Below are 144,179 nucleotides of genomic sequence, written 5' to 3' on the forward strand. Positions count from 1 at the left end.
TACTTTACAAATAAATATAGCTGAGCCAAGAAATTCATTTGCTAGGGAATGGTTTTTTAATAGTCAAAACACAAAAAAAGAATTATTAAAATGAAAAAAAGAGCAAGTTTCAAGTGATTACATTTCAGCATGTGTTCTCTATACCTCCAGGTTGGATAAGGAACTGAAGCAAAAACTATTACAAGAAGAGGCAGTTTTGGCCAGGCGCGGTGGCTCGCACCTGTAATCCCAGTACTTTGGGAGGCCGAGGCAGGCGGATCACTTGAGGTCAGGAGTCCAAGACCATCCTGGCCAACATGGTGAAACTCTGTCTCTACTAAGAATACAGAAGTTAACCAGGCATGGTGGCACACGCTGTAATCCCAGCTACTCGGGAGGCTGGGGTGGGAGAATTGCTTGAAGCAGGGAGGCAGAGATTGCAGTGAGCGGAGATCACGCCATTGTACTCCAGCTGGGGCGACAGAGCAAGACTCCGTCTCAAAAAAAAAAAAAAAAAAAAGAAGAGGCAGTCTTATAGACAACACTTTGAAGGAATTCTGCATTTTCAGAATGGGCCTTAAACAAAAAATAATCAGTTCAAGGCAGTGTCTGAAACTGTCATCTGTTTCCTCATATGCTGTTGCCTGGTTTCTAGTCTCAGATAACGCAGATAGGAATGAAGTGGGAGGGAGTAGGGGGAGGAGGATCTACAAATTCAATGATCGGATTGAAATTTTAAACAAAATTTGCTGATTCTGAGTTCAGGGCTCTATCAACTATACCGTGCAAACCTGAAAACTGTAAATACCAACATACCTTGTGAATATCCAGATTTTTAAAATACCTTTCCTATTACCTGGCATGGAATTATGTATGTATTTGGATGGTCTTCTTGTGTTACGCCATTTTTTGAAAAGACAGAATATAGACATGTAAAATATAATTTTCAGATGCTTGTGCTTAAACATCCACATAACATTTTAGTGAATTTCTAATAAGGAAATAATCATCTCAGCTTTAGGCAAAATGCTAACTTAGATAAAATGAGTCTTAGGTAGTCAGAAATTAATGATAAGGAAACAACGTCAGGGGAAGTTAGGTAACTTGCCTAAGGTTACAGAGATTGTAGAAAAATAAGAATTAAAATGCTCCTCCTAACCCCAACCAAGTTCGCACGCCTTCCATTTTAGAATAAGGTTTATGTGTTAAGCCCTTCTACGAAAAAAAATTGCATTTTAACATGGATCAGTGTCATAAGCTAATTAAGGAAAGACTAATAATGTAATTTCAGGCATTAGTCATCTTAGTGATTCAAATCCCGTTCCCTACTTCAAACTACACACAAGGCATATAGATGGAATGGCATCTCATTCATATGTGTGTGTGTATGTCTTACATTAAAATCATTCATATTAAATGAGTAATCTTCTAAGGAATTAGTATTCCACTAAAATAAAGAATCTAAGATGTTAGATACTAAGGATCTTTTAAAGATGATAATTCATACTAAACTTCACATTTCATTTCTCCCTATTATGTATACGCCTGAAATTGGAAAGCTTTCTTCTTTTTTCTAGTAAGTACAATTTGATGTTTTAGCAATTGTCTTAGGAGAAGGTGTTTCTCCTTCTTTATCATAAAGGAACCATATAAATGAGAAATAATGTTACAATTTTAATATGTTCTTCTCAGTTGTACTGCAATTCATTTTTAAAACTAAGTACATTTTTATCAATTTACAGAGTTCCCATGTTTTGAAATACAAATAATCACCTAGATTCTCTCAGCTGAGTAAGTTACTTTTAGAATGTAAACTGTTTCTGGAAATACACTTGTAGAACATTTACCTGTTGCAACACTGAATTAGACGATGCCAGCTTTTTTTATATTTGTATTGAATAAAAATGCATGTGCCTTACATAGAGCCATATCAGTGCTTTTTGTTAAATATAATAAAATTTCCAATTGATGACCCAACAATTACTTGCATATTTTGAAATGCATTTGTTTTCTCTAAACAAATAAGATTGCGCTTTGACTCTAAAGATGCAGAATGAATGATTAATGCTTTGATGAACGACAGTGTTACATCTAATTTTGTGTTAATCTGGATGAGGAGACTGAAATTGACTTAGCTTTAGCTGATCAATTCTCACTTCTACTTCTCCACCCCAAAAAGAATTTAAAAAACATTATCACTGGTAAAAGTATCAGTCAATCAAACAAACTAATTGCCTTTTTCTAATTGGAGGCTATTGCTTATTCATGTTTTTCTGAATATAGTTGATCAGAGTGTTACTAACATTTCATATCCTGAAGAACAGAAGAAAGAGGGAAATCTACTTCCCTCATCAAGATTAATCTTTATTTTAAGTATAAACCAAGCATGCTGATACTATGTATTAATACTTTTGCAAGAGCATTAATTATTTAAGTGAAGAATAATTTTTGTAATGACCCCTACTGAGTGTAGAAGATCTTGTATACTATTCAGTGTAGAGGATTCAGTGTACGTGCATCGCTGTTCATCAGCTACTTTCCAAATGGCAACCATGATAGTAAGCAAGTGGTTGCCATGATTTTGCCAGTTTATGATTTTATAATATAAAATTTATATCCTCAGATAATTTTAAACTTGTATTTGTAAGTTTTTATGACCGCAGAAATATCCTCACAGAGGACTTGAATATGGACTCTAAGATTTCTTCACACTGGTCAGGTGTGGTGGCTCACACCTGTAATCCCAGCACTTTGAGAGGCCGAGGCGGGCAGATCACCTGAGATGAGGAGTTCCAGGCCAGCTTGGCCAACATGGTGAAACCCCGTCTCTACTAAAAATACAAAAATTAGCCTGACACAGTGGCGCACCTATCGTTCCAGCTACTCGGGAGGCTGACGCAGGAGAATTGCTTCAACCTGGGAGGCAGAGGTTGCAGAGAGCTGAGATTGTGCCATTGCATTCCAGCCTGGGCAACAGAGCAAGACTCTGTCTCAAAAAAAACAAAAAACAAAAAACAAACAAACAAAAAAAAAATATATATATATATAAAAAAAACAAAAAAAAAAAAAACAAAAAAAAAAAAAAAACAAAAAGGATTTCTTCACACTATTGGTTTTGATGAGTCACTTAAGCTAGTGTCAACCTTTCCCAACTTTTGTTGGATGAAATGCACACCCCCTCCTCCTCAGCAAACACGACTATGTCCAGATCTGAACTCTCAGTCTCACTTCACTGCAAACTGTAACCTAGCTATTTCTTTGAATGAGTTGAATCGCTAAAGTTCTGTGCAAAAAAATCCTCTGACAACTAAGCCTAGTTTTTCCCTTGAATGGCTATAATCTAATGGTATATGGAAGTTTTTTGTTTTTTTTTTTGAGATGGAGTTTCGCTCCTGTTGCCCAGGATGAAGTGCAATGGTACAATCTTAGCTCACCGCAACCTCCGCCTCCCAGGTTCAAGCAATTCTCCTGCCTCAGCATCCCGAGTACCTGGGATTATTACAGGCGTGCATGCACCAGCATGCCCAGCTAATTTTTTTTGTATTTTTAGTAGAGACGGGGTTTTTCCATGTTGGTCAGGCTGGTCTCGAACTCTCAACCTCAGGTGATTCACCCACCTCGGCCTCCCAAAGTGCTGGGATTACAGGCGTGAGCCACTGCACCGGCCGGATGTGGAAATGTTTATTAGAAATATATATTGCTGCTGCTGTCTTTCACACTGTGGGATGTGGAAGCATCACACAATGGTGATGTGTAATTGTGTACAGTTCAATTTGATTTTCTGAAACTGGGAAGCACAGATTCTCTCTGGAACAATTTCTTTGACGGGTTCATTGTAGAAAGGAAACTTGTCACCATGCCAAAGACAAAACTGCTGCTGGGTTTAGTTTTGAATTTTATAAAGTGAACAAGTAAAAAATATATACACATTCATTTCAACTCAAGTTATGAATAATTAACTGGATATATAATTGTATCCAGTTTTTACCCTCAAGCTTAACCAGCAAAGACATCTCCAGTCCATGTAAAAAGGTTACCTCATTTTCTTTTTGAAAATTATGAGCAAGCTGCCAAACATCACTGAATTTATATGCTCGTGAGAACAACCTGTCTATAAAATCCTACAGTGGAAAGTGAAGCAGCATGTGAGTTTTGTGCAATGTATCTTATACCTTCTAAAATTTGAACTTACACAAGCATTTCCTAAGCATCGTCTTAAATATCTTCCTCATCCTGTCTCATCTTCTAGTCCAAGGTTGGCTTGGGTGCTGGGAAGCAGTTCTAGTGAACATCATTAAGTAGCATATGTGAATGTATCTAGAAACAGAATCTTCATGTAGAAATCCAGTCCTCCAAATATGCTTTATTGACAGAACAATAAAGGAGTCTTCTTTTCTTTCTGAGACAGGGTCTTGCTCTGTCATCCACGCTGGAGTGCAGTGGCGGGATCTCGGCTCACTGCAACCTCCGCCTCCTGGATTCAAGCGATTCTCCTGCCTTACCCTCACGAGTAGCTGAGATTATAGGCGTGAGTCACCACACAGAGCTAATTTTTTGTGTGTATTTTTAGCGGAGATGGGGTTTCGCCATCTGGAACAGATTCGTCTCGGACTCCTAACCTCAAGTGATCTGCTGGCCTTGGCCTCCCAAAGTGCTGGGATTACAGACATGAGTCCCCGGCCTAAGAAAGTCTTATTATAGGGAAAATAACTACATGTGATTCCAAGACCTTGGTGGGGAACCAGGGCCAGTCTGTCCAGGTGAGCAGGTTGTGCCCTGCACACAACACTCAGCTGACAGAGCACTCCATTTATCAAGCCACAGGCTCTGGAGCAAGGCTCTACCTGCCCAGGAGGGAGGGTAAGCTTTTGAAAATTTGCACAAAAACGTCTATTGAGCATTATCAGCTCAAGACTCCAAGGAGCTTTATGAGCTCCTTGGGGCAAGGTAGGTGAGCTGACCAGAAGGGCTCAGCCCATTCTGAAGGCCTCTCCTATAGCCAGAAGAGATTCCTCGACTAATTTGCAGAAAAGTGTCACATGGGATGGCAGCAGCTGTGTGAGGAATTTTCCCGTGCTAATAGATACCTTCATTTTGCCATCTGTAAGGTAGGAATTATGAGAAACATTCAGAGGAAGACTGTGTAAGGAGATGCTTTTAATTATTTACAAAAATTATTTGAAGGAGTACAACGTGCCCTGTTAGTACGGAGTAATAGCATACCCCAAATTCCCCGTCTGTTGGGAGATGCTATGAGGCTGGTTTGATGAAAGGAGGAAGGACTAGCAATGGGAATAGCAAAGCACAAAGAAGCAGAAAAAAAGCTACCCAAGAATCTGTATGCTGAATAGGACTTAGCACGAGACGCTCACACTTCATGTCAGAGTGGGCCAGATGGAGTAGGGAAACAGGATACAACATGTATCCCAACACAGAATAATTACAAACAAAAAACGGAAATCTGGGGAGTCGGGGACTGGAGGAGTAATTAGTAATTCCCAGGCTACAGATGATCCTTCCCTGTGGAAACCATGTGCCAATAGAGAGAGCTTTCCAGAGAAAAGCCACTCCACCACTCACCCTGAACACTGTTATCTTTTTTTTTTTTTTAAGATGGAGTCTTGCTCTGTCACCCAGGCTGGAGTGCAGTGGCACAATCTCAGCTCACTGCAAGCTCCGCCTCCCGGGTTCACGCCATTCTCCTGCCTCAGCCTCCCAAGTAGCTGGGACCACAGGCACCCACCACCATGCCCAGCTGATTTTGTTGCTGTATTTTTAGTAGAGACCGGGTTTCACCTTGTTAGCCAGGATGGTCTCGATCTCTTGACCTCATGATCCGCCCACCTCGGCCTCCCAAAGTGCTGGGATTACAGGCTTGAGCCACCGCGCCCGGCCTGTTATCATTCTTTCAAAAAGTTGTCAGAGGGCCTGTTCTCATCAGAGTCTGATACATCACCCCCCGTTAGCATAGGTCAGATGGTGCCTTCTGCCTCCCTCTCTAGCCCTCATGTCCATGCCTGTGACCTTTCTTCACTCCCCACCACTCTTGGCACAGACTCAGCACCTCTTCAAGTCTACGTTGTCTGAGCACTTTTATTTTGATGTATGAAGTGTGACAAAGTATCATAAATATTTTTAACACATACTGAAGCATATATTCAAATGAGTGCTGCCTTTCTCAAAGTTCATTGTCTTAGGAGGATTTATCCTAACACTGCTGCCACTGTGCAGGATACCTTTCAATCTCTTCTTTTGGAATGCAATTATAAATTAATAGGTGATTGCTTTTCCACATTGCTCATTATATTGGCTGCAAATAAATCCTTACTATTAAAAAATCCCTTTTTAATCTGGCCTTTGACTATTTCCTTTTTGTTAAGGACTGTTCACAGCCACCCCTTCTCCCATTGCTTGTGCTCTGGTCAATGCTGAACATTGTCGTTCCTAGAAGTCTCTGTGAATTTGCATATGCCAATTCCCTGTTCCAGAAAGATCATTCTCTTGTTACTAAGCTCAAGATCTCTTCATTCAGAAAACCTCTACTGCCTTTATCTCCCACTCTTTAATCTGTTTAGCTCCCTTCAATTTAGCTGCACCTGAAAAGTGCCAAGGTCACCTCAATCCACCAAATTGTTTATTGTCTTCATTGCTCCTCTCCCTAACCAGTTGATAAGCTCTTTGAAGGCGATACTATGTCTTTTTTACCTGCATCCTCAGGGCCCAACAGCATTGATTTACAATATTGTTCAATAAAGATTTATTGGCCAGGTGTGGTGGCTCCCACCTGTGATTCCAGCATTTTGATGAGGCTGAAGCAGGCAGATCACTCAAAGTCAGGAGTTGGAGACCAGCCTGGCCAACATGGCGAAACCCTGTCTCTACTAAAAAATGAAAATAAAAAAATTAGCCAGATGTGGAGGCACACGCCTATAGTCCTGCTACTGTGATGGCTGAGGCACAAACCCGGAAGGCGGAGGTTGCAGTGAGCCAAGATCGCGCCACTGCACTCCAGCCCAGACGGCAGAGTGAAAGCCTGTCTCAACACACACACACACACACACACACATATATATATCAAGCAGGCATGGCAAAGCATTTTGAGAGGCTGAGGCAGGAAGATTGCTTGAGGCCAGGAATTGGAGACCAGCCTAGGTAAAATAGCAGGACCCCATTTCTAAATAAGTATTTAATAAGTAAATAAAGATGTATCAAATGAATGGATACTTGAAAGAAGTGGGTAACCTAAAATGACAACTTTGAAAGTAAACATTCATTTGACTGAGTCCTAGGTGAGTTCAAGAATTACTGGATTATTCAATAAATGCTTTTAGGCAAACTGTTCAGTCAGTTTAGTAAAGTGAGACTCCCTAGTTATGTCACAAGCACAAACACAAAATTCCAGTTGAATTTAACATTCATTTGTCAAAAAAAAAAAAAAAGAAAGAAAGAAAAGAAAAAGAAACTATAAGATCATCAGAAGAAAACAACAGTCATGGGCCAGGCGTGATGGCTCATGCCTGTAATCCCAGTACTTTGGGAGGGTGAAGCAGGTGGATTATGAGATCAGGAGTTCAAGACGAGCCTGGCCAAAATGGTGAAACCCTGTCTCTACTGAAAATACAAAAATTAGCTTGAACCTGGGAGGTGGAGGTTGCAGTGAGCTGAGATCACACCACCGCATTCCACCCTGGGCGACAGAATGAGATTCTGTCTTAAAAAAGAAAAAAAAAAGAAAGAAAGAAAAAGAAAACAACAATGACTGTATAATTTTTGTGTGAGGAATGCCTATTTAAACATAACACCAAAGGCACAAACTACACAAGAAAAGGTTGATCATGGCTCTGAGCTAATGTATCACTTTGCAAGTGTTACCTGCTATGTAGGGCGTAAGGGCTGGAAGCCACGCTTTTTCTTCCACTGAATTTTTCCCCAATTTTTAAGAGCTTAAATATCTGCCTATTCAAGGAAACAATAAGTAATTGTAAAAATATCCTAAATCTTGTCCAAAAAGTCTGGAAACACAGGGAATACAGTGGGGGGGGGGGGGGTTGTTTATTTGTTTTTTGAGACAGAGTCTTGCTCTGTCATCCAGGCTGGAGCTCAGTTGCACTGTCTCGGGTCACTGAAACCTCCGCCTCCCAGGTTCAAGCAATTCCCCTGCCTCAGCCTCCCAAGTAGCTGGGATTACAGATATGTGCCATGACACCCAACTTTTCATATTTTTAGTAGAGGTGGGGTTTCACCATGTTGGCCAGGCTGGTCTCCAACTCCTGACCTCAGGTGATCCGCCCACCTCAGCCTCCCAAAGTGCTGGGATTACAGGCGTGAGCCACACCTAGCCTACAGTGTATTTTTAACATCATATTTTAGATTAACAATTAGATTTATTGCTTCAGAGACAGTTACCTAAGACAGTATGTGGAAGTCAAAGGAAAAATATATTGAGCAATATTATTTCAAAATATTACTAATAAATTGCTTGAAAATAAATTAGTCCTATGTTTCTGACTTTTTGAACACTCTATGAAGTGTTGCCCAGCACCATGGGAGGCCGAGGCAGGAGGATTGCCTGAGGTCAGGAGTTCGAGACCAGCCTGACAAACATGGTGATTATAGGCATGGTGGTGCATGCCTATAATCCCAGCTACTCGGGACGCTGAGGCAGGAGAATCACTTCAACCTGGGAGGCAGAGATTGCAGTGAGCCGAGATCACACCACTGTACTCCAGCCAGGGCGACAGAGCGAGACTCCGTCTCAAAAAAAAAAAAAATGGAACGAGGCCGGGCGTGGTGGCTCACACCTGTATTCCCAGCATTTGGGGAGGCCAAGGTGGGCATGAGTTCACTTGAGGCCAGGAGTTCAAGACAACCCCAGGCAACATGGCAAAAACCTGTCTCTCCAAAAGTACACAACTTAGCAGACATGGTGGCGCATGCCTATAATCCCAGCTACTCAGGAGGCTGAGGCACAAGAATCACTTAAATCAAAAGGTGGAGGCTGCAGTAAGCTGAGACCATGCCACTGCACTCCAGCCTGGGCAACAGAGTGAGACCCTGTCTCAAAAAAAAAAAAAGGAACAACCTAAAAGGTCAATAAAGGATTGTTTAATAAATAAATTATCCATAATGAAAATAATAGCATTGGAATGTATTTATTGACTTGAAAAAGAGTTCATAATATATTTTATTTGTTTTTATAATATAGATTCCCATATCTTTCCATAGACTATAGAGGGTGAAGCCTCAGAATCTGCATTTTTATTTATTTATTTTTGAGACACAGTCTCACTCTGTTGCCCAGGCTAGAGTGCAGTAGTGTGATTTCGGCTCATTGCAACCTCCGCCTCCTGAGTTCACATGATTCTCCTGCCTCAGCACCCCCAAGCAGCTGGGATTACAGGTGCCCACCACCACACCTAGCTAATATTTGTATTTTTAGTAGAGACGTGGTTTCTCCATGTTGGCCAGGCTGGTCCCGAACTCCTGACCTTAGGTGATCCACCCACCTCAGCCTCCCAAAGTGCTGGGATTACAGGTGTGAACCACTGCATCCAGCTCATAATATATTTTAAATGAAAATAAGAAAATGGAGATTATAAACCATTAAGTATATTTTCTGATTTTTATAAAGACGTATATGTGCAATTTATACATAATATATGTATGTGTATACATATAATCTGAAAGGCTATACAGAAATATGTTAATAATAGTTATCTTTTTGGCTTACCTGTAGTTTGTTATGTTTCAACAATAAGTATGGATAATTAACGAGATAGGGATAAAAAGATAAATAATAGGATGGCTTACTCAAAACCAAAGCAAACACTGATCAACCTTATTAAATGATAAAGTTATTAAAATGAAGAAGGAACTAAAGATCTAAATCACGTAACTGTGTATGATTTCCAATGATTTTCTGCCACCCTGTGGGGAATTCTGCACATTGCAGAACTGAAGAAGCAAAATATGAAACTATAAAAAATTCTGTAACTCAAGATGAAATTTCTTGGCCCAATAAGTTGTTTAGTTAAAGCTCTGTTGATCAGTTTTGTTTTCTCTACCAGCTGTTTAGTGAACTTGCTAGAATAGGATAAAATAATACCTAATACTTAAATGTGATTACAATATGACAACCATGGTCCTAATACATACATATGACTTCATCTCACAAAAACCCTATAAGGTAGGTACTGTTTTCTTCCCATTTTATCAAAGAGACGGAGTCTAATCTACCAATGGTGGGCAAATGTTGCCAAAGCAATGTGACATCCAGGCAGAGTGCTGCATTTTTAGTCAATGATTTAAATTTTTGAGCTTTTCTGTTTCCTTCAGGCCTGATCGTTCCCTAATGGAATCACCCAAAAACTTGACTGCTGAGGCTCTCTATGGATTTATCAGATGAAACTTTGGAAAGGGATTTTTTTTTTTTTTTTTTTAAGAGATGGGGTCTTGCCATGTTGCCCTGAGGTCTAGCCATCTACCCGACTCGGCTTTTCAAAGTGCTGGTATTACAGGGATGCCCAGCTGAGAGAGACTATGATGTTCTCCAAACAAATCTCATTTGGTTGAAACTGTACAGCTGAATATAGTCTAATTTGAGTAGTTTACCTTGATTACTCTAACCATGGTCTACAGACCTGGGCTCTTTTGAGAACTGTTTGTAAATGGTCTGCAGACAGACAGTAGAGAACTCTATCGCAATTTTGCAGGTAATTTTATGGCTGTTAACTCTAACAATAAAAAGTTTTGACTTGGACTTTGTATGCCTTTTCATTTTTCTGTTATATCAACTTGTGGTCAACAACTAATCAAAAATTTTTTAAAAATAGACGGACCGTTCCCCCAGTGAAGAGAAGCACTGCTATAAAGCTGTTCACACGCAAATATTACCAAACTCCAAGGTCGCTTTTGAGGCCTAGCTCCCCAAAATGAGGCCTTGGATATTTTTCCTCCCTTTATTTCTTTTCTCTTTTCATTTTTTCCCCCTTTTTCCCTTTTTTGAGACGGAGTTTTTGCTCTGTTGCCCAAGCTGGAGTGCAATGGCACGATCTCGACTCACTGCAAACTCCGCCTCCGTCTCTTGAGTAGTTGGGATTACAGACGCGCGCCACCACGCCCAGCTAATTTTTGTACGTTTAGTAGAGACGAGGGTTCGCCAAGTCGGCCAGGCTGGTCTCGAACTCTTGACCTCCGGTAATCCACCCGCCTCGCCCTCCCAAACTGCTGGGACATCTGCCGCCTGCAGGCATAAGCCACCGTGCCCTGCCTCCTCCCCTTATTTCATCCACTTTATAATTCACATTATTATTGATCGTTGATAATTGCACCTATCGTAATGATACTGATAATTGCACCTGTTGTAATAATATTGATATTGATAATTGCACGTATTGCATTACAATATTATTATTGATATCCATAATTTCACCTACTGTAATGATCAATAAAGACAGGAAGAAAGAAAACAAAAATAACTGAGACTACCGGCCAGTCTCCCTGCGGACAGCAATGAGTGAAGAAACGCCTTGAGGCGCAGTAACGCCACCAATAAAGAGTCGCCGCAACGGTTCCGCCCAGAGGCAAGCAAGGCCCACCCCTCGCGGGCAGGCGCGAGCTCTAGCTCGTGAAGTCTGAGCGGGTGGGGATAAGCCGTGTGGGTTTCAAGAAGACGCCACGCCTCCACCGCCACCACGCCTCCGGCTGCCGCGCCCGGAGGAGGCCGGGATGTTATCACTTCCGCCGGGGCCTCTCACTGCGTCCGGGTCAGCTGCTGCCGCCGCCGCCGTGCCGCTGTGGCCGGGGGATTGGGCTGGGGTCTCCACCGCCGAGCGAGGGGAGCGAGCTCCGCTCGGCGCTGCTTTTTGCGACCTGGCCGTCAGCCCCACGTCGCCGGCCTGGAGGGGCGAAGAGGACGAGGGGGCCAAGGCTTCCTCCGGGGTGAGTGCGGCCTGGGAGGACTTGGCACGGTGGCTCCGTAGCTGGACTGGGAACCGGCCTAGGGGCGTAAGTCGGTCGGGCGCGTGCCCACGACATCCGCGGAGAGGAAACCCAGAGAGTTATCCTTGGTAGGGGGGAGCCATAGAACCTGCTCGGAAGGCGCTTCCTGGATCTCCGCCCAGTTTAGGTCCCCGCCCTTGGCTCGAGTCCAGTTTGTATTTGGCAGTTTGGCCCCCCCACCCCACCCCTTTTCCGTTTCTGGTAGTTGTGCTCGGGATGGAACCTTGCCCCTTCTCCACTCCTTTTTTACCCTGGTGTGGGTGAAGTGGCGGGGCTACGATGCTTCAGTATTTATGACCAGCGTCCGTCCTGGTGCAGAACAAAGAAAGTTGGACCTCTGGTATGCCTCGTAACCTCGGGGAATAGACACGGAAGCAGCCTAAGTAATCAGGGCTTTAATAGATCTTCCCGAGTACGCTCAACCAAATATAGAGTGTACGTCAAAAGCCGAGTCCCCGCTTGAATCTAGACACTACCTTTTCTGTTTAAATACCTGGCAAAATGATTTGGATTTCTGAATGCATCTCATGTCTCTGGAGTTACTTGTTTGTGTGTCCTGTGAGCTCCTTGAGGGCACAGCTTTTGCGGTGTTGGTCAAGATAGTCACAGTGCCTCCTATTTATTTAGTTGAATAAACTATGTGATTGCATTTTAGTGTTGCTTTTTTCATTCTCACCTTCTCTTGATTAGGATCTCTATTTCACCTAATACCTGATTTCTTATTTTCAATTAAATGTAGTTTTTCTAACATTTTATAGGAATCTCTGCCATTGTAGAAACAAATTCTGTGATTTGTAAATCGCTGTTTCCTCAAAATTACAACTGATATTACCCAGTTAAGTTACCCCTGCAGACTAGTTTCTTGATCATTTTGCACATATTCTTAGTTCTTGTTGTTTTATATTTTCTCTAAACTCTATTCCTAGTCTTCGTAATCTCTAGTGCAGCCCAACACTATCGGGCTTAGACAGGAAGTGTGACAGATCCACTTCTGCAAACGGAACTTGAACTAGATTATCGTTAAGTCAGTGCTATTATGGCCTTCAGGCACTACAAGACCTTCGAAGCTACGTGCAACCAAATCAGGCATGACAGGCTTATTCTATATAAAGTTGCCAGTGCACTGCTGACGGTGTGCTATATTAGAAACAGTTCTGGACTAGAGATGGAGACCAGGATGTAGTGTCATTGCCTCATATATAAGATACAATGATGATAACACAAGTGTCATGCATCCCAAAGTTGCTGGTTGGAATATGAGATGATGGATGTGAAAGTGGTTAGTAAATGTGAAAAGCATTCTGGAAAAGTTCTGTTCATTCTGTCTGGGGTAATGCTGGTAGAAGGAGCAATGGGGAGAAAGACGTCAGAGAAAGTATATGTAACCAGATCTAGTAAGTTACCAGGCTGATAGTAGATGAAAGATGTCTTGTTACTTTGGGTGGCCAAGGTGGGCGGATCACCTGAGGTCAAGAGCAAAAAATGATAAAGCAATGAGATGAGACAAGCCTGGCCAGTGTGATGAAACGCCATCTCTACTAAAAATACAAAAATTAGCCAGGTATGGTCGCGAGTGCCTGCAATCCCAGCTGCTCGGGAGACAGAGGTACAAGAATCGCTTGAACCCAGGAGACGGAGGCTGCAGTGAGCCGAGATTGCAGCACTGCACTCCAGCCTGGGCAACAGAGTGCGACTCCGTCTCAAAAAAAAAAAAAAAAAAAAAAGATGTCGTGTTATGTTTACATCTTATAAAGCAGAATACTAGTATAATGTGACAGTAATATTCCACAATTATAGTTTTTTATTGCAACTGATATTTGTAACTACAACAAACTGAGACATCAGTTAGTAGACTTTATCTTTTTAAAGGTCACAGTGTTTTCAGTATGTTCTGCATAGTAATAATAAATGTAACTTTTGTAGGTGGCACAATCATCTTTTGCTATATTTTCACAATTTTGAGAGAAGTCAGCACCATTCTAGTTTTTCCTCTAAATTTTGTGTTAACGTTTATTTTATTTTATTTAATTTTTTTGAGATGCGCTCTTGCTGTGTCGCCCAGGCTGGAATGCAATGGCACGATCTCGGCTCACTGCAACCTCTGCCTCCCAGGTTCAAGCGATTCTCCTGCCTCAGCCTCCCTGATCACTGGGATTACAGGCCAGCGCCACCACTCCCGGCTAATTTTTGTATTTTTAGTAGACATGGGGTTTCACCATGTTGGCCAGGCTGGTCTTGAACACCTGACATCAGGTGATCCGTCCGCCTCAGCCTCCCAAAGTGTTGGGATTACAGGTGTGGGCCACCACGCCCGGCTTGTGTTAACATTTCTGATAGAGCATCTCATTTCATTGTTTAAAAAGTATATACACTCAAGGGAGCAATGAGAAGCACACATCTAGGATTTTTTCAAGGATGTTTGGTGATCTAAACGTACAGGCTGTTCATTAAAAAGTGAACATAAGTGTTTAGGATGAAACCTTTTATTTTAAATGGGGAAGTGAAAGGCTTGCCTGGGCATTTCCATATGCCTACTGTAATTGATTTCGACATAAATGGTTGTTACTGGCACCTATTGCAGCAGCAGTGTTAAAGTACGTATAGTAAAATCACCATGTATAATTGTGTTATAATTAAACAGTTCTAATGTGATCTTAAAAAAAAAATTGTAGAGGCAGATCTCACTATGTGGCCCAGCTAGGCTTGAACTTCTGGGCTTAAACCATCTTCCCACCTTGTCCTCCCAAGGTGTTAGGATTACAGGATTGAGTCCCTGAGCCTGGCCTAAATGTGATCTTAACATTTAATTTTTGCTTGTGTTGCTAAACTGCCTGGGAAAAGCTTCTTCATCTTGGTTGGATTTATCAGTACTCGTCCCCCTTGAAGCGATGTCAGAAGGAATCAATTGTCTCTTTGATTTTTAACCTAAGATAAACAAGTGCTTTGAATTTAGCTTTATGACTACAACAGGTAAGTGGCATAAGTAAGGATGTACCACCACTACCAAGAGTCAGTCTACTGAGAAATCAAGTTATTCCTGTGCCAACAGGTTATTTTAACAAATATCATCTTAAAGTGTTATTTCCCATTCTAATTTACTAAAAAAATTTGAACAAGAAATGGGAAGCAACACAGTTAACTTGTGAGTCAGCAGTATCCTGATTTGCCTCAAAGTGGTTGTGGTTATATTAACTGCTTTCTTGTTGGTTTCCTGTTCTTAACAGCTGCTTGATGATAAAGTGCTTCCAAGGAACAGTAGTCCCTCAATTGTTTAAATTGTTTTAATCTACCCAGTGTACTTTTCCCCTAAAATTCATGATGAAATGGTAGAGTAAATATCTATATCTCTCTCCTCATGTTCTGTTTAGATAATTGATTATCCTCAAACTAAATATCCATGTCTATCTGCTGAGGTATTAACACATGATTCAATATGATACTAAGGTAAAAATGGAATAAATTGGCTGAGATAGCTGAAAGACTTGGGCTGTCTTTCAAGGAGCTATTTGATTTTTGTTGTTGTTTGTTTGATTTTTTGAGACAAGAGTCTCCCTTTGTCGCCCAGACTGGAGTGCAGTGGTGCAATCTCAGCTCACTGCAACCTCCGCCTCCAGGGTTTAAGTGATTCTCCTGCCTCAGACTCCCTGGTAGCTAGGATTACAGTCATGCACCACCATGCCTGGCTGAATTTTTGTATTTTTACTTTCTACTTTTTCAAGCAAATAAGTTGGTGTGGAAAAGTCAGCATCTACCAATTTTTTTCTGTGCTAACAAGTATATCATCAAACATTGAAACCTTTTGGGGATGTTTAAAACCTTCTCTTAAGTAAAAATTCAAACTGGGCAGAGAGGCTTCCAGTCTTGGCAGAGATACAAATCTAGTTTACCTTGTGAAATCTAACACTTCAGGGCATTTCCATTGTAATTTTGTTGTTAAAGAACATAAGGCTTTTTTCTATATATCTTTTTGCATCTTTTGAATGTTGACGTAGCAGACAAGACAGGTATAGAACATGACTGCATTTTTCTTTTAGAAGACTGGTTGATGTGAATGACTGGCTTAATTGATTTTATTTAATAAATATCTTTTAAAGTCATAGTATAGTTTTAAAAATCAAATGGTGTAGAAGGACTTACTATGAAAAGTATTAGTCATTTTCTCCATTTCACCCTCTTTCGTCTTCTGCTGGTTTTGCTCTGTCACCCAGGCTGGAGTTGCAATGGTGTGACCTCAGCTCGCTGCAACCTCCACCTCCCAGGTTCAAGCTATTCTCCTGCCTCAGCCTCCCAAGTAGCTGGGATTACAGGCACCTGCCACCACACCCGGCTAATGTTTTTGTATTTTTAGTAGAGATGGGGTTTCACCATGTTGGCCAGGCTGGTTTTGAACTCCTGACCTCAAGTGATGCGCCCACCTTGGCCTCCCACAGTGCTAGGATTACAGGCATGAGCCACTGCTCCCAGCCTGGTGTCAACCACGTTTAACTTTATTTTTAGTACTGTTAGTGATGCTCTGTATCTCTTAAATATGTTAATGCAAAAAAAAAAAAAAAAGAAAGAAAAGATGTTACTGCTATTTATTAAATAACTTTAGACATCTATTGACTTGAATGTAAATGAACTAAATACTCATGTAATACCTCTTTCCTTCTATCATTTTCACTGTTTTGTTGCATTGTTAATCAGTTGATCTTTCCCTTACCTAAACTTCTGTTTCTTACTCCAGCACCAGAGGGAGCATCTCTGGATTCTCACTTTTAAAATGAGGATATGGGCACTCACATGATTCCTTGGAAAAACTAAGACTAAAGTTCATGGCGTATGTTAAAATATGTAGTTGCATAAAGAGACATTCACCAAGTTCATTGTTTGAAAACATATGCCAAGCTATATGAGAAGCACATAGTATAGATAAGAAACAAAAGATAGCATAGTTCGTTTACAGGACAAGTTACTGAATAGACTTCTTTAAGTGGCTCAGGAATTGTGGCATCAAATTGTTGAGAAGAAAATGTAAAAGCACACCAGTTGACCCTGCTGAATCATGAGTTTAAATATTATTTATATACTATTGTTTAGAATCAACCTCTATCCAAGGGACAGAAAATTTAATTATGAATCTATAATAAAGAACATTTTTATTTCTTACCCCACTTCAAATTTTTAATATAATCCATAGTATGAAATATATTTTAAATCATAACCTGAGATACTATACATGCAACTGAAAACAAGTATTTTCACTGAACAATATCCTTACTATAAGCAGTACTTAACTTTACCAGAATATATGTGGTCTGAATATTCTCTTTTCTTAAAAAAAAAATGCAACCCTGTAAATCAATTTCATGACCAGACCACTGTACTGAACCTCAAGTATGAACTAATATGTAAGATTATTGCGCCTTTTCGGTGGATAAAAAGTAAAGTAGAAATTAAGTTAAACACTTTTCTCTCTTCATAGGACATTGGCTCTCTGGATTATCAAGAGTTTGTAGTTGACATTGAATCCAGGCTGAGGATGGAAGGTGTGGAACTTAAAGAAGAATGGCAAGATGAAGATTTTCCGATGTGAGCAATGCTTTTAAATGAAAACAATTTTAGAGTAAAACTTCAGAAGTTGTTTATCGAGATGTTATTTTTTTATTTTTACTTTTTGAGAAGGAGTCTTGCTCTGTCACCCAGGCTGGAGTGCAGTGGCACAATGTCAGCTCAGTGCAACCTCCACCTCCTGGATTCAAGCAATTTCTTCTGCCTCACCCTCCCGAGTAGCTGGGACTATAGGTGTGCGCCACCACACCCGGCTAATTTTTGTATTTTTAGTAGAGACGGGGTTTCACCATATTGGCCAGGCTGGTCTCATACCTCTGACCTCGTGATCTGCCTGCCTTCGCCTCCCAAAGTGCTGGGATTAGAGGTGTGAGCCACCGCACCCGGATGAGATGTCACTTTTTAAATGGAATATTCGGCTTCTTAAAGAAACTCAGTAATACAAGGTGATCATTTGATACTAGGAAGTAAAAGTTTCTTTTCAACAGTTAGATTGACTCTCTTGTATCTTCCTTTCCATCCAAATATATATATAAACTTGTGTAATCTTTCATTTTTGTTTAGGTCGTTTAAGTTTCCAAATTTTTGCTTTTATAATAAAGTGTTTTAATGTTTGTGTTTTTTTTTTTTTTCCTTTAAGCAAGGTCTGAGGGATTGCTCAGAGAAGGAGGTCTTTAGTTGTCTTTTAAAATTTTATTTAATTTTGTGGCCAGGTGCGGTGGCTCACACATGTAACCCCAGCACTCTGGGAGGCCGAGGTGGGCAGATCACTTGAGGCCAGGAGTTTGAGACCAACGTGGCCAACATGGTGAAACCCCGTCTCTACTAAAAATGCAAAAAATTAGCCAGGCTTGGTGGCGCGTGCCTGTAGTCCCAGCTGCTTAGGAGGCAGAGACATAAGAATTGCCTGAACCCAGGAGGCAGAGGTTGCAGTGAGCCGAGGTCACACCACTGCACTCCACCTTGGGTAGCAGAGCAAGGCTCTGTCTCAAAAAAAAAATAATAATAATTTTGTGGATCCCCCTGCCCCCCGCAAAAAAAAAAAAAAAACCTTACTAAGTAAATTATTAAGGATTTTCTAGCTCATCTGGCCAGCCACTTTCACATGTTTGCATTTGTATTTACAATTATATTGGTACCAGGTAGGCTGATGAAAAAGAGAGCAAAGGCAGACCTTATGTTTAAATAGCGCTTCCATCCCATAGTGAGCAGAAGACATCCTAGTGCATAATCAGGTGCCTTAGTGGTTGGATAGCTTAGCAGTTGGACAGCTGATAGGAGACTTGAGTCACTGTTGCATATGGTGGTGATAGTACATATAAGAATGCTGATCTCAGAAGAATTGAACTATCATCACTGTAGTCTTATTGTGAGTAAAAATTGAGCTTCATACATTGCATCATACATCACATTGTATTTGTGCATTTCAGTCATATTTATTTAAAATTGTTACATGGTTTTGTTTGTTTGTTTGTTTTGTTTTGTTGTGTTTTTTTTGAGATGGAGTCTTGCTCTGTCGCCCGGGCTGAAGTGCAGTGGCCGGATCTCAGCTCACTGCAAGCTCCGCCTCCCGGGTTTATGCCATTCTCCTGCCTCAACCTCCCGAGTAGCTGGGACTACAGGCGCCCGCCACCTCGCCCAGCTAGATTTTTGTATTTTTTTAGTAGAGACGGGGTTTCACCGTGTTAGCCAGGATGGTCTCGATCTCCTGATCTCGTGATCCACCCGTCTCGGCCTCCCAAAGTGCTGGGACTACAGGCTTGAGCCACCGCGCCCGGCCAATTGTTAAATGTTTTATAATAGGTGTGCATAGGGAATTTATATCTACTTTTATGTGTTACTTATATGTAATAAGTGTATAAGTCAGCTCTGATAGTCAGAATTTTTACTTTGAAAGTGTAGCCAGGCATAGCAGCTAACTCCTATAATACTAGTGTTTTGGGAGGCCAAGGCAGAAGAATTACTTGAGATCATCCTGGGCAATATAGCAATATCTTGTCTCTACAAAAAAGCTTTAAAAATTAGCTGGGCATGTTGATGTGCCACTGTAGTCCTAGCTAGTCAGAAGGCCGAGACTTTATCTTACACACTGCTAGGCTGGGCACAGTGGCTCATGCCTATAATCCCAACACTTAGGGAGGTCAAGGCAGGAGAATCGTTTGAGCCCAAAAGTTCGAATCCAGCCTGGGCAACATAGCAAGACCCTGTCTCTACTAAAAATTAGCCAAGCGTGGTGACACGCACCTGTAGTCGCAGATACTCGGGAGGATCTCTTGAGCCCAGGAGTTAAGGCTGCAGTGAGCCATGATTGTGCCATTGTACTCCAGCCTAGGTGACAGAGCAAGACACTGTCTCAAAAACGACAACACTGCTTTATTCCATTTTCCAAATACTTATTTCTATAAGCTGTATGTTTAATAGATTGAACTTCAAAAAAAGTTCTTTCGTAATTTCTTGGTTAAAAAGTATACCTGTGTCTTCTAGACCTTTACCAGAAGATGATAGTATTGAAGCAGATATACTAGCTATAACTGGACCAGAGGACCAGCCTGGTAAGAGCTTGACACTTATTTTCAATTAAATTATGGACTTTGTGTTATTTTTTTAAAACACATTTTTTTGTCCAAAAAAACAAAAAACTTGAGTTTTTATTCCATCATAGAAGTCAAAGTATAAGTTGAACATTGAGGAAAGCATTTTTAGAATGCTTTAAAAAATTCCAAAAATATATGCTTGGTTTTGGGAAAGTTTTACAGTAAAGGGGTGGAGGAGATCATTTTTAGTGGTAAGAGGTATCTATAAGGTCTGCGTCTATTTAAAAGACATTGATGCTTTATTGATCTCTTGCCAACGATGGAGAAACAACAATGATCAGAATAAAAATTTTGTGAATAGGTGCTTTGAAGTTATGTTTAATTAATATTATTTTTCCCAAGAATGAAGTAGTTAAATTTTTTCTTATTCAGCTTTAGCATCTAAGCATTCCTTATTACATATCTTTTTCTTTATTTTCCAATTCCAGGCTCACTAGAAGTTAATGGAAATAAAGTGAGAAAGAAACTAATGGCTCCAGACATTAGCCTGACACTGGATCCTAGTGATGGCTCTGTATTGTCAGATGATTTGGATGAAAGTGGAGAGATTGATTTAGATGGCTTAGACACACCATCAGAGAATAGTAATGAATTTGAGTGGGAAGGTAAATGTTTCACTCTTTTTAATCTGATCTTTATTAATGTATTAAGGGATTTTGTTTGAAATATGTCATTCTAAAGTTCATATATTTGTTACTAAGATACAAAATTCTGCTAACACTTGAATATTCTCAAGGACTTCAAAACTCTGTATATGGTAGATTACACCAGTGGCTTTTTTCACTTCTTATTTGCCCAGCACTGTCATGTTTTATCATAGTTGTTTCAAAAATATTTCTTGATAATTATGGCATGCTCTCTTTCAGTCAATCAAGTAGGAAACTTTTGAAGAGACATATAGTTAACAGTTTGTGGGAAGGGAGTTCTGAAAGGAGGCGTTTGCCTTTGACTTTTTAAGTAGACTTGCCTGACATTACTCTACTTTGTGAAATGACCAACTTAAATTAATGTATACTTTAGCCCCCAAACCTAGTATTCCTTGTTATTTGTGATTCAAAGGAATTGTACTGTTTTACTTTGCATGCTTTCTTTAATTAGAAAATTGTCTACAGTATTTTATATATAGTTGTTATAATTTTTATATGTTTTTTCAACTTGAAAATGATTTTTTTTTCAAAGTAGTGTTTAGCATTCAGTATTTTACTGTAATAAAGTGTGATGTGCTATATTTTTGGTTTCTTTTTTCTTTCTTGTTTTACTGGTTCAATGAACAGTCCAGTAATAAGCAATACTTTATAAAGATACTGAAATAGTTTTGTGCCTATGTGTTTTGTCTCTTCTTTCTTTAATGCTGCTGTAGTCATTTCCTGGAAGGATATTTTCCGTTAACAGCTTTGTCTTGGAAACAACTAACATACAGTAGGTTTCCCCCTCCCCCCATCTTTTGGTAAGGACTATAATACTGAAATTTTGAAAATTATTACTACATTAAAAATCAGCTAAACTGCAATCTCAAAACATAAATTACACTTAATCATTGGTGCTTATGCTCTGGCTAATGCTAATTTAAATGGACTTCTGCATGTATACTTCAAAATATTATAAATACATTTCTGCTTTATAAAACTGATCAAATGAGAAGTGATCACTGAGTAGTTAACCACTTCCTATCTAGTATTACAGTTAATTTATGTGCTCAACAACAACAAAATTGGCTCCCAGATAGCTACTTGAAGTAACCTATAGTCGTAACTGCCAGGGAGAATATTGTAACAAGTTGAATCTGGAAAGGCATTGTAAGGCCCGTGTACTAAGATTTTGATGACTCTATGAATTATATTTTCTGAACTTGTGGCTATACATTGCACTATGATTAGGTGGTTTTTGCTAAATTGGGCAATAAAAAAAGTTAACCACGATTTCCAAAGACATAAAATGGCCTCATGTTAAGAATAAGCCTTTTCCTCCATTATGGAAGAGATATTTAAAATTGCACAGATGGTATAATGAAAATTCTCTGTAAAATCTAGATAGTAAAGTGGTTAACGTATAATTTGATTTTTGTTGTACAAAATTTGTGATTCAAAAACTTTTTATTTTGACAGATGATCTTCCAAAACCCAAGACTACTGAAGTAATTAGGAAAGGCTCAATTACTGAATACACAGCAGCAGAGGAAAAAGAAGATGGACGACGCTGGCGTATGTTCAGGATTGGAGAACAGGACCACAGGGTTGATATGAAGGCAATTGAACCGTATAAAAAAGTTATCAGCCATGGGGGTAAGAGTTACTGAGCATTTTTCAGATTGTTTAATGTGGTATCAGAATTCTAAATACTTTTAGAAACTCTGCCTAGAGATATTATGTAATTTTGAAAGAATAATAAGCATTTATCATATCATTTTAGAAACATGACAGGTTTGAAGTAAAAGAAGAAAAGTACTATTTTTTTTTCTTTTTGCTTTTGAGATGGAGTGTCACTCTGTGGCCCAGGCTGGAGTTCAATGGCGTGATCTTGGCTCACTGCAAGCTCCACCTCCTGGGTTCACACCATTCTCCTGCCTCAGCCTCCCGCGTAGCTGGGACTACAGGTGCCCACCACCAAGCCCAGCTAAATTTTTTTGTATTTTTAGTAGAGGCGAGTTTTCACTGTGTTAGCCAGGCTGGTCTCGATCTCCTGACTTTGTGATCCACCCGCCTCAGCCTCCCAAAGTGCTGGGATTACAGGCGTGAGCCACCACGCCCGGCCAAAAGTACCATTTAAAAATGATTATATACCTCAGTAAGTTGAAAAAGTATAAAAGAATTTGTAGTGAAAACTGTCAGGTTGGGCATGGTGGCTCAGGTCTGTAATCCCAGCAATTTGGGAGGCTGAGGCAGGAGGATTACTTGAGCCCAGGGGTTCAAGTCCAGTCTGGGCAACATAGACCTCGTCTCCACCCAAAAAAAAAAAAAAAAAATGCCAGGAATGGTGGTGTACACCTGTAGTCTCAGCTACTTAGGAGGCTGGGGTGGCAGGAAAGAGAGCTTGAGCTTGGGAAGTTGAGGCTTCAGTGAGCTGTGATCATGCCACTGCACTCCAGTTTTTTGTTTTGTTTTGTTTTGTTTTTTGACCCTGTCTCAAAATTTTTAAAAAAAATTTTTTTTTTAGCTGTCTCTAGGCTACCCAAAACTGGGACTGTACTTTCTCCCTAATTTATAAACAGTGAAATGCCCTGATCTTAAGTGTACAATTCAATGACTTTTGACAAATACCCATATAACCATATATACCCATATATATAACCCACACCCCTAAACATATACATTTTCATTGTCCCAGAATAATTCTTTAATACCCCTGCCCAATGAATACTCACCTTGGTAGCCACTGTCATATCTACCCCCTGATTAGTTTTACCTGTTCTAGAATTTCATACATAGTAACTAAAATCATCCTATGCACTCTTTTGTTTACTTTTCAGCATGAAGTTTTTGAGATTCATCCATGTTGTTGCACGTATCCACAGTACATTCCTTCTTATTGGGGAGTAGTTTACCATTGCATGGATAAACCATAATTTGCTTATCCATTTTTTTTTTTTTGATGTGCGTGTGAGTTGTTTCCAGCTTGGGCTATTACAAACAAAACTGCTTTGAGCATTCTTTTAGATGTCATTTATGGATATAAGTAAAACTTGGACTTTTTTTTTTTTTTTTTTTTTTTGAGACAGACTCTTGCTTTATCACCCAGGCTGGAGTGCAGTGGCGTGATCTTAGCTCACTGCAACTTCTGCCTCCCTGGTTGAAGGGATTCTCCTGCTTCAGCCTCCCGAGTAGCTGGGATTACAGGCGTATGCCACCACGCAAGCTAATTTTTTATATTTTTAGTAGAGAAAGTGTTTCATCGTGTTAGCCAGTATGGTCTCGATCACCTGACCTCATGATTTGCCCACCTCAGCCTCCCAAAGTGCTGGGATTACAGGCGTGAGCCCCTGTGCCCAGCCCTAAAGCTTGGACTTTTTAACCTTAACTCTTAATGTGCCTTAAAATCCTGAACAAATTTTTTTTTCCCTTTTTTTTTTTTTTTTGTTTTGTTTTGTTTTTTGAGACAGAGTCTCGCTGTCACCCAGGCTGGAGTGCAGTGGCACAATCTTGGCTCACTGCAACCTCTGCCTCCTAGGCTCAAGCGATAACGCCAGCCTCAGCCTCCCAAGTAGGTGGGACTACAGGCACGCACCACCATGCCCGGCTAATTTTTGTATTTTTAGTAGAGACGGGGTTTCACCATATTGGCCAGGCCAGTCTTGAACTCCTGACCTTGTGATCCACCCGCCTCAGCCTCCCAAAGTGCCTGGATTACAGGCATGAGCCACAGCGCCCAGCCCAAATTATTTTTTAATAGAGAACTCATTCACTCCGCATTTTTATAGAGTACCCACTTTCCATACTTATGGGATATACAAAAATACAAGGCTTAAGTCCCTTCCCTTAAGAAACAAGAAAAGCTATAAAAGTTTAAGTTATAAATCCTTTGAATCTAACGGTACCATATATAGAAGTTTACCTAGGCACACTGTAAATAGTGCTAGAATGTTAGTGGTAAGTCAGAGCACAACTCACTGTAGAGCATGTTATACTACCTTAAATCCTCCTAACACAGGACGGAGCGGCACATGGGTCAAGCAGATTGATTTTTTTTCAGAGTCATTTCCACTTAATTTACCACTTACTTTAATGCCAGATGCATTCCCCTGCTTATTTCTACAGTCTTCATTCATCTGAAAGCAAATCACATGAATATTTGTAGTTGCATTCTTCTACCTAATTTAATCATACTCAGATGAAGAAAACGACATAATCTGGATCAGGAAGTCCACAGACATATATTATTCAGCTAGTTCACTGGAATGAAATTATAAGACCTGATTTATGACTTCAATCTCTTCTTTCAGAAATAGCACTTTTTTATAGGGGAAAATAAGACCACCTTATTTTATTGCATTGTCACACTTAATATATTTTGTGACTGAGTGATTAAGAAAGGTAGTGAAGATTCTGATGTTCTTGAAATGTTCAAATCTTTTCACATGCGAATTTGTGAACAATAGAAATGAAGGTTAAAGCAGAAGTATTTGCTACTAAATATGGGCTTAATATCTAAAGAGCACAGTTGAAACATACATATTTTAGTGCTGTTTTCCATTACTGAAAATTATGTCAGAGATGTAATTTAGTTTTTGTTTTTTTTGAGACCCAAGTCTTGCTTTGTTGCCCGGGCTAGAATGCAGTGGCACAGTCTTGGCTCACTGCAGCCTCCGCCTCCCAGGTTCGAGTGATTATCCTGCCTCAGCCTCCTGAGTAACTGGGACTGCAGGTGCACACCACACCCAGCTAATTTTTTATATTTTTAGTAGAGACGGGGTTTCACCATGTTGGCCAGGCTGGTCTCAAAACTTCTGGCCTCAAGGGATCTGCCCACCTCGGCCTCCAAAAGTGCTGGGTTTACAGGCATGAGCTGCCACGCCCGACCTAATTTAGTTTTAATGTCCTAAATTCTACAAAATGCTAGCATTTTGAAATATAAAACTTACCTTTTAAAAATCACTCACTTATGGCTCTGGTGATGTGGCTCATGCCCACGCTTTGGGAGGCCAAAGGAGGAGGATGGCTTAAGGCCAAGAGTTCACGACCAGTTTGAGCAACACAGTGAAACCCTGTCTCTACAAAAAAATTTTTAAAAAGTTAACCAAGCGTGTTTGTGTGCGCTGTATCCCCAGCTCCTCTGGTGGCCGTGAGGTGGGAAGATCCCTTGAGCCCAGAAGTTCAAGGTTGCGTGAGCTGTGATTGTGCCACTGCACTCCATCCTGGGCAACAGAGCAAGATGCTATCTCTAAAAAAAAAAAATTTTAAATTAAAAAGCACCCACTTTGCCGGGCACAGTGGCTCACGCCTATAATCCCAGCACTTTGGGAGGCTGAGGCGGGCAAATCACGAGATCAGGAGTTCGAGACCAGTCTGGCCAATGTAGTGAAACACTGTCTATACTAAAAATACACAAAAAATTAGCCGGGCAGAGGGGCATGCGCCTGTAATCCCAGCTACTTGGGAGGCTGAGGCAGGAGAATCGCGTGAACCCGGGAGGCAGAGGTTGCAGTGAGCCGAGATCGCACCACTGCACTCCAGCCTGGGCAACAGAACGAGACTCCATCTAAAAAAAAAAAAAAAAAAAGGACCCACTTTAACCATAAGCATAATGTAAATAAATAAAAATACATTGCAGATGCTGTATTGTGTCTATATTGTATTGGGTTATATCACTATATTTGTCTACTTGATAACATAGGGCTGGCTTTTTAAATATGCTAATTCAAGTGGTCTTGGGTTTTTTTGTGACCACCGACCTTTTTAAATTTTGCTGTTCTCTTTTTGAGAAGAAGAAATTAAAATTCTATATAAGACCATATAAGATTTACAAAACATACATTTCATACAGAAGTTTGTGAAAAACTCTTATTTATAATTTACCAATCATACAGATGTCTTCTAAAAATGCATAAGAGTAAAATCATGCGGTGATACTGTCTTTGGTTTCTTTTTTAGGATATTATGGGGATGGATTAAATGCCATTGTTGTGTTTGCTGTCTGTTTCATGCCTGAAAGTAGTCAACCTAACTATAGATACCTGATGGACAATCTCTTTAAGTAAGTATATATTTAACAAAAACATTTGGACAGAATTTTGAGCTAATTAGATCTATACCTTAAGAAACTTAACCTTTGTAAAAATTATAAATATCCCAGTTCTTTGGGAGACTGAGGTGGGCAGATCACTTGAGTCCAGGAGTTGGAGACCAGCCTAGGCAACATGACAAAGCCCTTTGTCTACACAATCAGAAAATTAGTCAGGCATGGTAGTATGGGCCTGTAGCCCCACCTACTCAGGAGGCTGAGGTGGGAGTATCACCTGAGCCCATGAGGTCAAAGCTGCAGTGAACTGTGATTTTGCCACTGCACTCTAGCCTGAGTGACAGAGTAAGACCCTGTCTCAGAAAAATAAATATCCCGGATCTTTTCAAGTGCAAGTTTGTGAACAACAGAATGAAGGTTAAAGTAAAAGTATTTGATACTAGATACAGGACTAGATGAGTCCTTATTCTTTGATATGATGAAATAATAGTTTTCCAATTCAAGAGAAAAATTGTCATTTTAAAACGGGGAAATATATCTCAGATTATTTGTTCCAACTTTGTTTTGTTTTGTTTTGAGATGGAGTTTCACTCTGTCACCCAGGCTGGAGTGCAGTGGTACAACTACAGCTCCCTGCAGCCTTGGCCTCACGGGCTCAAGCCATCCTCCTACCTCAGTCTCCCTAGTGGCTAGGGACTACAGGCACATGTCACCACATCCTGCTGACTTTAATTTTTGGTAGAGACAGGGTCTCACTGTGTTGCCAGGGTTGCTCTCAAACTCCTGGGCTCAAGTAAGCCACCTTGCCTTACCTGTCCCAACTGTTTTATTTTACATTTGCAGGCACTGTAAGTGTAAAGAAGTGATTTTTCTCTCAAAATCATGTGGCTAAATTACATTTACCCCTAGAAGGCCAATATAACTGAGCCGAATCAGTTCTATTTCCACAAGGTCATTCTATTTCTCAGGTTAGTGGCGTTTTTAAAAACCGTATTGTGGAAAGTTTCAAACATACACAGGGATAAAGAGAAGTATATCAGATCTTCATGTATCAGTCACTTCAACAGTTACCTATTTATACTTTGTTCCCACTTCTAACCCCCAGTATATAATTTTAAAGCAAATCCCAGAAGCAAATCATCTAGAAACATTTCAGTATATATCTCTAAAAAATAACTTTTAAAAATAATCATAATACAAGCTAATGCAGTTTGAGCATTTTCATTGTAGGAGAGAGGAGGGAATTGTATAATTGTATAATTTAGAGAACCTAGTTCAGTTATGCACAGTGATTTTTAAGGCTTAAACTTAATTTGTTTTTTACAGATATGTTATTGGCACTTTGGAGCTATTAGTAGCAGAAAACTATATGATAGTTTATTTAAATGGTGCAACAACTCGAAGAAAAATGCCCAGTCTGGGATGGCTCAGGAAATGTTATCAGCAAATTGATAGAAGGTAATACACATACAAGTTGAAAGCTAGTCTGATAAATTTTTATAATGGCTTTAGTAGATCAAACTTTGTTTTCTGTTGCTTTTTTTTTTTTTTTTTTGGGGGGGACGGAGTTTCGCTCTTGTTGCCCAGGCTAGAGGGCAATGGCACGATCTTGGTTCACTGCAACCTCTGCCTGCCAGGTTCAAGCGATTGTCCTGCCTCAGCCTCCCAAGTAGCTGGGATTACAGGCATGCACCACCACGCCCAGCTAATTTTGTATTTTTAGTAGAGATGGGGTTTCTCCATGTTGGTCAGTCTGGTCTCGAACTCCTGACTTCAGGTGATCCTCCTGCCTTGGCCTCCCAAAGTGCTGGGATTACAGGCATGAGACACAGTGCTCAGTCTTTATGTTTCTTAATGATGCTTGTTTAGTTGTAATCTTTCTTTGGAACAAGTTTTTGAAGCGTATTGTCTTGGAAATTAGTCATTAGTACTTAATGGAAGGAATGTGATCTTCCAATTGGTTTGATCTTGCCATGGCTAATTTAAATCAAGTCTAAATTTGACATTGGCTAGCTCTTGTGATTATATATGTATCTCACTTTATGTGTGAAATATGCATAATACAATAAGTTTTTATTTAGTCATTTAAAAAGAAGAGGTCTAGGATAATACCTTTAATATTTAATCAAAACTTTAAATTCCTTGAGAATAGGAGTTAGATCTGATTTGTTTTTGTTCCTGTGGTCTTCTCCACTCACATTTCTCTGCCTCCACAGTGCTTTTCGTGATTTTGAAGAACTTAGCACCAATTTCTCCCTAGTCTTGGAAAATGAGAATAGTTTACTTTTACATTCAGTATGGCCTCTTTCCCTGGTTGACAAGAGTCCTGAAGACAAGTGAATGTGTATGCTAGGAGACGTTTAATAACAGGCTATACTATGGACATAAATTTGGCCAAATAAAGTTCATTTCATAGCAGTAGGAGGGACCATCAGAATTCAAGAGTCCTTTTTCCTGTCTACAGGGGTATCATACCTAAATGAGAACTCTTGGGTGAGATTTTTCAACTATTATTTTGTATAAAGTTGCACATATTTATTGATGTCTTGACTTTTAGCATTAGAATTTATAGAGATTTTTAATTTTCTTTGTGTATCTGTTTTTTTTTTTTTTTTTTTTATTAACTCCAGGTTACGGAAAAATCTAAAATCCCTAATCATTGTACATCCTTCTTGGTTTATCAGAACACTTCTGGCTGTTACAAGACCATTTATTAGGTAATTTTTGAGAGCCATTGACTTTAATTTTATTTTTACTTTTTTTCATTTATTTTTAGTTAACACATAACTAGACATATTTATGGGATATAGAGCTATATTTTGATATGTGTATACATTGTATAATGATCAAACCAGGGTGATTAGCACATACATCACCTCAGACATTTATCATCTTTTTGTGTTTTGAACATTCAAAATGACATGACTTTTTTTTTTAAAATTCTTACATTTGTATATAAGAAATTTTTGTATCTTGTAAACATTGTATCCATTGTATTTGTCAGAAATATGGAGGTAATTATGTTTATTTTCTTCCGTAGCTCAAAATTCAGCCAAAAAATTAGATACGTCTTTAATTTGGCAGAACTAGCAGAGCTTGTCCCCATGGAATATGTTGGCATACCAGAATGCATAAAACAGTATGTTTTGTTTTATTTCCTTAATTGTATTGGGTCTTAATATTTTGATGTGCAACGGATAATACTTTTCAAAACTCATTCTTTATGTATTTTATAACTCTGTGTGTGTGTGTGTGTGTGTGTGTGTGTGTGTGTAACAAAGAAAAAGAGAAAGAAGCCATTTTCCCACACCATCCCCATAAGTTAGCATTTTCTTCAGGCTGTCAGTTGAAGAACTAGGATAAATTATTTCTGGTTGTGATTCATGTTACACTTTTTAGACTGGTTATAATCTAAGAGATGATTTTTCTAATTGATGAGTACTAAAGAACATTCTCCAAACTTGAACATGGTGCTCAACAAATTTGAGTAAACTCATCATGAATATTATTATTGAATAATTATATATTGCTAAATAAATAAAAATATTTAAATCATCATAACCTTAATGTTTTCCAGTGACTGAAATTTTGTTCTGATTATCAGATTCACATTCTTCCCTGTAACTTCTTGGACTTGATAGAAGGCTGTTAACATAAATACCTGAGTATTACAATGCATGTGGAAAAGTTTCTTTGTTCTGCTCACATGAGGTTTTACTCTATTTAATGTGTGAAAGTCAGATTTATTAAGTCAGTTTTTACTTTCTACATCATGTATTAAATATTTTTCATTTTGCTGGAAAATTTAAATGGGTTTAAGTACCTTTTTTCAAGTTTTTATTCATTTTCATAACATGTATATTTACTGAAATAACTCTTCCCTACAAAGGTATGAAGAAGAAAAGTTTAAAAAGAAACAAAAAAGGTATATGCACACCTTGACTGGGTTGCATCTAGACTAGTCCATTTGCATTGCAGACTAACTCTTCCTTATTGGTTGGTTAGCTTGTAGACAAAGATAACAGCATTTGTAAATATAAACGTACTCAACTTCCAAATACAGGGTGAACCCAGAGTTCCTAAGGCTGAATATGACTTGGATTCACCCTGTTTTATTGCCATATGTGATGCCAATTAAGACTTAAAGACCACGGACCCTTCTCTCTCCTTCTTTCTAAGTAGTAATGGTGAAACCACAGAAATTACTAAAAATGGTATTTGGAACACCAACTAAAGACTTTAGTTGTTTCACCATTTTCTTTAAATCGCTAACTTGTGCTTTTGAAATATTTTTGCAGACTTTTTCAAAGCTATCCATTTATTTCCCTGGGGTTGATTATTATATTTGCAATGCATATATTCTTTGGCTAACCAACATTGATTTCCTTTTACGCTTAAATTAAATGGCTTGCTAACCAGTCAAATTCTACATGTGATAAAATACCTAAAATCTCAGTGTCCCATTTAACAGTTAAACACTCTGCTTTCTATTTTAAATTTAATTTTGAACACTTCTGCTTTGAGCATAACAAACTATTATCTATTGATACCTTGACATAGATGGTGAAAGAAGGCAAGGGTATAAAATACTTAAAATTTTATATAATAATTTAGAAAAATGTAGAATTTGGATCTAGTTTGTTAGATCTTTAAAATATTGGCAGTTAAATTAGCAAAACATAGTTTAATGCAATCTTAAGAGTTATGGTGAGAGATTTATATGTAATTATCTTGACCATTCTAAGGAGCCAACTGTAACTAACTGGAACATTCTTAACTATGAACACATTTTGTTTCTGTTGATGAGTGAGAATTCAGTAGGCTTTGTGATAGAATCAGTTTTACACTTCTATATGACACTTCACAGTTTAACCAACACTTTAACATAAATGTAGACAGTGATTTTAGATCATGCTGATTTCTCATTCCTTTCTAGGCATTACTGTGCATCTGACAGACACGTGACTGAAATTAAAAATATGATCTGTAATTGTAGAATATTTTGAAGCCAGCCGCTTCATAGATTTCACAGTGAATTCCTTTGTTGATAAAATGTGCTGTATTAAGCCTTTTTTTAAAAAAGTTTTTAATGCTGTAAAGTAATTTAGACATCAGAAAAAAATATGGAATTTGTACTTTATTTAAATGTATTGTTTGAAACCGGTCACTATTTTATCTTGAGTTTTTTTTACTTGTGTTTAACCATAAATATAATTATTACATGTATCTTTCAAAAACTTTGTGGTTTCTGTAGTTTTTTTAGTCTTAATAATAAATTTTTGTCAATCTGAAAAGGATAAAATTTAATTTTTAAATTAAATTCAGATAGGCATGTTTTGTTTTGAGACGGAGTTTTGCTCTTGTCACCCAGGTGGGAGTGCAGTGGCCCAATCTCAGCTAACTACAATCTCTGCCTCCTGGGTTCAAGCGATTCTCCTGCCTCAGCCTCCCACCACCATACCTGACTAATTTTTGCATTTTTAGTAGAGACCAGGTTTCACCATGTTGGCCAGGATGGTCTCGAACTCCTGATCTCAGGTAATCTGCCCGCCTTGGCCTCCCAAAGTGCTGGGATTACAGGCGTCAGCCACCACACCCAGCCTAAACCAAACTTCACAGAGGCTAGGTACAAGGGAGCTTATTTAAGGTGACAACTCCATGATATGATAAGTACTGGTGCTAAGGAAAATACAAAACTATGAGTCCCTATGGCAGGTTTTTGGGGAGCAGGGGAAGAAGGGGTAAAACCATTTTCTTGAAGGGCTTGTGGGGAAGAGGGTTGAAGAAATGTTAACAACAGTGAGATCCAATGTCCCCAGTGATAGAAGGAGGATAGCAGTTTTAAATGTTTCTTTCAAACAACTGGATGCAAGTGTGGCCATGCAGATACAGATTGTTAAAATGTTTCAGGGGAGTTTAAAAATAATTATGAAATTAGTTGGTAAGGAAATTTCACATGTTAAGAGGATTTGATATATTTTGCATGCCTTATCAGAAATATGTACATTCCAAATTTTTTATAACAATATTTAAAATATTTTAAAATGTTACTTTGGCTTTACCACAGACCGGGGCTTTTAGGTCTGTTTTACTAATATTCAGGTGGACATAGTAATGGGTGATAAGAATAAAAACATATGAAACATGTTTTTCTATATCTAATACCAGATTGTTTTAAAGGTCCCTGCATCAGTTATTCAGACCACTACAAATGTAATAGTAATAGACTGTTTGTTATCTTTGAAAGGTTGTCTGTAATTATTAAGTGGTAATTATGTAATCCTTCTAATCCCCACATGCCTAAATTTTGATATGACTGATGTCCAACCCACCACTAAATAAGTTTTTTGATGGGTTTTTGTTTTGTTTTGTTTTTTGAGACAAGGTCTTCTCTGTCACCCAGGCTGGAGTGCAGTGGTGCAGTCTTGGCTCACTGCTGCCTCCGTCTCCAGGGCTCAAGCAGTCCTTCCACCTTAGCCTTCCGAGTAGCTGGGACTACAGGTGCATACTACCACACCTGGCTAATTTTTATTTTTTGTAGAGACAGAGTTGTGCCATGTTGCCCAGGCTGGTCTCGAACTCCTGGTCAAGCAGTCCGCCCGCCTCGGCCTTCCAAAGTGCTGGGATTACAGGTGTGAGCCACTGTGCCCAGCCAATAATTAATTTATATTTAGATATTTTTGAATGTTAAATTCTTTTTTTTTTTTTTTTTTTTTTTTTGAGACGGAGTCTTGCTCTGTAGCCTGGGCTGGATTGCTGTGGCCGGATCTCAGCTCACTGCAAGCTCCGCCTCCCGGGTTTACGCCATTCTCCTGCCTCAGCCTCCCGAGTAGCTGGGACTACAGGCGCCCGCCACCTCGCCCGGCTAGTTTTTTTGTATTTTTTTAGTAGAGATGGGGTTTCACTGTGTTAGCCAGGATGGTCTCGATCTCCTGACCTCGTGATCCGCCCATCTCGGCCTCCCAAAGTGCTGGGATTACAGGCTTGAGCCACCGCGCCCGGCCGAATGTTAAATTCTTAAGGCTTCATACTGTCAAAACAAATTTAAGGCATTCACAGACTGGACTGTGTACCAATAAGTTTTGGAGAATAATTATGGGTTCTATAAGGATGCATTTTTTTATCACTGGGTTTTAAAATATTGATTGATCAATTGGTGGCATTTGTGGCACTTTCATATTTTAGTTAACAGAATCATTTTTGAGGGAGTTGTTTTTCCTGCCAGTTTCTTACCACCTGGATCCTCACCACAGCCAAGTTACCGGTCAAGATTTTAATATGCCACGTAACTTGAACTTCTAAGAAAGTTTATATGCATTTGTATGTAAAGTATTTTATAATCTTTAAAGAAACAGCAGTCACATTTCTTGCCAGAGTCCCCCTGCCTTTAAAAATTCTCTTTTCTGATTGGGGAAATGATGTCTGGTAACTGTTTTTACTATGTCTGCTTCTTTGCAAAGCTTCGTCTTTAACAGAGTAATATTCTATGCTAAAATAGTCATTATTTTTAGAAAGAAAATTGTTCAGATGCTGGTTTCTCATTATATATATTCTTCATTAAACAGAGTTGATCAAGAGCTTAATGGAAAACAAGATGAACCGAAAAGTGAACAGTAAGTTTGGCACCTAGTCCAAACAAGACTGAAGAATGTGCTGATGGAGCAGTGCTGTTTTTGCATTCATAATGCATTTATTGGCCCATATTTTTATGTAACCTGTTACAAAACCAACTTGACTTTTTCATAATGGACTTTTGTATTATACAAGGGACTGTTCACTGCTGTATTGGTTTGCAAATCTCTTGAATTTAGCTCTTTAATAGCTAACTGTATTATTATTTTATATTTTGTATTGCTAAATAGCAGAGAACTACACTATATAAAGCAGTTTTTGCATTTGTTTATTGAATGATGCATCTTCCGTGAAATATTTATATGCATAAATGGCAAGGGAAAGAAGTAATATATATTTTTATGTTATTGAGCAATATTTTTTAATGTGTACCTATCTTATGGAAGAAATATGCAGATAAATAAGACCATGATTTTGTAAAGTGCATATTAGAATTTTTGTTTTTGTAAATGGTTAAATACATTTCCTGGGTAACTTAGAAAATTAAGTTTCTCATAAGGCAACAGACGGTTAAACTGATTCTCATGAATACCCAAAGATGATGTATATAATCGAAGTGTATTAGTACCATCCCAAGATTTTTTTCTTATTTAACATATATTGTTTCATAATTCAGCAAGTACAAATGCAAGCAAGCGCATTGCACACTGTTTCCTTTTTAAACTTAAAGACAAGTCAAAAAGCCATTTTTAGAACTAAAGGATTTAAGAGGCTAGGAATTGGGGTTTGTGTATATGTATATATGGGACATTTTATCTTCTGGCCCCAAGTCAGAACTTTATAAAAATCTTGAGTTTGTTCACTAATGTGAAATAAGCTATGTGTCCAGGGTATTGCTCCCTGAGTGTGTGTGAGTGCTGAGTAGCATTGCAGAGAATGTGATGAGTTATTCACTGTCACAACTTTTTCTATAGAAAACAGGGGCTGCCTTTTAAACTGCTCTCACTGTGGGCACTTTACCAAAATACTTCCATGTCAATTATTTGAACTCAGTAGTTGTTTGACCTAGTTAGCTCTGATGTTTATTCAAGTTTCTATGAAATCGTTTTTGACAATACTGTAAATTAGGTTAATTTTGTAAGTCTGAGAGAGCATCATCATATTGTGCTGTTTTAGGTAACACATTTGTTACAAGCATTTAAACTGTTTCATTGGGTAAGTACCTTTATATTGAAATAAATTGTGTTTGTGCCTCCAAACAAAGTTTAATTACCAACAAAATTATTTCAAAAACAACAGATTGATCTAATACTGTGTCATTTACTTGAAAGACTCATATACAGCTGATAAGCATAATACCTTCCAAATTTGAAGGTCATGGCTACTCTTCAACCCTTCCTGTAAGGTATTTTGCAAAACAGTGGCCTAGGGTAGCAAAATTGAAGTGGATGTGAGCTAACCTTGTAGGATTTATTCTATCCTAGATTGAACACACATGTGGCTGTTACCATTGTCATGTACTTATAAACCTTCTGTTACAAAAGGGAACTTTCCTATACTTTTTGTCCTCAGTCCTAAACTTGGCATGCTAACTTAAAACCAGTTCTAAGAGAGAGATGCTGGAGGATTCCCAGGATGAAACATTCCTCAGCAGCCTCCTGACTTAACCCGGATCCAGCAGCTCTTGGCAGATCCTGAACTAATGTCATTACAGTGAATTGAGCCAAAACCATTATTGCTTGCTCACATCTTAGGAACACTTTTTGTTGAAGAAGCAAACTAACAGTAACAAGTTAGGCATTCCTTCTGAATTTACCATGTGAGGATTATGTATAAACAATTGTATTGAATTTGTCATTAGATTCTATATTGGTAGACGATTTAACGTAGTCTTTCATCTATACATCTTTACCTTGCTCAAAATGGGCTGAGGTTTTTAATAGGTGGTTTTCTACCACATTAAGTACTTGGTTCTTCAGTTTAAAAAATACGAAGAATAACTTCAACTCTTTTTTGCGTTGTTTTGATTTTTGATTTTGCAGTCATTGTTCCTAGTGGTAGATACGTGTTGCAAAAGTGATGTTTTTCTGAATTTTTTTTTTAAAAGTAGAAGAAGACTGTTCTGTTAACCATTAAAATTCAGAGACAACAGTGACAACACCTGGGATATAATGAAAATGAGGTGCTGTGAATCAGTGAACTAAAGGGATACCTGCTTTAACCTACACCTGAATGGAATGTGGTATAGAGATGTACCCACAATAAATGTTTTATAAGATTTAAGATCATAACTAGTAGGTTAGAGGAAGAGCACTTAATAAGTCTGTTGTTTCTAATCTATAGCTATGCAACATTTTCCCATATTACTCCATTTTAATTTCCCATTACTGACTGAGGTGAAAGGATATGTGATTGTACTTTGTATCTTTCTGTTGGGATAGTGGATCTAATTTAACTGGCTTATTTTGATGCTTCTGTCACTAGGCTCTAAGTGCCCCTTTTTTAGTCAGAAGTTTTTCATGTGAAATAATTTGATTCTGTGTTCTGCTTGATCATACTCTTAGGCAAGCACCAAGGGAAGATGTTCTATTCACCCCACAATTTAAGCTTAACAGTCTAACTCAGAGGGAGATATGAAGAAATATGATTCTAAGTAGGGTCTAGCAGAGTCATTGGAAAGTGATAAAACTAGGAAGTAAGAGAAAGCAAACCTTTATAAAGGGATAAAGACATAGCTGTCACCTAATATGCCACTGTATGTGTGTCCTCCTCTTTTTTTTTTGGAGACACAGTCTCACTCCATCACCCAATCTGGAGTGCAGTGGCACGATCTTGGCTCACTGCAACCTCTGCCTCCTGGGTTCAAGCATTTCTCTTGCCTCAGCCTCCTGAGTAGCTGGGATTACAGGCACACGCCACCATGCCTAGCTCATTTTTGTATTTTTAGTAGAGACAGGGTTTCACCATGCTAGGCTGGTCTCGAACTCCTGACCTTGCCATCTGCCTGCCTCAGCCTCCCAAATGCTGGGATTACAGGCGTGAGCCACCGCGCCTGGCCACGTGTGTCCTTTTCATATCTCACTCTTGCTGAACATTGATTTACTCTTCCAAAATGGACTTCACTAGTAAGTGCACTGAATACTGAAATATGCTGATTGGCAAGCATATATCTGTAGCTAGAATTTTTTCAACCATAATTCCAGCATTTAAAAAGGTAAGAGATCTGCTTATTGATAGAAACCTTTTAAAAAGACTGTATAACTTTTCTATTTGGCCGTTTATGTGAATGCTCAGGGAATTTGGAAATGTGTTTTATACAGAAGTGGCTTTTTATATTTCTTCAAGTGATAAATTAGCATTAGGACATATCAGATAGAACAGGCCAGTTTCCTGATGAGGTTGGTACAGATGTGACAGTAGGTTCATCCTTCCTTTTCCCATGTTATATGCAGAGAAGTGTTAAACTTGCTCAAGCGAACGGGAGTAGGAGATAAGCTGAAAATAGAGATTGCTACACCATTCTATTTTGTTTTCATGCCTGTTTTTTTCTCTAATCCTATATGGACATTTGAGAAATGGACCACAAATCTGAGCGGGATACAGTAAAAGGTATTAATGTATGTACTTACAAGTTAGGCCTATTTTGCTGTTAAAGAGTCTGTCTTGTCATAGGTCATAGGAAGTGTGTAGTTTGAGTTGCTGGGAGAAAGAGTCAAGAACTTAGACTTGAATGGGAAGGCCAACTGGTGATGGAAGTGGGGTATTATTATCTACTCAATGTTCTAAGCTAATACAAAAGCATTACCTGGCAAGCATCCCCCTCTGCCCTTCTTGAGATTCTGAATGAATTTAGAATCAATGTTCTAAGCTAATACAAAAGCATTACCTGGCAAGCATCCCCCTCTGCCCTTCTTGAGATTCTGAATGAATTTAGAATCAGATCAGTGGTGAGACCCAGTTATGTCACTTTCCTTTGAAGTTCTAAATGATAATTGAAATTAAAGTAGTATGGCATGTTTAACAACAGTAAGGAGTGTCAATAAAATTTAAATATAACAGTTTGTTGCAACAATTTATAGTAGACCTACTTATATTTTGAGAACTAAGTAAAATGCTTTGAAAAGTTCACATAAAGCACTTAAGCACCAAATGAAAATGATTTTGTGCTTTCAAATTAATGATATTAGGCTTGTAGGATGTCTTAGAATAAAACATGATTCTAAGACATCCTACAAGAAGTTAAAACATTTGCATTTTGAAATTTGTATGCAGTTTGGCTAAGGGGGAACTTGGAAATTTTTATGCAGTTTGGCGAAGGAGGAACTTGGAAAATAACATGCATCAGCTTCTACACAGCACTTTTTGTATGTGGACTTTGTAAAGTTTAATGTCCCTTTAACAGTTGCTTGTTTGTTTGTGTAAACCTAGCTAGTAAATATTGATAGTGTTCAGGGCCACTGACTTGCACAGCCCTTGGAGCACTATTCGCACAGAACACAATTCAGAGTTTGTTAAGACCTTAACGCACTTTGATATCTATTTCCAAAATACTTTTGTTACCACAAGTTCATTACTGTCATTTAGACAAAATTAATGTACTGTGATGTTTTCCTACTCTTAGGATGATGTTGCCCGGCCTAGTACTGTCATTTTACATTGTGAGAAATTCAGTTCTGATGTCTGTGTGTGCAAGATATTAATGTGGTCCCTGTAAGAAATACTAGAGTTGGTCATGATTTTCTAAGGAGATGTAATATTTTCTTTGACCTGTTAGGAATATAACTTGTGTCTTGATTTGTTGCACATCATATTTTTTGCAACATTAATGAATTTAAATAAATTAATTGGAACGTTCGTCTTTGTCTTTTTATCACATTTTTCTTTCATTATGCTACTAAATTTTTGCTTTGAATTATCCTATAAACCCCTTAAATAGCTTCAGACCTCTACACTTGGTTCCCTTTCTGTAGTCTGAGTGCTTCTATTCTTTGGGGATTAGAGAGTTCAGCCTGCTTTATTTATTTATTTATTCATTTATTTATTTGAGACGGAGTCTCTCTCTGTCACCCAGGCTGGAGTGCAGTGGCGCCATCTCGGCTCACTGCAAGCTCCGCCTCCCAAGTTCACCCCATTCTCCTGCCTCAGCCTCCTGCGTAGCTGGGACTACAGGCGCCCGCCACCACGCCCGGCTAACTTTTTCTATTTTTTTTTTAGTAGAGACGGGTTTCACCGTGTTAGCCAGGATGGGCTCCATCTCCTGACCTCGTGATCTGTCCGCCTCGGCCTCCCAAAAGTGCAGGGATTACAGACGTGAGCCACCGCGCCTGGCCCAGCCTGCTTTATTTTAACATAAAAACAATAATGAAACTTTGTGTTTCATAGTTGAGAATTTTTTTTAATTAATGGGGAAGCCAAGGATGAAACCATGAGTGGCTTAAAATGAAAACATAGCTTAAATAAGAACTTGTTTAGTTCATAGACCTGCTCAGGTTCCAGCTGATACCACTTGGTAAATGTTTTGTGGGTTTTTTGTGGGTTTTTTTTTTTTCCCACGCACTCTTTAATCACTATTCAGCGATTTTTGTAGGATAAACTGCTCTACACATTACTGCTGCATTTAAGCCAGTTAGTGTACCATGCACCCTGACACCTAAAATAGTTTGATTTTGCAAACTCGAAATTCATATTGAAGTATTTCTCTTGCATATTAGATGCAAATTTTAAATATAACTTCTCTCAAATTAAAAGTTATTTATGAACCAGTCACAGACTAAAAGCTTTGCCTGCCTAAATGGATTGCAGCCCTGTTTCGAGGGATAAAGAAGATGCCCTGCTTTATATATATATATTTTTTTTGAGACGGAGTTTCGCTCTTGTTTCCCAGGCTGGAGTGCAGTGGAGCGATCTCAGCTGATTGCAACCTCCACTTCCCAGGTACGAGCGATTCTACTGCCTCAGCCTCCCAAGTAGCTCGGATTACAGGCACGCGCCACCACGCCCGGATAGTTCTTTTGTATTTAGTAGACGGGGGGGCGTTTCACCTTGTTAGGCTGGTTGCGAACTCTCCTGACCTCCGGTAATCCACCCGCCTCAGCCTCCCAAAGTGCTGGGGATTATAGGCGTGCGCCACCGCGCCCGGCCCCTACTATAATCTTTTCAGAATTCGTCTGCGAGGTCTTCAACAGTGTTACTCTGAACACACTTCCGGCATGAAATATGAATGCCCTACATTTCTTGTGCATCTAACAGTGGAGAAGATTAGTCTCTAAAAATTATAAGTCCCTTAGGAACGATTTAGTAAACCTGGTGAATTACTCGAGCAGTGCCCACCGCCTGTCCACCACTTTAAGGCTTGTGGCTCCAGCCCAACGCCCCTCCTTCCATCTCCACGCCCTTCCCTGACAAGGCTTGAGTGGCGGGCGAGAGCAGGGCTGGGCGGGGCTCCCGGCCCCCTGGCGGGTGTCACTTCCGGGTTCCGCTAGCACTTCCGGGTCGGCCGCCCAATTCTGCGGTTTCTGCGGCGGCTGGAGAGGTGGTCGGGGAAGTAGGAACCTCCTGCCAGGCTCGTGGCGGCTTCTTTCCGCTCCGCGGCGGGAAGCGCCTTCCCCACAGGTAGTGGGTTAGGGAGGGCAGGGTTAGGGAGGGAAGCAGAGCCGCTCTCCCTGCCGCCTCTTCGGAGTCTGGGTGCGTTGGTCGGGTAGTCTCTGAGGGCCCGTCGCTCCTGGGATCGGCCCGTTACCGACCGTTGCCCGGCAAGGCCCCGCGGCCGGCACCGGAGAAGGGCGGCGAGGCGGCGGGGAAGGTCTCGTCCCGCGCGGGAGGCTCGTCGTCCACGGGGCGCCCACAGAACCCACCTAGGAGAGGTCCTCAGCCCACCACCGTGTTTTCAGCCAGGTGAATGTCTTAAAGCATCCAATAGCGCCCTGTGAGTTTTGCCGAATTTCGGAGAGCTTTTTTTAAATGTCTCCTTCCTGTGCTTTATAGCTTGTTGTTTGAAGTCTGCCTTCCAGCTTTCTTCGTGCGAACTCCGACAAAAGGAACGAATTTTAAACTGGGTGGTTTAATCAAAAAATGCTAGGACGAGTTACTTCCCAGTTTGGAAACTTATAATTTTCTGAACTGCAAAACAAGGGAACAATAAATTTCTGTGGCTGATACCACGTCTAAAAGATTAGAACACAAGGAATTTTTAAAGAATGTAAGAACATTGAAATCAGTCATTTTAACAAATGTTTAAATAACACATAACTGTTTTCTAGATAAACTCTTAAATTTGTCCAATGGGACACGATGCACGATTCTGTATTCCTACTTTGTAAAGTTTTTATCTCCCTGTTGGGATTTCTTGCCCTTTTTAACCCCCTCTCCCCTCCCACATACACGTTATACTTACTGCTATCTGCCTTTGTTTATTGAACAGATTTTTTTTTTTTTTTGCTCCCATTGTGTGCCAGGTACTGTTCTAGACGCCTAGTTTACTTAAATGAACAAAATAAAAAGCTTTGCTCTCATGGAGCTTACATTCTATTAGTGGATGCAGAAAATAAATGTAAAATAAATATATAATGGTGTTAGAAGGTGATGGTGCTATCAAAAAAAAAAAAGAAAGATAAAGGAGTACGGGAAAGTTCCAGAGTGGAGGTGGGAACTGGTATTTTAAAGATGATGGTGGTTAGTTTAAGCCTCATTTAGTAGGTGTTACTTGAGCAAAGACTTGAAGGAATTAAGAAAATTAGCTAAGTAAATACCAGGAAGAGCGTTCAGGCAGATAGGAAAACCAATACAAAGGCTTTTAAGCCTGTCATGTTTGAGGAATAGCAAGGAGAGGGATGAGCAAGAGTTTTGGGGGTGGAGGGACAAGAAGATAAAGTCAGAGATCATGGGTAGCCGGATCATTGTAAAGGCTGATAGAAGCCATGGGAGATTTTGAATAGAGGAGAGGTGTGTTCTAACTGAAGTTTTAGAAGATCACCTGGTGGCTGTGAGTTGTGATTAGAGTGTAGGGGTGAGTGTAGAAGCAGGGAAATCATTTAGGAGATTTTTGCAGTAATCCAGATGACGACAAGAGTGGCCCAGGCCAGGGTGATAACCGTAGAGATGGTGACAAATGGTTGGATTCTGAATTTATTTTGAAGGTAGGCCGTACAGGATTTGCTAGGAATTAGATATGGTGAGTGAGATAGAGGAAGTGGAGGATGACTTCAAAGGTTTGCCCAAGCTTGTAAAAGCATGGAGTTATTTAAGCCACGATGCAAAAGGTGACAAGTAGAGATGTTGAGTAGGCAGCTAGATCCAGGAGTAAGAAGTTCTATGCTGTATGAATTTAGGGATGATCAATTGTGGCATTTAAACCATGAGAATAAATGTTACCAGTAAGGAATGGGTGTAGACAGCAGCAGAGGACCAAGGACTGTGTCCTGTGATATTTAGAGTTTAGGGAAAATAGGATCAACCAGCAAACAATATTAAGAAGGATGAACTTGTAGGTTGGGACAATCCAAAAAGGCCAGTGTCCCATAAAACAAGCTAAGATCCTTTACGAAAGAGGAGGGAGTAATCAGGTGTGTCCAATATTCTGATGGAGGCTAGAGAATTAGCTTTAGCAGTGCCATTGATGACCTTCCCCAGCCTGTTTCCTTAGAGTGCTAGAGGCAAAAATGAGCTTAAGAGAAGATGGGAAAAAAGGAATTGGGAGACAGTAATACAGACAAGGGATTTTGCTGCGAAGGGGAACTGAGAAATAGGGTGTAGCCAGCAGGGGATGTGGATTCAGGGCTTTTTGTTTTGTTTTACTTTTTAAGGTGGGAGAAGTAGCCACCTATTTGTTTGCTAATGAAAATGATCCACAGAGAGGGAGAATTTGATGGTGAGGGAGAGAAGTAACAACTGAATTGTCAGAACAATATTCTTGAGTGAACTAGAAGACAATCCCTAATACAAAGGTAGAAGGATTGGATTTAGATAAATATAGGTATAAAGTTCAACTATAGTGACAGGGAGGCAGAGTATATGGGTACAGGTTGGGCTTCCCAAATCCAGAATGCTCCAAAATCCAAAATTTTGAGCACCGACATGACACTGAAAGGAAATGCTCTTTGGAACATTTCAGAGCTTGAATTTGGAGTACTCAACCCATAAGTATATACGATGCAGATATTCTAAAATCCAAAACACTTCAGGTCTCCAGCATTTCAGATAAGGAATGCTTAGCCTGTATAGCTATTGGTAGGTAGCTGGATGTGGCTGTGAGTCTGGAAGTTATTGCTTCAGTTTCCTCAGTAAAGTGGAATTCTTTGTGTCGTACTGAGATATTTCTAATATATTAGCACTCTGACATACTACCAAATAATTCACTCAACAAATAATGCATACTACATATGTTCTAGTTGGTAAATAAGTAACTGAACAAAAGTCCCTGTCTTCACTGGGTCATCTATTTTAGTAGATGGAGACAGAATAAGCGTATATATGTCAGCTTCAGTTATGGGTATGAATGAAAAGAAAGCAGTGTGAGGAAGAAGGGAGGTAATTATTTCTTATAGGTTGATTATAGAAGGCCTTTCTGATGAGGTAGTGTTTGACCCAGAGATCTGAATCAAATGAGGGAGTGAACTATGCAGGTATCTGGGAAGAATACTGTCGGCAAAAAGAACCACCACCACAGAGGCCTTCGAGCAGGATCATGCTTCCCATGTCAAAGAACAGCAGGGGACCATTATGACCACAGCAGAGTGGGAGGGTGAGTGGGTGAAGATAGGGAAGTAGGTACTGGGGGCCCCAAATCACATAGGCCTTCCAAACCAGGGACTCTGATTTTCAGTGAGATGGGATGTTGCCATTGGTGGTTTTGAATAGACCAGTGATGTGATTTGCCTTATGTTTTGAAGTCTTAGTGTGGCTGCTATGAGGGTGAGGTTGGAATAGGCAAGAGTGGAAATAAGGAGACCATGAGTTATCACATTAACTTTGGTGACAGATGATGGTGACTTAGGGTAATAGCATTGAAGATGGCAGAAGCTGTCAGATTCTGGCTATAGTTAGAAGGAAGAGCTGAAAGGTTGGCTGATGGATGCCAAGTAAGAAAGAAGTTACTCTTGACTCTAAGGTTTTTGAGCTGTTACAGGAAGAGTAGATTTACTGTTTATTGAGGTAAGATTGAGGACAGAGCATATTTGCAAGAGTAGCATCAGGAACATGGTTTTTGACAAATTGAATTTGAGCTACCTACTTGATACTTCTATCCAATGTCAAGCAGACAGTTTTATATATGGGTACAAAGGGAGAATTGAGGGCTAGAGATACAAATTTGGGAGTCATCACCAGATAGTAGATGGTATTTAAAGCCATAAGTCTGGATGAGGTAACTAAGGGAGTAAAGTATGTGGAGGATAAAGGACCCAAGAAAACTTAGGGCAGTTCAACAGTTAGAAGTCAGGGAGCTGAGGAGGAACCAGCAAAAGAAAATAAGAAATACAGTGGTATCCAGTGACATGAGAGAACTGAGAGTAGTGTCTCAAAGCCAAAGATATGTCTCAAGAAGGCAGAAATGATCTCTTGTATCCAATGCTAGCAAGGTATGAAATGTAAGGACTGATGGCTACCCGTTATTTTTGCTGAGTTTTACCTGATGATTGCTCCTCAAATGTATTTTCCCCCATCCATCTCCAGACTGAAAATGCCATGAGGTCAAGATCTTACACCTGACGTGTAGTGGAAGCTCAGTAAATGTTTATTTCCTCTGTACTGCTGCCACTCTTTTCGAGCCCCCATCCCTCATCTGTTTCTAAATCTCGCACTCAAGCCCAGCTGTCTGACCTTTCCTGACTAAAATGCTTCAGTGGCTCCCCACTGTTTGCTCCTGTCCTGCCAAACAATTCGATCTATGCTGTCTCTTTCAGCTTCATCTCCTGCCACTCCCTGTTCATACTTATGCCCTGATAATGTAGAACAGTTTATGTTTTTCCCTACAAACATTTCATCCTTCCATGGCTTTACTTATTCTATTCTGTCAGCCTCTGGAATGACTTCCCTCCTCTGCTTGGCTAAAGTCTAGCTTAAAGAACCTGGAAGCTTTTCTGAGCCAGCTCAGTCTACAGGCAGCCTCCATGGTATGCTTTGTATCTTTATCACAGTTCTTATACTGAATTTAATCTTTTTGTATGTATGTTATATTCTTTAGAGTATAAATTTTTAGGATTTGGGAGCATGTCTTTAATCATCATCTTCTCCCTGGAACCCGTCACAGTGCCATCCTCTTGGTAGGCACTCTGTGAATACTGAATTTAGAGAGAACAGGAAAATAAAGGGGCAGACATGCATATATGAGCTGAAGAATTTACCAGTGACTTGACAGCAGGTAGAAAGGACAGTACATGGAAAATTCTAGACTAAGTCAGAAGGCAGATATTTGAAGGAAATGGAAAAGACATTTTAATAAATATAACATCTATACTGCATAAAGGAATATGAATGCCTATGTCAAAATCACAGGGAAAAAAACTGGAAAATCATTTGTAGCTATTCCTTGTAATTCTAAATGATTATATAGTAATTTGCAACCATTAAGCGTTCTCCTAGTTCTATATGAGAATATTTGAGGTAGACAATATTATATACATAATTTATGATGTTACAGTATGATCTTTTTTAACGATTTTATATTAAATTTTTAGGACATCAATGCAAGCTTGAATAAGAAAAGCAAATTCTTCCTCCTAAGCCATGGCATATCAGTTATACAGAAATACCACTTTGGGAAACAGTCTTCAGGAGAGCCTAGATGAGCTCATACAGGTGGGAGACTGAATTAAAAGTCAAACATTTTTATCTAGATGAGTTTACAGTAATTCTTGTCATATCACTTAAGCAAAGAGATATGAGGTAAAATATCTTGGACTCTTTGACCCAGCAAGTCAGTAACACTGATCAAATAACCTTAAATTCTTGTTTATTACACTGTCCTGACAACAGGACACAAAATATGATTGAATGATATCATTAAATATAGCTAAGTCTGGGTATGTGCAGTGTTTCACACCTCTAATCCCAGCACTGTAGGAGGACAAGGTGGAAGGATCGCTTGAGGCCAGAAGTTTGAGACCAGCTTAGGCAACATAGCCACCACCCATCTCCACAAAAAATAAAAAAATTAGTTTGGTGTGGTTGCGCATGTCTATAGTCCCAGTTACTCAGGGGGCTGAGTAAACTCTTGAACCCAAGAGTTTGAGGCTTAAGTGTGCTAGGATGGTACCACTGCACTCCAGCCTTGGTGATAGAGCAAGACCCTGCCTCTAAATAAATAAAGTTAAATCTTCAAAAATTTTTGTTCAACATAAAAATTGAGATTGTTGGTTTTCCCCTTCTCAAATTTAGGGAAGAAAGTCATAATTCTTTTTAGCTTTAAGGTAATTTTGTCCAATTTAATAAAGTCTTCTGAGATTTACAAGTCTGAATTTATATTTCAATTTTGAGAGAATTAACCCTTCTATATAATTCTCCCAAATAAAAACATATTAAGTATTTCCGACCGGGCACAGTGGCTCACGCCTGTAATCCCAGCACTTTGGGAGCCCAAGTCAGGTGGATTACCTGAGGTCAAGAGTTAGAGACCAGACTGACCGATGTGGAGAAACCCTGTCTCTACTAAAAATACAAAATTAGCCGGGTGTGGTGGCGCACACCTGTAATCTCAGCTACTTGGGAGCCTGAGGCAGGAGAATCGCTCGAACCCAGGAGGCAGAGGTTGTGGTGAGCCAAGATCACACCACTGCATTCTAGCCTGGGCATCAAGGGCAAAACTCCGTCTCACAAAAAAGGAAAAAAAAAAAAAAAAGACAAAGTTTTCTTCTGGCTTTGTAACATCACTGCATGTTTTCAAGATTGTTTGTGTCAAGATAGTACAAAAGATATCTTCAAGCTTTGCTACTTCATCAGTTATGGCAAAGGAGATAAAGGAATTCTAGTTTAGAGGCTTTGGTTAACCTCAGTTAAATTTTAGATGATAATTTGTATATTTTTATTTACTTTGTCTTTAATGTTCTTGCCTAAGGGGATTTATGACCTTTACCTTTTCTCAGTCTCAACAGATCACCCCCCAACTTGCCCTTCAAGTTCTACTTCAGTTTGATAAGGCTATAAATTCAGCATTGGCTCAGAGGGTCAGGAACAGAGTCAATTTCAGGGTAAGGATATTTTCCTGAATCTAGAAGCCTATACCAATGGTTGTTAAAACAGTGTTTTTTTTTTAGGACCCCTACATATTTGTTAATTATAGGAAGAGGTGGCTTTTATCAGTTTTTGGAATTTGTTTTATAATAACTAAATTATACTTTTCAATCAACTATATATTATACTAAGTTGGTCCACTTAATGTGAGATACAGAGATGTTTTTAGGTTTTTATTTCATTGTTTCATAAATCAGCCTTTGTATGTTTGGCTACCTTCCCTGAAGAGTTACTGAGATTCCAAACACCTGAAATATTATCTGCAGGATTAAAGGTAAGTGGCAGAGTAATCCCCAAGGTTGTGTTACGGTTTTCAAACTCTGGCCTTTCCCCGTTCAAGGGAAGTAGAGTTATTTCTAGAAACTTCATGTTGCCTCCCTCCTACTCTTAGGTAACTTGGCTGATAAAAAACCTGGCCTCTAGTGATAGATAACAGACTATTCTGGTAGCTTGGTCTCACTTGAGTCACTTATACTTTGAATAGTAGTAATCCAAAGCTGGATAAAATTAGCTCTCTCAATTTCCTGATAACTTCAGATTAAGGGCCCATTGAAAGAGTCATGGTGCAACAGAAATAATTTTACCACATTATGGTATTGATGGACTCATATAGTATATGATGATGTTTGGTTATTATTTAACTATGCTTATATTGTATTATAAGGCATAACCTATATAAATATGGTCAAAAGAAGGTTAAAATATGGTTAACAACCAAAATTTGATCATTAATTAACATCTGCCTACTTTATTTGGTACTTAAACATTCAATAAACAGTTTGAGTGTCTATTAACATACTAGGTATGCTCTAGATACACAGAGATGAAAAGAAAATATACCAGGCATGTTCTAGATACTCAGAGATGAACAAGATAGACAAAACCCCATTTGACTTAAATAAATCTCATATATCAGTTTCATGTGCCAAAAAATTATCTGGAGTAAAATATGCCTTCAAGACGATATAATTTGACTGGTGGATCCATGAATTTTTAACAGTAATTATTCTGCCAAAATTAGTTTGTGTTTTTTAAATATACCCATATGCAGAAGTCTGCCCAGATGATCCATGTTAATACATAAATTTTGCTCTAGTAAGAAAAGAAAGGTGGTGGACTACTTATCAGAGGCAGTGTAGTTCACAACGCCTAACTAGTCATCTTCTAGGTGCATTATTGTAGGTTTCTAGTTTGGATTTCTTTAGGTAGAGTTAAAGTAATTTGACGTTTACATTTATCTTGCACAGTGTTTTGTAAATTTTGTCTATTTTCCAAAAGCTATATATATAATTGCTCTCAGCCTTGATCAGGACTTTTCCATTCTTTCGTTTTATTTTCCTGCTGCTGCTATTCTAGCTCAGGCTTTTATCACCCTACTCCTGGGTTATAGCCAACTTGATCAATTTTAAGTCCAGAATGTTTGCAAATGACATTCTGTTTAGCTTAGGGTAGCATATGGCCGAGACAAAAGAGATAATAGTTAGAAATATCTAATTTTCAGAGCCATTTTGCTAGATCAAATTTAAGTATATATTTTTTGTTTATAATTTGCTGACCTAGCAGTGAGAAGCATCCTTTACAAGAATAGAATAGTTCTATATAGCATGTTAAATTGTTTTTTGTTTTAAATCCTTTTATGGGTTCCATATAAGTGAAATTATTTAGTAGAGTATTATAGGAGAAAATCCTCTTAAGTATGAGAGCTAAGGTTTTAATCGTTTATATGTTTTAATTTATTAGTAAAAAAATCTAAATATATGTACCATGGAGCTTGAACTGAATTAATTTTTAGGGAGAAAATTCAGATTGAAGTAGTGTGTATAACTAGGCTTTTATTTTGTTTTCTTTTTTTTTTGAGACGAAGTCTTGTTCTGTTACCCAGGCTGGAATGCAGTGGCGCAATCTCGGCTCACTGCAACCTCTGCCTCCTGGGTTCAAGCGATTCTTCTGCCTCAGCCACCTGAATAGCTGGGATTACAGGCGCATGCCACAACGCCCAGCTAGTTTTTGTATTTTTAGTAGAGATGGGGTTTCACCATGTTGGCCAGGCTGGTCTCGAACTCCTGACCTGATGATCCGCCTGCCTTGGCCTCTCAAAGTGCTGGAATTACAGGTGTGAGCCACCCCACACAGCCATAACTAGGGTTTTAAGGAGCCATTGTATGTTTTTGGGAGAACATATTCCCATAGATAAAAGTAATGGTTACTTAAACTTTATAGTGTTGACTTCAAACAGTAATTAAACAAGCATTAAAAGATTGAATGCCATACCCCCAAAAAATAAGATTTAGTGATCAAGAAAAATAGCCCTTCTAACAAAACTGAAGGTTTCCTTTTCACTGTGTTTTGATGTTTCTGTAACAAACATTTATTATATAACTTTCAAGATGTTCTTTAAGGCTGGGCACGGTGGCTCATGCCCCGTAACCCCAGCACTTTGGGAGGCTGAGGCGAGCAGATCAATTGAGGTCAGGAATTTGAGACCAGCCTGGCCAACACAGTGAAGCCTCGTCTCTACTAAAATGAGCTGGACGTGGTGCACACGTGTAGTCCCAGCTACTTGGAAGGCTGTGGCAGGAGAATTGCTTGAATCCAGGAGGCGGAGGTTGCAGTGAGCCAATTATCACGCCACTGCACTCTAGCCTGGGCGACAGAATGAGACTGCATCTCAAAAAAAAAAAAAAAAACCGAAAACATGTTGCCCAATTGTGGATACATGTAAAACCAAAAATGTATTTATTAAAAGTGCATTGAAGATACAATTTGGCCAAATGATTAAGTGTTAAAAGTAATATTTGACCAAAGCCAAATATCTTCTTATAGAAGGAACTTTTTGAATTTAAAGAATTCAGAATTTCACTTTGAAAATTATAATTATCAGGCAGCTCAAGCCTGTAATCCCAGCGGGTTGGGAGGCCAAGGCGGGAGGATCACTTGAGGGCAGTTCAAGACCAGTCCTGCGAAATACAGTGAAACCCTGTCCCTACGAACAAACAAATAAATAAATAACGTAGCCGGGTGTGATGGTGTGCCCATAGTCGCAGCTACTCGGGAGGCTGAAGTGATAGGGTGACTTGAGCCCAGGAGGTTGTGGCTCCAGTGAGCCATGATCATGCCGTTTCCTTTCAGCCTGGGTGACACAGCTAGACCCTGCCTCAAAAAAAAAAACTATATGTATGTATATATGTATAAACACATATAAATTATATTTATAATTATATATACACAGAAACTGAAAGACATGTATATATTATATAATGTTTGTAATTATAGAGTATATGTGTATATATACTGTATACATATATATAAACGTAGTTTTTATACTAGAGATACTAAATGGATTCTGACTTTCAAATGAAGAGAGTAAAAAAGCAAGATATTTAAATAACTAAAAATTGTATACAGAAAAGCTTATTTCATGTTAGAGATTCTAGTTCAAATTATTCTAAAAAGATTTAAAGCTTATTTCATGTTAGAGATTCTAGTTCAAATTATTCTAAAAAGATCAATCTCTTACATTTAACTTTAAAAACATTTGTTGTCTCAAAAGTTACCTAGCTAATGTGCTCTTTGATATTGTCAACTTAATTTTCATCTACAATTGGAAGGCATTTAATAACTTTTATCTAATATCTTTCAGTCAAGATTTATAGCATTTTATTTTTGCAGTAAAATAAATGAAGTATATAAATTTATACTGCAACTAATGGAATTTCAGCATATGATATGGAAGATTTTTCACTCCAGTCTACATCTAAAATGCTTTATTTATATTTATAAGTGAATACTCACATACTGGCTCATAAATCCCAATAACTTGCTTTAAATTATTTACATAACATTATTCAATGAAAGTAATTTACTGCAAGCTAAGCTCTGAGGACACAAAGGCATAAGAATTATATGACTTTGCGAACGAACTTTGGGGAAAGGGTAGGAGGGTGGCGAGGGATAAAAGACTACACATTTTTAAAAAGAGAAAGTAAGGCAAGGCAGAGTGGTTCATGCCTGTAATCCCAGCACTTGGGGAGGCCAAGGCAGGCAGACCACCTGAGGTCAGGAGTTCAAGACCAGCCTGACCAACATGGTGAAACCCCGTGTGTACTAAAAATACAAAAATTAGCTGGGTGTGGTCGTGGCGCATGCCTGTAGTCCCAGCTATTCAGAGGCCAAGGCAGGAGAATCACTTGAACCCAGGCAGTGGAGGTTGCAGTAAGCCGAGATCGCACCACTGCACTCCAGCCTGGGCAACACAGCAAGACTCGGTCTCAAAAAAAGAAAGTAATATACACACCTCTTTTTTTTTTTTTTTAAGACGGAGTCTTACTCTGTCATTCAAGCTGGAGTGCAATGGCGTGATCTCACCTCACTGTGACCCCCGCCTCCCAGGTTCAAGCGATTCTCCAACCTCAACCTCCCAAGTAGCTGGGATTACAGGCACCCACCATCATGCCTGCCTTATTTTTATATTTATGTAGGGGTTTCACCATGTTGGCCAGGCTGGTCTTGAACTCCTCGCCTCAGTGACTCTCCTACCTCAGCCTCCCAAAGTGCTGGGATTACAGGTGTGAGCCACCACACCTGGCCAGTAATATTGTACACACTCTTAAGATCATGGATTACACATACATTCAGGATGCTGGAAATGAACATTGCGTTTGGCATCTAGCTGTTTAGCTTTCCAGAGGCTCAGACTAGCAAATGAGCAGATCTAATTTTCAAATATATTTTATAGGTTTATAATTTTGTGTCTTTTTCCCTTAATCCTGGATGATTTTCCATGTATTTATCACTCCACTGAAATTGCTGTTCCCAAGTTATTTTTGCTAAATCTAATGCATCATTTGTAGTGCTATTGATTATTCTTTTTTTAAAACCCCTATTTCCTTTGAAACCATACTGTGTGAGCTTTTCTCCTATTCCCTGGCCTGTTACTCTCAGACTCTTTTGTAGTTCTGTCTCTGCTTATCATTTAATTGTTGGTATTTCTTAGGGTTATAGAGTGCCCCCACTATCCTTGGTCTCATCCAACCCTCTGGCTTTGGTTAAAGTAAATATTGTGTTCTCATGCTTTCTGCTATACTCCAACTACTTATTGGACATCATGACTTAGATATACCTGAAATTCAACAAGTTCCAAATTTAACTTTACTCCCAAACCAGGTTTTTCTGTGAATGCATTGACATTCAAGCCAGAAGCTTGGGAGTTACCATGGATTTCACTGTTCCCCAACCCCACCATATTTATAGTTGCCCATTCCTAGCGGTCCTACCTTTTAAAGTCTCTCCATTTCTATTGATCCCTTTATTATTACTGTAGTAAAGCCACTTTCACCTCTCTGATTCATGCAGCTAACAGACATCAGCTTCATAGCTGGTCTTACTTCCTTTAGTCATACTCCTGTCTAATCTATTCTTTATGTCATTACCAAAACTGCAAATGTGATCAGACTCTTCTGCTTAAAATCTTTCACTGACCTCCCATTACCATTAGGATGGGGCAAAGGTTTTCCAAGGTTCTCATTTATCTTAGGACCTCCTGACGCGTTCTGTTTTCTGGAATTGACCACCCCATTCCAAGTGTTTGTCTTTCTTTCCATTATCCCTCCTCTCCGTTGACTCTTATTCTTTAGTACTCAACTTAAACTTCACTTTTTGAGAGAAGCTGTCTGCCTTGTGTCCTCCATACCCTTGAGTACCTTTGCTCTACTCACAGTACCCACTAACTTACTCTTTCATAGCACTGTTATACTACATATTTACTTGTTTTAATGATCTCCCTGCTAAACTCAGCTCACCAGTGGCAGGGACCTGTGCTTACCATTGTATCCGCAGAGGCCAGCATAGTCTAGCACACAGTAATTATTCGTTTATTACATTCATTCATTCATAGCCATCAGTTTCCTTAATCATTCTCACTTGATAGACTATTTAGATTGAATCCAATTTTTGCTATTACAATAATATTGCAGGGAGCATTTGTGTGCTTGGTGGTTTGTTTCTGAGTTGAAGATTTCAGGCATTTTAAGTGTTGCATACTAAATTTCCTGTGTGACTATATGTGCGCATGTGTTTATCTCAGGTTTTAATTGTATTCTGCTAGTGTCCATGCACGACTTTCATCACATTCTTTTTAAAAATTTCCAGCCGGGCGTGGTGGCTCACACATTTAATCCCAGCACTTTGGGAGACCGAGGTGGGCAGATCACCTGAGATCAGAAGTTTAAGACCAGCCTGGCCAACATGGCAAAACCCCGTCTCTGCTAAAAATACAAAAATTAGTCTGACGTGGTGGCAGATGCCTGTAATCCCAGCTACTTGGGAGGCTGAGGCAGGAGAATCGCTTGAACCTGGGAGACAGAGGTTGCAGTGAACCAGAATCACGCCACTGCACTCCAACCTGGGCAACAGAGTGAGACTCCATCCCAAAAAATAAAAATAGGCTGGGCATTGTGGCTCACGCCTGTAATTCCAACACTTTGGGAGGCCAAGGTGGGCAGATCACCTGAGGTCAAGAGTTTGAGACCAGCCTGGACAACATGGTGAAACCCCATCTCTACTAAAAATACAAGAAGTAGCCAGGCGTGGTGGCCTACGCCTGTAGTCCCAGCTACTCTGGAGGCTGAGACAGGAGAATCACTTGAACCCAGGAAGCAGAGGTTGCAGTGAGCTGAGATTGCACCCCTGCACTCCAGCCTGGGCCACAGAATGAGACTCCATCTCCAAAAATAAAATAAAATAATTTCCTTTTGATGCTCAAGTATATATTCCTACTTTAAAAAAACAAAACAAAGAAAACATAAAACATAATTAGAAGAATGTGTCCTGGGCATGGTGGCTCACACCTGTCATCCCAGCACTTTGGGAGGCCAAGGTGGGAGGATTGCTTGAGGGCAGAAGTTTGATTAGCCCGGCCAACATAGCAAGATCCTGTCTCTATTTTTAAAAAAATATTAAAATAGGCTGTTGCAGTGACTCACGCCTGTAATCTCAGCACTTTGGGAGGCCAAGGCGGGCAGGTCATCTGAGAGATCAGGAGTTTGAGACCAGCCTGGCCAGCGTGGTGAAACCCTGTCTCTACTAAAAATACAAAAGTTAGCTAGGCGTGGTGGCTTACACCTACAATCTCAGCTACTCAGGAGGCTGAGGCAGGAGAATAGCTTGAACTCGGGAGGTGGAGGTTGCAGTGATCCAAGATCGCACCACTGCACTGCAACCTGGGCAACAGAGTAAGACTCGGTCTCAAAAAAAGAAAAAAAATTACATAGGCCAGATGTGGTGGCTCACGCCTGTAATCCCAGCACTTTGGGAGGCTGAGGTAGGTGGATCACCTGAGATCAGAGTTTGAGACCATCCTGGCCAAACATGGTGAAACCCCGTCTCTACTAAAAATACAAAAATTAGCTGGGTGTGGTTTTGGGCTACTGTAGTGCCAGCTACTCAGGAGGCTGAGGCAGGTGAATCTCTTGAACCCGGGCGGCGGAGGTCGCAGTAAGCCAAGATTGCACCACTGCACTACAGCGAGGCAACAGAGCGAGATTCCGTCTCAAAAAAATTTTTTTTTAATACGTATGAATAAATTATAAGTTTCTCAGGACAATGAATGTTGTAGACATAGTGACTAATACAGTAATGCATCTGAGGCAAGTCACAGGATTAAAATTTAGTGTTTCTAGGAAGTCCCTGCTTTTGTACATTTGGAGAATTAACATACATAATATGTAATTTTTAACAAATATTTACATAATAATTTGAATGACCTTTCATAATTTAGCCACATGAGGGCAGTAGAAATACAAACACAAGTTTTTGTTTTTTCTTTATATTTCAGGTAAGTAATTTGGAATGGAGACTGAAAATACAGAGTGCCAACTAAAGTATTTTTGAACTCTTCCCTTAGCAAATTTGTCTGGCTTTTGTTTGTTTTAAGTAGCTGGGATTAAAGTTAAGGAAAATCTTAAGCATTAAACTTATTAACAATTATGTTCTTGGTAGCCAAGATCTGTTAAATTGCTTTGGAGAAAAATGTGAGGGGAAAAAACATTTCATGGTATTTCTAAATGTTTTGTTTTAAAGGGCTCTCTAAATACGTACAGATTCTGCGACAATGTGTGGACTTTTGTATTGAATGATGTTGAATTCAGAGAGGTGACAGAACTTATTAAAGTGGATAAAGTGAAAATTGTAGCCTGTGATGGTAAAAGTAAGTGCCTGCCTTATTTCTGTGAAAGCAAAGCTCCTTGAAACCTTGTTTTTATGAGCCTTTAGCAGATTTGCATCCATATGAAAAGCCTAAGGGGGAAAATGGCCCAGTGATCAACTCTCAGATACAGTCCAGGCTTCTATCTCAACTAAATTCTGAATTATGTATCTCAAACAGTGCTCTTACTGACTTTAGGTGGATACATTTCAAATGATGTAGACTACTTACCAAGATTGGATTTGTGTGGGGAAAAAAAAATAAGCAAATAAGCATTTCTTCTCTATTTTCCATTACAAATTTTAAGTGTTTATCAGGCTTTTCAGACACCTTTAAGAATTTTGACAATCATGTGGTTTCTATGTTGCTGGATACCCGTATATTTAAAGAGTTATATTTTAAACAGGATTTTAATTAACCATAAGAACTTTGGAGTAATGATGGTAAATATTCATCTAATCTGTTAAATATGACACGTGCAAGTGAACTTCTCACACCAGACCTAGGAACTTCTTCAGGTCCTTAAATGTTTCAAAAGCTATACACCTCTAATTTCTGTTTCATGATTAGTTATTTCCTTTTTGCTAATTATATTTTAAATATACTTTATAATCTGAACCATTTGTATTAAGAGCACCTAGTCTAGAAAGTGAATAGAAAAGACTGCTGCTCTTTAAGAGGGAGTTTTGAAAAGCAAGAGAAAGAAATGTAGAAAGTAATACTCTCCATTTCCCTGTTTGAGTTGGATTTGTTTTATATATTTTGCACTTCCAAAGAAATGGCTAATCAATCACTGAAGAAATGTAGAGAATACAAAAAAGCACATAGAAGAAAGACATTCTCTACAACACTACCTGATGATGGTGTTATAACTATCCTGTTGATTATATAGCCTATTTTTTTTTTGCAAAAATGTGTGTATATGTAGACATTTGTAAATACATTTTTCACTGAGTTTACTACCCTTAAGCCATTTTTTCTTTTTTCTTTTTTTTTTTTAAAGACAGAGTCTTGCTGTATTGCCCAGGCTGGTCTCAAACTCCTGGGCTCAGGCGACCTTCCCACCTCAGCCTCCCAAAGTGCTGGGATTACACACCTGAGCCCCTGCACTTAAGCCTGATTTTTAGTGGCTATATAAAAATTACACCTTCAGCCCTTTTTAAAGAAATAGTCTCTTCCAGATATCAGAAAGTCTCTGAACCTAGCAATGTTACTGTTGGTGACTTGTTATATATAGTTCAGAAGGTTACCTAGGAATAATCATTCTAAGAACTTTGGGCATAGTTAACTTTTTATTATAGTCATCAGATACATCTTTGTCATTACAGCAAGGAACAGTGTTATATTTGGGTCTTTTTAAAACTCCTTTAAATCCATTAGCCAGTGGTTACTGTATTGGACAGAACAGATGTTGATTATAAGTAGTGTCAGCTTCAGTCATTTGAACCATACCGAGAACCAGAAAGTCAGTAAATAAAGCCTCTGAACAAAATACTGATATATAATATCAAAAGAATCCATGTAAAGGTATCTATTTTACTGATAGGCACTCCCGTGTGGTAGTCCTTAGTGTGTGTTGCTCTTTACTGTACAAGATTGTTTTCCAAACTTCAGCAGATGAGGAGTAGCAGATCGGCCTTGTTTATTACAGTAGTTTTTGAGGATTTTCTCCTGCTTCACAGTGTAGTAATTGATCTTCACTCAGGGAAAGCTTAAATTGTATTCCATTTACTTTATAGCTGCAGAAAAGAATCCAGTGTTAGAGGTTTGGAACAGTAGGCCAGGCGCAGTGGCTCACGCCTGTAATCCCAGCACTTTGGGAGGCCAAGTCGGGCAGATCACTTGAGGCCAGGAGTTCGAGACCAGCCTGGCCAACATGGTGAAACTCCATCTCTACTAAAAATACAAAAATTAACCAGGCATGATGGCGCCCGCCTATAATCCCAGCTGCTCGGGAGGCTGAGGCAGGACAATTGCTTGAACCTGAGAGGTGGAGAGCGCAGTGAGCTGAGATCACACCACTGCACTCCAGCCTGGGCAACACAGTGTGACTCTGTCTTAAAAAAAGTTTGGGACAGTAAAAGACCTGGAGGAAAAAAAAGTGTTATATAACAATTACGTGAACCAAATGTAGTTCAACTTGGTTTTACTCCAGTATGAATGAGGAGCTAAGCATCTTTGTATCTCTGCTTAAACCTTCTATTCTTCCTCACCCCTCAAGCCACCACCACTATTAGTTCTGCGTTCTCATTTCTGATAGTCTTAAAATAGTTAATTTTAAAATTAAATTGCTCCTTGAATTTACTTTCTCTTTTGTTTCCTAGATACTGGCTCCAATACTACAGAATGAATAGAAAAAATATGGCTTTTTTATGCCATCTTCTGTTATTCATTGCTTTTGGAGAGAAGCATAGAAGAGACTTTTTATTTATTCTAGAATTGCAGAAATGACCACACTGTGCTATACCAGAGACTTCCAGTAGAAAGAAACTTATAACTCTGTAGCCTCTTACATCACCTTTATTATACAGCATGAAAAAAAAGACTTTTTTTTAATGACAAAAGTTGTTGCCTTCCTAAGAACCTTCTTTAATAAACTCATTTTAAAACTCTGAGTAGTAACTGGTGAAACTATTAAGGTAGCAATATGAAGATAATGCGTTTCTTCATTTCCTTTGCAAGGAACATGATGCTCTTTCAGAAATTAATTTCAATAAAGTCATGTTAGTTTTGTCAGTTGCAACTTTACCTGATGAAAGCATCAGCAGGGGCAAAACCAAATTCTGGGCCAGGCATGGTGGCTCACGCCTGTAATCCCAGCACTTAGGGTGGCCAAGGTGGGTGGATCACCTGAGGTCAGGCGTTCGAGACAAGCCTGGCTAACACGGTGAAACCCCATCTCTACCGAAAACACAAAAAATTAGCCGGGCGACGTGGCAGGCGTCTGTAGTCCCAGCTATTCGGGAGGCTGAGGCAGGAGAATGGTGTAAACCCGGGAGGCGGAGCTTGCAGTGAGCCGAGATCGCACCACTGCACTCCAGCCTGGGCAACGGAGCGAGACTCTGTCTCAAAAAAAAAAAAAAAAAAGAAAAATTCTGGATGGAATTTTATTAAGAAAATCCCTTGCTTTTTAAAATACAAAACCAAAGTTAGACAATCATAGCAAAAACAAAACCAAAAACCTTTCGTTCTTAGACCAGGTAACATGAGGAAGGGGGGGGAAAAAACCACAAAATAGTCCCACCATATGACAGGTAAATTATTTCAATTCACCATATTGATCCAAATTTCATATTTTATCATGTACATGATACATTAGACTTTATGTCACTGGATTGTGCTTGCAGAAATACAGATGTAGCATATTTGACCCTAGGTGAGGAGTTTCTTACATGGTTAACTGAATTGACCCAATTGGAGTAAAAGATTTTTGCTGTTACCTGGATGCTCCTGCAGTTGTTACGTCAGCATGCCACTGCAGTCCTTGACTCTCATAACTTTTTGGCTAGCTACTGGTGGCTCACACCTGTAAGTAAATAATCCCAGTACTTTGGGTGGCCAAGGCTGGAGGATGAGACCAGCCTGATCAACATAGACTGTCCTTACAACGAAAATAAAATTGTTTCATCCTCCAACTCATTCTATGCATGTATTTCCATGTTCCCTTCCTGACCTCCACTACTACCCATTACATAGTCTGCTCCAGTTAAGCTTGAGAAAGAAACCAGAGACCTATGATTTTTTAATGTTTGGTTCTGCTGTTCCCTCCAATTTTCATGCCTTTCCTGTCAGCATCAAAATCCTACCCATCCTCCAAAACTTAAACCCAGTTATATCTTGAGTGTAATCCATATTTTTTCCTTTCTGACCTCTTATAAATAAGTGGTTTAAATACATGAAAAGGCTGGGCACGATGGCTCACGCCTGTAATCCCAGCACATTGGGGGGCCGAGGCAGGTGGATTGCTTGAGCTCAGCAGTTCAAGACCAGCCTGACCAATATGATGAGATCCCTCTCTACTAAGAATTACAAGAGAAAAAAAAAAAAAAAAGCCAGGCGTGATGGTGCATGCCTGTGGTTCCAGCTACTTGGGAGGCTGAGGTGGGAGCATCAACATTTGAGCCAGGGAGACGAATGTTGCAGTGAGCCAAGATCATGCTATTGCCCTCCAGCCTGGGTGACAGTGAGACTCTGTCTCAAAAATTCATGAAAAAACAATAAAGGACAGAATATAAACCTTTTTGAGAACAGAGACAGTAATACATGTTTCTCCCAGAGGAGGGCAGGATAATCATTCAGATATGTTTATTTTGTATTACAGCTAACCTTTGAATAGTATTCTCACAAATGCTTACCAAATCCAAATATGCCAGGCACACAGACTAGAAAACCGCTATTGCAGTAGAATATGGAGTTCAATCCAGACTCTTTTTTTTTTTTTTTTTTTGAGATAGAGTCTCATTCTGTCACCTGGGCTGGAGTGCAGTGGCACGATGTTGGCTCACTGCAACCTCTTCTAGGTTCAAGAGATTCTCCTGTCTCAGCCTCCCGAGTAGCTGGGATTACAGGCACATGCCGCCATGCCTGACTTATTTATTTTAGTAGAGACGGGGTTTCACCGTGTTGCCCAGGCTGGTCTAGAACTGAGCTCAGGTAATCCACCTGCCTCGGCCTCCCAAAGTGCTGGGATTACAGGCATAAGCCACCATGCCCAGCCCAGACTTTAAACATAGCTCTGTACTATGAAGTGCTCTGTATCTAGAGCTTTGCTCAGCATTATTTAGTGGGACACCATCTCTGTGATGGGACAGGTATTGGTTTCAGGCTGACCGAAGGTGAGTCAGTTATAATGTTACAGTACTCATTTAGGTAACCAGTATGGAATACACCTGGATTTCTACATTTCATCCATTGAAACCAGTTTTCATATTTAGCGTAGCCATCATACATAAATACACTTTTGCCTGGGCAGAGGAGCAGAAGTCAAAGCCTGGCATTTCCTCCTGTCATTTCTAATTTTCGCGTACACATCACATGACTGACACTTGCACTGTGGTGTGTCTTCCAATCTTACCATAGTGTTACTCAAACCACTGGAATTAAAAGGGTCACAGCAAGTGCATGTATCAGTTTGTGCCCTCCCAGCTGGCCACAGGTTTCAGTGATAGAACCTTAGTTGCCTGTTGATTCCTCAAAGATCTAGAACCAGAAATACCATTTGACCCAGCAATCCCATTACTGGGTATATACCCAAAGGAATATAAATCATTTTATTACACATACATGCATGTATGTTCATCATTGCAGCACTATTCACAATAGCAAAGACATGGAATCAACCCAAATGCCCATCAATGGTAGACTGGATCAAGAAAATGTGGTATATACACACCATGGAATACCATGCAACTATAAAAAGGAACAACATTATGTCCTTTGAAGGGACACGGATGGACCTGGAAGCCATCATCCTCAGCAAACTAACGCACAGAAAACCAAACACCACATGTTCTCACTTATAAGCGGGAGCCGAACAATGAATACAGGGAGGGGAATAACACACTGGGGCATGTCAGGGGGTGGCATAGCAGGAGGGAGCATATTAGGAAAAATAGCTAATGCATGCTGGGCTGAATTCCTAGATGATGGGTTGATAGGTACGGCAAACCACCATGGCATACGTTTACCTACATAACAAACCTGTACATCCTGCACATGTACCGCAAAACTTAAAAAAAGAATCTTAGTTGTCTATTAATGCGGAAGAGGAACAAATCCATTAATTCACCTATTTCAAGATTACGAGTGAAAAGAAAGCTGAGCTTTTTGTGATAGTGTAGAGTCAGTCCTCTAGGTTCACAGCTATTTGCTATTTTAACACCCAAAGAGTGAACAAAAAATAGCCTCTTCCTTGGGCTTAATGCCAGACTGATGACTGATTGGCTTATTATGGTTTACATTCAGCCACATGGGGAGAAAGAAAATGTTTCTTCTCAGTAGATGATCAGTCACTCGCAACACACTGATTTGTTGCCTTCAGGTTTGACTGGGTCACGAATTTATACTAATTGTAAAATTCTGAACATTTTTAAGGTACATGTATTTAAAATGATATATCTGGATCAACTGGGGAAGCAATTTGTAACATTAGTTATGAAATTTGGATTCAAGTGGAAAATACAGTTGATTTTTTAGTATGAGAGCAGATTACAGGAGGCCTTGAAAGCTGGGCAGGGAAATTATCAAAAGGCCTTTAGAGGTCTTTGAGGATGGGAGATACATGAAACAAAGCTGAAATATGCAGGAAAGATAGGAGTATCCAGGCAGAAGTTAAAAATCAGACTGGTTTAGGGATGTAATTACGGGAATGAGAAAGCCCAGATCAGGGAAGTTCAAATTCCAGTGAAAACTGGAGCCTGGAGTTCAGGTTAACATACATAATGAACATTTGTCAGAATTTACTGGCCAAGATGCTAACCCATGGTCACAGATCAGAACCTTTCAAAGCTGAATGGAACGTCAAAGATGATCCAGTGACTTCAACCTCCTTTTTCAGCGCACAAGAAAATTAAGACCCAGACACGGATTCACCTTTCCAGGACCAAAAATCCAATCAGGAGGAAAACTGAGTATAAAACCCCCCAAATTATAAAACTAGACTATATGAAAATAAAAGCTGTCATTTATAGCATTGTTATTTAAGCACCTTTAAATAAGTCCCTGCTAGCCGAGCACAGTGGCTCACTCCTGTAATACCAGCACTTTGGGAGGCTGAGGCTGGTGGATCCCGAGGTCAGGAGTTCGAGACCAGCCTGACGAACATGGTGAAACCCCATCTCTACTAAAAATACAAAAATTAACTGGGCATGGTGGCATGCACCTGTAATCCCAGCTACTCAGGAGGCTGAGGCAAGACAATGGCTTGAACCCAAAAGGCCGAGGTTGCAGGGAACTGAGATAGCGCCACTGTACTCCAGCCTGGGTGACAGAGCAAGACTCCGTCTCAAAAAGTAATAAAATAAATAAGTCCCTGCTACTACTCACCTACAGGCACACTATATGCAGTTAAATGAGAACACAAAAGATTAAAAATCAATGCTTACTACTAAAATTTTTAATGAAATGGCATTTAGCACTTCAAAAATAATTGGGCAGGAAGATGGATTTCAGTAATACAAAATGGACCATGCATTGATAGTTGTTGAAGCTCAGTTAATAGGTAAATGAAATTCATTATACCCATCTTGTTATTTGAATATATGTTTAAAATGTTCAGCCAGGCACAGGGGCTCATGTCTGTAATCTCAGCACTTTGGGAGGCCAAGGGTGGGTGGATCACTTGAGGTCAGGAGTTCAAGACCAGCCTGGCCAACATGGTGAAACCCTGTCTCTACTAAAAGTATGAAAATTGGCTGGGTGGGCACCCGTAATCCCAGCTACTCAGGAGGCTGAGGCACAAAAATCGCTTGAACCCAAGAGTCAGAGGTTCCAGTGAGCCAAGATGGCACCACTGCACTTCAGCCTGGGTGACAGAGCAAGATTCCCATCTCAAAAAAAAATTCAAAGTTTTGTTTTTTTTTTTTTTTTTTGAGACAGGAGTTTCACTCTGTCGCCCAGGCTGGAGTGCAATGGTACAATCTCAGCTCACTGCAACCTCTGCCTTCAGGGTTCAAGCAATTCTCCTGCCTCAGCCTCCCAATTAGCTGGGATTACAGGCAAGCGCCACCACACCCGGCTAATTTTGTTATTTTTAGCAGAGACGGGGTTTCACCATGTTGGTCAGGCTGGTCTTGAACTCCTGACCTCAGATAATCCGCCTGCCTCGGCCCCCCAAAGTGCTGGGATTATAGGCATGAGCCGCCATGCCCAGTCAATTCTGAGATTTTTTTTAAATCAATTCCTGCAATGTGCAGCACTTAGCCTAACATACTATATTTGAGGCTTGTTTCCTTTGTCCATGTTGTCTTAACTATCATGGCATGTAGGTCCTGTACATGCCATCATAGTAGGACAACATGGATAGTAAAGTCTCATAATAGTTTTAGCTGCTCTGGATGATTACTTGCCATCTCCTTACAGAGCCTCCAGAATTAATTTGTAGCTTTTGTTTTGTCAATCTATCCTAAAATATTCTCTAATTTGATGACTATTCATCCATCTATTTTTTGCATGCTGCAGTAAGAATGGGATCTTAGGCCCGGCGCGGTGGCTCAAGCCTGTAATCCCAGCACTTTGGGAGGCCGAGACGGGCGGATCACGAGGTCAGGAGATCGAGACCATCCTGGCTAACATGGTGAAACCCCGTCTCTACTAAAAAATACAAAAAACTAGCCGGGCGCGGTGGCGGGCGCCTGTAGTCCCAGCTACTTGGGAGGCTGAGGCAGGAGAATGGCGTGAACCCAGGAGGCGGAGCTTGCAGTGAGCTGAGATCTGGCCACAGCACTCCAGCCTGGGCAGCAGAGCGAGACTCCGTCTCAAAAAAAAAAAAAAAAAAAAAAGAATGGGATCTTATTTTTCTAGTACATAAGGAGGCAGAACCTGCAAGAGGTTTAGGGCAAAGCATTTCACCTAATAAGAGGTACAGGAAATTGGCAACACGCAGCAAAGTATTTAGTGGGAATTAGCTCAAAAGAGCATTGTGTAGAAATATGGTCAACAGAATTTTCTCTTGAATATCCCAACTCATATTATCTAATTCTGTGAACTTCCTGAAATTCTGTTCCAAGAGAAATAGGCTTCAAAACTGGTTCTTTTGCCTGGAGGCAGCGATGTGAAGGTGTTCTTTCTACTTCTGGAGACACATGGGCAGCACTGATTCCTTGGCCAAGTTAAGGGATGGACACAGAAGCTTTGTGCATTTCTCTTTCCTGCTTCTACTCCCTTCTAGTCCCTGATATGAATACTCTATCTGCAGACTTCCACATCTAGTCATGCCAGAGTAAGAAAGATGAGACTTAACTTCTATAAACAACTAGAAAAGTAGATTAAGTATATGAAACAAATGTTTTCCATATATTGGACCACAGGCAGCTGTGACAGGACTGTCATCCCTGAGGAAGGAAAAAAATAGGATGAACCCTGTAATCATCCCAGCTCTCTTCATGGAGGCAATATCCACGCTGCAGGCACAGGGAAAGGAAACCAAAACAGAAGCTGACAGCCTCGCAGAGTTGAGGGAAGGTGAGATAGTTGAAGCTGCAAGCAGATTTCTAGAAAGGAGACCACTGTGGAGGGAAAAAAAAACCTCCAGGAATCTATACCTTGGTCTCCTCAAGTCCTTACTGAGTGCCTGGCTGCATAGAAGCAGTGACACTCCACTAGGCCAAGCTAAGAGTGGGGAGTTGGTAACAGCAATTCCCGAAGCTCACACTGGGGCATGACAGAGGGAAGAGTCCTCTGTAATCTCCCAAGACATTAGAGACCCCAGAGGGGTCATGCCTTGGTAGCAGGCATCAATATCCCTTGAATGAAGGCTGCTTGACTTAAATTCCCCCTAGCAAAGCTGAAAACAGACTCAAGGGGATCACACTGTTCCACAAATAGTTGCCAAAATGAAGCCCAACACAAGTAAACAAAGTCCAGATCCTCAATAACTTAAGAGTTGCAATGTCCTGCATCTAACAAAAAAATTACTAGACATGCTAAGCAGCAGGAAAATGTGACCATAAGGAGGACAAAAAATAGTGAACAGGAACAAACACAGAAATGACAGGGGTGATAGAGCTAGCAGACAAGGATGTTAAAACAGATGTTTTTGTATTAATACAAGTACTTAATGAGAAAAATGAAAGATTTTTTTAAAAAGCAGAACTTCTAGAGATGAAAGATACAATATATGAAAAGAAAATTTAACTGAATAGCAGACTAGATACTAAACAAGATCAGTGAAACTGAAGAAAAACAAATTTTATCTAAAATACAGCACAAAGAGAATATAACTACAGAAAAAAAGGAACCAAACCTCAGAGATTTTTGGAATAATATCAAGTGGCTCTATATGGAAGGGAGAGCAGAAAAATGAAATTGAGGAGACCGTGGCCACGTTTTTCCAAATTTGATAAAAACTATAAACCAACAACAAGTAAGCTTAACTCCAAGCAGGATAACCATAGTACATCAAAATCTAATTGCTGAAAAACAGTGATAAAGAGAAAATTTAGGCCGGGCGCGGTGGCTCAACCTTGTAATCCCAGCACTTTGGGAGGCCGAGACGGGCGGATCACGAGGTCAGGAGATCAAGACCATCCTGGCGAACACAGTGAAACCCCGTCTCTATTAAAAAATACAAAAAACTAGCCGGGCGAGGTGGTGGGCGCCTGTAGTCCCAGTTACTTAGGAGGCTGAGGCAGGAGAATGGTGTAAACCCGGGAGGCGGAGCTTGCAGTGAGCTGAGATCGCACCACTGCACTCCAGCCTGGGCGACAGAGCAAGACTCTGTCTCAAAAAAAAAAAAAAAGAGAGAAAAAATTTAAAAGCAGTCAGAGGTAAGAGACACTTCATGCCCACAAAAACAAAGATAGTGATTTCCAAAGACTACTTGTTAACAGCTATGCAGCTAGAAGACAATGAAATAAAATCTTAAAAATACTGAGGGTCACCTCACACCCACGAGGATGGCTACTAGCAGGGGAAAAAAAAACAAGTGTTGATAAGAATATAGACATATTGCAATTCTTGTACAGTATTGGTGAGATAACTCGCACAACTAAGGAAAACAGTATGATGGTTCCTCAAAAAATGAAAAATAGAATTACCAGCCAGGCATGTCAGGTCACACTTGTAATTCCAGCACTTTGGGAGGCTGAGGCGGGAGGATTGCTTGAGGCCACTCGTTAGAGACTAGCCTGGGCAACATAGAGACTCCTGTCTGCACCAAAAAAATTAGCCAGGTGTGGTGGCATGCACCTGTAGTCCCAGCTACTTGGGTGGCCAAGGCAGGAGGATTGCTTGAGCCCAGGAGTTCGAGGCTATAGTGAGCTATACCTGTGCCACTGCACTCCAGCCTGGGCAATGGGGCAAGACTCCATCTTAAAAAATAAAAATAAAAAGTAAAAAAATATAAAAAATATATATGTATGTATGTATGTATGTATGTATATTTACCAAATAATCCAGCAATTCCACTTTTGGGTACATACGTAAAAGAACTGAAAGCATTGGCCAGGTGCAATGGCTCATGCCTGTAATTCCAACACTTTGGAAGGCCGAGACAGGAGGATCCCTTGAGCCCAAGAGTTCAAAAGCAGCCTGGGCAACATGACAAAACCCTATCTCTATTAAAAAATAATAATCACATAAAAAATTAGCTGGGCATGGTGGCAGGCACCTGTAGTCCTAGCTACTCAGGAAGCTGAGGTGAGAAGATCATCCCAGCTCTGGAGGTCAAGGCTGCAGAAAGCCATGATGGCGACAGTGCACTCCAGCCTGGATGACAAAGTAAAAATACTGTCTTTCAAAACAAACAACAACAACAACAAAATAGAAATGATCAAGCTTAGAGAGGAAGGCATCTCAAAAGCTCTTCTGTCAAAGTCAGCAAAGTCATAAACACAATGGAAAAATTCTTTAAGAAAAGTAAAAGTGCCACTTCTTACTCCATTTGCAGACTCCCCCCCACCCCCCACAAAAAAATGTACTACTTCAGTGAACGTATGAGTAAGAAAGTGAAATACCTTTTTTGCCGATACGGAGAAAGTTTGAAGGCTCTGGACAGATCAAACCAGCCACAACATTCCCTTAAACCAAAGCGTAATCCAACTAGCCACAACATTCCCTTAAATCAAAGCCTAATCCAGGTAAGGTTCTAACGTTCTTCAATTCTATGAAGGCTGAGAGAGGTGACGAAGCTGCAGAAGAAAAGTTCGGAGCTAGGAGAGATTGATTTGTGAGATTTAAGGAAAGATGCCATCTTCAGAACATAAAAATGCAAGATGGAGCAGTAAGTGCTGAGGTAGAAGCTCCAACGAGTTGTCAAGAAGATCTAGCTAAGATCATTGGTGGAGATGGCTATACTCAACAACAGATTTTCCTTGTAGACCAAACATCCTTCCAGTGGAAGATGCCTTCTAGGACTTCTGTAACTACAGAGGACAAGTCCATGCCTGGCTTCAAAGCACAGGCTGACTAGGGGCTAATGCACCTAGTGACTTTAAATTGAAGCCAGTGTTCATTTACCACACTGAAAATCTTAGGACCCTTAAGAATGAAGCCTGGATGACAGCACATCTGCTCACAGAATGGATAACTAAATATTTTAAGCTCGCTGTTGAGAATTACTGCTCAGGAAAAAAAAAAGATTTTAAAAAATATTACTGCTTGTTGATAATATACCTAGTCACTCGAGCTCCGATAGAAATGTTCAAGGAGATTCATGTTGTTTTCATGGCTGCTAAGACAATATCCATTCTGCAGCCCACGTGTCAAGGAGTAATTTGTATTTTCAAGTCTTATTATTTTAAGAAAAACATTCCGTAAGGCTATAACTGTCATAGTGATTCCTCTGATTAATCTGAGCAAAGTCCACTGAAAAATCGTCTGGGTCAGGCACAGTGGCTCACGCATGTAATCTCAGCACTTTGGGAGGCCAAGGCAGGTGGATCACCTGAGCTAAAGAGTTCAAGACCAGCCTGACAAACAGGGTAAAATACATCTCTACTAAAAGTACAAAAATTAGTTGGGCATGGTGACACACGCCTGTAATCCCAGCTACTCAAGAAGCTGAGGCAGGAGAATCGCTTGAACCCAGGAGGCAGGGGTTGCAGTGAGCCGAGATCACGCCATTACACTCCAGCCTGGGTGACAGAGCAAGACTCTGTATCCAAAAAAAAAAAGGAAAAAGTAAAACCTTCTGGAGTCTGGTCGCAGTGGCTCATGCCTGTAATCCCAGCACTTTGGGAGACCGAGACAGGTGGATCACCTGAGGTCTGGAGTTCCAGACCAGCCTGGCCAATATGGTGAAACCTCATCTCTACTGAAAACACAAAAATGAGCCAGGCATAGTGGTGTGTGTCTGTAGTCCCAGCTACTCGGGAGGCTGAAACAGGAGAATTGCTTGAGCCCGGGAGGCTGAGGTTACAGTGACCCGAGATCGTACCACTGCCCTCCAGCCTGGGTGACAGAGAATCCGTCTCAAAAAAAATTTAAAAAAAGAAAAAAAAAAAGAAAGAAAAACCTTCTGGAAAGGATTCACTATTTTAAATGCCTTTCAGAACATTTGTGATACATGGTGCGGAGGCCAAAATATCAACATTAACAGGAGTTTGGAGGAAGTTGATTCCAACTCTCATAGATGACTTTTTGGGGTTCAAGACTTCAGTGGAGGCCAGGCGCATGACTCACACCTGTAATCCCAGCACTTTCGGAGGCTGAGGCAGGTGGATCGCCTGAGGTCAGGACCAGCCTGACCAATATGGTGAAACCCCATCTCTACTGAAAATACAAAAATTAGCAGGGCATGGTGGCGTGCACCTGTAGTACCAGCTACTCGGGAGGCTGAGACAGAATTGCTTGAACCCGGGAGGTGGAGGTTACAGTGGGCCAAGATCACACCACTACACTCCAGCCTGGGTGACAGAATGAGACTCCGTCTCAAAAAAAAAAAAAAAAAAAAAAACTTCAGTGGAAGAAGTAACTGCAGATGTGGTAGAAATAGCAAGAGAAGTAGAATTTTATCTCATGATAAATTGGAACAAATGAGGAGTTGCTTCTTACAGATGAACAATGAAAGTGGTTTCCTGGCCAGGCATGGTGGCTCACGCCTGTAATCCCAGCACTTTGGGAGGCCAAGGCAGGTGGATCACTTGAGTTTAGGAGTTCGAGACCAGACTGGCCAACATGACGAAACCCCATCACTACTAAAAATACAAAAATTAGCCAGGCGTGGTGGCGTGCACCTGTAATTCCAGCTACTCACAAGCCTGAGGTGGAAGAATCACTTGAACGCAGGAGGCCGAGGTTACAGTGAGCCAAGATCATGCCACTGCCCTCCAGCTTGGGCAACAGATCAAGACTTTGCCTCAAAAAAGAGAGAAAGAAAGAGTTTCTTGAGATGAAATCCACTCATGGCAAAGATGCTATGAACATTGTTGAAATGACAACAAAGGATTTAGAATATTTCATAAACTTAGTTGATAAAGTAGCACTAGGGTATGATAGAATTGACTCTAATTTTGGAACTTCTCCTGTGAGTAAAATGTTATCAAACAGCATGGCATGCTACAGAGAAATCTTTCATGAAAGGATCAATCAATGTGGCAAACTTCATTGCTGTCTTATTTTTTTAATTGCCACAGCGATCTACCTTCAGAAACCACCAACCACCCTTGACCAGTCAGCAGCCATCAACATTGAGACAAGATCTACATCAGCAAAAAGATTATGACTCACTGAAGGCTCAGATTATTAAGACTTTTTTTAGCAATAAAGTATTTTTTTTGTACTGGTTGCCCACTAGTGTTTTTAAAATAATGTATATATATTGTGTTTTTAGACATAATGCCATCGCACAGATACAGTGTAAACATAACTTTGATGTACACTGGGAAATCCAAAAATTTGTCTGACTTGCTGTGTTGCAAAATTTGCTTTACTCAGTGGCCTGGAATCAAATTCACAATAACTCTGAGATATGCCTGTATACATATGTTTACTACAAAACATGTTCAAGAAGGTCCATAGAAGCACAACTTATAATGGACAAAAGTTGGAAACAACCCAAATATCCATCAATAGAATGGATCAACTATGGTATATTCACACAATGGAATATTACATAACAGTGAGAATCACTGAACTGCTACAAACAACGTAGATGAATCTTGTCAACATACTGAGTTTCCCCAATCACTGAACTGCTATATACAACATAGATGAATCTTGTAAATATAATATAGAGTTTAAGGAGCCATAAACAAAACAGAACATAGTACTTACATAAAATTCAAAACCAGGCAAAATAATCTGGGATGTTACAAGTGAGAACAATGATTATTTTTGGAAAGGAATATAAGAGATACTCTAGGTTGCTGGCAATGTTCTCTTTCTTGACCGGGGTTCTAGTTACACAGCTGTGCTCACTTTGTAAAAATTCTTGAGTTAGATATTTGGAATTCTTGTATTTTTGCACATGGATATTATGCCTCAGATGTTAGCTGAAAAAAAAGGCTGGATACGGTGGTTCACACCTGTAATCCCAGCACTTTGGGAGGCTGAGGCAGGAGGATTGCTTGAGGCCAGGACTTCAAGACTAGCCTGGGCAACATGGCAAAACCCCATCTCCACAAACAATTTATAAAATTAGCAAGGCATCATAGTGCATGTCTGTAGTCCCAGCTACTTGACAGGCCGATGTGGGAGGACTGCTTGAGCCCAGATGATTGAGGCTGCAGTGAGCCTTGATTGTGCCACTGTACTCCAGTCTAGGCGACACATGAGAGAATCCCACAAATCCCACAACATCCACCCATCTACTACAGCTGAGTCCATCCACGCTGCCTTCACTCCTGTTACTGTGGGTGAACTGTTCACACTTCCATCAAAGATAAGCCTTTTTTCTTGTGCCCTTAAATAATCATCCCTCTTTTCTTTCCAAAGATGTCATTCTGGCAAGCCTCCCAACTCATTCTTACATCTTTTCCTCTTAACTGGATCTTTCCCATCAATATACAAATGGGTTATCACTTCATACATTTTCAAGACAACCTTCTCTTAACCAGTTACTGTACTTTTTCCCTGCTTCTCTTGGCTTAAAGTAAAACCCCTCAAAAGATTTATCTATACTTGCTGAATCCACTTTTGTTCTAACATTCTCCCTGAACCACCTCCAACCAAGTGCTCACCTCCACACTCCACAAAAACTGATCTTATCAAGGTCACCTCCACGCTGTTAAATCCAATAGTGACTTCTTCATCCTCATCATATGCGAGTCTCAGCAGCTTTTGGTGCAATCATCAGCTCTCTCTTTCCTGAAACACGTTTTCCTGATGACTTCCAGAACCTCACACTCACCCCATTTTCCTTCTGCCACACTAGTTGCTTCTTTCCTACTCTCTTTTGCTGGTTTCTCCTTGTCTCCCTGCCCTCTGCATTTTGGAACCTGGAACTCATTTGGTAGCCTCTCTATTCCATTTTCTCTCTTTTAAGGCTCTTATACATTTCATGACTTTACACACTCTATAAGCTGTTAAACACCAGGTAAGCATCCCCGATTCAGATCTCTCTCCCGAATTCAGACTTCTGTATACATTCATCTCTTCAACATCTCTACTTGGATATCTAATAGCCATCTGCAGTTGTATATGTTCACAAAGTCCTGAAAAGTAAAGTTCTGAAGAAAGGCCAGGCATGGTGACTCACACCTGTAATCCCTGAAAAACCAGTCTTTCACAGGCTTCCCATCTTAGTTAGTGGCAACACCATCCTTCTAACAAGATAAAACCCTTGGAGTTATGTACTCCTTTATTTCTCTCAAACTCAATCTGTCAGCAACTCCTCACACTGAACCTTCAAAATACTTTCAGGCTGGATGTGATGGCTCACGTCTGTAATCCCAGCACTTTAGGAGGCTGAGATGCGGGGATCACTGGAGTCCAGGAGTTCAAGGCAACATGGGCAACATGGTGAAACCCCACCTTTACAAAACATACCAAAGTTAGCCGGGCATGGTGGTACACACCTGTAGTCCCAGCCACTGGGGGAGCTGAGGCAGGAAGATCACTTGAGCCCAGGAGGTCGAGGCTATGGTGAGCTGAGATCATGCCACTGCACTCCAGCCTGCATTAAAAAAAAAAAAAAAAAAAAAAAAAAATTCCAGAATCTGGCCACTTTCACCACTACTACTACTACTGCTTTGGTCCAAGCCACTATTGCATAGTGCCTGGATTATTGCTATAGTTTCCTAACTGGCCTCCCTGCTCTACCCTCGCCCCCAAGCCGGTCTGTTCTCAATGCAGCAGGCTAGAGTCGTCCCATTAAAATGTGAGATCTCTGCTCAGAACCCCCCACAATGGCCCATTTCAAAGGAGAAAAACTCCATACAACAGCTTACAAAAGCCTCTACTGGCCTCTTCTGTATGCCCCTCTTAACTCCTGTTCTTCTCCTCCTTTAATCCACTTACAACAGCTTCCTTGCTGTTCCTGAAACATGGCAGGTGGGTTCCTGCTTCAGGGCCTTGCAAGTGTTTCCTCTTGGCTTAGAATGTGCTCTTCCCCCTTAATCCTCGTGGATCATTCCTTCATCTCCTCAGATGTTTTTATTTTTCCTTGAGATGGGGTCTTGCTATGTCACCTAGGCTGTAGTGAGGGATATAATCATTGCTCACTGCATCCTCGACTCCTGGGCCCAAGTAATCCTCCTGCCTCAGTCTACCAAGTAGCTGGAACTACAGGTGTGCACCCACACCAGGCTAATATTTCTATGTTTTGTAGAGACAGGGTTTTGCCATGTTGCCTAGGCTGGTCTCGAACACCTGGGCTCAAGTAATCCTTCCTCCCTGGCTTCCCAAAGTGCTGGGATTACAGGCGTGAGCCACCATGCCTGACCTTCCTTCAGATCTTTACTTGAACATCACCTTTTCATTATATATCTATATTATATATACCATGTATTTATATATTGTAATATATCATATATACATTATATAATGTATAATATATACTATATACTATATATACACTATATATTACATATATATACACACACCCATTTCCTGTCCACCCGTGTGTGTGTGTGTGTGTGTGTGTGTGTGTGTGTGTGTGTGTATGTGTTGTTTTTGTCTGAGACAAGGTCTCACCCTGTCGCTCAAGCTGGAATACAGTGGCGCAATGATCACAGTTCACTACAGCCTCTAACTCCTCAGCTCAAGCTTTCCTCCTGCCTCAGCCTTCCAAAGTGCTGGGATTACAGACGTGAGCCTCCACACCCAGCCCAGACCACCCTATTTAAAATTTTAAGTATCTTCCCTTTCTACTCCATCCTCCCAAGTTCTCCATCACTTCCTTTGACCTCTATCATTTGCTTCCTTATAATAATTTACAGTCTGTTTCCCACTAGTATGCACACAAATGTTGGAATTTTTGTCTGTTTTTTGACTGATGTATCCCCAGTGCCAAGAATAATTCCTGGTAAACAGTAAGAGCTCAATAGTTCTGGAATGAAGAAGTTATCTCATTGGTTGCCAGTACATTCAAGCTTCGTAAAGGCAGGAACCATATCTTATTCATCTTTGTAATAAAAGACTAAATGGGCCCGGTGCAGTGGCTCATACCTGTAATCCCAGCACTTTGGGAAGCCAAGGTAGGCGGATCACCTGAGGTCAGGAGTTCGAGACCAGCCTGGCCAACATGGTGAAACCCTGTCTCTACTAAAAATACAAAAATTAGCCAGGCATGGTGGTGGGCACCTGTAATCCCAGCTACTTGGGAGGCTGAGACAGGAGAATTACTTGAACCCCAGAGTTGGAGGCTGCAGTGAGCCAAGACCATGCCATTGTACTCCAGCCTGGGCAAGAAGAGCAAAACTCCATCTCAAAAAAAAAAAAAAAAACTAAATGAAAGCAGTAAGATCAGATTCCTGGGGAGAGGTGCAGTGACACCTGCCGGTAATCCCAGCTACTCAGGAGGCTGAGGAAAGAGGATTGCTTGAGCCCGGGAGTTCGAAACCAGGCTAGGCAACATAGTGAGATCTCATCTTTAAAAAGTAAGAAGAATTAAAAAAAGAAAAAAAGAAAAAAGAAAAAACAGATCTTTGGGTCAAGTAAGGTGCTTAAAGCAGACTAGCAGGCAAGGCATTTAATTATTCTTTTTTTTTTTTTTAACTCCTCTTAGTATCATTCCCAATAGTCCTTTTTTTTTTTTTTTTTTAACAGTCAGAATCTTGCTGTCATGCCCAGTTTGGAGTGCAGTAGCACGATCATGGCTCACTGCATCCTCAAACTTCTGCGCTCAAGTAACTCTCCCACCTCAGCGTCCTAAAGTGCTGGGATTACAGGTGTGTGAACCACCACACACCTAGCCCCAATGCTCTTTCTAGTTTTAATTAAAGTATTCTACCTCCTCAACTGAATTATGTCACACGTTCCCAAACAAGGTTATCAACGGCCTTCTCGTTCTTTCTTGAGAAATTTTCAAGCTGGGCATGGTGGCATATGCCTGTAGTCCCAGCTACTCAGCAGGCTGAGGTGGGAGGACTGCGTGAAGCCAGGTCAACCTCCTGGGCTCAAGCGATCCTCCCGCCTCAGCCTCCCAAAGTGCTGGGATCACAGGTGTGAGACACTGTGCCTGGTCTTCTTTCAGACCTTTACCTGAACATCACCATTTTGTTGAGGGATTCCCTGTCAACCCTTTTGTGGGTTGTTTTTGTGTTTTAAGACAGGGTCTCACTCTGTCACTCAAACTGGAATGCAGTGACACAATCATCATAGTTCACTGCAGCCTCAGACTCCCTGAACACGCCTGTAGTCCCAGCTACTCAGGTGGCTGAGGTGGAAGGATCGCTTGAGCCCAGGAGGTCGAGGCTGTGGTGAGCCATGACTGCAGCACTGCACTCCAGCCCGGGCAACAGAGTGAGACCCCCATTTCCCACCCCACCAAAAAATACACTTTTTTTTCACTCAACCAAGAGGAGGACAAAAATTACAATGAGCAGAACGTACAACAAAAACGCAGTTATTAAAACAATGTTCACCAATTAGCCCACAAATAAAAAATAAGGAGGAAATCCAAACCTTGAGAGATAATACAAACAAGGTTGTCCAATTAATTGATGAGATTTTTACCTACCAGAGAAAAGTTAAAGAAACAGATATGACTCAGAGGGAAGAGAAAAATCAACAGATGTGTTGGTGTATGATTTCTATAATACACTAAACAAATGAAGGCAAAATTCAACTCCTCTGATATGAAGACCTTGTGTTATTAAATAAACAGTACTTCATATGCACCTGAATATATTTCTCGAGAAAATTTCAATGGTTGAAAAATTTCAGTAACGTATTCCCCGAAAAATGACAAGTTCACAGTTTAATTTTTATATTTATATAAAAAATTGTAACTTATTTCACATGAAAGCTTTTAGAGTAAGTTAACTATGCGAACAAAGTTCTTTTCTCAGTGAATTCGCACCCAGGGAGGCTTTTCTGCCTACTTCCCATGGTGGCCCATCTCCTTCAGAGGAGGGCCAAGGACCATCACATCAGCCAGCGGTGGGAGGCCATGATCGATCACCACTGCTGGAAACAGACCTCTCAGGGCACATCCACCATGTATATAACTAGTCATCAGTTATCTCTGTGGTGGGGCTGGGAGCAAAGCACATAGGACTCTATTACAATGCAGGCAAGTTGGTAGTGACAATGCCCATTACCTAAGAAGTACAACCTAACCAAAAAAAAGTAACTTTTTTTTTGAGACTCAGTCTCGCTATATTGCCCAGGCTGGAGTACAGTAGTACGATCTCAGCTCACTGCAACCTCTGCCTCCCAGGTTCAAGCAATTCTCCTGCCTCAGCCTCCCAAGCAGCTGGGATTACAGGCACCCGCCACCATGCCTGCCTAATTTTTGTATTTTTAATAGAGATGGGGTTTCACCACGTTGGCCAGACCGATCTTGAACTCCTGACCTCAAGTGATCTGCCTACCTTGGCCTCCCAAAGCGCTGGGATTATAGGCGTGAGCCACCACACCTGGCCAAAAGTAACTAACCTATAAATTAAAAACTCACTGTGTGAGACACAGTGATAACTCTCAGAGTTACAGGGTTTGCACAGAGAAAGTTGATCATGAGAGAAAACTTGATGAATTGAATGACAACAATCAGAAAGGGCTGGGCGCAGTGGCTCACGCCTGGGATCCCAGCACTTTGGGAGGCCGAGGTGGATGGGTGGATCACTTGAGGTCAGGAGTTCAAGACCAGCCTGACCAACATGGTGAAACCCTGTTTCTACTAAAAAATATTAAAAAATTAGCCGGGCATGATGACACACGCCTGTAATCCCAGCTACTCAGAAGGCTGAGACAGGAGAATTGCTTGGACCTGGGAGGCAGAGGTTGCAATGAGCCAAAATCGCGCCATTAGTTGCATTCCAGCCTGGGTGACAGAGTGAGACTCTGTCTCAAAGAAAAAAAAAAAAAAATTCAGAAAGAAACATATTAATGACATCATGACATATTAATGGGAACATCCTTGAGATTACACAAATTAACGTGCATATAAATCACTTTTCCAGGGTATATTGTTTGCAGGAGATGAGCTGTACTATATTCGAAGGGCACTGCCCATGTTTTTATAGTATCCCTTGCCCATCACAGAAGAGTATCACTTAACCAACAATTATCTCTGGAGCTTCATAAAGAAAACTGTTGGCCGGGCGCGGTGGCTCAAGCCTGTAATCCCAGCACTTTGGGAGGCCGAGACGGGCGGATCACGAGGTCAGGAGATCGAGACCATCCTGGCTAACACGGTGAAACCCCGTCTCTACTAAAAAAATACAAAAAATTAGCCGGGCGAGATGGCGGGCGCCTGTAGTCCCAGCTACTCGGGAGGCTGAGGCGAGAGAATGGCGTAAACCCGGGAGGCGGAGCTTGCAGTGAGCTGAGATCAGGCCACTGCACTCCAGCCTGGGCGACAGAGCGAGACTCCGTCTCAAAAAAAAAAAAAAAAAAAAAAAAGAAAACTGTTTCAGTAGGTAACACTTGGGAGGTAGCGTGCTATATGTGTGTATACATATACACACATATACATATGTATACATAGTTACACATACACACACTTATGTATACATATTTACACATACACACATATACTTATGTATACATATTTACACATACCTTATTGTCTCCCCACAAGGAAATGTATAATCTGCAGAATCACAAATAGTGATCCTCCCATTCACATTCTGAAATAAGAGTTTTGATTCAAGAGGGGGCCAGGCGTGGTGGCTCACACCTGTAATCCCAGCACTTCGGGAGGCTGGGGCAGGTGGATCACTTGAGGCCAGGAATTCAAGACCAATCTGGCCAACATGGCGAAACCCCATCTTTACTAAAAATATACAAAAATTAGCTGGGTATGGTGGCTCACATCTGTAATCCCATTCACTTGCAAGGCTAGGGTGGGAGAATCACTTGAACCCAGGAGGTGGAGGCTTCTGTGAGCCAAGATCATGCCACTGCACTCCAGCCTGGGCAACAGAGTGAGAATCTGTCTCAAAAAAAAAAAAAAAAAAAAAACCAGTTTTGACTCAAGAGGCCTAAACATGGAACAACAAGACATCCTGGCTTAGCCAAATAGTCCTAGTTTATTTTTATTTCTCAATATAATTATTAATAGTGCAGACTGTCCCCCTACAAAAACATGTTCCACTTTGAATAATAAATTACACATTACCTTACCTGAATGGCTATTGTCTCCTTTATGGAACATTAGTTAAGCTTTGGCTGTGAAGCGGACAAAATTAGAATTAGTGCTGCAATTTTCCTATAAGAATACAGGTGGTCAAACTGGTTAAATCACCCTGCCTTTTCCTTTACAGAAAAGTCACGAACACGGCAATATAAACAAAATAAGGATGGCTCTCAACAATGAAAGAACCAGCCCTGTTCCCCTGTCTTCATTAGAATTTGCTATTCATAGGCCAGGCACGGTAGCTCCCACCTGTAATCCCAGCACTTTGGGAGGCCGAGGTGGGCGAATCACAGGGTCAGGAGTTCGAGACCAGCCTGGCCAATATGGTGAAACCTGGTCTCTACTAAAAATACAAAAATTAGCCGGGCATGGTGCTGCATGCCTATAGTCCCAGCTACTCAGGAGACTGAGGTGGGAGAATTGCTTGTACCCGGGAGGCAGAGGTTGCAGTGAGTTGAGATTGTGCCACTGCACTCCAGCCTGGGTGACAGAGCAAGACTCTGTCTCAAAAAAAAAAAATTGCTACTCATGCAGCTTGTCAGGACCATTTCAGAATAATGAGAACTCTCTTGCCAGCCCCCAGGGATTTTAAATGTCACCAATAGTTATGAGAAAAAGTCTCCCACACTTTATCTGCTTACATTTATATTATTTCTGACATACTAGGCAAAAAGTAGGCAAAAATATATATATTAGGCAAAAAAATACTTTGAATCAGGAACTATTTATTTTTAAGTTACCAGTACAGAAGGGAAGGCTCTCTTTCCATCAAAGTTCTCCTCCAAACCTAGAATTATTAGGAACAGCAGCTCCACAGAATGGAAAAGCTACCAGCAGGCATTCAACAGAAATCAAGTCCTCTACCACACATCCCTCCTTCACTCTCACAATCACAGCAGTTCTCATTCTCACTCGGTGAGAAAGTCCATGAAGGAACTACTAGTGTTAGGGGTGACAGAAAAAGCAGCATTCACCCATTCAGCAATTTAAGGGAACAGATCTCCTTACCCACACTGTAACAGCAGACCCCTTATCCTGAGGGATGCCATGAATTGCAAAGCCCTAGTCTCCCACCCGCACTGTCCCAGCAAGTTTTGAGCATGTTTGTATATGCTCTTGCCCCCCAGGTAGCAATGCTCCCGTAGTGTGTCTCAAAGTTCAGTCCCATAGATGGCCTTATAACGTAGGTACTCTTCTAAGCACTGAAGAGCATTATCATCTACCTTTGGGTCAAACTTGTTGGCCAACAGGTGATGGTTTTGAAGCATCCAGTGCAAGTCCCCAGCCCCATAAACACAGATAGCCCGCTGGTGGATTCCAGAGCAAGGGCCATAAGGAGCACCCTTATCGATGTCTCCCTCATGGTCCTGCCACTTGACCAGCCTGGCAATAGAAGTCATGTCTGAGATGTCGTACTTGGGGTGGCTGGGAACAGAGCCAGGCATCCACCGTGCACGCTGAAGGGTGGCCCAGAGGTGTTCATCAGGGCTATAGGTGTCTTTTACCCATTCAATCAGTTGTTGGGATTTAGGGTTCTTCAAAACATGTTGGACAAAATCTCGGGAAGCCACAATATATGCATTCCCTGTAAACATAGTTAAATTCTCAGGGGGAGGATCCTTCTTCTTGTTGGTTAGGTGTAATGTGTCTCCCACTACCTCAAAGTGATATTCCCAGCGGGTTTGTTTGTGCTTAGGAGGTACCTCTGTCTCCATGCTATTCCTCCCATTCAACATCTTGAGAGCCTGGACCATCTCGGCATTGCTCTTTAGAGGAAAGTCCGTCCCGCATGTATTCAGGAAGTATTTCCATGGCACTGAGCTCTGGAGCAAGTCTTCCATGCAGTTGAGGTCAGCTTGCACCCTGGACCAGGAGGCATAAATCACCCGAACCAGCTTACTGGCTATGAAGACATTTGGGAAGCATGAAATAATTGCTTTGACTGCCTCTTTGAAAGTTTCTGGGGACTTCTCATCCACGTGGATACAGTATATGTTCTGAGGGGCATACACAGCTCGCAGTAGCCTTTCAAAGTTTTCAATCTTCTCATGAATCACCATAGAGTACGCAATAGGGAACTCCACCTCTTCTTTGCTCAGTGGGAACTGTATGAACTTCCTTTCCGCCTTGAAGCGTTCACAGTCTCTGGTGAGGGAGAGATAGTGGGTGTCTGTAAAAGGCTCCCGCTTCTTCTTGACCTCCAGGTTATTCACAATAGCGTGAAACACGGCTTCTGGGTCCCCTCGGGTGACCCCTGAACAGTTGATAGACCTCTTTGCTGGCAGTTTCAGGGAATTATACAAGATATTCCTACAGTACTGGCTTTGAAATTCCCTGGACTCCAGACCCAAGTGGTCAGAGCCACACTTCAACCTTAAAGAAAGTTTCAGAGCCACGGTGACCAGCAGTATATAGCAGCCCAGGGCCCACAAGTAATGCTGCTGGCAGAGTCTCTTCCATTGAACCATTGTCACGGAAGGGTAGACAGGTGGAGATTGAGCACAGGGAAGGAAGAGGAGGACACGATCCTTCGACAGAACAAAATGCCTCCAGTTACAAACTAATCATTCCCAGAAACATCAAGTTCAATTCCAAACTGATGATCACAATGGTAGGCAGGATTCTGCGTGTGGTTATTTCCCACCAGTCATGGTCCTTTTCGGCTCCAGGGGCTCCTGTCTAGGACAGAACACTGAAAGCTCATCCAAGATCAACTGCAGAGAAAGAGGAGGGAAATTTTAAATGGGAACAATTATCTGAAAAATACAATTCCAAATTGATGGCAAAAAACAGTTCTTACCTGGACAAGTATCCTTAGTAAAGATCTGCCTAGAAACCCCTTACATCTGGTTCGTAACCTGACCCTACAAACTAGCCGACCACACTAAGGTCTGGATCTGGCTCCACCTCCACCCCAGGAGAAAAGAAAGAACTGAGCCCCTGCTGCCATGGAGTGTCATCAGTAAGAGCAAGTCCCCACTCACCCTTCATTCCTCATTCTTCTTCTCATGCCTTACCACCCTAGAATGTAGCTCTTCTCTGGGGTCTGGAATTTCTGATAGATATGGAGAGAAAAATTCTTAAAATTCAGACTCTTGGCATCGGTTCTAGAAACCTAAAGGTCCTTTTAAAACATTTCTTGCTTCTATTTTGGCAATTTATACAGCCTTAGAAGGCTTTTCACCATATATACTGGTCAGATGTGACATCTAGCCACACTTTTTCAAGAATGTTCTTAAAGAAATAAAAATAACTGGATATTATCCAAAAAATGCATTGAAATCATTCAGAGTATCCATCCAAATTTAAAATATAATTGCACACAAGCTGTGTATATGCAATATTTAATGAGTACCTTTAGTGGGTGAGAAATATTTTTCTTGAGAAATATTTATTTACATTGTCCCATTTAATAACCTTCACAACCAATCTGAAATGTATTATTAAGCCTCTTTTAGAGATAGGAAAACAGAAGCTAAATAACTTGCCACATACACACAAGTTTTAAGAAGCAAATCCGGGACTCCTCTCCACTCTCTCTTCTCCCCCAGTGTTTCTGTCTACAAGCCTAATGCTTGTTCCAGCAAACTACACCTACCTTTGAAATACAATACAGGAAGTATTACAGCTCTTTCATATTTTGTTTGGCCTCCCAAACAATTTCACTGTCCGATGAAGACCAGGAAGCCCCTTTAAAAAAAGAAAGAAAGAAAAGAAAAAACATTGTACAATGAAATCCTAAGATGAATATGGGAAAAAAAGAAAAAAGAAATACAACAAAGGGTACTGAATACCAGTAAAGAAAACCAGATATTACAGAAAATAATCCCTAAAAGGAGAGGAATAAAATGTGCCACATCCTTCAAGTGATGATTATTTTCCATTGTTGTAGCTCTTTCTAAACACAAGATTGTATTCTCTTTAGTAATAGCTTTTATGGGATTCTAAGAGGAAGGAAAATGAAAAATGAAGAAAAATCTCACCTTAATAGCTTCTCTCCTGCTTAGGGATCATCTCTCCACAAGGTGTGATTCTGTTTCCAAGTGAAGACTGGCCGTTTTCCATGGCAGCAAATGTGAACAACCATGTCTCCTGATCTTCTAACCCTCCAAAAGGTATTTTCTGATATTCATAAGATGTCCAAGGAACTGTTTCAGGCTCCTCTTTAATATCTACAAAGTAGAGAGCAGCAGGTGGCTCCATCACTCACCTTTTTACTTCCTGCTCTCAGGTAAGACAGCAAGCTCAGATAAATCATGCAGAAACATTCTCAAGCCCAAGTCATTCAGGGAGGTGAGTGAGGCAGCAAAGAATGCTGGCAATATCCAGAAGGCAAGCGGTCTTTCAGCCAGACCAGCCCAGTTTGTACCTGTATCATGAACTATTCATAAAAGCCTGTCAGTGCTCACGCAAGAACTTGAAAGCCTTTTTCCCTCAACAAGGAACCATAGAAACACAGAGATAGGCCCCTGCCTTCTTTTGTTTGGGAGTACAAATGTCACTCATGTTCCCTCAACATTACAGGAGGTGGGAATAAAAATACTCTTCAAGGATTTTTCTTTTGTTATTTTACTTTTCTTAAAAAAAAGAAAATCAATGAAAACCACAGTTCATTCTTCAAATGCAACTGCTCCCTCCTAGCCCCCCAACAGAAAACATCCATTTGCCTGTCTTTGGACGACTATTAATAATCTGTAGGTTGTAGAAATACCCACAGGGTTCCAGTTTGTAGAGCTTGCTCACTAACGTCTGTGAGTCTAGAGCTGTTGGCAGTCTAAGGAATGGATTACACTATGGGCTGTCGGACTTCAGTGAGAGCCCCATGGGATGGTTTTGGCCATGTTATACACTACAAAGTGCCTTCTTCAAAGCTGCTGACATTGCTAGCCTCTCCCTCACCCAGTCCCCAACTGCTCCTCCTAAAAAGCAACATTCCTAGCCAAATATCTGAACAGAACAAGTTTTTTGTTGTTTTTACAAAGTGTCTGACTCTGTCGCCCAGGATGGAGTGCAGTGGCGCGATCTCGGCTCAACGCAGCCTTGACCTCCTGGGCTCAAGCCATCCCCCTGCCCCAGCATCCCGAGTAGCTGGGACCACAGCACACACCACCACACAGAGATAATTTTTTAAAAATTATTTTTAGTAGAGATGAGGTCTTGCTACATTGCCCAGGCTGGTCTCAAATTCCTGGGCTCAAGCGATCCTCGCACCTCGGCCTCCCAAAGTGCTGGGATTACAGGAGGGAGCCACCACGCCCAGCCTGAAATACAGCAAATCTAATATAAAGAACTTAACTAGGTATAAAGTTAAAGTATAAAGTGTTGGGGAAGGCAGGCTCTATTAAGGTACTAGCAATTGTTGGAGGTAGCTACCACTCCTAGATTGAGGAAATTAAGGGAGGAATTGGAAATTATTAAATTGAAATTTTGGGTGGAGGGACACCAAAGAAGCTGAAACTCATAGCTCTGAAGAGTGGGGACCACTCAACTAATGTTGAGGTCTGTGAGCTCAGAGGAGGGCCCTCTGGGCTGAGATCCAGACCTCTCAGGAGGCAAATGATATCTCTGCTGATAGCTACTGTAAACTGAATGTAGTGCAGCTACACAAAGGAACAGCCACTGAGAGGTAAATAGGCGTTGACATGATGACGCTCACAGAAGCAGGAAGCAGACAGAAAGCAAACAGGAAGTCCCTCCTTTAGCCAGCTGTCTCCCTCCAGTGCCCTTTATCGGCGGAGTTTAAGCAGAAACGTGGTTTGCAAGAGGCATGAATAATCTCCAGCGTTACAAAGTAGAGTTGAGAAAGGTGGGTTTCTTCTGAAGATAATGAGGCAATAATGGAGACGAGTGAGAGTTGCCTTCTTGGTGCATGAATTGTTTACACACATTCACCTCCAAGACTTTCAGCGCAGAGAATTTAGGTATTTTCTTTTTTGGTCCTCTCTCCACTGGCCTCTGACTGTAGATGAAGCCACAGCAAAGACAAGAAAGTCATGTAGGGTTGCCAGAGGTGCTTGAACCAGAGCATCTCCATCTTGAACAAGGGCTGGGTAAAATGAGGCTGAGACCTACTGGGCTGCATTCCCAGATGGTTAAGGCATTCTAAGTCACAGGATGAGGTAGAGGAGATCGGCCCAAGATACAAGTCATAACGATCTTGCTGATAAAACAGATTGCAGTAAAGAAGCTGGCTAAAACCCACCAAAACCAAGATGGTGACAAGAGTGACCTCCTGTCCTCACTGCTACAGTCCCACCAGTGCCATGACAGTTTACAAATCCCATGGCAACAACAGGAAGTTACCCTATATGGTCTAAAAGGGGGAAGCATGAAAAACCCACCTCTTGTTTAATGTATCATCAAGAAATAACCATTAAAATGGGCAACCAGGGCTGGGCGCGGTGGCTCAAGCCTGTAATCCCAGCACTTTGGGAGGCCAAGATGGGCGGATCACGAGGTCAGGAGATTGAGACCATCCTGGCTAATACGGTGAAACCCCGTCTCTACTAAAAAATACAAAAAGCTAGCCGGGCGAGATGGCGGGCGCCTGTAGTCCCAGCTACTCGGGCGGCTGAGGCAGGAGAATGGCGTGAACCCGGGAGGCGGAGCTTGCAGTGAGCTGAGATCAGGCCACTGCACTCCAGCCTGGGCGACAGCGCGAGACTCTGTCTCAAAAAAATAAAATAATAAAATAACATAAAATAAAATAAATAAAATTAAATGAATTAAATTAAATAAATAAAATAAAATAAGCAACCAGTAGCCCCCTCAGGGATGCTATGTCTATGGAGTAGGTATTCTCTTATTCCTTTACTTTCAGAATAAACTTGCTTTCACTTTATGGACTCACCCTGAATTCTTTCCTGTGCAAGACCCAAGAACTCTCTCTTGGGGTCTGGATCGGGACCCCTTTCTTGTAACAGTCATCTGCACCCCTACTTGGGCCCTGCTCCACAGGCTGTTTTCTGCAGTACTGGGATTCTCAGTGACTTTCCATTGTTGAGTGTAAAATCTCTGGGACAAGAATGATTATGGGATAAGCACTTGCTTCAGTATTCAAATCTAGAAAACCCCTCCACTTTCTTCATATCTTACTTTTCTTTGGTGACCCCCTCAAGTCTCACCTTTCCTATAAAAACTGCATTATAGAGTCTCTCAGTAAGAGAAAACACTTTAAATACTTGAGGGCTTTTGTTTGTGTATGTGTTTTTGTTTTTAGAGAGAGGGTCTCGCTGTCACCCAGGCTGGAGTGCAGTGGCAGATCATAGCTCACTGCAGTCTGAAACTCCGGGTTCAAGCCGTCCTCCCACCTTAGCCTCCCAAGTAGCTGGGACTACAGGCACACACCATCATACCCGGCTAATTTTTATTTATTTTTTGTAGAGACAGGGTTTCACTGTGTTGCACAGGCTAGTCTCAAGCTCCTGGGCTTCCAAAGCGCTGGGATTACAAGTGTGAGCCACTGCGCTGGACCTAAATATTTTTGTCATTTGAGACAAGGTCTGGCTGTACAGCCCAGCCTAGAGTACAGTAAGCTCTGCCTCCTGGGCTCAAGCAATCTTCCTTCCTCAGCCTCCTGAGTAGCTGTGTTTTGCTTGCTTGTTTGTTTATTGATCGATTGATTTTAGGGATGGGATTCACTGTTCCCTTGGCTGGTCTCGAACTCAGGAGCTCAGGCAATCTCCCCGCCTCAGCCTCCCAAAACGCTAGGATTACAGGCATGAGCCACCGGGCCCAGTCAAATATTTTATTTTTAAGGTAACCAAAATAAGTTGCTTATGTGTTAAATATTTGTTAATATCACATTAACAAATCATGGCTCTATTTTGTTGAGATGATCTACATTACAGTAACATCCGGTACCTAGTAGTAAAACCCAGTATGGGACTCAGCCTGAAAAAGCTAGGTCTGAATCCTGGCTCTGCCGTATTCAACCTGAATGATCTGCAGCAAATTCATTCATCAATCTGTATTTTAGTGACTTCCTTTGCATAATAGAGGCTAATACTAATACTTGTTTTGTAGGACTATTGAGAAGATTAAAGAAGATACATAAGAAGGACCAGGCACATGTAGCCTGGTACTTGGCAGCCCCTCAGTGAAGGTTATCATTAAACAGATCCAGTGCTAGCCCACAAAGACCTATTTTACTGACAAAATAACTCAAGGTGGTTACAAGTAGCATTCCTGAGCTCTGGACCAAGCAGAAGTGTTAATGCTTATGATGTACTGAGGAAAAGGACTAAGAATTGCCCTCCATCTCTGTGCTCTATGGAGAGACCCTATTGTAAGTTGTCACCATCAGCACCTCAGGGAGAACAAGACCAGGGATGAGCTGCAGCTGACCTCAGGGAGGTACAGGAGAGGGGACAGAATGGCTGCAGAAGGGTACAGGAAGATCGGGGGTGAGGCAACCTGCAGAGATCAGGCAAGCATTCAGAAAGATGGCCAGCAGCTTCCACACCTTAATTCCATGCTAGCCCTGAAGAACATACAGGACACTTGGCAAGAGGGAGGAAGGGCGCAGTCCCAAACTGCCTGGGATCCCAGGCACATTTCAAGGCAAAAACTTAAACCTGGTGTATGTTGCTTTTCAAAGGGTTCCTTTTATCCCTGCTAAGGACAAAAAGTACAGCCAGAAGATGCTGAAAGCAAATTTATCCAAGAGCCCAGGAGTCATGAAGCTATTTAGACATCCCAAGAACTGAAAGGATGACCTTCACCTCCCTCAGTAACCAAAATATAAAAGCAACATAGTATAAGTAAGTCCAACCCAGTCCTGAGTTTTCCCACAATGACTAGTACTATGATGCTGTCTTTGAAATAGCACACTCTTCCCACTCAGCCTCCTCAATCTTTTTCTCCTAACCATGAGTTCAGGCTTCCTGTGGGCCAATAGCTTTAACTTCATCCCTTGAGCTTTGAATGATAAATCCTTGTATGTCTGTGGGAAGGTCTAAGAGTTCCAGTCACGGGAAACAGAGAAATTAAGCTAGGGTCATCAAGGTGGTGCTGACAGAAGCCAGTGGGATTTGATGTTGACCTTGATGGAGGGTCAAGGAACCCTACAGTCCCAACACCAGCATCAGAGAAGGGCCCAAGAGGTAGGATTCATCTTAAGCTGAATTTACAAATTAGCTCATGCACGCTTTTACTTATTTTGTGATGGTGGCATTTACCTTTGCCAGGCATCAGCTTGGTCTTCTCATTGACAAGAAGCTCCTTGAGGTCATGTTCTTTATCTGTTTCCATTCAGCACCTACACTGATAGGTATTAGCAGAATCCCAGGGCTTCCCAGAACAAAAACTGTTGAGTATAGGGCAGGTCACAAGTACAAGAGCAGTTCCAGTGACTTACAGAGAAGAGGCTCTGACTCAGAGAAGCAATGAGAGAGGATAAACAGGAAAACCCAGTTAATGTGTCACTGATTAGGCTGGAGCTAGGGTTTGAAAAAGACTGAAGGCACTGAAGAAGATGGGGAGAAGAGAGGTAGGGTGTTTTGAGCTCCAACATTAAATTAATGTTCCAGGCAGTGAGCTCTTAACGAAGATGAAGTTATGACCTCTAGTCACAGACAAATGGTTAAAAGACCCAGTGTGATCAAACTGGTTTCTAATCAGGGTTGTAAAGTGAAGCTCAGACGGGATGCAATTTGCTGAAAGACAGAGACAGCCTGTAGGTTTCTCCTTAGAGCTCTACCTCCTCTCTGCACCCAAAGCTCACACTTGCTCTAGACAGCCCTCCTGGATGCACTTCACATGGCCTGCAGTGGAAAAGAAAAGAGATTAAAGAAGAAAAGAAAGAGAAAGAGAGAGAGAGAGGAAGGAAAGGAGGAAGGAAAGAGGGAAGGAGAAGGGGAGGGGAAAGGGGGAGGGGGAGGGGAAAGGGGGAGGGGAAGGAGGAAGAGGGAGAAGGGAAGGATGGGGGGGGAAGGGGAGGGAGGGGGAGGGGGAAGGGGAGGGAGGGGGAGGGGGAGGGGGAAGGGAAGGGAGAGGGAGGGAGGGAGGGGGAGGGGAAGGAGGAAGAGGGAGAAGGGAAGGATGGGGGGGGAAGGGGAGGGAGATGGGAGGGGATGGGGAGGGAGAAGGGGAGGGAGATGGGGAGGGAGAAGGGGAGGGAGATGGGGAGGGGATGGGGAGGGGAAGAGGAGGGATGGGGAGGGGGAGGGGTAGAGAGAAGAGGAGGATGGGGGAGGGGATGGGGAGGGAGAAGAGGAGGGATGGGGAGGGGATGGGGTAGGGAGAAGAGGAGGGATGGGGAGGGGATGGGGAGGGGGAGGGGTAGAGAGAAGAGGAGGGATGGGGAGGGGATGGGGAGGGGGAGGGGGTAGGGAGAAGCGGGGGAGGGGGGAGGGGAAGGGTGAGAAAAAAGACAGGAAGAAAACAAAAAGGAGGGAAGGAAGGAAGAAGGGAAGGAGGGAGCAAAGGAGGAGGGAGCGAGGGAAGGAGGGAGCGAGGGAAGGAAGGAGCGAGGGAAGGAAGGAGCGAGGGAAGGAAGGAGCGAGGGAAGGAGGGAGAGAGAGAAGGACGGAGAGAGAGAAGGAGGGAGAGAGGGAAGGAGGGAGAGAGGGGAGAGAGGGAAGGAGGGAAGGAGGGAGAGAGGGAGGGAGGGAGGGAGGGAGGGAGGGAGGGAAAGAAGAGGGAAGAAAGCTACCTCACTGTCCTTGGGAAGGTTGTCTAAGTCAGAAGTTCCCCTTATCCACAGGGGATACATTGCAAGATGCCCAGTTGGATACCTAAAAGAGCAGATAGTACCAAACCCTATGTATACTGTTTTTTTCCTATACATACTGACATAGTTTGAACACGTTTCTGCCAAATTCTTGTTGAATTGCAATCCCCCACATTGGAGTTGGGATCTGGTGGGAGATGTTTGGATCGGGGAGGGGTGAATCCGTGATGGCTTGGCACTATCCTCTCAATAGTGAGTGAGTTCTCATTGGATCTGGTTGTTAAAAAGTGCATGGCACCTACCCCACCTCTCTACCTCTCTCTCGCTCGTTCCTGCTTTTGCCACGTGATACGCAAGCTCCCATTCTTGCCATGTTAGAAGCCTTCTCCCCCTTTGCCTTCTGCCATAAGTAAAATCTCCCTAAGACTTCCTCAGAAGCTGAGCAGATGCCGACTCCACACTTGCACAACCTGCAGAACCACGAGCCGATTAAACCTCTTTTCTTTATAAATTACCCAGTCTCTGGTATTTCTTTATAGCAATGCAAGAACAGCCTGACACATACACACCTGTCACAAAGTTTTATAAATGATGCACAGCAAGAGATTAACAGTAACTGATAAAACAATTATAACAGTATATTGTAGTAAAAGTTATGTGTGTGTAGTCTCTCCTCTCAAAACACAAATATTTTTGGATCATTGTTGACTGCAGATAACTGAAACCATGGTAAGCGAAATAGAATAAGGGGGGACTACTGTGCTGAAATCGTGGAAATATGGCTTGTTGGTAGTGTTGGGGGTCAGAAGCTGATGTTCCAAAAATGACACCTTGACCTACTTAAAGAGCCTCAAGTTCTAACCCTCCCACCGTCTCTGAAGCTGAATTTCTATTATCTGCCAAAAATCCAGGCCCACCAAGAACAACTGTTTTTTCTTCCCCTCCCTGAAGACCAAGGGTGTAACCACACCTGGACAGACATGTTCACACGGTAACGCTCAAGTTAATCTCTGTTCCCTGATCCATTCATTCTCTCTAGCAAACCCCTAAACAGAATTCTTTTTCTTCTCTCCCCTCCGATAACCTATGTTGCCAGGGTGGCATATAATCTTCACAATCTCCTTGCAGGGCGCTAACCACGCTGTGATTCTCCCCAGGTGTGAGTTAATACCATTTGCATGCCCCAATGAACCTGCTTTTTGTGAGCTGTGAGATGATTTTGCAGTGACCCTTCAAAGGACAGGGAGCTTTCCCTTGGCCTTCACAGTAGCTACTACAATTAATGGATAGAAGTTCCCTAAAGTAAACTAGACGCAAAAATGCGATGCTACAGAGCTGAAGCTAATAGAAACCCAAACAACCTTTTTTTTTTTTCTTTTGGAAACAGAGGTTTTGCTCTTGTTGCCAAGGCTGGAATGCAATGGCGTGATCTCGGCTCACGGCAATGTCTGCCTCCCAGGTTCAAGCAATTCTCCAGCCTCAGCCTCCCCAATAGCTGGCATTACAGGCATGTGCCACCACGTCCGGCTAATTTTGTATTTTTAGTAGAGAACAGTTTTCTGCATGTGGGTCAGGCTGCCTTCGAACTCCCGACCTCAGGTGATCCACCCGCCTCAGCCTCCCAAAGTGCTGGGATTACAGGCATGAACCACCGCGCCCCGCCCCCAAACAACATTTTTAAAGGGATTAATTTTGTTTAGGAATCATTCTCAGTTTGAGATGGGATTTGGAGACATGCTAATGAAATTAAGATGCCTCATGATGACTAGGTGTGGTGGCTCGCCCCTGTAATCCCAGCAGTTTGGGAGGCTGAGGTGGGAGGATTACTTGAGGCCAGGAGTTTGAGACCAGCCTGGGCAACATACCAAGACCCCTATCTTTTAAAATAAAACAAATTTTGTTTAAAAAGATGCCTCCTATTGTGTCATTAGGAATCAACTTCTAAACGGAACCAATAACAAATGGTAGGTAAGATGGGGCCATGTTTTATTAATTTATAAATTCCATTTAACAACTGTTTATTAGCCAGGTGCAGTGGCTTGCGCCTGTAATCCCAGCACTTTGGGAGGCCGAGGCTGGTGGATCACCTGAGGTCAGGAGTTTGAGACCAGTCTGGCCAACATGGTGAAACCCCATCTCTACTAAAAATATAAAAATTAGCTGGCCATGGTGGTGGGAGCCTGTAGTCCCAGCTACTTGAACCTGGAAGGCAGATGTTGCAGTGAGCTGAAATTACACCACTGCACACCAGCCTGGGCAACAGAGTAACACTCCATCTCAAAAACAAACAAACAAAAAAAACACACGACTGTTTATTGAGGAAACTACTAAATAGTAAGTACCAGAGATACAAAGTTAATAAAGGCAGTTCCTACTCTCAAGCAGCTGACAGCCTTGTATGGGAAAAGATATTTGCAAAAACATCATTATGATGCCACCTATATTTATTTATTTTTATTTTTTGAGACAGAGTCTCGCACTCTGTCACCGAGGCTGGAGTGCAATGGCATGATCTCAGCTCACTGCAACTTCTGCCTCCCACGTTCAAGCAATTCTCCTGCCTCAGCCTCCCCACTAGCTAGGATTATAGGCACCCCCTACCATGCCCAACTAGTTTTTAAATTTTTAGTAGAGACAGAGTTTTGCCATATCGCCCAGGCTGGTCTAGAACTTCTGACCTCAAGTGATCCACCCACCTCAGCCTCCCAAAGTGCTGGGATTATAGGTGTGAGCCACCGCGCCCAGCTGCCACCTGTGTTTATGATCCCACTTACAAGTGCAAAGAGAGATACATTGAATATACTGGAAGCCCGGAGGGAATCATTAAAAAATAGTGCAAACGAATGTAGGTCTTTGTGAAGCCTAGAAAGAGTAAGAATGTGTCTTGGTGCCTCCTGCATTTTCTAGGGAAAAGTTATGGCTAGTAGCTACAAGAGGTTAAAGAAAATACCTGCTTGGGGCAGCCATTTGGAAAAAGAAGGTTGTATCCTTACCCCACACTATAAACATAAATAAGTTTCAGATTTAAATCTAAAAAGACAGTTCTAAAATTTCTAGAAAATGTATGGAATAGGCCAGGCATGGTGGCTCACACCTGTAATCCCAGCACTTTGGGACGCCAATTCGGGTGGATCACCTGAGGTAAGGAGTTCAAGACCAGCCTGGTCAACATGGTGAAACCCTATCTCTACTAAAAATACAAAAATTAGTCGGGTGTGGAGACGCATGCCTGTAATCCCAGCTACTTGGGAGGTTGAGGCAGGAGAATCACTTGAACCTGGGAGGTGGAGCTTGCAGTGAGTTGAAATCGTGCCACTGCACTCCAGCCTAGGCAACAAGAGTGAAACTCCGTCTCCAAAAAAAAAAAAAAAAGAAAATGTAAAATGTATAGAATAGTTTTATGATACCCAAGTTGGGAAGGTCCTTTTAGTATTATACCAAGATCAGAAAGTTATAAACAAAAGAGAAGGCCAGGCATGGTGGCCTATGCCTGTAATACCAGCACTTTGGGAGGCGAAGGTGGGAAGATTGCTTGAGCCCAGGAGTTTGCAATCAGCCTGGGCAAGATAGTGAGACCTTGTCTCTACTAAAAATTTAAAAATTAGCCACAGGTGGTAGTATGTGCCTGTGGTCCCAGCTACTCAGGAAGCTGAGGCAGGAGGATTATTAGAGCCCAGGAGGTCGAGGCTGCAGTGAGCCATGTTCTTGCCACTACACTCCAGCCTGGGCAACCAACCAAGACCTTGTTTAAAAAAAAAAAAAAAGAGAGAGAGAGAGAGACATTTAACTGTATAGAAATCATGAAACAAAATATAGTTGAAAGTAAAAGTATACAGTGGAACTTCTGGGACAGCTCCTTAAAAGGGAGAGGCTAAGTTCTTTTTCCCTCCTTCTTTCATTACCATGAATGCAGATGTTGTGGTTGAACTCCAGCAGCTATCTAGGACCATGAGGCAATATTAAGAATAGAAGCCATGGCCGGGCACAGTGGCTCATGCCTGTAATCCCAGCACTTTGGGAGGCCAAGGTGGATGGATCACCTGAGGTCAAGAGTTCGAGACCAGCCTGGCCAACATGGTGAAACTATGTCTACTAGAAATACAAAAAAAAAAATTAGCCAGGCAGGGTGACAGGTGCCTGTAATCCCAGCTACTCAGGAGGCTGAGGCAGGAGAATTGCTTGAACCTGGAAGGCAGAGGTTGCAGTGAGCCAAGATTGCACCATTGCACTCTAGCCTGGGCAACAGAGTAAGACTCCACCTCAAAAAAAAAAAAAAAAAGAAGCCATGAGCTAAAAGATAGTAACGCCATAGAACCACTTCACCAGTTCTGAACTGCCTCCTCCTGGGCTTTATTTGGGTAAGAGAGAAACAATTCTTACTGTTAAAATAAAAACCTTAGACAAATTTAAGAGTTAACTGAGCAAAGAACAATTCATGAATCAGGCAGCTTCCTGAACCAGAGCAGGCTCTGAGAGACGCCAGCCCTGTTGTATCATTGATGACTTACAGACAGTGAAAACAAAATGCCTTACAGAAAACGGAAGTGAGCTACAGAAAGAGTCAGATTGGTTACAGCTTGGCATTTGCCTTATTTGAATACGGTTCGAACAGTTGGCCAAAACTCAGTGACTGGTACAACAGTAGGTTATAGTCTGTTTACACATTCAGTTAGGTTACAGTTCACTATGTAGAGAGAAACCTTTAGGGTAAACTTAACCATGTAAGAAGGCAGTTTTAGGCTAAACTTAATACGCCCTGATGGAACCATTACATCTTCAGGTCTCTGACACGAGCAGTCATTCATAACTGCCTAAATCATAGAGATGCCATGTCCTAATGCAGGGACATTTAGAATCACAAGTATGAAAAAAAAAAAAAGCACATGTTTCTGAAACTGCTTTTGCAAAGAAGTAAAATATGACTGACTCCATCTTGCACCTAGCCTCACAAGCTGTCTTTGCTCATTCCTGGGTGTAGCCCAAGCTAATCATGGGAGTAATTTGCTTTATAGTTTAACCTTAAAGTAAGGATAACAGCTCTTACAAAAACTAAACCACCTTTGTAAAACTAACGAAAGCCCACTAGGTTAGAATTATGAAAGGGGCCTGAATTCTGCTAAAAAGTAGATGTACTTAACAAGCCATTGTTTGGAGGTCACAAGATCTGTAACTTCTCCAATTATGCCTCTAGATAACATGACTATCATAGAAACCATGATTGGCCTTTTGAAATGTCTTTTTAGACTTTTGCATTTCTGATGACTGGCTGACTCTCCACCTGGACCCACAACTCATGACTCAGCGCATGAGGACCATTTTCCACACCCTATGATGGCATCCTCAACCAGTCAACATTCCCCATTCCCTAGCCCCCTGCCTACCAAGCTATCCTTGAAAAACCCTAACCTCCAAGCCTTCAGGGAGGTTGATTTGAGTAATAACTGTGTCTCCTACATGGCATGGCCAGCCTTGGGTCAATTAAATGCTTCCCTTACAACAATGCCATGGTCTCAGTGAATTGGTCTTGTCTGTACAGTAGTCAGGAAGAAGCAATTGGGTGATTACATTTCCCAGGAGTAAAGAGTACCTAGAGTGAGGCCTATGGAGTACAGAACATGGACTCTAGTTCTCATTCTCTCTACCACTACTTCCTCCACTCTACACCACTATTACAGCCCAATGGGTTGCTTTTGCCTACTACTCTGAAAAAGTCCACACACCAAAAACAGCAAGTATTGAGATAGAGAAAGAGTTTAACAATTGCAGGGCAGCCACATGAGACGGACAGGAGATATTTCTCAAATCCATCTCCCCAAAAATTCAGAGGTAGGTTGTATTAGTCTGTTTTCACGCTGCTGACCAGGCAATTTATAAAACAAAGAGGTTTACTGGACTTACAGTTCCATGTGGCCGGGGAGGCCTTGCAATCATGGCAGAAGATGAAGGGCACGTCTCACATGGTGGCAGACAAGAGAAGAGAGCTTGTGCAGGGAAACTCCCCTTTTTAACCCATCAGATCTTGTGAGACTTATTCGGTATCATGAGAACAGTGCAGGAAAAACCCATCCTCATAATTAAATCTTCTCCCACCGGGTCCCTCCAAAACACATGAGAATTCAAGATGAGATTTGGGTGGGCACAAAGCCAAACCCTATCATAGGGTTTTTGAAGGTATTATGGTGGGTAGGGGGATGGGGAACTGAAACACTTGATTGGTTAAGGATGAAATTATAGGGGTATCAAAGCTACAGCTGAGTCAATTCCCAGCTGTAGGTCACAGAACCAGTTGAGTTAATTTATTGGTCACAGGTCCAGGTGATATCTCTTGGTCTGCCAAAATACTAAATCTGAAAAATATCTCAAAGACCAGCCCTTTAGGTCTCAAAATAGTGATGTTATCTATAGGAGCAGTTTGGGAAGTCACAATCTTGTGACCTCTGGTTTATGACTCTGGGACAGTAGGCAGCTATAGAAAAGAAAGCTAAGCAACAATTAATGGGCATTATTTAACCATGCCTATTTTTTAGCAAAGTTCAGGCCCTACCATTGTCAGAGGCATGTGAACCAGAGCAACTCCATCTTGAATAGGAGCTGAGTAAAATGAGTCTGAAACCTGCTGGGCTATATTCCCAGACAGTTAAGGCATTCTAAGTCACAAGATGATAGGAGGTCAGCACAAGATATAGGTCATCAAGACCTTGCTAATAAAACAGGTTGCAGTAAAGAAGGCAGCCAAAACCCACCAAAACCAAGATGGCCATGAGTGTGACCTCTGGTCGGTCATCCTCACTGCTACAATCCCACCAGAGCTGACAGTGTACAAATGCCATGGCAACATCAGCAAGTTACCCTATATGGTCTAAAAAGGGGAGGCATGAATAATCCACCCCTTGTTTAGCATATCATCACAAAATGACCATCAAAATGGGGAACTAGCAGCCCTTGGGGTTGCTCTGTGGAGTATCCATTCTTTCATTCCTTTATTTTCTTAATAAATTTGCTTTTGCTCTGCACTGTGGACTCAGCCTGAATTCTTTCTTCCATGACATCCAAGAATACTCTCTTGGGGTCTGGATTGGGACCCCTTTCCTATAACACCATAATTCTAATCTTGTGGCCTTTTATTAGTCTTTACTAATACGGTTTCAATCTTTCAACCAGGAGGGGATAAGTTTAAGGAAAGGACTATTACGGCTCCACAAAAATGAGCAAAAGCAATTTAGCCTGGTAGAAGCAAGATGGAGTAAATTATGTTTGCTTTCCCTTACTACTTATAATTTTTGCAAAAGCATACAACCATCTTTTGTTTCTTATTTTTAAGAACACATTTCAGGAAAAAGTCCAGAAAGTAATGCGTCAAAACATTAATCACTGACTTCTCTGATTACTGCCTGTTTCATCAGTTTTGCAGCTTAACTAGAAGGCACATGCTTTTTGTTCTCTAGCCCTACATCATCATTTAGCATTATGTTTAAGTTATTTTAAAATCATTTTAGAAAATACAAAATAGTATTCTCTTTGGTTACAGGAGTCAACTTTTTTTCTTAAATCTCTTCACAGGCCTATGCAAACACATCTAGTCTTTATTAAAGAAAGAATTGTATGTGAGTGGATGTGTGTGTGTGTTGGAGCTCAGAAACCACTACCCCCAAAATATTTTTGAAACCACCTTTGCAAAAATTATAACAATGAGAAAATGATGACACTGAAATAGCTCTGATCTAACCAACCCCCAGCATACCTTTACTCTCCAAACGGCCCTTGGTCATTCCTAGGCTTGGGCCAAGCTAACTTTCAGAGAAATTTGGATTCTAACAGCCCTTTCCCAAAACTAAACCAACTTTGTAAAACTAATGAAAGATAGCAGGATGAGAGGAGACTGGATTCTGCTAAGATGTAGGCATAAATGATTACCAGCCATTCATTATTCAAAAGGTCACAAGATTTGCCACTGCCCCAATTACTCCTGCAGATAACATCAGTATTATAAAACCAAAGATTGTCTTTTGGTTTTACAAAAGCCAATGAGATGGCTTTTGTAAGATAATGTCCTTTGAGGCTTTTGCATTTCTGATAACCCAAGACCCAGAATCTTGATTTAACTGCTCCTCTAGCCAATACCCAGCAGTGGACTCAGCCACAAGGGCCATTCTCCACACCCCTATGATTGCATCCTCAATCTATCAGCAGCACCCATTCCCCTAACCTCCCTGCCCTGCAAACCATCCTTGAAAAACCTTAGCCTCTGCATTTTCAGGGAGGCTGATTTGAGTAATAAAACACCAATCTCCTGTTTAACTGGCTTTATGTGCATCACATGCTTTACTCTTTCTCTATTGCAATTCCCCTGTCTTGATAAATTGGTTGTATCTGGGCAGCAGGTAAAAATAAATCCACTGGACAATTTATCCAGAATGTACATATATTTTTTTCTCTAGATGTGATCACAAATGAGCATACCCTTTTAAAAGTATCCAAGGATCATTTAAATTCCAAAGAAAACTATATATATATTTTTTTCAGACAGAGTTTTGCTCTTGTCACCCAGGCTGGAGTACAATGGTGCAATCTTAGCTCACCACAATCTCCGTCTCCTGGGTTCAAGAAATTCTCCTGCCTCAGACTCCCAAGTAGCTGGGATTACAGGTGCCTGTTACCATGCCCAGCTAATTTTTTGTATTTTTAGTAGATACGGGGTTTCACTATGTTGGCCAGGCTGGTCTTGAACTCCTGACCTCAGGTGGCCCACCTGCCTCGGCATCCCAAAGTGCTGGGATTACAGGTATGAGCCACTGCACCCAGCCTCCAAGGAAAACTGCAAGTTAATCTCCATTCCAGATCCATTCATTCTTGACCCTCCCTAGAATTCCTCTTCTCCCCTGTCCCATAATCCTTTTTACCAGGATTCAAGCCCCTCTTCTTTCTGTAACCTCAAGATGGTATATAAGCTTCTGTGGTTTATTAAAAGGTTGGATCTTCAGTCTGAAGGTTCCCATGTATACATGTTAAGTAAATGTGTATGCCTTTTTCTCCTTCTAATCAATCTGCCTCATCAGTAATTTTTCAGTGAACCTTTAGGGGACCAAGAGCCTATGTCCCCCACAGTGTGTATGAGTGTATTTATATGTAACTGGATACTAGTGAAACCGCTGTTGCAAAATTGTAACTCAGAAAATTATTACAGTGAAAGAGATCTGCCCTAACTGACTCTATCTTGCTTCTAATCTCCAAGCTGTCCTTGTTTGTTCCTGGGTGGAGGCCAACCTAACTGCGGGAGGAACTTATAGTTTCACTTTGAAACAAAGATAATAACAGCCCTTTCCCAAAACAAACCCCCTTCCTGCCTGAGGACTAGATTGCCTTTGTAGACCTACCAAACTAGTCACAAGATTAGGAACTATAGTTTAGGAGTCATGCAGCTGGGAGGCTATAAGATTCTGACTCTTCTCAAATTTCTCCTGGGAATACTGTCACTACTGTAAAACCTAAGATAATTACTTGAGTTATTTTGTAGCCTCTGCCCTTGATAGATCACCGGCACCACCCAGATTGATAAACTGGTTCATCTGGTCTCCTGGTGTGCCCCCTGCTCCCCCTCCCCCACACTCAGAAACTGACTCAACACAAAATGACAGCTTCAACTGCCTATGATTTCATCTCCAACCCAACCAATCAGCACTCCTGACTCACTGGCCCCTACCCACCAAATTATCCTTAAAAACCCAGATCACCGAGTTTTCAGGGAGACTGACTTTGAACTGAAGTCTCCTGTATAGCTGGCTCTACGTGAATTATTCTTTCTCTTTTGCAATTTCCCTGTCTTGATAAATCAACTCTTTCTAGGCAAGAAGAACCCATTGGGCAGTTACTCTAGTAGTTGCAAAGGTGATTTTTATGAATGTAAAAAATCGAGTGTTTTCATAATGATAGCAACTTAATTCAAATATTTGCATTACCTAGCACCCACAAATTGCCGCTCCATTCACTCATCTTAACAAAAGGATACTGAGCCAAGTGCAGCGGCTCGCACCTGTAATCCCAGCACCTTTGGGAGGCCAAGGTGAGTGGATCACTTCAGGTCAGGAGTTTGAGACTAGCCTGACCAACATGGCGAAAGCCTGTCTCTACTAAAAACAAAAAAATTAGCTGGGTGTGCTGGTGCACACCTGTAATTCCAGCTACTCCACAGCCTGAGGCAGGATTACTTGAACCCAGGAGGCAGAGGTTGCAGTGAGCCAAGATGGTGCCACTGCACCTCCAGCTTGAGTGACAGAGTGAGACTCCATCTCAAAAAAAAGGATATTATCTTTTTTTAAGGGAAAATGATCACCAGGCCAACCATTATATAAAAATATCAAAATGTATTGAATGAAATAACATGTGACTCCATTTTAATTTTATTTTATTGATATTAAAACAAGTAACAGATACTGGCTCTTAATGCTATCCGTTTTGGTAGCGTTGGGGCACAGAAAATGATTCCCCAAACTATTGCCCTTTGACATACTGAGTGCTTTGAAAATTGATATATAAGTCTCCGAACAAAGGTCTCTCTCTGACTTTCCCTGCCTCCCTGTCTTGCTGATTCTCTTTCCTGAAGCACTGATTTCCTTATCTAAAATCATCTTTCCGGCCAGGCGCGGTGGCTCACGGCTGTAATCCCAGCGCTTTGGGAGGCCGAGGCGGGCAGATCACGAGGTCAGGAGATCCAGACCATCCTGGCTAACACGGTGAAACCACATCTCCACTAAAAATACAAAAAATTAGCCGGGCGTGGAGGCGGGCACCCGTAGTCCCAGCTACTCGGGAGGCTGAGGCAGGAGAATGGCGTGAACCGGGGAGGCGGAGCTTGCAGTGAGCCAAGATCAGGCCACTGCACTCCAGCCTGGGCGAAAGAGCGAGACTCTGTCTCAAAAAAAAAAAAAAAAATCTTTCCAGGCTGGCTGTGGTAGCTCAAACCTGTAATCCAAGTACTTTGAGAGATCTAGACAGGAGGATCGCTTGAAGCCAGGAGTTCAAGACCAGCCTGAGCAACAAAGCAAGACCTTATCTCAACTAAAAATTTTTAAAATTAGCTGAGCACTCAGTGGTGCACACCTATAATCCCAGCTACTCTGGAGGCTGAGGAGGGAGGATCTCTTGAGAGCTCAGGAATTGGAAGCTGCAGTGAGCTATGATCATGCCACCATACTCTAGTCTGGTGACAGGCGGAGACTCTATCTTTAAAAAAGAAAAGAAAAGGAAAGAAAAGAAAAATGTTCTGCCCAAAAGAAATCCAATTGTCTTAAGATCCCCAACCCAGGAATCTCATCAAATAACCAAGAAAAAAAAAAAATCAGAGGAGAAGACACTGGGAGTTGTTGCCACACCCACATAGACTTTTCATCTAATTAAACAAAAAAAGCTTCTGCACAGCAAAAGAAATAATCAGCAGAGTTAACAGACAACCCACAGAGTGGGAGAAAATCTTTGCAATCTGTACATCCAACTAAGGACTAATATCCAGAATACACAAGGAACTCAAATAAATCAGCAAGAAAAAAGCATCCATCAGAAAGTGGGCTAAGAGCATGACTAGACAATTCCAAAAGAAGATATACAAATGGCCGACAAATATATGAAAAAAATGCTCAATATTACTAATTATCAGGGAAATGCAAATCAAAACCACAATGTGATACTCCTGCAAGAATGGCCATAATTTAAAAAAATAATAAAACAGATGTTGACATGGATGTGGTGAAAAGGGAACACTTTTACCTTGGTTGGTGGGAATGTAAATTATTACAACCACTATGGAAAACAGTATGGAGATTCCTTAAAGAACTGAAAGTAGACCTACCATTTGATCCCGCAATCCCACTCCTGGGTATCTACCCAGAGGGAAAAGTCATTATATGCAAAAGATGCACATGCATGTTTATAGCAGCACAGTTCACAATTGCAAAAACATGGAACCACTCAAATGCCAATCAATCAATAAGTGAATAAAGAAAATGTGTCTGTGTGTATATATGTATGTGTATGTATATATGTGTATATATGTATGTATATATAGATATGTATGTATATATATGTATATGTATATACATAGTGTATGTATGTGTGTATATGTATGTATATATGTATATATAGATATGTATATGTGTGTGTGTGTGTGTGTGTGTGTGTATATATTACTCAGCCATTAAAAAGGAATGAAATGGGCTGGGTGCAGCGACTCTTGCCTGTAATTCCAGCACTTTGGGAGGCCACGACAGGTGGGTCACCCAAGGTCAGGAGTTTGAGACCAGCCTCACCAGTATGGTGAAACCCCATGTCTACTAAAAATGCAAAAATTAGCCAGGTGTGGTGGCGTGTGCCTGTAGTTCAAGCTACTGGGGAGACTGAACAGGAAAACTGCTTGAAGCCAGGAGGCAGGGGTTGCAGTGAGCTGAGATTGTGCCACTGCACTCCAGCATGGGTGACAGAGGGAGACTATCACAAAAAAAAAAAAAAAGAAAAGAAAAAGAAAATGAAATAACAGCATTTGCAGCAACCTGGATGTACTTGGGGACCATTATTCTAAGTGAAGTAACTCAAAAATGGAAAACAAAACATCGTATGCTCTCACTTTTAAGTAGGAGCTAAGCTATGAGGACACAAAGGCAGAAGAATGATACGATGGACTTCGGGCACTCGGAAAAGGGTAGAAGGTGGTTGAGAGACAAAAGACAACACATTGGGTACAGTGTACACTGCCCAGATCACGGGTGCACTGAAATATCAGAAATCACCACTAAAGAAGTCATTCATGTAACCAAACACCATCTGTTCCCCAAAAACCTACTGAAATTTAAATATATGATACAATAAAATAGAATAAAATAAAAGTCCTCCAGTGGAAGACTTCTCTTCTCTACCTGTCAGGGAGGCACAGGTTAAGACTGCACAGGTGGGAGGTCGAACAGGCTGATTTGGTTCTCAGTACCTTCCAGCTGTCAACTGGGGGACTTCATCTGCATAGTAAGACAACCTTTGTTCCTGTGCAGTTCCACCCCTCACCTTCCCCTAACTTGTCTCATTCAGCTCCCAAAGAGAATCATTCATAAAATATCTCCTCTTGTGTCCATACGTCTTTCCCCTACAAACACACTACTTAAGCCTCAACTATCTGGCCCCTTTTTGAGTCTCATACATTGTATATGGCTTCTACGACCATATACACATTAAATGTTTTGTGTGCCTTTTTCTCCTATTAATCTACCTTTTGTCAGGTCATTGTCCACAAACCTTTAGTGGGTGGAAGGAAACCTTTCCCAAGGCCCCTACAGTATCAAACAAGAAAAGTACTTCTGTGCTCCCCAACCTGTAATGTCGTATCAACTGCACACTCTGGATCCCTGGAAAGGTGCATATGTGTAGTTGTGGTCATTGCCATCCTTCAGGCATGGATCGAGACCCTGTGCTGGGCATGGGCAGACAGTCTACCTTTCTAGGTGGGGAACAGAGGAGAAGAAGGCGAGGAGGAAGAGGACAGACCTGTAGGAGCCAGTCGTGGGCCTCTTCTCTTCTCTCCCTGCCAGGGAGGCACAGGGTAAGACTGCACAGGTGGAAGGTCGAACAGACTGATTTAGTTCTCAGTACTTTCCAGCCGTGAAATAATATAGTTTCAGCTCATCAGAGATTACCTTTGTCTTTGAGTAGTGTTTCCTGCCATGGCCCTGCCCAGGGGACTCTAGAACAGCAGCTGGAGTCTAGCCTGGTTGTGGACTAGAGCCCATGTTAGAATGGTTATGGAAAATCCTGTCCCTGGGAAACTTCTAGATTCTCCCTCTGCCTCTGTTATCTCACTTATGACTTGAGAATACTAATGGGTATGTGTTAGTAAACAAGTGCTATGAAATACACTTGTGTAGGCATTCGTAGAGGGGAAGAGCAACAATCAAGCAATAAACAGTAAAGTGCAAAAAGCACCAAAAGTTCCAATGATTCCTGCAGCAAAAAGACTTAAAGCCCTGTGGGAAGGTTCGATTCCTGGAAGACATCCTGGAGGAAGTGGCATTTAGGCTAATACCTGATGGGTGAGCAGAGATCACCCAGACAAATAGCAGGAGAAGCAGGAACCACAGAACTGAAGGTCGAACACAGTGGCCTCAGCCTCGAGTCACAATGCCTGGCCTTGTCTCAATGTAGGCTCAGGGATTTATCTCGCCTTCCTTTCAGCTTCTGAAAATAACCAGGCTCTTCATCACCCCTGGACTTTGATTCAGGCTGTTCCCTCTGCCTCTTCAGCTTGCCTGCAACTTCTTCTGGGCAGCCTCCCATGACCCTCTCCTGGGTTGGAGGTTGGAGGCATCTCTTCCTTTTTTTTTTTGAGACAGGGTCGCACTGTCACTCAGCTGGAGCGCAATGAAACGGCATGATCTCAGCTCACAGTGACCTCCACCTCCTGGGCTCAAGCATCCTCCTACCTCAGCCCCTCAAGTAGCTGGGAGTACAGGCGTGTGCCACCATGCCCAGATAATTTTTTTATTTGTAGAGATGGGCTTTCACAATGTTGCCCAGGCTGGTCTCAAACTCCTGAGCTCAAGCGATCCACCCACCTCAGCCTCCCAAAGTGCTAGGATTGCAGACCTGAGCCACCACGCCCGACCCCTCTTCCTAGCTCTCCTAACATCCTGAAATGCTTCCTCATCATCATATTTCCCACACTCCATTCTTGGCTATGTTGTCAGTTCCTCCAGTACAAGGATTATGCTTCCTTTTTCACTTTTTAATCCCTAGTATCTTACAAGTAACACAACAACTAAGATATGCTGAGGCTGAGTATGTGCCAAATACTGTTCCAAGCACCTAACATTTAGTTCTCATAACAAATCCTATAAGGCACAGAGACACTGAGTAACTTATACAAGGTTATAACAACTGGTAGGTGGCAGGGCCAGAATTTATACCCTGGCAGAGAAGCGCTAGGCCTACCCATTTCTCCATTCCACTCCAGCTGCCCACACTACAAGTAAAATAATTCCTAGTCAGGCTGGCCAACTCCTAGTACAATTCTACATCAGGCTCTGGCTGGGGAACTCCCTTGGATATAATCTTGCTTCTTCCCTAGGCCTGTTTCTTCAACCATAAAAATAGATAAACTGGATCTTGTCTAAGGGACAAAGCAACTTGCCCAAAGTAACAGTGATGAATTCATGCTCAGGAAATCCGGCTTCAAAGTCAGTTTGCTTAGCCTCACACTCATTGCCTGGGGAACATGTAACTGTTTGTGAAATGTGTGAGAAGTGGTTGGATGGATGAGCCTGCCCAGCTTCTGAAGGAGGAAGGATCACGGAATTCTAAGACACATTTCATTCAGTATCCTAGTGACTCATGCTCTCCTTGTGAAGGCACTTACAGAAAAAAGCATGTCAACAGCAGTCAACATATTATTATTTTACAAAAACTCTATTTTACCTTTTTTGAAACTTTTTCTCTTTACAATATACTGAAGGTCATACCATGGTAGTACACTGAAAGCTACATTTTTCTTTTTTCATTTTTTCATCACGTTGGACAACACACTAAAACTACCTTGTTTTTGATGGCCACAGATCATCCGTTTGGTTATGCTTGAGTTACAGTATATTTAAATAATCCTGTTTTTAACAAAAAGTAGTTATTTACAATGCACTTCTAATTACAAAAATAGTTGTATTAAAATATACACATATATTGAAAGCTGTGTCAACATTTAAATTTTATAAAATACATGTGTGTATATATTTGTGCAGCTTTTATAGAATTATTACAAGTATAATTTCTGGGTCACAGCTTTAAAAATGTTTGATACTTCTCAAGAGGTTTTATCCACTTAATACAAAAGTATCTGTTGGTCGGGCATGGTGGCTCACACCTGTAATCCTGGCACTGTGAGAGGCAGAGGTAGGCGTGGTGGTATGCAACTGTAATCCCAGCTACTTGGGAGAGCTGAGGTGGGAAGATCACTTGAGCCCAGGAGGTCAAGGCTGCAGTGAGCTGAGATTGTATCACTGCACTCCAGCCTGGGTGACAGAATGAGACCCTCTCTCTCAAAAAAAAAAAAAAAGATTATGTTTAAGAAATAAAAATAAACTACTTGTTTACCCCTTGTCATCCTCTGGTATCATCTTGTACTTCTGTCTTTCCACAATCAATAAATTAAAAAATGATATCTCATTATAGTTTTAATCTATGTTTCTTTGATTAGTAGTAAGCTTATTTTTTCATAATTTGGGGGACAATTTGCATTTCTTATTTTTTTCTTTTCAGAGACAGGGTCTCGCTGTGTCGCTCAGGCTGGAGTGCAGTGGCAAGATCACAGCTCACTGCAGCCTCGACCTCCTGGGCGCAAGCCATCCTTCCACCTCAGCCTCCTGAGTACCTGGGACTACAGGTGGATGCCACCACACCAAGCTACTAAAAAACAAACAAACAAACAAACAAAAAAATTGTGTAAAGGCGAGGTCTTGCTATGTTGCCCAGGATGATCTAAGAACTCTTGGCTTCAAGCAATCCTCCCACCTTGGCCTCTTAAATTTCTTTACTATTGACTTTTTACTACATATTTTTCTATTGGATTGTTAGCTGTTTTTTACTAATTTGTGAGAGTTCTTTCCGTTTCATGGCTATTCCTTCTTGTTCTGGTTTTATAGACATTGTATCCTAGTGTACTGTTCAACTTTGACTATGTTTTATGGGATTCTTTCCTAGGGGCAACAATTAATATAGAGAAGATTGTACTGATTTTATGTAGTCAAATTTATCCACACTTTCCTTTTGGCTTCTGAGCTTCAAAATATAATGCTTAGAAAACCCATTTCCATTCCAGAGGCATACACATATTCACTCACATTTTCTTTTAACAATTTTTATGATTTTTAATACTTAAATTTTGGATCCACCCAAAACATATTTTGATGTATGAAATGAAGTAGGAAAGGCAATGATTATGCTAGAACAAAACAGCTATGCTTTGAAATAAAGCTTTGGGGCAGGGTGCAGTGGCTCATGCTAGTAATCTCAGCACTTTGGGAGGCTGAGGTGGGTGAACTCTTTGAGGCCAGGAGTTTGAGACCAGCCTGGGCAACATGGTAAAAAGCTGTCTCTACAAAAAAAAAAAAAAAACTAAAAAATTAGCCAGGTGGGGTGGCATATGCCTATAGTCCTGACTATTTGGGAGGCTGAGGTAGGAGGATCACTTGAGCCTGAGAGGTCAAGGTTGCAGTAAGCTGTGATTATGCCACTGCACTCTAGTCTGGGTGACAGACTGAGACCTTGTCTCATTTGAAAAAAAAAAGAAAGAAAAAACAAAGAGGCCAGGCTTGGTGGCTCACGCCTGTAATCCCAGCACTTTGGAAGGCAAGGCGGGAGGTTCATGAGGTCAGGCATTCGAGACCAGCCTGGCCAACACAGTGAAACCCTGTCTCTACTAAAAATACAAAAAATTAGCCAGGCATGGTGGCATGCGCTTGTAATTCCAGCTACTCAAAAGGCTGAGACACGAGAATCGCTTTAATCCAGGAGGCAGAGGTTTCAGTGAGCTGAGATTGTGCCACTGCATTCCTGCCTGGGCAACAGTGCGAGACTATCTCAAAAAAAAAGGAAGGGAAGGGGGAAGGGAAGGGGGAAGGGAAGGGAAGGGGGAAGGGAAGGGGAAGGGGAAGGGAAGGGGAAGGGAAGGGGAAGGGGGAAGGGAAGGAAGGGAAGGGGGAAGGGAAGGGAAGGGAAGGGAGGGAAGGAAGGGAAGGAAGGAAAGAAAGAAAGTGGGGGGAGGGAGAAAGAGAGAGAAAGTAAGAAAGAGATCTAACATTTAAGTCTCTAATCCATCTTGAATTAATTTTCATGTAAGGAGTAAGGACCTAAAACCACAAAAACCCTAGAAGAAAATCTAGGTAATACCATTGAGGCCATAGGCATGGGCAAGGACTTCATGTCTAAAACACCAAAAGCAATGGCAACAAAAGCTAAAATTGACAAATGGGATGTAATTAAACTAAAGAGCTTCTGCACAGCAAAAGAAACTACCATCAGAGTGAACAGGCAACCTACAGAATGGGAGAAAATTTTTGCAATCTACTCATCTGACAAAGGGCTAATATCCAGAACCTATAAAGAACTCAATCAAATTTACAAGAAAAAAAAAATCCATCAAAAAGTGGGGAAAGGATATGAACAGACACTTCTCAAAAGAAGACATTCATACAGCCAACAGACACATGAAAAAATGCTCATCATCGCTCACCATCAGAGAAATGCAAATCAAAACCACAATGACATACCATCTCACACCAGTTAGAATGGCAATCATTAAAAAATCAGGAAACAACAGGTGCTGGAGAGGATGTGGAGAAATAGGAACACTTTTACACTGTTGGTGGGACTGTAAACTAGTTCAACCATTGAGGGAAACAGTGTGGCGATTCCTCAAGGATCTAGAACTAGAAATACCATTTAACGCAGCCATCCCACTACTGGGGATATACCCAAAGGATTATAAGTCATGCTGCTATAAAGACACATGCACACGTATGTTTATTGTGGCACTATTCACAATAGCAAGACTTGGAATCAACCCAAATGTTCAACAGTGACAGACTGGATTAAGAAAATGTGGCACATATACACCATGGAATACTATGCAGCCATGAAAAAGGATGAGTTTGTGTCCTTTGTAGGGACACGGATGCAGCTGGAAACCATCATTCTCAGCAAATTATCGCAAGAACAGAAAACCAAATACCGCATGTTCTCACTCATAGGTGGGAACTGAACAATGAGATCACTTGGACACAGGAAGGGGAGCATCACACACTGGGGCCTATTGTGGGGACAGGGTAGGGGAAGAGATAGCATTAGGTGATATACCTAATGTAAATGACGAGTTAATGGGTGCAGCACACCAACATGGCACATGTATACATATGTAACAAACATGCACGCTGTGCACATGTACCCTAGAACTTAAAGTATAATTTTTAAAAAAGTATCAGTCTCAGAAGCAATTCAGTATATGTTAATATATGCCACGTGCCTTGTTTGTATATTTAAATCCATTTAGGATATTTAGTCTACTTTTAATAAATTTCACTTAATGTTGACATTGCAAAAAAAAAAAAAAAAGAAGAAGAAGAAAGTAAGAAAGAGAGAAAGAAAGAGAAAGAAGTAAAGAAAAAAGAAAAAGAAATAAAGCTTTTGGCCTTTTAGCTTGGCACTTCCAGAAAATGCCAAATACCAATAGCGGAGAGAGGGATGCAGACCTAAGGAAACAGAGCTGCCCTGACATGCCGCTAGGTTCCGAAAACACATTTGTTTTTCGATAATGTAAAACACTGGTCATTGATTTTGAATAACCAAGTGCTGCCAGTGATTTTGTAGGGGAAAAAAATCATCTAATTCATTTGAAAAAGGAAGCAAACCACCCAATCTTAGTTGATGTATACATAGAATTTTATGACCTCGAATGGGAAACATCTAATCTTGGCCACATTCTGAGTGGCAGAGTCCACATACTTTGGGTGCTATTTACATAAGATACGCTTGTGGGCTCCAGTCAGCTCCCTGTTCCCCAGCAATCCAATGGGATACTTATTACAGTCTGTGCAACTGTGCAAAAATAAAGTGCATCTAATACCAAGCTGATTCAATTATATATGTGGATTTAAAAAATGTTAATTAAGTAATTAAGGGACTTAACTTGTTAGTTCTTTGTGGGAAAACCCAAAAAAGCAGAGGTTAGCAGGCATTGTTAGTACAGAAAGACGGAAGTAGACTGGGAGGCCAGAGAGCTGGAAGAAAGAAGGAACATACAATGAAAAGCAAACAGAATTAATTATGGGAGTATCAGTAAAAACCAACTGCACAATCAAATGAGTGGCAGAATAAGGAACTCAGAGCTTGTTGAGGTTCAAGCAGGCAGGATCCTAAGGCCAAAGGAAGACAGATTAAGCAGTGTGTGGTTTTTCATAATAAAACTTATCTAGGAGGTGTTGATTGAAACCAGAAAAGCCTTAGTTGGTTGGCACCCCTTTCTCCACACGCCTTTAGTGGAAACATTTTCTGCCTTGTACTTTCCAACCAAAATGAACGGGGAGCAGAATAACATCTGGGATTTACGCACAATGTCAATTTCTAGGACTGTCTAGGGCACTTTCAACCTGACTATATGATACTCTTCCCTGTGTGACTTTAATCAGCTACTTGTCTTCTCTGGGTCTCAGTTTCCTCAGGGCGTAGAAACTGGAACCCCTAACCCTAAATCTAAAAGATTAGCTCTTTCAGATCAGAAATTCTGTGATGCTGCTGCCTGGCATCTTTGTCTGGGAGCAACATGTCAGAACCATGGTTTGAGAATCCTTAGTTGGTAGCAGAGCTCAGCTGGGATGAAAGAATGGCACAAAAGGCACGAAGTGGCTGGGTGTGGTGGCTCACACCTGTAATTCCAGCACTTTGGGAGGCCAAGGCAAGTAGATCACACCTGAGGTCAGGAGTTCAAGACCAGCCTGACCAAAATGGTGAAACCCCATCTTTTCTCTTTTTTTTTTGACACAGTCTCGCTCTGTCGCCCAGGCTGGAGTGCAATGGCGCCATCTTGGCTCACTGCAACCTCCGCCTTCCAGGTTCCAGTGATTCTCCTGCCTCAGCCTTCCCAGTAGCTGGGATTACAGGCACGTGCCACCACGCCTGGCTAATTTTTTGTATCTTTAACAGACATGGGCTTTCATATGCCTTGCAAATTTTTTGTATCTTTAGTAGAGACGGGGTATCACCCATATTGGCCAGGCTGGTCTCAAACTCTTGACCTCGTGATCCACCTGCTTTGGCCTCCCAAAGTGCTAGGATTATAGGCATGAGCCACCACGCCCAGCTGAGACCCCATCTCTACTAAAAATATAAAAATTAGCTGGGCATGGTAGCACACGCCTGTAGTCCCAGCTACCTGGGAGGCTAAGACAGGAGAATTGCTTGAACCCAGGAGGCGGAGGATGCAGTAAGCCGAGATAGCGCCGCTGCACTCCAATCTGGGTGACAGGGCAAGACTCCATCTCAAAAAAAAAAAAAAAAAAAAAAAAGACAGGCAGGAAATGAAGAGGCCAGTTGGGGACATACTGCAATAGCCCAGGTAGAAATGATAAGGACCCTACCAGACCAGTGATGCTAGGGATGAGCTGAGAGGGCTGTGACAGACAAGAAGAATCTAAAAGCACCACACAGATTTGAGAAAAATTGAAAGCCAAATCTGAAAGGTAGGAGCCTTGTGATCCAAGTTTCACAATGACTTTTTTTTTCTTTTTTGGCTCTGTCACCCAGGCTGGAGGGCAATAGCGTAATCTCGGCTCACTGCAACTTCTGTCTCCAGGCTTCCAAGTCATTCTCTTGCCTTAGCCTCCTGAGTAGCTAGGATTACAGGCACACGCCACCACGTCCAGCTAATTTTTGTGGAATTTCGCCATGTTGGCCAGGCTGGTCTTGTACTCCTGATCTCAAGTGATCTGCCAGCCTTGGCCTCCCAAAGTTCTGGGAGCCACTGTGCCTGGCCAACAATGACATTTTGAGCTGGATAATTCTTAGTTGTAAAGAGCGATCCTGTTCATTGTAGGATGTGCAGCAGCATCTATGGCCTCCACCCACAATATGCCAGCAGATACCACCTCCTACCCCAAGCTGTGACCACAAATGTCTTCAGACAATGTCAAATGTACCCTAGTGAGGCAAAACCACCCCTGGTTGAGAAACATTAATCAAGGAGAATGTGCCTTTGGTTTTGCTGTTTGCTGTTAGTAAACGTGCTAAATGGCCAGAAAGCACTGTGCCCAGCTTTAGTCAGCTCAAACTCAGCAACATTACATGTTAACTTGAAGATCTTGTTTGGTGGACATACAAATAATGTATGCCCAGAAGAGAAATGCCCAAATATTATGATTGGCAGCCCCAGCTCATGTCAGCCCAGAGAGAAGAAGTCAATTATGCTAAATTATAATTTTCACAAGAGTTTAAAACTTGACTCTTTACAAATATACACTGAAGATGTCAAAAACTTACTCAACTTACTAATTAATGAGGGAAGCAGTAAGATAGTAAAGCTGATTCAAAGGGCACCTTGAGAAACAAAGTATTTGTAGACAATTATTAAAGAATGTTGGAATAAAGTTCCTAGCTTAGACATAGAACGGGCTAATGCCTTATAGGGCTATACAAAATTCTAACATTTGAGCACTTCTCTTCTACTGGGTATACATTATTTGTGTCTCTACCAAACAAGATCTGCAAGTTCACATATATTTTACTGAGTTTGAGCTAGCTAAAGGTAGACACAGTGCTTTCTGGCCATTTAACATGTTTATTATTAACAAATAGCAAAGTCAAAGGTGCGTTCTCCCTGATCAATGGTTCTCAACCAGCAGTGATTTTGCCTCCCTAGGGTACATTTGACATTGTCTGGAGACATTTGTGGTCACAGCTCAGGGTAGGAGGTGGTATCTGCTGGCATATTGTGGGTGGAGGCCATAGATGCTGCCGCACATCCTACAATAGAAAGGATAGCTCTTTCCAACAAAGAATTATCCAGCTCAAAATGTCACTGGTGTGAAGACTGAGAAGCTTTGCTCTAGATAATTAAAACATCCTTAGGGCCGGGCACAGTGGCTCACGCCTGTAATCCCTGTACTTTGGAAGGCCTAGATAGGTGGATCACTTTAGGTCAGGAGTTCAAGATCAGCCTGCCAACATAGCAAAATCCCATCTCTACTAAAATACAAAAATTAGCCCAACGTCATGCCAGGTGCCTGTCATCTCAGCTACTCGGGAGGTTGAGGCAGTAGAATCGCTTGAACCTGGGAGGCAAAGGTTGCAGGGAGCCAAGAGTGCACTACTGCACTCCAGCCTAGGTGACAGAGCACGACTCCACCTTAAAAAATAATAATAATAATGGCCGGGTGCCTGTAATCCCAGCACTTTGGGAGACCCAGGTGGGTGGATCACGACGTCAGGAGTTGGAGACAAGCCTGACCAACATGGTGAAACCCCATCTCTACTAAAAATAAGATTAGCCAAATGTGGTGGCGCATGCCTGTAAACCCAGCTACTCAGGAGGCTGAAGCAGGAAAATCACCTGAACTGGTAGGTGAAGCTTGCAGTGAGCTGAGATCACACCACTGCACTCTAGCCTGGGCAACAGAGGGAGACTCCATCTCAAAAAAAAAAAGAAAAATAAAAAATAAAATCCTTAGATGCCCTTACATGATGTTGCAAGACTATGCTATGCTGCCCAGCTTTCTTATTTCCAGCTTCTAAATAATTTTTCTTAATGGTAATGTTCAACCATCTGTTTTCCAAGGAAAGTAGATATCCCGCTTTCACAAATATTTCACCTGAGTTTTTATTTGTTTTTTGTTTGTTTGGGTTTTTTGTTTTGTTTTGTTAGTTTGTTTTTTGAGACAGGATCTCACTCTGTTGCCCAGGCTGGATGGAGTGCAGGGGTGGGATCTCAGCTCACTGCAATCTCCACCTCCCAGGCTCAAGAGATTCTCCCACCTAAGCCTCCTGAGTAGCTGAGACTACAGGCATGTGCCACCATGCCCAGCTAATTTTTTCACCTAGCTAATTTTTGTATTTTTTGGAAGAAATGGGGTTTCACCGTGTTGGCCAGGCTGGTCTCAAGTTCCTGACTTCAAGTGATCTGCCTACCTCGGCCTCTCAAAGTGTCAAGATTACAGGAGTGAGCCACCACCCCCTCAGCCCTCACCTTAGTATTTTTTAAAAGGTTTTCTACCTAATCCGAAGGACATCAGAAAAAATCGATTAAGCGAGACAACCACCCCCATTTCCTGGGAAATTTATCTCATTGCAATCTTACTGCAATAGTTATTCAAAGGCTGCAGTTTTTCCAGGAAGCATGATAGTGCCCATAGATTTCTTTAAAACAAGGATAGTCAAAGAAAACAAAAAAAAGTTTTTTAACTAGTTCATATATAAATGGGGCAAGCTGGCAGGAGGGGCAGAGGTACAGGTTACAGGGAGGACAGCAGGGAGAAGACAGGTGCCAATGACAGGCCCAGCTGATGCAATCTGAACCCATCACCTTCCCTCAAGTGCTGTGCATAAATCTCATAAATGAACCAGGAAGCAATAAGCATTTATTGATATATGAGAGTAAAAACTCTCTTGCGTAGTAGAAATTATCAAGGGCTGGGTATTTAACCTTGCTAATCACATTGCAGGAAAAGCCCATAAAAATGTTCCAAAGCAAGTTTGAATATTGATTTGTACCTGTGCAAAACAAACAAAGAAGTCTCAACCACAAGAGTCCTGATCATTCTGGTGACTCATCATTTTCCTCCTACCTGTACCAGGCAGGATGATGACAAAGTTTTGGAGATGGATGATGGGAATGGTAACTGCTGGGGCTCAGAAATTTGACATTTTGACATGTTGAACTAAAGCAGCAGCCTCAATGTCTCTCTGAACTCATCTCTCAATCCTCTGTCTCTCCCAAAGTGCGCGCGTGCACACTCTCTCTCTCTCTCTCTATAAAAATACACACATATATATACTATATACTATATATATACTACATATATTAAAAAACCAATAGGCATATAAGAAAGAAAGGAAGGAAGGAAGGAAGGAAGGAAGGAAGGAGAGAGAGAGAAGAAAGAAAAAGAGAAAGAGAGAAAGAGAAAGAGAGAGAGAAAGAGAGAGAAAGAGAAAGAGAGAGAGAAAGAGAAAGAGAGAGAGAAAGAGAAAGAGAAGAGAGAGAAAGAGAAAGAGAAAAAAAGAAAAGAAAAGAAAAGAAACCTTGTGCTTTTCAAGAAGACCTCTGTATTTCTCTCTTGGATGTGCTTCTCCCATAGGGAACCTCCCAGTACACTGAATCCCTTTTCTTGAGCCCCTGCTAATTGTAGATTCTACTTCTCCTGTCTACTACCTAAATATAAAGTTTTAAAATAAAAAAATAAGATGTTTGTGCAGTATGGGTAAGTAAAAGAATTTTGTTCACCTTCTGAGTAAACTACACAGAGAAAGAGTATATTTATCAAGATTGCTTCCTGTGCTTCCTAGTTTTTCTTTCTTTCTGAGATGGGGTCCTCCTCCGTCTCCCAAGCTGGAGGGCAGTGGCAGGATCACAGCTTACTGCAGCCTTCAATTCCCGGGTTCAAGCAGTCCTCCCACCTTGGCCTCCCAGGTATCTAGAACTAAGGTTGTGTACCACCACACCTGGCTTTTTTTTCTTTCTTCTTATTTTTTGTAGAGACAGAGTCTCGCTACATTGTCCAGTCTGTTCTCAAACTCCTGGGCTCAAGTGATCCTCCTACCTCGGCCTCCCAAAGTGCTGGGGTTACAGGCATGAGTTACTGCACCCAGCCTATGTTTTCTTTATTGGGTCTTTGATTACTTAGGGCAGCTAAATATTAGAAGAGTGAAGGTTTTTCTACAACTGTGTAGCTCCCGATATTTGCTATTAAATTCTTTTAATTATCACTTTAGTTAAATGATTATTTCATAATGATCTGTGATCCTATTTTTGATCCAGTATTTTTAAACCTTTATTTCTGACAAACTTCCCAGAATCAAAATCGTCTTTTTGACTTCAAGCTAACTTTTTAAACATTCCAGAAGGACCCGTAAAAGTGCAAAAGAAGGACATTAAACCAATAGGCATATTTGATATGTTAAAATTATATAGGAAACACTGTCAAATAAAAGATGGTGTTTAACTTTTTTTGAGTTATATTTGTATGGAAATGTTATTAACGTATGTGTTCCAAAACTGAGATGCCTAGAAATCTTTTATGTCTTGGTATGCATTATAGATCATACTTCTGATTATGTTAAATTGTTATAGGCCACAAAAATAACCAAATATCCTCGTCAATTATGTTATTATGATGAACTCTCATGAGATCTTTAAACATGGTCATTTTAAATCGGCATGTCCACAATTACTTCATTCTGACGCTTTTGTTCCTCAAAACCCTTTACAAATCCTAAAGTGCTATGTCTTCAGAAGATATGTAAAAAGAACAAAAAGAACTCTGACAAATAACAGGTTTCTAGTAATTTTGAGTTCATACCATTAGCCTGAACTTCCAGAACTCTAATAAAATTTGGACTCAAAAATGCTAACATAACAGTAAGCAAGATAAGAATTAATTACATGGGACTAAACTAAGGCAAGATTATTTTTTGACTTTTTATTTGAAATATTGCTGATTGTTACGTGTTTTTTTTTAAGCTATCTATAGCTTACAGCAATTTGAAGTATATTTTTGATATTTGCTTTTCTCCCTACCTGATTCCTACACAATTTGGAAACTATTCATGATTATTCCCTTTTTATGGCATTATAGTTATCTCCATACATTCCATGAGAATCTGTTCCTGTAGAAGGAATTGAGAACACTGGTTATATTACCAAGACTTTCCCTGAAATGTCACATCTTTGAATATAACCAGATAATTTTTTGAGACAGGGTCTCACTCTGTCTTCCAGGCTGTAGGGCAGTAGTGCAATCATAGCTCACTGAAGCCTCAACCTTCAGGACCCAAGCCATCCTCCCTCCTCAGCCTCCCAAGAGACTGCGACTACAGGCATTTGCCACCACGCTCAGCTAATTTTTAAAAATTCTTGTATAGATGGAGTCTCACTATGTTACCCAGGTTGGTCTCAAACTCCTGGCCTCAAGTGACTCTACCACCTTGGCCTCCCAAAGTGCTGAGATTACTGGCATGAACCATCATGCCCAGCCCATGACCAGAAAACTATAAGGAACCGAGGTTGATTTTATAAAGCCAATAGAAGACCTTGGAGAAACTGGCCTTATATCTTGTCCACGTGTCTACCTTACAGTGTTCCTGGCCTTGTGGTAAGTAAATAATATCACTTTCTCATATACCCATGAAACTCAAGATATTTGGGGGACCCTGGAAAGAGAGAAAATCACCCAATCCATACAGGCATTACAGGCACAATCTGATTGCAAGTTCTTGACTTGGTTCCTAAGCCTCAAGAGGTTTTTTTTGTTTTGTTTCGTTTTGTTTTGTTTTTAAGATGTTGTCTCACTCTGTCACCCAGGCTGGAGTGCAGTGGCTCTATCTCAGCTCACCGCAACCTCTGTGCCTCCTGGATTCATGCGATTTTCCCTCCTCAGCCTCCTGAGTAGCTGGGATTACAGGTACGGGCCACTACGCCTGGCTAATTTTTGTATTTTTAGTAGAGACAGGGTTTCACCATGTTAGCTAGGCTGGTCTCGAACTCCAACTGACCTCAACTGATCCACCCACCTCAGCCTCCCAAAGTGCTGGGATTACAGGCATGAACCACCATGCCTGGCCTTCAGGAGGCTTCTTAAAAGTCAAATCTGAGGTTCTTAAAAAGTTCCAAGACATACATGGGACCAACAGACATACGAAAAAAAGCTCAGTATCACTGATCATTAGAGAAATGCAAATCAAAACCATGATTAGATATAATCTCACACTAGTCAGAATGGCTATTAAAAAGCCAAAAAATAACAGATGCTGGTGAGGTTGTGAAGTAAAAGAAACACTTATGCACTGTTGGTGGGAGTGTAAATTAGTTTAACCATTGTGAAAAGCAGTATAGCCATTCCTCAAAGAACTAAAAACAGAACTACCATTCAACCTAGAAATCCCATTACTGGGTATATACCCAGAGGACTACAAAATCATTCTACCATAAAGACACATGCAGCACTATTCAATAGCAAAGACATGGAACCAACCCAAATGCCCATCAGTGATAGACCGGATAAAGAAAATGTGGCAGGCCGGGCGCGGTGGCTCATGCCTGTAATCCCAGCACTTTGGGAGGCCGAGGCGGGCGGATCACAAGGTCAGGAGATCGAGACCATCCTGGCTAACATGGTGAAACCCCGTCTCTACTAAAAAAAAATATTAAAAAAAAATTAGCTGGGCGGGCGAGGTGGCGGGCGCCTGTAGTCCCCGCTACTCAGGAGGCTGAGGCAGGAGAATGGCGTGAACCCGGGAGGCGGAGCTTGCAGTGAGCCGAGATCCCGCCACTGCACTCCAGCCTGGGTGACAGAGCCAGACTCCGTCTCAAAAAAAAAAAAGAAAATGTGGTACATACACACCATGAATATTAATGCAGTCATAAAAAGAAACGAGAGCATGTCTTCTGCAAGGACATGGATGGTATATTCAGGAATATTATGGCCGGGCGCGGTGGCTCAAGCCTGTAATCCCAGCATTTTGGGAGGCCGAGACGGGCGGATCACGAGGTCAGGAGATCGAGACCATCCTGGCTAACATGGTGAAACCCCGTCTCTACTAAAAAAAAATATAAAAAAAAAATTAGCCGGGCGAGGTGGCGGGCGCCTGTAGTCCCAGCTACTCGGGAGGCTGAGGCAGGAGAATGGCATGAACCCAGGAGGCGGAGCTTGCAGTGAGCTGAGATCCGGCCACAGCACTCCAGCCTGGGCGACAGAGCGAGACTCCGTCTCAAAAAAAAAAAAAAAAAAAAAAAAAAAAAAAAAAAAAAGGAATATTATCAATAACTAAATAGCCATTTTGATAGCCAATTAAGTAACGTATAGCCAAACTTTACACCGTTTAGTAGCCATAAATTACACTCTAAAATACTACATGGCAATATAATAAATGCAGACATTATTCTGCAAAGCAATCACATTTTTAATTTTTTACTGAATATGGCTACTTGATTGAAGATGAGGATAGCAGTGAGATGGGCAGGGAGTAAGACTGGGCCCCTTCTCTTACCTGGGAAATGTCTCTAAGACCTGTCTGCAGTGCTTGCAGGTGCCAGCCGGAACCTCATTGGGTGCTGGCCAACCCTCAGGTGGAATGGACCAGGCCAGGAGATGTACTTCATGCTCCTGGGTGTCAGCAGTTCTGTGCTGTGGTGCTATTTTCTGCAATGACTATGATAAAAGTGCCCAGTGGGACCTGGGAGTGCTTCCCTCAGGACAAGCAGAGACTCAGGGACATTGCACCCATGCTGCTTCCAGCGCTCAACCTTGGTCCTTCCCAGTGCCTAAGTCAGGGACTGAACAACAACTTCAAGCCATGGTTCTGGGGTATCTAGACAGAGGGTGGCATGGGCCCCGTTATAGCTCGTGGGTTTGATACGCACAGTTGGTGCCCTTAGTTTTCCCCTGCCTGGCTTCTATCAACGGATCTACATACACAATCTCTAACTCAGGAACGGAGAAGAGAATCTACCGCATGTGAGCAGATCTGCCCTGACATTTGGGAAGAGGTGGACTAGGTCAACCCCTAGACCAAGCCGAATTTGGGCTCAAGAAACTGGCAGAAGGAAGAGACGACCCCAAATTGTCTGAACTCCTGCCCCAGATTGGATCACCAGGCTAGTTACAGAATGGGTCTCCTGCAGCAGTACAAGACCAAGATTTGTGCTGCACTGCCCTGTATCTGGCTGGAAGGGAACCCCAAAATGCCTCACATAACAGAGTGGGTGTCCAAGGAATGTCCAGTTAGTCACAGAGAAATAGCATGGCCCCACTGAGAAGTTCTATAAAGGAAAAAAAACAACAACAAAGAGTATGGAGGTCAAAATCCCTAAAGTAGCTCTCCGCACAAGGTATACCTGTCCTGTTATCACCCCTTCAGGTGCAGCATGGGCTGGGCGTAAGCGGGTGGCAGTTTCCTGGACACACAAGGATTCTGTGTTCCTCACAGAAACTTTGTAAGCATGCTAAGTTTTATTTGGAAGAAAGGAGGTAGGAGTGGGTAAGGAGGTGGGAATCTGGGAAGTCTTCCCAGGAAAATGACATAAACTGAGAACTGAAGCATCTCAGGGAAAGGGGACATTGACTGAGTAAAGGAGGAAAGAATCATGGGTGCAGTGGTTCACACCTGTAATCCCAGCACTTTGGGGGGCCAAGATGGGAGGACTGCTTGAAGCCAGGTGTTCAAGACCAGCCTGAGCAATATAGTGCGACCTCATCTCTGCTAAAAATAAAAATGAATTAACTAGGTGTGGTGGCATATGCCTGTAGTCCCAGCTACTCAGGAGGCTGAGGCAGGAGGATCACTTGAGCCCAGGAGGTCAAAGCTGCAGTGTGCCAAAATTGCACTGCTGCACTCCAGCTTGAGTGACAGAGCAAGACCTTGTCTCAAAGGGGGAAAAAAATAATTTTCTAGACAAAGGGAGAGCATGTAGAAAGCTTTGAAGGTGAAAGGAGAGATGGAAGCTTCAAATAGGACACATTGTAGGTTACAGTAGATAGAGTACAGTGGCGCAATCGAGCACCTATAATCCCAGCTACTCGGGAGGCTGAGGCAGGAGACGTGCTTGAACCTACGGGGCAGAGGTTGCAATGAGCCAAGATCGCGCCACTGCACTCCAGTAGATTATAGAGCACAGACTTCAAGTTGGGACAACAGCAAGGGATAAGTGTGAAAAGCTGAATAGGTGGTCAGTGTACAAAAAACCTTTATCAGCTAGGGAGTCTGGACATTTTTTCCCAGACTACAGTTAGCAGGAGAAGACAAAATACGAGCTTTAGAACAATCCACCCATTTGCTGGATTGGGTATAGACTGGGTAAGACTAGAAGCAAGGAGACCAAGTAGTCGTGTCGTGAGCTAGCTCACACTGAAATGAAACCACCTGTGAGAGTAACATGATCAGCATTTGCCTAACACACGTGCATAGGCAGGCATAGTTCTAAGCACTCTGCATGTATTGATCATTCACCCTCACAGAAGCTTGTGAGGAGCCAGGCATGGTAGTTCACGCCTGTAATCCTAGCACTTTGGGAGGCCACAGCGGGTGGATCACCTGAGGTCAGGAGTTCGAGACCAGCCTGGCCAACATGATGAAACCGCATCTCTACTAAATCTACAAAATTAGCCAGGCGTGGTGGCAATCGCCTATAATCCCAGCTACCCCGGATGCTGAGGCAGGAGACCTGCTTGAACCTAGCGGGCAGAGGTTGCAGTGGGCCGCGATCACACCACTGCACCCCAGCGTGGGCGACAGAGCAAACCTCTGTCTCGAAAAAAAGAAGCCCATGAGAAAGGCATTATGACATTCTATGTGTGAGGCAGAGAGAAGTTAAACAATTTGCCTGAGGTCACACAGCAGTGAGCACAGAGTCACATTTACTCACTGCGCTCTTAACCATTGTGTGTCCTTTCCTGAAGGTAGAAAAAATGGACAACAGATTCTGAAGATAGTTAGGAGGCAGAACCCATAGGACTTTGTGCTTGATTGGGTATGACGGCGAGAAGAACAAATGACTCCTAAATATCTAGCTTGGGGAACTGGATGGATGACAATGCCTTTCACTGAGCAAAGGTACACAGAAGATGGTTAGTGTCTGCGTGGACAAAACAACGAGCAGAGTTTTGATCTTGCTGAGTTTGAGAGGACAGTAGAAAATCCAAGTAGAGGCCGGGTGCGGTGCCTCACGCCTGTAATCCTAGCACTTTTGGAGGCCAAGGCCGAGGCGGGCGGATCATGAGGTCAGGAGATCGAGACTATCCTGGCGAACATGGTGAAACCCCGTCTCTACTAAAAATACAAAAAAATTAGCCAGGCATGGTGGTGGGTGCCTGTAGTCCCAGCTTCTAGGGAGGATGAGGCAGGAGAATGGCGTGAACCCGGGAGGCAGCAGAGTTGGCAGTGAGCGGAGATCGCGCCACTGCGCTCCAGCCTGGGCGACAGAGCAAGCCTCCGTCTCCAAAAAAAAAGAAAATCCAACTAGAGATGCTCAGTAAGGGGTGTTGAACGTACAGTTTCGGAGCCCAGGAGACAGACCTTGACAGAAGTTATAGAAATAAGAGCGATTGGGTAAGAATGCTCATGGAGGGCATGGGAAAGAGACAGAGAATAGCATTAGCTAGAACCCGGAGGCAAACCCACATTTGAAGAAGGGCAGATAAAGAGGACTCCAGGGAGAACTTTAAAAGACGCTTTTGAGAAGATTTTCTTAGAAGTCAAGAAAATGTAAGCCAGGCGTGGTGGCTCATGCCTGTCATTCTAGCACTTTGGGAGGCCAAGGCGGGTGGGTCACTTTGAGCTCAAGAGTTCAAGACCAGCCTAGGTAATGTGGCAAAACTCCATCTCTACAACAAAAAAAAAATACAAAAAATTAGCCAGGCATGGTGGCTCATGTCTGTAGTCCCAACTGCTCTGGAGGCTGAGGTTGGAGGATCACTTGAGCCTAGGAAGTAGAGATTGCGGTGAGCTGAGATTGTGCCACTGCTCTCCAGCCTGGGCGATAGAGCAAGACCCTGTCTCAAAAAAAATAAATAAAAATAAAAAGTCAAGGGAATGTGATGACATGGAAGCCTAGAGAAGGCATTTTAAGAAAAAGGAGTGGCCAATGCTGCTAGAAGTTCACAGAAGAAAGAGCTTGAAAGGTTCATGGATGATCTTATTGTAAAAACTTGGAATTAAGGACAAAGGAATAGAAAATTTTCACCCATTTTTTCGTAACTCAAAATCATACTTGGTCTCCTTCCAGTCTTGTTTTTAAAATCATAGAGATGGCGGCCTATGTTGCCCATGCTGGTCTCAAACTCCTGGGCTCAAGCAATTGTGCCACTGGGTCCTGCTTGTAGCCCCACTGCTGCCCTCCCGAAGTGCTGGGACTACAGGCAGGCTTCCATCTTTAATGCATAAGAAGTCATACCCAGCCGGGCGCAGTGGCTCACACCTGTAATCCCAGCACTTTGGGAGGCTGAGATGGGCGGATCACGAGGTCAGGACATCAAGACCATCCTGGCTAACACGGTGAAATCCCGTCTCTACTAAAAATACACACAAAAAATTAGTCGGGCGCGGTGGCGGGCAACTGTAGTCCCAGCTACACAGGAGGCTGAGGCAGGAGAATGGCGTGAACCTGGGAGGCGGAGCTCGCAGTAAGCCGAGATCGCGCCACTGTACTCCAGCCTGGGTGACAGAGCAAGACTCCATCTCAAAAAAATAAAAATAAAAAGAAGTCATACCCAAAGGATTACAAATTATTCTTTTATAAAGACATATGCACACTATGTTCACTGCAGCACTATTCACAATAGCAAAGACTTGGAACCAACCAAAATGTCCATCAATGATAGACTGGATAAAGAAAATGTGGTACATATGCACCATGGAATACTATGCAGCCATAAAAAAGGATGCGTTCATGTCCTTTGCAGGGACATGGATGAAGCTAGAAACCATTATTCTCAGCAAACTATCACAAGAACAGAAAACCAAACACCACATGTTCTCACTCATAAGTGGGAGTCGAACAATGAGAACACATGGACACAGGGAGGGGAACATCACACACCGGGGTCTGTTGGGGGGCTAGGGGAGGGATAACATTAGAAGAAATACCTAATGTAGGTGATAGGTTGATGGGTGCAGCAAACCACCATGGCACGTGTATATCTATGTAACAAAACTGCACATTCTGTACATGTACCCTAGAACTTAAAGTATAATAATAAAAAAAGAAGTCATGCTATGTATATTATTATGTAGCCTGTTCTTTTCACTTTGGAATACATGCTAGGCAATTACTTGTGCCGTGAAGAGTCCCTTGTAAACATCATTTGAATGGAAACATGAGGATTCCAGTCCAGATATCCTATGGCCCACAGGACTCATTCACAGATCCACTCTTGGACAGTATTTCCTTACTACATGCTTGTTTGCATAGTCAGGCAGGGACCAGGAGTTGGAGTTAAGAGGAATGAGGACGTCATCCTCTGGACAGTATAATTCCTTTATTCCTTTTGATAGTTGGTCTTGAATTTTACTGCACTAATGCAGAAAAAACAACCAGCAGAAAAAGACAAGTTTGACTACTCAAGGATTATAATTTCTCTATTTATTCTATTTCCAGTTTTCTCAGAAGAGCCAATAGTTGTTTATATTTCCTTATAGACCATGGGTTTGGCCTGGGTGAGAATTTTGGACAAACTAAGGTGTTGCACTTCCCAGCCTTGAGCAAATACGTTAACAAGGCTTAATGTTCCGTGGTTGATGGCTAATCAGGGCATCTCCCAGTCAGGTAAGAAATTACAGGCCGGGCGCGGTGGCTCAAGCCTGTAATCCCAGCACTTTGGGAGGCCGAGACGGGCGGATCACGAGGTCAGGAGATCGAGACCATCCTGGCTAACACGGTGAAACCCCGTCTCTACTAAAAAATACAAAAAAAAAAACTAGCCGGGCGACGTGGCGGGCACCTGTAGTCCCAGCTACTCGGGAGGCTGAGGCAGGAGAATGGCGTAAACCCAGGAGGCGGAGCTTGCAGTGAGCTGAGATCCGGCCACTGCACTCCAGCCTGGGCGGCAGAGCGAGACCCCGTCTCAATAAAAACAAACAAACAAACAAAAAAAACAAACAAACAAAAAAAAGAAATTACAAATACAACCACTCAGATCCCACCCTCCCACAATGCTGCAGGAATTCTTCCTCACTGCCCTGCCCCTCACCTCTCCCACCCAAAACAAAATGTTGCTTATTCCATTCCAAGTCAGTCCAGCAGATGATCCCACCACCAGGCCTGGGGCGAACTCAGCTGTCCCTCCTTCCCTCACTGACTCCCCACACTGTGTACTTCCTTCAAGTCCAGTTTAAGCCTTTCCAATGAAGTTTCCCCAGTCCAAAATGACACCTGAATTTTTTTTTTTTTTAAGATGGAGTCTCTCTCTGTTGCCCAGGCTGGAGTGCAGTGGTGTGATCTCTGCCTCCCAGGTTCAAGTGATTCTCCTGCCTCAGCCTCCCGAGTAGCTGGGATTACAGGCACATGCCACCATGCCCAGCTAATTTTTATATTTGTAGCACAGACTGGGTTTCACCACGTTGGTCAGGCTGGTCTCGAACTCCTGACCTCATGATCCACCCACCTCAGCCTCCCAAAGTGTTGGGATTACAGGTGTGAGCCACTGTGCCCAGCCAAATCATCATTTCTGACGCAGCACCTTTTGGAGATTCAGAGCCCTGGCCACAGTGGGGACACTGCAGGCTTATTCAATGCAATGTGGTGTCACAGGCACAGGGGACCATAGGCCCTGGGCTCAAATCTCAACTTTGCCACTTCTTAGCAGTATAACTTAATTCAATGAGTGACTTAACTTCTCTGTGCCTCAATTTCCTTACCAAGAATGAATTCTGCCAGGCACAGTAGCTCATGCCTGTAATCCCAGCATCTTGGAGGCCAAGGCAGGAGGATTACTTAAACTCAGGAGTTTGGGAACAACCTGGACAACATCGTGAGATCTCATCTTTACTAAAGATAATTAGCTGGGTGTGGTGGTACTTGAGTACTTGAGGTACTTGAGGAAGATCACTTGAGTCCAGGAGGTTGAGGCTGCAGTGAGCTGTAATGCTGACACAGCATTTCAGCCTGCATGACAGAGCAAGGTCGGGCACAGTGGTCACGCCTGTAATCCCAGGACTTTGGGAGGCCAAGGCAGGCAAATCACGAGGTCAGGAGTTTGAGATCAGCCTGGCCAACATGGTGAAACTCCATCTCTACTAAAAATACAAAATTTAGCTGGACGTGGTGGTGCACACCTGTAATCCCAGCTACTCAGGAGGCTGAGGCAAGAGAATGACTTGAACCCTGGAGACGAAGGTTGTGGTGAGCCGAGATGGTGCCACTGCACTCCAGCCTGGGCAGCAGAGCAAGACTCCATCTCAAAACAAAACAAAACAAAGAAGATTTCCCTGCTGGGCCTGGTGTCTTATGCCTGTGATCTTAACACTTCCAGAGGTAGAGGCAGGAGGATAGCTTGAAGTCAGGAGTTCAAGACAAGCCTGGGCAACATAGTGAGATCCCATCTCTACAAAAAATTTTAATAATTTGAAAACAAAGTCTAAAAATAAAAAAAGAATGAGTTCTTACTTCCGACTTATAATAAAAAAAAAAGATATGACCAGGCACAGTGGCTTATGCCTGTAATCCCAGTAGTTTGAGAGGCCAACGTAGGTGGATCAGTTCAAGTCAGGACTTCAAGACCAGCCTGGCCAATGTGGCGAAACTGTCTCTACTAAAAATACAAAAATTAGGCAGGTGCAGTAGCATGCACCTATAATCCCCACTGCTCAGGAGGCTGAGGCAGGAGAATCGTTTGAACCCAGGAGGCGGAGGCGGAGGTTGCAGTGAGCTGAGATTATGCCACTGTACTCCAGCCAATGCAATGGAGCAAGGCTCTGTCTTAAAAATAAAATAATATATATATGTAATATAATCAGTCCCTGGACAAAAGTAACAGTTCTATAAATGTTGATCCTTATTAATCAGATACTGTTTTCAAGTCTAACTCAACTCTTCATTTTTTTTTTTCTTTTTTTAATTTGTAGAGATGAGGTCTTGCAGTGTTGCCCAGGCTGGTCTCAAACTTCTGGGCTCAAGTGATCCTCCTACCTCAGCCTCCCAAAGTGCTGGGATTACAGGCATGAGCCCCTGTACCTGGCCAACTCTTCTCTTCAAAGAAACTTCTGATGCTGGGCAAGAATTAGTGATCCCAGAGAAACCACCATTCATTTGATCATTCACAAATCATTTCTGATTGCTGACCAAGTGTTTTCAGAATCTGAGGGGCTTAGCAGGCTATAGACTACTATCCTGCTAATAAATAAAAAAATCTGTGTTAACTAAATTTTCCTGCATGCTTATTATGGACTAAACAGTGTTGCTAAATGCTTTTTTCATTTAGCTCCATAGCAATCTTATGAAGTTATTATTTTTATTCCCATTTTACACACGAGAAAATGGAGGCTTAGAAGTATTAAATTGCACAGACCTGGTATCTGAATTCTGGTTTTCTAACTTCAGTGTTCAGATGTCTAAGTACTGTGTGTTAAGCACTTGCTTGAGAGACTGACACATGGGGCCCATGTGAATAGGTGAGAAAAAAATGCAAGAAATTTTTACCTCCCCCTTTTTATTTCAGTGTGGGACTATCTATAACTCACAGTTCTGGTAGGGATTAAATTTAATCACGTTGGATAGACCAAGTCCAGTATTAACTACTTGGATGTGTGGTAGAGAAATAAGGCACATAAAATCTATATAAATCCAAAGTTCACATGTTGGAACCCCAACCTCAAGGAGATAGTATCAGGAGGTTGGGCCTTTGGAGGGTGATTAGGTCCTGAGGTGGAACCATCATGATTAGGGTCAACCACCTTATCAAAGGCCTCAGAGAGTTAGCTCATCCGCTCCCCCACGTGAGGACACAGTAAGAAGGTGCCATCTAGGAACCAGAGACTGGGCTCTCACCAGATACTGAATCTGCTGGCACCTTGATCTTGGACTTCCCAGCCTCCTGAGCCATGAGAAATACATTTCTCGCCTGGTCCACTGGTAATGGGTTATCAGAACATATTAATATTAGTGTCACTGAAATGGCTATACAACCCCCCACTGCTAAATTTGACTGACTCTTTAGAATAGAAAAGAAAAAAGAAATTTCTTGTATAAGCTACTCAGTCTATGGTAATTTTGACATTCCAAATGGGCTAAGACATAAGGAAATACAAGAGGAATAACAGGCAGGAGGGAGGCAGTGAGGAGAGGAGGGTAGGTGATGTGTTCCCTCGAGTTTGAAGTGCTCGTGGAACATGCAGGTGGGCCTGGGGAAGGAATGGTTTGGGGTTTTATCTGCAGAGATGGGGAATAGAGGCCATGATTAACGGTCCACAGAGTTTCTAAAGTACAAAAGCCAAGAAAGGAATCCCTGGACCCAATAGTTGAGGGTCCAGCAAAAGAGGCAAGGACGAGCCATTTAAATGCATACACCGTTTCCAATGACAGGCTAAGTTCCTTAGCACAGGGAGGCACAGCTCATCCATGGTCTCGCTATGATTTCAGTTACACTTGGTCAATTGAGGTCTGAAAATAGGTGAATCAGTACAATAAGATGTTGTAAGAGAGAGCGCATGAGAGCGAGCGAGATCACACTCACACAGCTTTTATTACAGCATACTGTTATAGTTCTTCTATTATTATTGTTGTTGATACCTTGCTGTACCTAATTTGTAAATTAAACTTGACGACAGGTCAAGGAGAAACATAGCATATATTTTTTAATATACGGCTCAGAACTAACTACAGTTTCAGGCATCCACTGGGCAGTGGGCAGGGAGGGGGGAGGTCTGAAATGTAGCCCCTGGTGGATAAGGGAAGACTACTGTATCATTCACAGAGGCTTACATCTAGAAGGCTCTCAGCCGGGCGCAGTGGCTCATGCCTGTCATCCCAACACTCTGGGAGGCCGAGGAGGGGTATAGGCGGATCACTCAAGGTCAGGAGTTCATGACCAGCCTGGTCAACATAGTGAAACCCAGTCTCTACTACAGATACAAAAAATTAGCTGGGTGCAGTGGCGCATGCCTGTAGTCCCAAGTACTCAGGAGGCAGAGGTAGGAGAATCGCTTGAACCCATGAGGCAGAAGCTGCAGTTGAGCAGAGCACTCCAGCCTGAGCAACAGAGTGAGACTCTGTCTCAAAATAAATAAAACTTAAAAATAAGAGAAAGTTCTCAAAAGTATTTTTGGAGTGATTAATTTATTAGTGTGTGGTTAGCCTGGCCTTTAAGTAAACCGGAACTTTATCATTTTTTTCTTTTTAAATAATACATATATATATATGCAGCAAGAGACTTGTCTAATAAATAGCTATTTATTTACTATATAAATAGTTTTTCTTGAAGAAATAAAGTTAGGTCCCCACTTCATGCCATGGTCAAAATAAATTTAGAATCTACTATAGTTTTGTTATGAAAATGTTAGGGAAAATGGAGAATGTTTACATTGCTTAAGGGTAGAGGTGATCTTTCAAAGCAAGACAAGATCCTACAGCCATACCACCCTGAACGCACTCCATCTCTGTCTCATCTCAGAACCTAAGCAGAATCAAGCCTGGTTAGTACTTCAGTGGGATACTGCCTGGGAATACTGGCTGCTATAAGCTTAAAGAAAATAAGAATAAAAATAAAGCAAGACAAGACACACAGATGCTGTAAACACAAAATAAACCCTAAGATTTGACAGTATAAAAATTAGACGTTTCAATATGGCAAAAGACAACTCAAGTAGATTCAAATGATAAACAGTAACCCAGGGAGAAAACGTTCACTTACTGTTCATAATAAACAGAACTTCTGTATGACAATGAGAGCTTGTCATGCCCTGCTGAAACTCACCGGGATATGTCTCATGACCTGCTTATACTGTTGTCTTCAGATGGGTACAGGGGTCATATGGGTACCAGGGTTGTGAGAAAATCATTGAGTGGATAGATAAGATAAACAGAATAAATCAGTTCAATTTTAATTAATGACTGAACAACTTAAGTTAATTCTATTTAAATCCCTTTAGCAGCAACTGGGACTTACAAAGTGCTTTCACACATATGACATGCTCAGGCTGGCCTGCAGGCCTGGCTGCCCCCGCACATCTCCGACTATGTCTCCAGTGACCCTCTTCCTCTTCCTCGCTCATTAGTCTCCTTGCTACTCAAAAACTAAGATCTCCTGCCTCAGGACCTTTGCACATGCAGTTTCCTTCCTTTGGATGCTCTTGCCCCATATACCCTTTTGCTTGATTCCTCATTTCACTGAGGTCTCTCAACAAACGCCCCCTCTGCACCCAGGCCTTATGGTCAGGGACTCTGTTTTGATTCCGCTGTGTCCCTAGTGCCTACAGCAGAGCCCTCTCTATAATAGGAACTCAAAATCTTGTTGAATCATAGGATTCATTTATTAATCAATTGCTTCATGTAATTGGTTTTTCTTCTGAGTCAACGTCTTCCCCTGTTACCCAGGCTGGAGGACAATGGCACAATCATAGCTCACTGCAGCCTTGATCGCTGGGGCTCAAGTGATCCCACTGCCTCAGCTTTCTGAGTAGCTAGGAATGCAGGCGTGTGCCACTGCACCTAATTTTTATATTTTTGTAGAGACAGAGTCTCGCTATGTTGCCCAGAATGGTCTTGAACTCCTTGCCTCAGTGAATCCTCCCTGCCTCAGTCTCCCAAAGTGCTGAAATTACAGGTGTCAGCCACCATGCTCAGCCTATTTCATGTAATTTGAACCTCACAATAAAAAGACCTGTTTATGCAAGATATTTCCTTTTTTTTTTTTTTTTTTTTGGAGATGAAGTCTCGCTCTTGTCCCCCAGGCTGGAGTGTGATGGCATGATCTCAGCTCACTGCAACTTCTGCCTCCGGGTTCAACTGATTCTCCTGCCTCAGCCTCCCGAGAGGCTGGGATTACAGGTGTCTGCCACCATACCTGCCTTTTTTTTTTTTTTTTTTTCTTCAGTAGAGATGGGGTTTCACCATTTTGGCCAGGCTGGTCTCGAACTCCCGACCTCAGATGATCCGCCGGCCTTGGCCTCCCAAAGTGCTGGGATTACAGGCGCAAGCCACCATGCCCGGCCAGATATTTACATTTCTTCATTGACTAGAATACATAACCTATTGCATTTTCTTACATCCCTCCAGCTCAACACAGCTGCCTCCCTGAAGCATTTAAAAGCCCATCCTTTCCAAATGTGCTAATGTGAATTATTCTCACTACTGAGATTCCTCTGTCTAAATAAACAATCCTTGTTGTCTGGCCCCAGAATTTTGAGATGTCAACATGGGAGGATCACTTGAGCCCAGGAGTTTGGGGCTGCAGTGAGGTATGACAGCACCACTACACTCCAGTGTGGGCAACAGAGCAAGACTCTGTCAAATAAACAAACAAACAGACATACATACACACATACATACATGCAGGCATACATACATACATACATCGTCCCTTGTGAGGCATATGCCTGCAGTGAATCCCACTGCGATATGACCCATTCTTTCCTCTGCTTGAGGATAAAAATTAGGCCGGGCAAGGTAGCTCACGACGGTAATTCCAACACTCTGGGAGGCTGAGGTGGGCAGATCACCTGAGGTCGAGAGTTCGAGACCAGCCTGACCAACATGGAGAAACCCCATCTCTACTAAAAATACAAAATTAGGCCAGGCATGGTGGCTTGCGCCTGTAATCATAGCACTTTGGGAGGCTGAGGTGGGCAGATCACAAGGTCAGGAGATCGAGACCATCCTGGCTAACACAGTGAAACCCGTCTCTACTAAAAATACAAAAACTTAGCTGGGCGTGGTGGCAGGTGCCTGTAATCCCAGCTACTCGGGAGGCTGAGGCAGGACAATCACTTGAACCCTGGAGGTAGAGGTTGCAGTGAGCCGAGATTGCACCGTTGCACTCCAGCCTAGGTAATAAGGGCAAAACTTCATCTCAAAAAAAAAAAAAAAAAAGTAGCCAGTACAGAAACTCAGTAATTTTAAATATTTGAAAACTGTTATCAAGTCTCTTGTTAGCATTCCTGTTCCATGATGATTCCAAGATAAACATGGTACTTCATTGACGTTTCTTGCAATAATGTCCTCCGAACAGTAAGCTTTACTGCCTCTCTCCCCGTGAGACTTGCTGTCACACAACAGTTAGGTCTCAAGACAAACCTCAGCAGCTTCCAGTGCAGCATGGTGACCTTGGATTGTTTTATATCAAGGCCACACTCAGAGCACCAGCACTTCATGGAAAATATAAATGCTACTCCCATGATCTAGTCTGAGATAGGGAGACGGTAAATATACAAAATTGATAAGATCTTTGTACTCAAGAAGTTAAAATATGACCGGGCATGGTGGTTCATGCCTATAATCCCAGCACTTTGGAAGGTTGAGGCGGGTGGATCACCTGAGGTCAGAAGTTCAAGACCAGTCTGGACAACATGGTGAAACCCCATCTCTATTAAAAATACAAAAATTAGCTGGGCATGGTGGCATGGGCCTGTAATCTCAGCTACTCAGGAGGCTGAGGCAGGAGAATTGCTAGAACCCAAGAGGCAGAGGTTGCAGTGAGCCAGTGTCACACCACTGCACTCCAGCCTGGGCTACAGAGCAAGATTCTCTCTGGAAAAAAAAAAATTTAAAAAAGAAGTTAAAATATAATAGGGAATCCAGATAATGAAGCCACCTTACTATAATAAAGTCGGAATGAAAATAGATGCTAAATGAAAGTCCAAGCAATGTGCTCTGGAAAAGCAAATTGAATGGAGAAAGACAGAGTTTTATTTGTGCTAAAGAATGAAGATGGGCCAGGCACAGTGGCTCACACCTATAATCTCAGCACACTGGGAGGCTGAGGCAGGCAGACTGCTTGAGAGCTCAGGAGTTTGAGACCACCCTGGCCAATATGGCAAAATCCGTCTCTACCAAAAATACAAAAATTAGCCAGGCATACTGGTGGGTGCCTGTAATTCCAGCTACTCGGGAGGCTGAGGCAGGAGAATCGTTTGAATCCAGGAGGCAGAGGTTGCAGTGAGCTGAGATGGCACCACTGCACTCCAGCCTGGGAGACAGACTGAGACTGTCTCAAAAGGAAAAAACAAAAAAAAAGAAAAGAAAGATGAGGGTGATTGGGTTCAATTATGGTAGAGTTGGAGGAATGGGGATGAATTTAAGGTATGATAAAGAAGGGGTGCTTACTGAGGACAGGTAGGATAACGAGTGCTTGGGTAAATAGGACAGTCTTGGGCAAGAGGGTTATTTCTTCCTTTGAGATACAGAGGTGCTCGTAAAGAATGCATGAACGTGTGGTGACATTTCAATGAGACATGGGAAAGTTTATGCCACAATCTTCTCAGAGGTGGAAGGCTAGATCACTGAGTGAGAGTAACGGCACAAAGAAGAATGAGATCGAAAGAATCATGTTACAAGAAACGGGATGCAAATCAATACAATTCCAAACAGCAAGCGAGAATAAGAGAGAGACCAGGGATGAATAAATAATCAAGCAGTCTTTAGGATCCCGCTAAAGGTTGATCGCACAATTTTGTAATGAAGTCAAGCAACATGGTTCTGTTTTTTGGTTACTGTTTTGCTAGCACTATTTAGACAGCCTGGGTACACATGTACAAGAAATTTGCAACTAAGTTTACATGAGGTTGAAGATTGGCTCCGGAAAAGAAAATCAAGGGTGAGAAGGAAGGAGGAAGTTTATGAAAGCAGAGAAATGGTTGACCCTAAGGTCCAGGTCGGACAGGGAAACAAATGAAGCCAGAGGTGACTGAGGCGCTTGCTGAGAGAATAAGGAAAGGTTGGAACCTAGAGGCTGAGATGTTATCATAAGGCAGGTTTAGTAGAAATAAGGATACAGAAAAGATAAAAGGTCAACATCAGAGAAAGGAGCTTCAGGGTTTGTAATTTCAGGTCAATTGTGGGGAAAAGAACGAGAGATCAGCTTGTTACCATGTCTATATAGAAGGAAGTAGACATAAACGACTCCATTTAGTTCTGTATTTGAGATGCTGTTAATCTGTGACCTTACCTTCAACTTTGTCCTTGCAAGAGACATGTGCGAAGGTGATTTAAGGTTAAAAGGATTTTGGGCTGTGCAGAACGTGCTTTGTTAAACAAGTGCCTAAAGGCTGCTTATGGTTAAAGGTCATCACCATTCTCTTAAATCTCAAGAAAGAGAAAAAGAAAAACATTTGTCTCCTGCCCCTCCCTGGGCAATGGAACATCTCCGGGTAAAACTCTTTGTGTGCTTTGTTTACTGAGTGAGGAGAAACCGCCTTTAGGAATAAGGTGGGACTTGCTGGAGCAATACTGCTAAAAGGTTTATGGAGATGTCGCATATACATCTCAAGGCACAGCATTTTCCTTTAAACTTATTCATATTACAAAGATTTTTTCATATGTCTTACTGCCGATTTCCTCCCTACAATAATCCTATTGCCCAGCCACTCCCTTATCCTTTTAATGACTAAGATAATTCTCAATAAATACTAAGGGAACTCAGAGGGCGGTGCCGGTGTGGGTCCTCTGTAAGCACAGCACCGGTCCCCTGGGCCCGGCTTTTCTTTACTTTGTGTCTTATTCCTTTTCTCAAGTCTCTCGTTCCACCTAACGAGAAGCATCCACAGGTGTGGAGGGGCAGGCCACCCCTTCAGTCAATGTTGGAGAAAGGAAGACTCCAGAGTTTATAATTTTAGGTTCTACAAAAGGACTTGTCCAAGAGTTACTAACGTGAAGCAGGGAGGAGGGTCAAGACACCATAAGTCCAGATGCTGGATAAGTCACTCATCTGGACACTAGAGATGCTCCAGATGACTGCCAGGGACTGAGTACTGGGCAAGCCTGAGATCCAGGGACCAATATGCTCAGGGCATCTGGAAGAGACCTGGAAGCAGTCACAGTAAGTATACACAGCAGGCAACACGGCTGGCTGGTGGTGGCTTAAGAGGAAGTGATCAAACCACTGTCTGAAAGCAGATGTGGAGAGCACAGAGACGATGCCATCCTCCTGACTCCAGCGTGCAGGGACTATGAGGCTGTAGGTCGAGATGCTTTTAAAAAATGGGGGGAGGAGGGGCGAGCCCACACAGGAGGAATTAGTCATGTACTGCTTTATGATGGAGATACATTCTGAGAAATGTATTTTTAGGTGACGTAATCATTGTGGAAACATCACAGCATGTACTTACACAATCTTAGATGGCATAGCCTACTACACACCTAGGCTTTATGGTATGGCCTATTGCTCCCAGGCCTATTGCTTCTGGCGGTACATACCTGTGGTTCCAGCTACTTGGGAGGCTGAGGCAGGAGGATCGCTTGAGACTAGGAGTTCAAGGCTATAGTGAACTAGGATTGAGCCACTGTACTCCAGCCTAGGAGACAATGAGACTCTGTCTCAATTGAAAAAAAAATTGAAAATGGTACACCTGTATTACAGGGTACTTACCATAAATAGAGCTTGTAGGACTGGAAGTTGTTTTTTTTTTTTTTTTTTTTTTTGAGATGGAGTCTTGCTCTGTCACCCAGGCTAGAGTGTGAAAGAGACCAAATGAAATCTACAGGCAGGCAGCCGGGCGGCGCCTTGAGCCTAGTTAGAAGTTGACCCTACAGGCAGACAGCCCGGTGGCGCCTTGAGCCTAGTTAAAAGTTGACACCGGACCTAACCGATAATGTTCTCTATAGATTTCAGATGTTGTATAGAAGCAATGTGAAAGTCCCTGTCTTGTTCTTTTTCTGTTCTAATTACTAGTGCTTGCCATATATCTCTCAACTTCTGAGCCCAGTATAAACATATCCCACCATATGTCTCCCCTCCATATATCCCTCAACTTCCTGGGCTCATCCCACCATATGTCTCCCTACCATATATCTTTCAATTCAAAGACTACCATATATCTCAACTTTAGAAGGACACCACCTGGAAAATCCCTGATAAGAACACAGCCGTTTTGAGAGCGCAGGGAACCAATAAAAAACTGCTAAATGTATAAACTTAAAATGTTAACCAATTGTAATGCTGTAACCTAGAGAATTCCCTCGTTCCTCTGCAACTTTACAAGTCCTGTTTACATTAGGCTATAAAAGGCAAGCGCACGCATTGTTCAGGGCCCTCCTGTATGTTGTGGAATGGAGGGACCAAGTTGAACTTGCATTAAAGATCCTTGCCGCTTGGCTTTGACTCTGGACTCTGGTGGTCTTTTTCGGGGAACAAACGGTCTGGGCATAACATCTGGGGGCTCGTCCGGGATTCCCCAAGCCCACCAGACCCCTGGTCAACGGATCTACTAGGATCGATCTGCTAATAGGTGAGCCGGCTCGTCTGTGTTTGCCCGTCTTCGTCTTTGTCTGTCTGTGTCCGTTCTGAACCTGCGGCTCTTTAAGTCCGCCTGAGGCTGTTAGCCTGTCTGAATTCGCGGCTCTTAAGTCCGCCTGAGGCTGTTAGCCTGTCTGAATTCGCGGCTCTCTAAGTCCGCCTGAATCTGTGACGCGAGGTCTGAAGCTGGCATACGTCCTGGCGGACGCGCTATAGGACAGCCAGCGGAGACCGGTGGGAGACGTCCCCCGGCTCTCATCTGGTTCTTGTTTGCACTTATTTTGACCCAGATTTCTGGTGCGCGCTTGCGACTGACGTATTCTTGTCTGAACTTGTTCTGACCCAGATTTCTGGCGCGCGCCGGCGACTGACGTAAACTTGTTGTTGATATTCCAGCAACTCACTTTTCCCTTGCAGGACCTGTTCCAGCAATTCACTTTTCCCTTGCAGGACCTGTTGCAGACGCCACTCCGGGCGCTATTGTTCAAGATGGGTAATACCCAGAGCACTCCCTATCTCTCCTTACAAGTAATTTCAAGGATGTTAGAGCAAGGGGCCATGATCTTGGTATGGACATCAGGAAGGGAAAGCTAATTACTCTGTGCCGCTCCGAGTGGCCCGCCCTTAACGTAGGGTGGCCACCCGAAGGGACGTTCTGTCTCCCTGTCATCACTAGGGTAAAGTCCAAGGTTTTCCAGCCTGGGCGTGCTAATCACCCGGATCATATCCCATATATCCTCATATGGCAGGATATAGCTGGGAACCCGCCCCCTTGGCTGTCCCCTTTCCAATTAGCCTCTGAACCCTGTAAGGCACTGGTTGCTCGACCGCTAAAATCCAAGCAACCGACTGCCCCCCCCCCCATCCTGTTCTACCAGATAGCGAGGACCTTCTGTCCACAGAACCCCCTCCATACCCCTCCGGTCCCCAGGTCCCAGCCCCCGGAGGACCGCAGGAGGGAGCAGGTGAACGGGAAGCGGTCAGCGTGCCTGTACCCGCTGAAAGTGAAAGCAACTCCGAAGGGCCGGCGGGGCGAACGCGAGGGCGTACGCGGGCGTACTTTGCGGGTTCCCCTCCCAGCCGCCTGACTCCACAGTGGCGTTACCCCTTCGGGAAATAGGGCCCCCAGACGACACGGGAAGTCCTAGGCTCCAGTACTGGCCATTCTCCACCAGTGATCTATATAATTGGAAGACCCAGAGTGCTCGGTTTTCAGACAACCCCAAAGATTTAATGGCTTTACTGGATAGTATTATGTTTACCCACCAGCCCACTGGGATGATTGTCAGCAGCTCCTCCGAATCTTGTTCACGACGGAGGAGCGAGAGAGAATACAGGTAGAAGCTAGAAAGCTGGTCCCGGGGGACGACGGTCAACCGACTGCCAACCCCGACCTTATAAATGCGACTTTTCCTCTGTCCAGACCGGCGTGGGACTACAACACGGCAGAAGGTAGGAGACGGCTACACCTTTATCGCCAGACTCTAATGGCAGGTCTCCGGGCGGCTGCTCGCAAGCCCACCAATTTGGCTAAAGTATACTCTGTTCTGCAGGGAAAGACAGAAAGCCCGGCTAGCTACCTAGAAAGATTAATGGAGGCCTTTAGGCAATACACTCCTATGGACCCAGAGGCTCCCGGAAGCCAAGCAGCCGTGGTAATGTCTTTTGTAAATCAGGCAACCCCGGATATTAGAAAGAAACTCCAGAAATTAGAGGACTTAGAGGGAAAACAGCTTCAGGACCTCCTTCAGATAGCCCAGCGGGTTTACAATAATAGAGATACTCCAGAGGAAAAAATGACCAAGGTCCTGGCAGCGGTTATACAAAAAGAGCATCTACAGCCAGAGAACACCCAACCTAAGCGGTCCCCCAGATATAACAACCTGAGCAAAGACCAATGTGCCTACTGTAAACAAGCTGGCCACTGGGCAAGAGACTGTCCCAAAAAGAAACAGCAAGGACGGGGACCCCCTAGGTCTACACCCGTACTAGTCACTCAAAATGAGGACTAGGGAAGACGGGGTTCAGTCCCCCTCCCCGAACCCAGGGTAACCTTGCAAGTGGAGGGGTCCCCAGTTCAGTTCTTGGTCGATACGGGAGCACAACACTCAGTCCTAGTTAAAACTGAGGGAAAATTATCCTCCAAGTCCTCGTGGGTACAAGGGGCCACAGGAATTAAAAAGTACCCCTGGACGACACAAAGAACAGTAAATCTTGGAGCCAAGAATGTAACCCACTCCTTCCTGGTTATCCCTGAGAGCCCCTGTCCTCTACTAGGGAGAGACCTGCTAACTAAAATGGGAGCACAGATCCATTTCCTCCCTGAGGGGCCCATTGTGACCGATTCCCAAAATCAGCCCGTGCCCGTCCTGACCATAACCTTAGAAGATGAATACCGGCTCCACCAGGAGCAGGCAGCCCCTGACCAGGACATAGCAATATGGCTTCAACAATTTCCAGGAGCCTGGGCAGAAACGGGAGGTTTAGGACTAGCAAAGCACCGTCCTGCCTTGTTTGTGGAACTCAAGCCTGGGGCAGACCCCGTTTGGGTGCGTCAATACCAAATGCCCTTAGAGGCCAAAGAAGGAATCACGCCCCACATCCGTAGGCTCCTCGACCAAGGGGTCCTTCGGCCCTGTCACTCACCCTGGAACACTCCCTTGTTGCCGGTACGGAAACCTAATAGCGGGGAGTATAGACCTGTACAGGACTTAAGAGAAGTCAATAAGAGAGTTATGGACATACATCCAACTGTGCCCAACCCATATACCCTCCTGAGTACTCTAAACCCCAAACACCAATGGTACACTGTTTTAGATTTGAAGGATGCCTTCTTCAGTTTGCCTTTAGCCCCTCAGAGCCAAAAGCTTTTCGCCTTCGAGTGGACTGACCCTGAAAGGGGCATAAGTGGCCAACTGACATGGACCAGACTGCCACAGGGATTCAAAAACTCTCCTACCCTGTTCGATGAGGCTCTCCATGAAGACCTGGGTGAGTACCGACGCAAACACCCTGAAATAACCTTATTACAGTATGTTGATGACCTCCTGATCGCTGCCGAGACCCGAGAAGCTTGCCTCCAAGGGACCAAAAGTCTCTTACAAGCTCTAAGGAGTCTAGGCTATCGGGCCTCGGCAAAGAAAGCTCAAATCTGTAAACCAGAAGTAACATATCTGGGGTACCTGCTAAAAGGAGGGCAGCGCTGGTTAACAGACGCCCGGAAACAGACTGTTCTGCAGATCCCCAGGCCACAATCCACCCGACAAGTAAGGGAATTCCTGGGGTCGGCAGGATTTTGTAGACTATGGATACCTGGGTTTTGCAGAGCTGGCTAAGCCCTTATATCAGGCAACGCGGGGACAGCAGCCATTTAATTGGATAGAAGAAGCCGAGTCGGCTTTCCAACAGATTAAAACCGCCCTACTCTCTGCGCCTGCACTGGGACTGCCTGACGTCACTAAGCCCTTCCACTTATACGTGGACGAGAGTAAGGGCGTCGCCAAGGCGGTGTTAACTCAGAACTTAGGCCCCTGGCGGAGGCCAGTCGCCTACCTGTCAAAGAAGTTAGACCCAGTGGCTGCCGGGTGGCCCCCTTGCCTCCGAGTGATCGCAGCCACAGCCCTGATGGTACAAGATGCTGATAAACTTGTCTTGGGACAAGAATTACGGGTCGTTACCCCACATGCCATCGAAGGTGTACTCAAACAGCCGCCTAACCGATGGATAGCAACGCCCGGCTCACCCACTACCAGGGACTACTATTAAATCCCCTCAGAATAATTTCCTGCCCCCAACGACCTTAAACCCTGCCTCGCTGCTGCCCAACCCGGACCTGGACGCGCCGCTCCATAATTGCACCGAGATATTAGCCCAGGTGCACGGAGTTCGAGAGGACCTGCAGGACCGCCCACTTCCTGACGCCGACCTCGTTTGGTTCACCGATGGGAGTAGCTTCATACACCAAGGCCAGAGGTATGCTGGAGCAGTGGTGACTTCAGAGACTGAGGTAATCTGGGCGGACCCCTGCCCCCGGGGACATCGGCCCAGAGGGCCGAACTGATAGCGCTCACCAAGCTCTTACCTTAGGGGCAGGGAGAGAAACTGACGGTATACACAGATAGCCGGTACGCTTTCGCTACGGCACACATACATGGGGCCATTTACAGGGAGCGAGGGTTGCTAACGGCTGAGGGAAAAGAAATAAAAAATAAGCAAGAGATCCTAGCCCTGCTAACAGCCCTATGGAAACCAGAAAAATTGGCTATTGTACATTGCCCAGGGCACCAGAAGCCAACCACTCCAACTGCTCAAGGCAACTTTCTGGCAGATCAAACTGCAAGGAGTGTGGCAAAGGCTCCCAGTCAACTCCTTGCACTCCAGCTCCCTGATCCGGGCCCCCGAGACCTGCCGTATTACCCTGATTATTCAGAACAAGATCTCCAGTGGATCGACAAACTTCCCCTGAAACAGATCCAGAATGGGTGGTGGACTGATACTAAAGACATATTATCCTACCAGAAAATTAGGACAGCAAGTGTTAGAACACATCCACCGATCCACCCATCTGGGTGCCCGGCGGATGATGGACCTGATTAGACGCTCCAAGCTCAAGATCAGACGCATAGCGGAAACGGCCAGCAGCATTGTGATGAGTTGCAAAGTCTGCCAGCTTAGCAACGCCTATCCCCAATCCCAGGCTGCTGCGGGAACAAGGCTCAGGGGAACCAGGCCGGTATCTACTGGGAAGTAGATTTCACTGAGGTAAAGCCAGGAAAATACGGATATCGGTACTTACTTGTCTTTGTAGATACCTTTTCAGGGTGGACTGAAGCATTTCCAACCAAAAGAGAAACCGCTCAGGTTGTAGCGAAAAAAATTCTGGAAGATATCCTCCCCAGGTATGGCTTTCCCATCCAGATAGGGTCAGATAATGGACCGGCCTTCGTTGCTAAGGTGAGTCAGGATTTGGCTTCCATTCTTGGGGCTAATTGGAAATTACATTGCGCTTACAGGCCCCAGAGTTCAGGACAGGTAGAAAGGATGAATCGGACCTTAAAGGAGACCTTAACTAAATTAACTATGGAGACTGGCGCTAATTGGGTGGTCCTTCTCCCCTACGCTCTGTTCCGGGCCCGTAACCCCCCTACAGACTGGGCCTTACCCCTTATGAAATCATGTATGGCAGACCCCCACCCCTAGTTCCCAGCCTAAAAGATGATCTGCTCAAATCTGAAACTGAAAATGTATCTGAACTCGTTTTCCTACAAGCCTTGCAGAAAATTCATCAGGAAATCTGGCCTAAGCTGCAGGAATATATGAAACCGGACCCCCACCGACACCCCACCCGTACCAGCCGGGAGACTGGGTCCTAGTCAAGCGACACGGCAAGAAACCTTAGAACCCCGGTGGAAGGGACCGCTTCAAGTACTCCTAACCACACCCACTGCCCTAAAGGTAGAAGGCATCGCGTCGTGGATCCACTACACCCACGTCAAGCTGGTGGACCCAGCCTCCAACCTTCTCGGACCCGTCACGATAGCGACTGAAGCACCGACCACGTGGACTGTGGACAAAGCTAAGAACAACCCCTTAAAACTCACCCTGCACCGGCAGCATAGCTCACTACAAACATGCAGCTAGGTAGTCTAACCCTAATGTTAGTCGCCCTAATGGCCGTGGGGGCTAACACAAAACAGTTTCTAATCCCTTTGTTTGGAGATTCTGGCTTTATGAAAACCAAACTCACCCAGGGCAACCTCATAAGCCCGGGAAATTATTGGCCAGTGCTGATTGTCCCTCCTCAGGGTGCAGTGCCCCAATTTTGCTGAATTTTACTGGTTTTCAGATAGCCAAACCAGTGGCACCAATGATATGCTTTGAGTTTGATCAGACTAAACACAATTGTAAACACTATTGGTGGCACCAAAACGCAGGCTGCCCCTACAATTACTGTAAGATGCACTCAGTCAGAGGGTGGAACAAGCAATCCGGGTGGAATTTTTACCAACAGGGTAGAGGCGGTATCTATACTTGGATAGTTAAGGACCCTTGGGACCCCCGCTGGACCACGCCTCAACATGGGGCTGTATACTATTCCTCTTCCTCCACATGGCCTAGTAGTCACCTCTATCTGTGGCGTGGCCTAGTTCAAATACTGCCCCTAGTCCATGGGGATATCCAGCGACAGGAAGACAGACTAACACAAGAATTACGCCCTTTCTCCTGGCTGGAAGTATTACAAGAAGGATTAGAGCTTGCCAACCTTACGGGACTTCACAGCTTGTCTGGCTGCTTTCTGTGTGCCACCCTAGGGCATCCACTACTAACCGCTGTCCCTCTGCCCTGGGAATCCTCCACCCAAACTAGGGACTTTCAGAATCTCACGGACGCCCCCATTCTTAATGTGCCACTGTACCAAAACCCTAGTCAGGAAAAGTTTCCCTACTGTTTTTCAGGCACTAACTCCAGCCTCTGTAGCATCACTGTGACGCCCCCTAGTGCCTCCCTAAGAGCCCCGCAGGGCATATTCTTTTGGTGCAACGGAACATTATCTAAGAATCTACCTAGTCCCTCTGTTGCCAGCCTACTGTGTCTTCCTGTCACACTAGTTCCCCGACTAACTCTACTAACTGCCGGCAAGTTCCTGGGGTACACCGGTAACTGGACTAGTACTGCCATTCACCCAATCCCTAAACTGAGACCTACACGAGCAATATTTCTCCCCCTCATTGTAGGAATCTCCCTCACATCATCCCTCATTGCGGCCGGACTGGCAGGGGGAGCCCTAGGTCACACCCTTATAGAAAGCAACAAATTGTACCAACAATTTGCCGTGGCTATGGAGGAATCAGCTGAGTCCCTTGCCTCCCTTCAACGACAGCTCACATCCCTAGCTCAGGTGACCTTACAGAACCGGAGGGCCCTAGACCTACTCACTGCTGAAAAAGGTGGTACATGTATGTTCCTGAAAGAGGACTGTTGCTTCTACGTAAATGAATCAGGGCTTGTAGAGAACAGGGTCCAACAGCTACGCAAGTTAAGCACAGAAATGAGAAAACAGCAGTTTGCCTCAGCTGCAAATCAATGGTGGAATTCTTATATGTTTTCTCTGTTGGCCCCCTTCATTGGACCTCTACTAAGTCTACTATTTCTGTTTACCGTAGGACCTTGTGTTGTTAACAGAATTTTGCGGTTTGTCAGAGAGAGGTTTGACACCATACAGCTCATGGTCCTCAGAGCCCAATACCAACCTGTAGACGCTGAAACAGAATCAGACTTATAAGACCCAAGATTGGCTCTAGAGGTACTTGAGAAAGGGAGGAATGAAAGAGACCAAATGAAATCTACAGGCAGGCAGCCCGGGCGGCGCCTTGAGCCTAGTTAGAAGTTGACCCTACAAGCAGACAGCCCGGGCGGCGCCTTGAGCCTAGTTAAAAGTTGACACCGGACCTAACCGATAATGTTCTCTATAGATTTCAGATGTTGTATAGACAAGCAATGTGAAAGTCCCTGTCTTGTTCTTTTTCTGTTCTAATTACTAGTGCTTGCCATATATCTCTCAACTTCCTGAGCCCAGTATAAACATATCCCACCATATGTCTCCCCTCCATATATCCCTCAACTTCCTGGGCTCATCCCACCATATGTCTCCCCACCATATATCTTTCAATTCAAAGACTACCATATATCTCAACTTTAGAAGGACACCACCTGGAAAATCCCCGATAAGAACACAGCCGTTTGTGAGAGCGCGGGAACCAATAAAAAACTGCTAAATGTATAAGCTTAAAATGTTAACCAATTGTAATGCTGTAACCTAGAGAATTCCCTCGTTCCTCTGCAACTTTACAAGTCCTGTTTACATTAGGCTATAAAAGGCAAGCACACGCATTGTTCAGGGCCCTCCTGTATGTTGTGGAACGGAGGGACCAAGTTCGAACTTGCATTAAAGATCCTTGCCGCTTGGCTTTGACTCTGGACTCTGGTGGTCTTTTTCGGGGAACAAACGGTCTGGGCATAACAAGTGCAGTGGCGCGATCTCAGCCCACCCGGGTTCAAGTGATTCTCCTGCCCAAGCTTCCCGAGTAGCTGGCATTACAGGCACCCGCCACTGTACCTGGCTAATTTTTGTATTTTTAATAGAGATGGGGTTTCACCATCTTGGCCAGGCTGATGTTGAACTCCTGACCTCGTGATCCACCCGCCTCGGCCTCCCAAAGTGCTGGGATTACAAACGTAAGCCACCGCACCTGCCCAGAACTGGAAGTTCTTTGGGTGAGTCAGTGTCCGAGTGCGTGGTGAGTGAATGTGAAGGTCTAGGACGTTGCTGCACACTACTGTAAGCTAAGTATTAACCTCAGCATACTATAACTTTTTACTTATAAACTTTTAAATAAAAAACTTTTTAGGCTGAGTGCAGTGGCTCACGCCTGTAATCCCAGCACTTTGGGAGGCCGAGGTGGGCGGATCACCTGTGATCAGGAGTTCAAGACCAGCCTGGCCAACGTGGTGAAACCCTGTCTCTACTCAAAGCACACACACACACACACACAAAGCCAGGAGTGGTTGTGTGTGCCTGTAGTCTCAGCTACTCTGGAGGTTGAGGCAGGAGAATTGTTCAGACCCGAGAGGTAGGGGTTACAGTGAGCCGAGATTGCACCATTGCACTTCAGTCTGGGTAACAGAGCAAGACTCCGTCTCCAAAGAAATAAAAACTTTTTGATTCTTTTGTAATAATACTTAAAACACAAACACATTGTAAAAGTGTAAAAAAAAAAAATTTTTTTTCTTCATATCCTTATAAGCTTTTTTCTATTTAATTTTTTTTCTTTTTAAACTGTTCTGTTAAAAACTAAGACACAAACACACATATTAACCTAGGCCTACACAGGGTCAGGATCATCACTAGCACTGTCTTCCACCTCCATATCTTGTCCCACTGGAGGGTCTTCAGGGACAATAACACGCATGGAGCTGTCCTCTCCTATAATAACAATGCCGCCTTCTGGAACACCTCCTGAAGGACCTGCCTGAGGCTGTTTTACACTTGTTGTTTTTTTTTTAAATAGAAGTACATGCTAAACTAACAATACAAAGTACAGTAAATATATAAACTGATGCTGTCAATTATTATCAAGTTTTATGTACTGTCCATAATTATGTGTGCTATATTTTTATATGGCTGGCAGTACAGTAGGTTTGTTTACACCAGCATCACCATAGACACCTGCGTAATGCATTGTGCTGTGATGTTACCACAGCTGTCACCTCACTAGGTGATACAAACTTCTCAGCTCCATTATCATCTTAGGGGACCACCATTGTAGATGCAGTCCCTTGCTGACTCAGGCATTTTTTTTTTTTTTTTTTTTTTTGAGACGGAGTTTTGCTCTGTCGCCCAGGCTGGAGTGCAGTGGCCGGATCTCAGCTCACTGCAAGCTCCGCCTCCCGGGTTTACGCCATTCTCCTGCCTCAGCCTCCCGAGTAGCTGGGACTACAGGCGCCCGCCACCTCACCCAGCTAGCTTTTTTGTATTTTTCAGTAGAGACGGGGTTTCACCGTGTTAGCCAGGATGGTCTCAAACTCCTGACCTCGTGATCCGCCCGTCTCGGCCTCCCAAAGTGCTGGGATTACAGGCTTGAGCCACCGCGCCCGGCCAACTCAG

General features: G+C 42.4%; 3 protein-coding genes and 1 long non-coding RNA gene across 13 annotated transcripts; 2 read left to right on the plus strand and 2 right to left on the minus strand.

Moving 5' to 3' along the window:
- The first annotated feature begins 11,388 nt into the window (after positions 1 to 11,388).
- On the plus strand, positions 11,389 to 39,221 carry BNIP2 (BCL2 interacting protein 2). Of its 3 annotated transcripts, XM_033189904.1 has the most exons (11): positions 11,389 to 11,919; positions 17,444 to 17,550; positions 20,014 to 20,081; positions 20,552 to 20,728; positions 22,229 to 22,405; positions 26,708 to 26,810; positions 28,122 to 28,253; positions 29,426 to 29,512; positions 29,836 to 29,934; positions 30,685 to 30,720; positions 34,361 to 39,221. In XM_033189904.1, the coding sequence occupies exons 1-11, from the start codon at positions 11,707 to 11,709 to the stop codon at positions 34,410 to 34,412; spliced, it is 1,251 nt and encodes a 416-aa protein (XP_033045795.1). In that variant the 5' UTR covers positions 11,389 to 11,706; the 3' UTR covers positions 34,413 to 39,221. The 3 variants fall into 3 exon arrangements, with proteins under 3 accessions (XP_033045795.1, XP_033045796.1, XP_033045797.1); XM_033189905.1 differs by lacking the exon at positions 30,685 to 30,720; XM_033189906.1 differs by lacking the exons at positions 29,836 to 29,934; positions 30,685 to 30,720.
- A 1,604-nt stretch (positions 39,222 to 40,825) lies between these two features.
- On the plus strand, positions 40,826 to 58,406 carry GTF2A2 (general transcription factor IIA subunit 2). Of its 5 annotated transcripts, none has more exons than XM_033189914.1 (6): positions 40,837 to 40,979; positions 41,352 to 41,565; positions 46,040 to 46,160; positions 47,444 to 47,548; positions 55,668 to 55,794; positions 58,116 to 58,406. In XM_033189914.1, exons 3-6 carry the CDS (start codon positions 46,089 to 46,091, stop codon positions 58,139 to 58,141), a joined length of 330 nt encoding a protein of 109 aa, XP_033045805.1. In that variant the 5' UTR covers positions 40,837 to 40,979; positions 41,352 to 41,565; positions 46,040 to 46,088; the 3' UTR covers positions 58,142 to 58,406. The 5 variants fall into 5 exon arrangements, with proteins under 5 accessions (XP_033045803.1, XP_033045805.1, XP_033045804.1 ...); XM_033189915.1 differs by lacking the exon at positions 40,837 to 40,979 and adding an exon at positions 40,988 to 41,261; XM_033189912.1 differs by lacking the exon at positions 41,352 to 41,565 and having other exon boundaries at positions 40,826 to 40,979.
- Positions 58,407 to 78,895: 20,489 nt separating this feature from the next.
- GCNT3 (glucosaminyl (N-acetyl) transferase 3, mucin type) lies at positions 78,896 to 81,254 on the minus strand. Of its 4 annotated transcripts, none has more exons than XM_033189911.1 (2): positions 81,208 to 81,254; positions 78,896 to 80,869 (listed from the first exon to the last, which is right to left on the minus strand). In XM_033189911.1, the coding sequence occupies exon 2, from the start codon at positions 80,656 to 80,658 to the stop codon at positions 79,342 to 79,344; it is 1,317 nt and encodes a 438-aa protein (XP_033045802.1). In that variant the 5' UTR covers positions 80,659 to 80,869; positions 81,208 to 81,254; the 3' UTR covers positions 78,896 to 79,341. The 4 variants fall into 4 exon arrangements, with proteins under 4 accessions (XP_033045802.1, XP_033045798.1, XP_033045801.1 ...); XM_033189907.1 differs by having other exon boundaries at positions 78,896 to 80,904; XM_033189910.1 differs by having other exon boundaries at positions 78,896 to 80,904; positions 81,175 to 81,254.
- Positions 81,255 to 81,784: 530 nt separating this feature from the next.
- LOC117070577 lies at positions 81,785 to 87,544 on the minus strand. Its single transcript, XR_004431971.1, has 3 exons — positions 87,370 to 87,544; positions 82,174 to 82,362; positions 81,785 to 81,880 (listed from the first exon to the last, which is right to left on the minus strand). It is a non-coding gene; the product is annotated as an uncharacterized LOC117070577 (long non-coding RNA).
- Between the last annotated feature and the right edge of the window lie 56,635 nt (positions 87,545 to 144,179).

This window comes from Trachypithecus francoisi, unplaced genomic scaffold (assembly GCF_009764315.1).
Source record: "Trachypithecus francoisi isolate TF-2019V2 unplaced genomic scaffold, Tfra_2.0 Lachesis_group3, whole genome shotgun sequence".
Lineage (NCBI taxonomy): Eukaryota > Metazoa > Chordata > Mammalia > Primates > Cercopithecidae > Trachypithecus > Trachypithecus francoisi.

Coding starts and splice junctions, on each gene's coding strand:
- BNIP2 (XM_033189904.1), top strand. CDS start 11,707: ATGTTATCACTTCCGCCGGGGCCTCTCACTGCGTCCGGGTCAGCTGCT. Junction 22,406..26,707: donor AAAAGTTATCAGCCATGGGG/GTAAGAGTTACT, acceptor TTTCTTTTTTAG/GATATTATGGGGATGGATTA. Junction 30,721..34,360: donor TTTAAAAAGAAACAAAAAAG/GTATATGCACAC, acceptor TTCATTAAACAG/AGTTGATCAAGAGCTTAATG.
- GTF2A2 (XM_033189912.1), top strand. CDS start 46,089: ATGGCATATCAGTTATACAGAAATACCACTTTGGGAAACAGTCTTCAG. Junction 46,161..47,443: donor GCCTAGATGAGCTCATACAG/GTGGGAGACTGA, acceptor ACCTTTTCTCAG/TCTCAACAGATCACCCCCCA. Junction 55,795..58,115: donor TGTAGCCTGTGATGGTAAAA/GTAAGTGCCTGC, acceptor TTTGTTTCCTAG/ATACTGGCTCCAATACTACA.
- GCNT3 (XM_033189911.1), bottom strand. CDS start 80,658: ATGGTTCAATGGAAGAGACTCTGCCAGCAGCATTACTTGTGGGCCCTG.